The following is a 144179-nucleotide window of genomic DNA, read 5'->3' on the forward strand; positions in this document are numbered from 1 at the left end:
ACAATGTCAACATCTCCTCCATGTATTTGGTACCAAGCTACTGCTAATAGCTGCCGTCATTGTGTGAAATAGTTTTTGCCACTGTTACCAAGCCCACTTTTTTTTTTTTTTTTTTTTAAAGTCGCTTGTAAATTCCTGGCATCACGGTTTTTTGAGCTCATTTCTGAATGTGCAGTTGCTTATTTGGGGTCTAATATAAGCAACTATAAACACAAGTAAAGATCTTGCTGCAGTACTACAGACGGTGAACAGCTGATATCCCTCTGCTGCTCCGCGTACACACATACACACATAGAGGGAGACGGAATAGCTGCTAGAACGCGACTGCCCTGTTTCTAACATAACAGTAAAAATAAACTTCACTGTTATATTGAATTAACTTAGTTTGTAAAGTCTATAACCTCTGCCTCCACTTTAAATCCCCGCTTCCTTATGAATTGTCTCCAGCTGGTATTAGTAGCTAGCCTCGTGAGACCATCCTGATCTCGCGAGCTTTCAAGGTTTCACTCGCAGATCAGTCTGGCTACTTTACGTTAAAGAAAATTTGGAGCCGTTCACCAAACGAACCAATCAGCGTTGGCTTTGAGGCGGGTTGAGGTGTGACGCAACGGGGAGCGCGACAGTTCAGTCTAAAGAACATGGCGGCTTCAGCCGATGAAACTAGCATTAGCGTGGCTATCGAGCAAGTTTTATCGGAATTACAGAGTATTTCTTTGCTGAGCTAACGAGCCTTTACCTGCAGCAGCAAGAGTAGCTTGGCTTGTGGTTGTGTTTTCGTCAACAGAGCGACGACGAGGCATGTTGACGAGTATGTCAAATGCTTCGTTGATCTGATTGGTTTATTTGGCTTGTCTATCACCAACATAAGCCAATCAGCTAACCAGTATTTTCGCCCCTTCCCAAAATTACTTCAACGGAAAGTTTCCAGATGGATATGCGAAGCAAATCTATCTGGCGGCGTCAGGTTAATTAGTAGCTGCGCTGATTCTGACTCTCATTTCTCCCGGTTATTACTCATTCTTCTTTTCTTGGTCCCTTACTCTTTCCTCTCGCTGGGCAAAGAGTATGGATGGTCCTCCATTTCAACAGAAAGTAGAATGATCTATGGTCATCTTCACTTGTTTTACACTCCTGATCCACTGACGGCGCCTCATCATACAGAAAACATGTAGGGAAAAATGTATAAGCAAGAAATGTCGACGCAACATGGCGCCTCCATGTGGTGAGTGGGTGCACTGCCACCTATGAATTTATAAACTACCAAATTCTAAGTTATGAGAACACTTTCAGTTTTGATGTGATGTTACTAGACTTTGCCAGAATATGTATTTATAAAAGCAATACTTGATTTTTGCTCATTAAAAGCCAAATTAGGTACACACTTCCCTATAAATTAGATTTGTCACATACCTCCCAGTAATAGTCTTAATCAGAAAGGGATTTTTGAAAAATGTATGGTGCAAGTTCTCAAGACACTGAAATCCATCTTAGTGGTTGAAGGAAGTGGTTGGTCATTGGAACAGAAGACTGGTGAAAGTCCTTGGATCGGATGCTATTTCAAACTTTTAAAGACAAATTAATGTAAGGTTGACATAGCAATTATTTAGCTATCTTGCAAATAATACTTTTATCTGATTGAAAATCTAACCTTTTTCAAAAATGAAGGGTCACAGACCCAGAATGGTGCTATTATATTATAAAATTAGCAATTTGTGACTTGTGCAGTTACAGTCTATAAAATCCCTTCAGTTTAAATGGAGTGTCCACTATATTCAAATAACATATTACAGTACCTCACATTCATGTCTTGTAGCTCCAACTCTCTTAAGTGCCAGATAAAAAACATGTTGGAGCAACTTAACACACTTTAACTAATAAGAATAGTACTTTAATGGTAATAACTTAAAATAAAACACTTTGGCATGATTCTCTGAAAGTTTTACTGTAAAAAGATACAAATGACACTTTTAAAGCTGTTGAAATAATCTAAAATCCAAACCTTTGTCCTGCACTTTGTATGTAACCAAATGTCAGGGTGGTACTAGAAACTGTTTATTCTGTAAAAGAAAAAGTGTAGATTCTCCTGTTAGGAAAGGCAAAACTAATCAAGAGTCTTTATTGTGATTATATAATGATCATAACAATGTGAAAATTTGTATAGGGTTACAAGTAGAAGCCTTATTTAAAAGTGGTTGTAAAAGTGCAAGCATTTTGTTTTCTGATAAACATTCGGTTGCACCACCAGGTATTTCTTTGATTGTAAGAAGTCAAAATATATATATATATATATATATATATATATATATATATATATATATATATATATATATATATATATATATATATATATATATAATTAATAAAAAAAATAAACACTGTTTTGTAATCGAAGCGCATTTAAATACATTGTTCCAAATGCAAAACTATGTGTTGCTTGTACTGTATCTTAAAACACTTTTTAAAAATAACTTTTAAATACACTGGCACAAAATATATGAACCCAAACATACAACAAGCATTCCTTGGATCTCGCTGGGTTTCTGTTGTGACTAGCAGGTGACCTGATCTTGTCTGACAAGAGCTGGATTGTGGTCATATCTTACATAACTGGTCTGGGCTCAGTTTCCAAAAATCAATTTAATCCTACAATAATTATTGTTTGTTGGATCACAAAAGGAACAAAGAAAATCTTCGAGCTGCAGTAAGGAGCCTGACAGCAGGCTTGGCGCAGGATAAATGGCTTCCTGTTTGCCTCAGTGTGGTTAGCTGGGTCAGCACGCACAAAGCAGCAATAATGACCTACACAGCTAGATGCTGTGATCACTGTCTCAATAACAACTCTACAACTTGTCTCCTGTCCGTTTTGGACATTTCAAAACGTAGATTTATTGCTAAGATTTGTAATAGAAAACAAAGTTTGACACTTTATTCTAACTCCAGGGAAAATGTTGGCATATAAAAACAGAAAAAGACTCGTGAAAAGCAAAAATGGCAAAATAAAGGGTTCTCAGGGAGCTTGTTTACAATTTTGAAAAGTTTTATAAACTAAAGTATTTCAGCCTGCTGCATTTGTTTTTGTAACTTCAACTAAAGCAGCAAACAGAAGTGCAAAAAAAAATATCAGGGACACTGTGTGCTGGCAATCTGAGAACACATTAGTCTGCTTAGAAAAGAACAGGTGGACAATATATCTTTATCTTCAGCTTTCTGGTGACACCTAAAGGTTTTGGGACATGACCACTGGAACCTTTAGAAGTATTCATAACCTTACCCACCTTAAGAGAGACCTCGTTTCCACTCTCCATTTCTGTTTCCCTCGCCAAGTTTTCCCTTAGATTGAAGACATGTATTTTGAAATTCAAATTATATTTATAAACTTTGGTTTTACCTTTCAGAAAGAGATACAGATAGATAGAGAGAGACAGGCAGACACAGAATTTTGATAATTTTATATCTTAATCAGCTAACAATACTCCAAATGTTCCTCCTTCGTCACATTTCTCCTGTTTCCCATCCTCTACCAGCGCCCTGTCTCTGCCCACATCCTGTACAAGATCTGCTTCCTTACCCCTCAGTGCATGGAAATGCCCTACGTTACCGTAAAGATCTACTGGCCCCAAACACTATTGTATGTTCTCTACATTTAACAATGACATCACATCACATTCAAAGGACCTAACCAACTTTTGTGGGAGACCAGACCTTCTGCACAGCTGTACTTTGCCTCAGAAATGCTCTCCCAGAACACCTCAGGGTGCCACAGACTGTAGAGATTTCTAAACTAACTTTATTTTAAATATTTTTTGTGGTTTTTTTCTTTTTATTGAATTCTATCTGTCTTTACACTCTTTAAATTGTAACACGTTAAGATCAGTAATCTGATGTAACGTGCATTACGAAAACGTATAACTTAGTATTAAGTAACCAAATTGGCATTCAGATAGATTTTTGATACATTAGAGAAAAAAAATCAAAGTAATAAGTAAGAATGATAAGATTTGTAATTCATTAACATATTGCCTCTGTCTTTAAGCTATTATACATTTTTTACACTTCATTCTGTGGAAGAGGTTCAGTGAAGGCTGATCAGGTCAATATATCTTCAAAAAAAAGGAAAAACAGTAAGACTCCTAGTCTCTTTACTTACCCAACAAACTGTGCTCCTATTAGTTAAAGAAGTAACCTAGTTGTTGTTTTTTATGTGAAAATTGGTAAAATAAAATAAATAAAAAGTAGTAAAAAGTAACATATATGTTAAATGCAAGTATGAAACAACAATTCTTCCCAGCACTCCCACTGACAATACAATGACGCATAAGTAGCAGCGCAGCATTTAACAAAGGGTTGGGCGATGTCTGTGTCGAATTGGTTCATTTCGTTCTCCCGCACGCCCCGCTGACCTCTGAGTAAACCTAAAGTAGTTTTTGGTGTATCCGGCCGCCTCGGAGCTAAATGTAGCCGAAGAAGGGGGACAAAAGAAAAGGCTCAAGGAGGAAATTAACATGGAGGATGAGATGCAGAGAGAAAGGTGGATGTGGAGAGGGAAGGGAAGGAGGGCGGTGGGATCCTCTCTTTTTCTCTGGGCTATTATCATTCCACCATCTTTCTAATAGCAGGGTGTAAACATCATAGCAAGGATTGTTTGTCAGACCCCCTGCTTACACCAAAACACCTTTTATTTTTTTGTGTTATTTGTGAAAGAAGACTGGAGACATAATTTAAAAAAAGTACTACACTGAACTATTTGTACTTCCTACAGCCATCAACCTTTTATTAAATGTACAAAGGATAGAAACAAAAGTATTTTGTAAAAACTAGACAGTGAGACCCAACTAAAGTATCCTAAAGCTGCAAGGTCAGTCCTTCATTTATCACATGCAAGCCTTCCATTCAGTCAGTCAGTCCTATGCAAAAAAAAAACATGAAGTCTATTGTTTCGTTTATGGAAAAAATAAGTTTTTTGGTATTGGGTATGTCTAACTTAAGTAACCTTTTCAGTACAGTTTAAATATTAAAAACATGAAAAGTTCCGACTTTATCAGAAAGTAGCAAAAAATATCACAAATCCAGATTTGTTTGTCCAGGAGCTTCAACTAATGGCTTGTCTGAAAAAAAATGAACACGACCAAAGTAGACTTCTGCTGTATAAAAACAACTTCCAGCACAAAAAGCATCATAGCAGTTTATGGGAGCACCGTTCTTATGAAGCTATCCACACATTTGCGTTGGACAGTTACAGCCGTTGATATTTTAGTTGGGAAATGTAGGCAGAAGGTAGCGTGCTACAAATGATCACCCTGTGGGAAACTCGTACATAGAAGGGAACATGTGAGGTATTTCCAGTCAGAGCAATTATCTAACAGAATATTACAGCCCCATAAAACACAATAAAAAAGGTTGTTAACTAAACCACTGCAATATTTTCTTTTAAACATCTTTTTAATTGTATTCCAGACCGTCTGCTGGTCTGAGTGGAAAAGCTTTACGTGTTCCGTTATCAGCACATTTCACACAGGAAAATCATTGGTGACGCACTGCCCCCTGCCTCCATCTCCCGTGAAAATAATTTGTCTTCCGGGTAAATAGTTATTCCAAAGCAAAGCAACTGCTTACACAGTCACCAAAAAAATGTAATTTCAAAGAAAACATTCAGAACTGTTTTAAAATGGCAGCAGACCCTTTTGGCCTGGGTCACCGCCGGACTAGCTGTTAGCTTTAGTCTCTGATGCCAAGGGAGACCTCTACTGCAGGCAAGATAAACAGCTTGTAACCTTTCACCAGAACCTGCCATCAAAAATCCTGCACTACCCCTTCAGAGCTCTATAAAACACAGTTTGCCTGAATATCTGTGATCGTTTTCACTGCGGTTGGAGTTTGTCTTGGCCCAGCTGTTTCAGCTGAAGAAGTCAACTACTTCAGATAAGATTTATACAGGTCATAATTGATTTACTGAACCCACCTTAAGAAAACCCAAAACATTGGAATAAGCCTTGTTTTTAAAGACAGCAATGCAGCCTATTGTTTCCTCTGTTCTCAGTGGAAGGTGGATAATTACAGGGTTGCATACATAAGAGCAAAACTTTGCCCCAGGGCCACCAAATAGCAAGAATGACCCTAAATTGCATGGTCTTCTATTTTCCCTAATTATATCTAAAATGTTAAATTCTTTCACTTCCTTTGTTATTTCCTCATTTTTATATCATTTATCAAACGTTTGCTTTTATGGGTGTGAACTGAAACTGTGTAAATGGATGTTTAAACAGATTATGCTAATGAGGAAAGTTCCAACAAGTACCGTGAGTTATCTGAAATTGACATGATATAATAGAAACGGCAATAAAACATTTCAAGCAGTATGTCAGGAGGAATGGTTTTACTGAGCGTCGTAAAGAAGTATAGGGGGAGGTTTTTTTTTTTCCGTTTTTTTTAAGAGTCAGATTTCCCCAGTCCATGGATCCCGGGAGTCACCCAGCTCCAAACTGAGAGCGCCTTTGTGCAGGCAGAGAGAGGGAGGGAGAGAGAGAGCCGTAGTGACTTCAGGTCTACACGCTGAGGGAGGACAGAGGGAGCACAGAGTTTGCTGGAGTTTCATCACACACGTAGTTGGAATTGCCTTCCAAAGCATCCTTTTTATTACTCTGCAAAATGTGTCAAGGGTAAGAAGACGTTATTTGTTCTAGCGTGAGACTTGATGTTTTCTAGTTGAATGACTTTAAGAAAGACATTTTTATCTTTACAAAGTATGGCGACGACTCTTCAGAGGACTTTTTGGGATTATTACCTAAATTTGACATTTATCCAGCTTCAATTGCTGGCAATGAGAAGCAACTTTAAAATAGGGTTAAAGACGTACCTTAAAATTGGACCCAAAACAGCTCGCAGTGTGTGTCTGCTGTATCTCCCCAGGTGGTCTCCTGCCGTGCTTCTCGCCCTGCTGTGTAGGATGGTTGCACCCCTGCAGCTCATGGAAGGTAAGTGTCTTGCTGTTGCACTTCTTTCTTTACATCTGTTTAAATAGACTCCCTGAGTGATAAAAAAAGAGGAGGGCGCTGACCCAACAGATGCTTCCCTGGAGGTGTGAAATGTAGTCAAACCTTATGCTGATGAGTATAAATTGCCCTGAGTATAAGTTGATTAATGCAGTAGTCACGGTCTCCGTTTTTAAACTATGATATCAGCTTTAACTCTGTTCATATGTGCGAGGGCAACCAGAGTTATGTTGCGTAAATACGTGATGCTTGTTTTCCAAGTGAATGTACTACGCATGTTCTTTAGGGCCAAATATCGGATTCTTTTTGAGCGGATATCATTTATTGGTTGGCTGATTTGTATCGAGTTATCAAAAGAAGCTGTGGTGGTAGCCTGGTGAGAGAATTTACCTTTTAATATTCCAATCAGAATAAAAATCAACTTTATTCATCAGGTTTGTGGGTACAAACTAGGAATTTGACTTTGGATTCCAACGCTGACATTGTGTGAAACACAGGTAGACAACAATCAGGAGGCAGCAAAGCAAACTACAATGTTTTAATGATGACAAAAAGCAAAAAACATAAAAAAAACTACATGACTATGTGAAAAATATTACACATATGAGCTTGTTAGCGCTATTCCCATTGCCAACTAATGCATTTTACTTTAAGCGGTAGGGAAAAAGCTATTTTCTGTCTACAAAAAAGTGTGTCTTCCAAAGGTTGCCTAAGCAAGTAATGAATTTAACTTAATTCAGCAGGAAGTCTATTTCCATGTGATGATGCTGATTATAAAAACACACATTTTCTGAAAAAAAAAAAGATCAGATAGCAGTGAGGTACAAGAACTATTCAGCTGGAGTTTTTAGTCACCAGTTGCAGATGTTACATTATGTCATCCACGATACGCCTTAGCCCCCTTTGCCATTGCCGTTTGCACACCAGTGTGTGTTGGAGTTATCATTCAGTCACATCCCACCCCCACCCCCCTGCTGCCCTGCTCCTCTTCTACAGCACAGCAGGAGAGTGATAGTTTGTTTGTTTGGCCGTGGACCCCCCCCCCCCTTCCCCTAATCCCTTTTATCTCATTTTGAGTGTGTCTGCCTGAAGGTAGCTTGAAGTTCCATGCAAGGCAAATAACACACCAGAGCGGGATGTGACGTGTATAGCTTGTGGTAATGTTAAGGAGTTCCTCTTTACTGCCCTGGCTGTTTGAGATGTTTGGATTGGAAGGAGAGTGAAAACAAAGCTTTGAACTGAGACACTAGGAAAGACAATTGATTCTCTCCCCAATATAACACTGCTTTCCATTTGTACACGGACGTTGGAATTTCTGAGATACAACCGAAGAAAATTCAGCAAAAGGTAGCTAAACATGGTCGTTGAGCACAACAGTAAGCAACACCCAGTGGCTTTCCTGCAAGTTGCACTTGCACGCAGAGCTGGTAAAGTTGGCGGACTTTATAGACCTTGTGCAGTTTACATCATAAGCAGATTTTTAGGCATTCATTCAATGTCCAGAACCCATTGGGCAAGAGGCAGGTTGCCAGCCCAAAGCACAAATCAGAGACACACAACCGTGTACCCGCGCACTCACTCCTAAGGGGCATTTAAAGATGCAAATTAACCTGACATGTCGTTTTTGACCAAAGCACCGAGAGGAAACTTGCACAGGTACTACAAGAACATGCAAACTTCATGCAGAAAGACTCTGGGACAGTATTTGAACCCAGGACCTTCTTGCTTCAAGACAACAACTGGTGATAACAGCATCACTGTGAAGCCCTAAATCCCTTAAGAACACAACCAACACACCACCACTGAGCCTGCTGGATGTTTTGCCTTCCCGTTAAAGGGGAGTTTTCCTCTCCACTGTCGCTTCATGCATTCTCAGTATGAGGGATTGCTGCAAAGTCATGCACAATGCAGACGGCTGTCCACTGTGGCTCTCTTTCAGGAGAGAATGCTGCTTGTTTAGACTCAATGCTATCTGCCGGGTTTCCTGAGATAGGAAACATTTTTACCAATGTGTCTGTATGATTTAATTGAATTTGACGTTGTAAAGTGCCTTGAGATTACAAGTGTTGTGAATTGGTGCTATATGAATAAAATGTAATCGAATTGAACCATTGTAAACCACTTTACAGATTATTTCTGTCATTCACAACATACAAGCAATCAGGAGAAGGACCTTGGATTGCAGAACCCAAGAGGCATGGCATGTCATTCAGCAGCATTTAACTTAGCAATATGCAGAAGAAGCGTGTTGGAGTGTTTTTTTATGTTTGCCTCGATTGTGCTACTGCCCTCGTGCAGACTGTCCAAATGCATTCAGTTTTTGAAATATAAGCAAAGGGCTTGTGCAACATCCTCAGCATATTATTGTGTGTGACACCAGAGGAATCATTAAGTTGCACTGCGCCGTTTGCACCCACAAACTGTCCGCTGTGGCTGCTGCTGCACGTTGTGGCCCTTTTTGTCACATTTGTTTCGTATTCCTGGCTTATAGTTGATACAGGTTTGTGAGTATCACCCTCAGGTGTTGATGGTTGCGAGCTCTCGGGTAAGTCAGCCTCGACAACCCATTCTGTGTCCGCACCCTTCAAGTGCTCCCGAGGTGCGAAGGAACACGTGTGGATCACAGTTTGCAGGGTGGAAAGGCAGAGACAATCACCTGATCAAACGTTTGTTTCCTTGCCAGAGCAGCTCATGGCAATGCGCTCTGCCACAGCGTTATTGGTTAGATGCCGCCTTGTGATTCGCAACCCATGAGTCCAATCCAGAAAAGTCATTTGAGACCACAGAGTGGCTTCATTATAACTACCAGTGTGCCCTCAAGTAAATCATTGGCGCCTCGAACAGCTGATGCAACGTCGCCAACACATTCATTTTGTCGATTTAGATTTTAATGTTTCAAACATTATTCTCCGTGATGCTAGGCATTTATGATCAGATATTATGTTGTTGTTTTTTATTTAAGACTTAGTTCTATGTTCAGTGTTTTTAAAGGCTGTGGCTGCCTAATATATGACGAGGCAAAATAAGATCTTCATGTGATGGAGATGATTGAGTCTAAGGAAGAATAATCCATAAAGAGGTGAAAGAGACAGAAAAGCTATGTTATATGCACATTTGCCAGCTGTGCAATATTAGGAAGTCTACAGTGGTTGTAAAAACATGTAAGTTGCTGACAAATATCTCTTTACTACATGTTTAAATGTATTCAACAGTTCGTTTTACACCCTTCAGGGTTTAATCACGCTTTACTGAAATGTGTCGTCGTCTTTACCTCAGGGAGCATGTTGTATTTTGCATTACCTCAAACAGCATAATTTTTTACCGTAAATATAATTATTAGCAAACACTTCACAGCAGTAAAGCTGAGTTGGTACCAAGTAGTCAGAGAGCGAAAAGCTTTGGCTGCTGCCAAAAACATTAAGGTAGAAAATCTCTTCATTGCGCAGCTTTGACACTAAAACAAACGAGTTTCAGCAAATTTTTGGAGGCTGAGGCAATATGGTGGAAAAATGATGACAGGACCACAATTGCAGCTTTCTTGCTGATTTAGACTTGTGCCATTTAAAGATCAACCTGAATGTTATATTCTCCAACCTAGATGGACAACCTTAGACTTTGTTTATGAGAAGGATCAAGCTCAGTGATCTGTACTTTTTTGGGTGCTTTTAAAAGTTCAGCAGAGTTAAATCTAGCATTGATTGTCTAGTATAAAGCTTTCTCTTATGTTATGAAATTCAACAGTTAGCGCCAGATCTTGACTGACTCACATGAATTTGATATAGGTTTGAGATTCTAAACGATTAATTTGAACTGTTCTTTGTTTCAGGACAGAATGAGCACACAACAGACACCTTGAATGGATATTAAAAATAAAGAATTGGATGCACACCTTGTGCGTTGTTTGCACACTTTCTTTGACCATCAGCATCATTTTCTGGTTGGATATTTGAAACAGCAGAGTGTATCTAAACGTGTAGGTTCCTGAATAGGGGCTTTTTGCATAATTTATATATTGTTGGAATACATCCATCTGGCCTATCTGGTCCATCTGGTCCAAAACCAGTTGCCATTAGATTTTTGATTGTTCTTATGAACTAATTGCCTCAAAGATTGCATAATTTATCCTCAGATGAAAATGAATTGAATAGAATGATCAGCAACTCTCCAGGTGCCGGAAAGCCAAGCAATCTGAATTAACTGTGATCATTCTATCTTGTAGCCAGAATCAGGCCAGATGTTTTCAGATGGCTACAATAAAGATTTGCTCTGGTGTGTAGGTACATACATAAGGTTATAGGTATAATTTGTAGGGTGTAATATTGATCTACCAAATATTTTAATACTATAGTAAATGAAAACGTGTGCATCCAATTCTTGTTGAGGAATGTGTTTGGTGTCATTCTACCATGAACAAAACAATGCTTCAAATGCTTCAGGTCCAAATTAAAAACAGCACCGATGGCCATAATGAGTTAGTGTTAACTTTTGAATTGCGTATTTAATTTGTGCACTGCTAGCCCACTAATACAAACTAATATGCATCATAGAATAGTTAATTTTAAGCAAACAATTACAGGAAATGTCTGTTGCACACTTGTGAATAATCAGACATTTTTTTAGGCAGATATATTAAAAACTTGCTGTCATTTTGGGCACACTGAACCTGTGCCACAAACTTAGACTGAGAGAGGAATGTTATATTCGGGGTTTCCACCCTCCTAGCTTCAGTCTTAACCTCTGTCATAAAAGAATAGAGAGGAAACGCTTTTGTCTGGATCAAGGAACCTTCGCTTTCTATTTAACGTTGGTTGAGTTGCTCTGAATGGATTTCATGTTTAGCCACTACAACTGATTCTGAGGTGAGCCCAGCAGGCATCTGTCTTGGTCCCTGTACAGTAAAGGTAAAATCCAATTATTTAGCTGTTAAATATTTCAGTGTGCAAATCCGTATTTGTACCCATTTAGCGGCTACATTTTTTTTCTCTATTCGTTGACCTTGTTTGGCCTCTGATGTTGCAGGAATAAAGAACCCTCTAAGCTGCCCTCAGTGTTTTACGACCGCGTAACCTGACAGACAATTATTTCAGAGAGCGACATGAAAGAGCCTTCACCTAAAAGTTTTCAGTATTAGAGGACTGAACACCAACTGTATTGCCATCCGGTCTGGAATGTGCTGCTTCGGCCAAAGCTACTTTGGTTTGAACACATTTAGACACAATGGCTCAACTGTAAAAGGTGTCATTGCTTTGGGGGAATAAGGTATAACTTGATGGGATGTAGAAAAGGAAAATCAGCCTCTCTCTCTCTCTCTCTCTCTCTCTCTCTCTCTCTCTCTCTCTCTCTCTGGAAACAAGGAAATCAGGTCTCTTTTTAAGGTCTTTGGGCTTTCCGTTGAAACCGGTCTCCTTCATACTTTCCATGATGTGATTCCCATAGAGATTATGTCGTTTCCTAATTTTGGCAGCTATCAGCATGCGGAGGAAAACACTATGTGCCTGAGCTGAAAATGAAAATGACAGTATGTTCGTGAAAAGCATCAACAATAGCTGGCCTGATGACTTTTTTTTTTTTTTTATCAAGACAGCAACTTTGCCGTGTTAAATAAATAGAACAAACACAGAGATGTAGTTGTCTGTTACTGTTGTTGTTTGTATATACTGTTTCCATGGTTTCTTTCTGAAGAGTTGTGTATGAATCATGATCATTGGGAATGCCTTCGAGGCTTTGGATCCTTCGGGGGATGTACTGCACGCAACAAAGGCAGCCTTGTGGCAACTCTAAAGTGTTCTGTAATCGTTGAGACAGTTCTTGTGCTCTTTGTGGGACAGTTGGCATCTTAGATTCACCGTGATCATCTCAACAACATATAAACATGTTAGTGTGAAGTTTCTCTTTGTTTTACATTTGCACTATAGTGAATGTGCACAGTAGAGCAGAAGGTAGCACTGTTGCTTTGCAGCAAGAAGGTCCTGGGTTTGAGTCTTTCTGCATGGAATTTGCATGTTCTCCCTGTGCATGTGCGGGTTCTCCCTGGGTACTCTTGCTTCCTCCCATAGTAAAAAAAAAACATGACCATTAGGTAGGGCTGGGCAACGATTAAAATATTTAATCGCGATTAATCGCCCTGATTAATCGCGATTAATCGCGATTAATCGCATTGTATTTACAAACTCCAAGAATGAATTCAAAAGTAGTGTAAAGAGCACTTTTATTTTAATGTTCTGCTGCCATATGAACAAAAGTGTTGTAACATTTGTAGCACTTATTTTATACTGGATATTTTCAACCCATCTATTGAATTTAGTGCACTAGTTGATCTTTTCTTCATAAGAGAACAGCAAGCACTGCAGCCAAAATATGGCCTTTTTTGACCTGCTGTATATTAGCCAGTCCCTAAGCTTGATGTATCATGAAACTGTTGACCTTTTGGGTTTTGTGGTTTTTATTTTATTATTACAATTTAATAATAATAATAATAATCTAATAATGTTATGTTCAGTGTTTTTTCGCTAATCCACCTCTTATATATTTCAATCCTTATGTAATTTTGTCTGTGTTGTGTGCACCTGCCTGTTGTTTTAATCCTATAAATTTCCCGGTCGTGGGATAAAAAAAGGATTAGCTAATGTTATCTTATCTTAAATAACACTTTTTAATATATGTGCTGGGTTCTTTCAAGGTCTTAATTACATGTTATGTGTGGGCTCCAGTAACATCCATCCATCCATCCATCCATCCACTGATCTACCTGGATGTTCCCTGGAGGACTGAAACGCCTCAGTCAGAGACGTCTGTCTGTGGGTCTGTCGGGGCAATGAGAGAAGTTTCGTCTCCTCTCTCCGTTTCTGGGGCTCGACGTTTTCATGTTTTTTCACGTGCTTAGATAAATTTGTTGTGTTTCCACTGAAATGAACCGGCTTTTTACAAAACATACAGCTTGATTTCATTTACGGTATTAAAATAAAGCCAAACGGTGCTACTTCCCCTGTTCATGTTTTTTCGCTGCTGCGGTCTCTCTCAGCTGTTTGTTTGTTAAGTTTGTGTGAGAGCTGAGTGGGCGGGCCAGGCTGAGCCTGCGTGCTGATTGGCTGGCGCCGCTGAGCCATGTACGAGAGGGGAGGGAGAGTGCTGCCGTGAGACAGCGCGCTGCAGTCAGCGCACCTGCTGACTGACACTGACTGAAAGCATGTGAGCAACATGCGTTAATGCGCGATAAAATAAATATCGCCGTTAATAGTCTAATGAATTAACGCGAAATTAACGCGTTAACTTGCCCAGCCCTACCATTAGGTTAACTAATCTCTTCAATCTGTATTACATGATTGTTTGTCCTGGGTGTCCCTATGTTGCCCTATGGTGTCCCTATGACCGGCCCCTCTTGTCCAATGACCGCTGGAGACCAACACCAATCCCCTCTGACCCTGCATGGATAAGCGGGTATAGACAATGGATGGATCAATGTGCTAACATGACTCTCACAACCAAAACACGTACAATGCCATGACAAGTCATTGGCCCCTTATGGATTTTTTTGTCATAAATTGCAAAAAATGTCAAAAACATACCATGAACATTCAGGAACAGGTGAGAAACAAAGTCGCTGGCATCTATTAGTATGGAGAGGGTTACAGGGCCATTCTTAAGGCTTTAGGACTCCAGTGACCAGCAGTGAAAGCCATTATCCACAAAAGGAGAAGAAAAAGAAAACACTTTGGCCCTTTGGACCTGAACCCTTCCAAAGGTTATCTGCTGTGGTATTCTGCCTGTTGGGCTGTTTAGTATTTACCTTTTGCATTTTAGAAACAGCTGCTTAAACGCTTTTCCTTCACTTAGCTTCTGCCACTCTCTGAGAAGGATGGGAAACGCAGTCCAGGGCTCAGGGGCACCTCAGTCTGTTTTGGTTCCCAGGGTTCCTGGTGAGTGAAGGAGTCGGCCATGTGCAATAAAAGCAAAGCAGATTTTTCATACCTTTTCATTTCTTTCACATTTTGTAGCATTTCAGCCATGAAACTCAACTGGGATCTTATGTGACAGCGGAACACAAGGTTGCACACACAACAGCTAGGAACTGGAGGCAAAACAATAAAGGGGTTTACATTTTTTTTTAGAGATAAAAACCCTGAAAAGTACCCTGCACACGTGTTCCACCATGAGGAACTTGATAAGTGTAAATACAGTTTTGTACAACCAGTTCATTAGTTAAACAAACAAAACTTTCAACAGTGTTTAAAACATTGTTTAAAGAATAGCATTAGTAGCAATAAAATTCTTTGGAGATCTTTTTATATGATTACACTGAGGTGAACCTGTTGCCCTCTTTCCACTCATTTCCACAGCAAATACTGCATCGTTTCCAGTAATATACTGATTACATATACATATACATACATTTTGTTATACTTTTATAAAGTAAGCTTTCAGAGGAGTCATGGTGCAGCTGCAGGAATTCACCGTGTTTAGCTGACGGATTAACGGGAATACTTACTCTTCTCTGTATACAAACAGATTTTATGTTGGTGTCCTCAGGGTTCGGTCACCTGTGCGTGTCTTCAGTAGGCGCACAGGGAGGCGAGACGTGGAAGAAACGCTAGCATGAGCAACATTTGACATCCAGCTCCCAACAATGCAGTTTTTTGTGGTTTCATTTCTGTGGGTGGTCAATAGCTGGTCCTCTGCCAGAGCGACATCGGAACAAACATGAGCTAATATTTCCCTGCTACATTCCTCCAAAGGTTGTCTTTCATTCCGCCCAGTTTACGACACAAAACTGCAATGCAGGAGAAAAACGGGAATCACACAAACATTCACACAAAGATTCCCATGTTATTCCATGACTATAACTATGACATTTTCTTAGTGACCTATAGGAAGCTTTTAACTCCTTCGTTAAGATTTGTATTGCAGGGGGAGTGGGGCTTGTTTGCATGAAGCTCTGAGAACAACACTTGCAGCAGCTGAGCAAACATCACAAAGCACACAAACACACACTGAGAGTTGCAATGGAAGAGCTCAGCGCATAACGTGTGAACAGAAACTGCAAATGGGTCCATGTAAATCCATTTATTGCTCAGTTTGTGTAGCCTTTTTATATTATTCCATGTGTGCACATATTACATTATGGTGTATCAAAAAAGCTAATGACAGGAGCTCTAATTCCTGGGAGGAAGGACCTAAGGGAGTGAGGGAGAAAGAATGGAAGAACGGGCATAAGGAAAGAAAGTAGGATGAAGAAAAGGGAAAGCAAGGAAGGAAGGTTAGGAAGGACAGAGGAAAGGCATGGGAGCAATAATTCATTAAGGTAGTTAGGAAGGAAGGAAGGAAGGAAGGAAGGAAGGAAGGAAGGAAGGAAGGAAGGAAGTAAATAAATAAGGAAGGAAGGAAGTAAATAAATAAGGAAGTAAGGAAGGAAGTAAGGAAGGAAGGAAGGAAGGAAGGAAGGAAGGAAGGAAGGAAGGAAGGAAGGAAGGAAGGAAGGAAGGAAGGAAGGAAGGAAGGAAGGAAGGAAGGAAGGAAGGAAGGAAGGACATTCCCAAATGTTCAAGGAAGAAAAGATGGAAGATCATGAAGGAGAGAGGGACCAAAGAAGGATGGGTTGAATGTAGGCACAAGGAACAATGAAAAGGCACAAAGAAGGAAGGACACAACATTTAGACAATGGAACAAGGAACCAAGTCTAAATTTTGTGTCCTTAAAAAGAATGAGACAATGGAGTAAGAAATACAGTCTGAAATATCTGATTTTCCATAACTAGTTTTTTTTTCCCCAAACTTATCCAGAACTAGAAAAGTTGCAGACCTTTTCTAAACGAATAGGAACTGTGTGTGTAGGATTTTAATAAAATAAAACAAATACATAAAACAGAGTCACATTCAGCTGCGTTTGAGTGTGCTGTGAGAGGATGGCAGGCCGTTTGAATGGAGAGGCTGCAGGAAACTAACGAAGTAACGCTCGCTGAGACTTGATCTAATGGAAAGTATATTTCCGAACATGTCCACTTCTGACCTCCTGGTGACTCCAAACAATGCATTCATCCATTCGCAATAAGCGGCGGGCCTTACAGCGAGTCACTGAGGGGCAAACTGTGTGTATGGTGGCTGTGTGCTCCACAGTCAGAAGTTCATCTGCTGAATTAGTCCAGTCACTTGTTAATTTCCTGACAACCAGGATCTCTGCAGGCCAAAGTCATACCATCATAGCTAGACGCCAAGCTTTCAATCCCATGCCAATAGAACCAACCTGTGATTACACACGCTGCCAAAATTCAGTAAAAGCGCAAACACCGAGTAGATTGCAAGCATTTTTTGCTGCAGTCTGCAATAGAAAACCTGTTCAGTAGGCAAGTTGTTTTTTCCCCCCTAGTCCATGCGGTGCCCCCAAGGCCATGCTGTTCTAGCGGGTGAGCCAAATGACCACTGATTGTACTTCATGGTTGGACTTCATTTCAATTCAATTCTGATTCACAGCCCTTGTCAGCTCAGGGCACCTTCCAAAAATAAAAGAAAATTGAATCCAATCATACAGACAGATACAGATACAGAAGTACATGCCAACATTCTAGCTTCATCTTAGTTGACAAACAATGCGGGCCAAGTTCAGTTTGTTATCCAAATGAGTTGAAAAGTTTTCTATCTAAGGAAGCCCAGCAGATTGCAGAGTCACTGACTTGCTGCATTCACAACTGGATGAGCATGGAGCGACAGTGGAGAGGTGTTTGCATTGGCTCATTGGTTTTGCGGCAATCCCTCATACCGAGCATCCATGTAGTGACAGTGGAGAGGAAAACAACCCCTTTAACAGCTGCTGACCTCCAGCAGAACCAGAACTAGGCTGAGTGTGAGTGGACATGTGCCACGGCCGGCTGGGGGACAGAGAAGACAGAGCAGAGACACAAAAACAACAACAGCTCACAAGTACTGAGCATGTCCCGTATTAATGAAAAGTAAAACGATAATGGCTGAAGCAGCTCCTTTAGTGGCTCCATCGAGGAGCGAAACACAGCTAAGTAGATAAACTCTGTGTTAGTTTTCAAGTCTAGAGGACGAAAAGATGGTCAGTCGTAGCAGAAGTGTATCTAATAGCTTAGTCAACGAGAGACAGGGCTAAACACTGATAGACAGAGGTAAATGTGTCTTCTATAGAAGAAAACAGTGCGTTGTTGGTAGCTGTAGCTCAGCCGATGCTCAGATAAAGAGTTATTTCCAAAGGAGACAGCGGTGCTTATGGATGACTTGGACTGAAACAACCCAGGAATATAGGAAAAAAATAAAAATTAAGCTATTTTTATGATTATTACTTTAAATTCATTAGTTTAAAAAATACCCAATATGATGAGATTTTATGAATTTGTTGGACTATAGTAAACAGACTTTTGGGGGGTTCAATAAATGGGGAGCAAAAACCTATATTTTACTCCCCCAATTGAAATAGAATGGTAAAGAATAATATGCATATGTTGTAAGGGACAGGGCTTGATTTTGAATTGGGTTGTATTATGGGATTATTGTGAGGCATAGCTGATCTCTGTGCTATCAGCATTCTGGTTTGACCTGAAAAAAGGTGTGAGGATAAAGTGTTGTGAACAGCTACTGAGTCTTGTATGTGTGGGTGGGCAGGTCCCTGGTTTGGGTTAATCTCACCCTGGGGTCAGATTCTCCTCTGATAACCTTTGTGAAATTCCACCATTTCTTGTTTTTTATCCTTACTCTAATCCTTCCTGTTCTTGTCTCTCTGCTACTCTTTCCATCCTCCCCCACCTTTCCCATAGCCAACACAGGGGTTGTAGGGGAAAAAAATAAAAACAAACTATTTATGCACTTATTATATTTTTGGCTAAACTGCTGAAAAGCTTTCTGTCAGCTTTTTTTTTTTTTTTTTAAACACAACACTCCTCACCTGGATTCAAGGTGGCGCTCTTGAGTTTTTAACCGTTTTTTTAAAGTGCTGCACAGCATCATCTGACGTGGGACATCTATTTCTGGAAAGACTGAGAGCTTTATGTGTTTTATTAGTTAATAATATTAATTACTTTCATATTTTTCTATTGTTTCCCCCCAAAAAGACTAAAACAAGCAACGCAGTCATAAACTATTTACCCTAAGTGAGTCTGAAACAATGTATGATGAAGCTGTGTTATAAAGGTGACCCCTTATCAGTTATCCTTTTAAAACTGTTTTTAACTTTAAAAACTGAATGAAGACAAAGAAAAGTGCTTTTGTCAGTTAGTAGTTACTGCAGGCTAATTTAACAAAGTATTTCCAATGATGAAACGAACAACAAAAGAAATCAGCAATTAATATTTTCACCTAACTCTTTTTCTTCTTTGATATAAACATAGTTGTGTGTTTTTCAGCTCATTATCAAAGGTTTTGCAAAAACGACCCTCGGTGGCTTAAACACATCTCTTTCTAAAATCGGTTCTAGTTTTTTGTTTTTATCGATATTAGGTCTAATTTGGAACTATGCTTAGACACGTAATGTTGCAGGAATATTGCTTTTAAGCTTGAAGATGTCATGAGAAACATGAAAACGTACTAACTGAAAATGTTTCCGCATTTGTATAAATATGTGAGTTGATATAAAAGTATAAGTAAGATGGCTGCTTTGTTGACACTTTTACTGCCTTCATTTCATGATGAAAATTGTTTTTGAGATTGTTTTATATACATTTTCACAAGCTTCTATACAGCATGTAAACCATGGCACTAAGAGCATTTGATACAATTAATCTATATTAATTATATGATAGCGATCGCTTAAAAGTAATTTTCTTTGGTTTTCAATATTATAATATTTCCGATCAGTGCACTAACTATTCATGGAGACCATATAAAATATATTTTGTCTTATTCAAAAATGTATAGTTTATTTAAAATAAGATGTCTTTTAATTTCTTTTTTTTAAATGTATTCAAAGGTTTTCAGCAAACAAAACAAATCTTTTACAACATTGATGCAGTACAGATAGTATTGATGTACAAAATAAACAATTCTGGCCCCAGTATAGAAGCTTGTGGGACCCCTTGTGATTGTCAACAACTCTGAGTCTTCATTCATTAGGTGAAAATAAAGGAATCGAGATACAGTTTCCGGACCCCTTGGCAGAATTCAAATGATTTGCATTCAGCCAAGAAGGTTGTTTCTGATTGAAAGACTGAGCTCATGTAATGTGACCAAATCCAAGGAAACACTGCCGGCATGTAGCTCGTCTTTTGTCACTGCTAAGATTGTAGGCTAAAGTGTTCCAGAAGTGTATGTGTGTGTGTGTGTGTGCGTGTGTGTGTGTGTGCGTGCGTGCGTGTGTGTGTGTGTGTGTGTGTGTGTGTGTGTGTGTGCGTGTGTGTGTGTGTGTGTGTGTGTGTGTGCGTGTGTGTGTGTGTGTGTGTGTGTGTGTGTGTGTGTGTGTGTGTGTGTGTGCGTGCGTGCGTGCCTGCACATCTACTATCATCTGTCACATTCCACACATTCTCTGTCTGCCACCTGCTGTCCAAGACACAAAGGAGATTTGATCGAACAGTCAGATGCTGACCTGCTCCTCCAATCACCGCTGAACCCTACCTGATAGGACCCCGGTGATATAGCCCCAAATTACAGGTCAGGCATGTTGAATTCTCCATTTTGTTGGACATATTTTTTTTTTTTTAATACCAGCACATCTGGGGAAAAAAATGCGTCTGATGCTATTTGCCCAATCAGCGGTCAGTCTCAGATCATTTAGATCTGCAGGACCTCCTGCCCAGTTGTGATCTGGCTCAGAACCTTCTGCTCTGACTCTGTCGGTGTTCTGCAAAAAATATTCACACGGCTTGAACTCTTGCACATCCCTGCAGCTCCTCCAAAGTTACGCTCTTCTGATTGATGTTCCTATTGCCAACCTTTCGACTCAGGCCATGACCGTGACTTGGTATGTTTGCAATTGATGGATTGAACGTTTGTGAGATGTTTAGCGCTTGGGACATTGTTTAATGACTTAATTCTGCTGGAAATACCTCACAATTTCTCATGTCTCCCGTGTTTGTTGATCTTCATGATAATGTAAGGTTATAAATGTTCTCTAACAAATCTCTGAAGCATTCAAAAACTGCTCTATCTAGACTGGGATTAAATTACACCCTTCTGGGCTCTATTTCTTAATCAAAGGACTACAATGAGTAAAGGGGGCTAAATACATAATCACCCAAAACTTTTCAGATTTTTATTTGGAATCACTTCTTCTTTTCAATTTGCCTTTTTCTAGCAGAAAATACCAATAAAAGACTGCGGTTTGTGGTTAAAACATGAAAAAAAAAAGAAAGCGAATAAGTCTTAGAGGTATATACACTTTTCGAGGGCACTATACGTTGTAATGACAACAGTAGTTTTTGCTGTCTGGTGCAGTCTTGCTTGGACGGGTGTTTAAAATATTGTTCAGAATTTAGAGTTTTCCAGACCCTAAACATCAGAGAAATATGGAAACCCCAGCACATTGTAGGAGGAGTGGAAAAAAGGGAAGGAAAGGTGGAGGAAGGAGGAGGCGGCTGAGGAAAAACAGAGTTGCAACACAGGCTTCATTGACTTGTGGCAACATGGTGTTAATGTGTTTAAGAACAGCTCCGTCTCTGTTAACCTCTGCAGACCACCCTGCAGTCAGAGGATTGTTAACTTGGTCCGTCTGTCAAACCCACGACATCAGAGGGAAATATACATCAATAGCGATGTAGGAACAAAACATTTATCTTACAAACATGTTATTTTATAGACAGAAATTATTAATTATGGGTTTTGACAAATAATTTAAATAACAAAACAATTTAAAAATATATATATTTAAAATCGAAGTCATATTTAGTATCTTCAAAGAAATTTTTTGTTTTTTGTTTTGACAAATGTCTCCTCACTAAGCTAAAATTTCTTTTGCTGTAATTTGCAAAACTGTTTTAAACAAACAAAAACCTTAATGCTCACAGTTAATATAAACGCAAGCAGGCAAGACATTTTACAACTCCTGTTCATTTGTCACTTTGGTTGCTCTTTTAGTAATTTCACCTGACCAATCTTAGTCACATTAGACTAGGATTATTCGTTTTTGTAATACTACTGCACTCACTTGACCCAAATGTCATAAGAAGGGTTATTTTCTTTTTTATTTCGCCCATTCACATGTCTTTCACACTGTAAGGGAGGCTTTTGGCGATTTCTATGCAGTCACTGCTGACACCAACATCTTTTAAACCAAGCAACAGCCCTATATAATTTTTTGTAAATTTTTAGTCAGTACTGCTGATTCTGACCACAAGGTGGCGGCAGAAGCCAGAATATGTGAACAGGAGCGTTGCCGTGAAGTTAGAAACTTCTTTGTTGTTCGGCTTGTTAAATGCCAGAATAATGTGAGAGAGATTTTTGTATTACTTGCTTCAAAGTCAGAATTTTATACACATTTATTGAACATTTTTAATAGCAGAGTGTGTACTCTGTTACATTTACATAAGTAAATTTTTGGAGGGGAAAAACACTTTGAAGAACATCTTTACTGTACTGTACTTTGTACTTCAGCTTGACTAATATGTTGAGGTAGCAGCATTCTTACTGCAATCTTTTTTGCCTACTCTACCAACATTTGGTCACCTCCCTTTAGTGAAGAAAAAAAAAGCATGTTCTGACCCAACATCGAGGGACATTTCATTGAGAGATTTTATGAAGTTACACACACCTCCTTGCAATTTTCTCTCTCCTGAGACTGTTGTGTTATTTGGAGGTCAGGTCAATATACAGTATAAGTCATTATAAAGTCTGCTTGTTAAGCGTCTCTCACAGACAAGATGATCACGAACCGCGGTACAGAAAAAAAACAATAAAATAACTTTAATTAATGTAGGACTCATTTCACCACTGGAAGTAGTTTTCACTGTTGAAACATTCATAGATGTTGACAGTGGCAGCTCTTAGATGATTGACACCCTGGATGAGCCGTTCCTTTTCCCCCTTTCCCACCAATTGAGTGGCGGAAAATGATCTGGGATCCTGGAGATGAAATTCAGTGCAGCCCCGTACAAAGCACATAAACTAGTCTCCCAATTCTCTGCAGTAAGCTAGCAGAACCTCCACAAACTATTAAATACCATTCTATAGAAAAGATGTTTGAGCTGCAACTGGGAAGAAAGACAAAAGGTTTAGTTTGTATTTTTATCTGGTGCTAGTGCGCTAATTTATTCTAATGTCACCCTGGGCAAACATCTGTCCATCTATATATATATATCAGGGCTATTCAGCTAAATTGCTTGGGGAGGGGGGGGCACAGTTGCTGAAGGCCAACTGCTCAAGGGGGCCAGACATTAAGCAATTAAAGATGATATATAAAACAAATAAAAATAATACAAAACAGTATTATAATGGTCTGTTTACCTTTACGTTGTTTTATATGTATTAAGCAGAACTTTTGTGTAATTTAAAGACAGCTATAAAGTGCTGAAAATGCTTTCAACTTTTATGTAAATCTAAATGGTAACTGAAATCTTCCTTTTTAAAACAACATGGCCTGGGGCGTTTTTCATGGATTATTTCAGGATTATTTTCTCTCTTTCTCTCTTGTGGGCCAGACTGCAATTACCCTTGTGGGAAGTGTGGCCTGCGGGCCAGCAGTTGAATAGCCCTGATGTATATCTATATCTATTGATCTCTTATTTCATCTGATTTAATTCTTAAAATGTGAAGTATTGTGCCAATACAAATACCAGATGCATTACAAAAGAATTGACAGATTATGATCAGCTACTCAGTTCTGGAGACTTCTTTTGACCAGATATTTTATAATACTCCTAATAGAGTTTTTTTTTTTTTTTTGGATCATTGCGTTTTACTCCCACTTCAACTAAAAATACTGGTGAGCACCATTTTTCGCTACTCTACCGACATGTTGTTTGGAGCGCTATAACATGTATTTTATGTAACACGTGTCCAAAAATTACTTTTTTAACTTGCTTCTCCATTGATATTACCATTTTATTTTCCTGATTGATTTATTTTTTATCCCCTCCTGGATTGGCTATGACACTAAACCAATTAGAGTTTATTGTTAGGTGGTTGCTAGGTAGAGCAGCCACTAAATTAGAGGCGAAGGGGTTTACTCTTTCTGGAATCCAGAGGCCCTTTTAAATGGGGTCACCATGTACAAAGGAGAAAAAAAAGGAACATATAATATGTGAATATTTGTATAAGTAAACACTGGGATTGAGCTTTTAGATGTTAAGATTACAATTGCCTAAAATCATTAAACAACCTTTCGTCTAATTTTTGGCTTGTTTCACAAATGTTTGGGTGGTTTAAAGGTAAAAAAAATCTCATTCAGGAGCTGATCAAGATTGTTCAGATGCTTAATTGTTATTACAGTTGTGCCTTAGTGAAGGAACCACAAACAATTTTTTATTATTTTTCCACAGCTGTCATACTTATAATTACTTAACATTACTGTTTCGTTAAGTTTTATAGAGTTTTTAGGTTCTTATAGGGGACCATATTTGAGAGATCACACAGACTTCCCCATTTGAGCTTCCATCCCACCAATCACGTATTGCATGCACAGACGTTTGAAAGGAAAACACACAATCATCAGCATTCAAATTGACTTTCACTTTCAACCTATTTAATGTTGCCACCAGATTTTTATTTTTTTTCCCACAGTGGTCTGACAATGACACACAATCAAACCTCAGCCTAAACAAACACTTCCACTCAGTGACGAATGCTCGGCAACACTCCGGACCCTCATCTTGGACCTCACTAAACATTTAGAGAAGCACAATACAACAGAACAAGCATCCCTTTGTCATCATGGGGCCCCTGTATCTGCTGCGTGACCGCTAAGCTGCAGCGCAGAGAGGGGTCATAGTTGAAAAATAATTCCATTCAAGCATTTGCCGCTGAAGAAAGAAAACATGTTTTGTTTACTTCCAACATCATAAATTGCCATGTTCTTTAAAAGGAAAAAGGACAAGTTGTTGTTTTAACATTGTTTATTCAAATGCGTCGGACCCACAGAAGACCTCCATTGACTTGAACGTTTCAATAAATCATCCTGCCCTTATAAGCTTTTGTAATTTGATTTAAAGCGAAGCAAAAAAAGAAAAAAAGAAAACTCAAGCAAGTTTCTCTTTCTTCTCAATGAAAATATTTTATGAAAGCAATTTACCGTTTTCAGAATAATGCAGCAACATGATATGCAACAATTTTCCGATTTTAGTATAACACTCTAAATTCTAAGCTTTCTTAAAGATTTGACTTCTAATTCAAATATTTAGACTCCTTGAAATCCACATCTTTGGGCAGAATTAATGAAGGAGACAGTTATTGTGTCTGTATCTCTTTAAGGTTCAATATTCTTTCCTTGCATGGTTAAATTCTGGTGTTTGCAAGGTGGATTTCATTTCTAGAGGTCAGCTGTCATTCTTCCAGCCTGAGATAAATAGCGCGAGAAAAATAAGTTGTCTATGGTACAGCCACCCCCCCCCCCCCCTCTAGAGGAGTCGACAGGCAAATTACACTGGGAGCAAAGAAGTGTGGAGGTGTGGAGGGGAGGAGACCTCAGAGAGTTAGAGCAAGAGATTGCAGCAGAAAAAATAAGTCATTAGAAAGAGAGACAGGAGAAGAGAAACAAGAAAAAGAGGGAGTCGCTTTCGGAATATTTTTTGGCCATCATCATCTCCTGGACTTTCACTCTACAGAATTCTGCATTGCCTAGATCATGTTGCAGATGGACAAATAGCACCTGCTTGGCTTTCCGTGTAGTATTTGTTTGACCAGTTGGAGTGTTTTCATCCTAATCGCCCCAGATAGAGGATGGGAGCTTTTCACATCTGTCTTGCTTTCTTCTTTCTTGCCTCCACGGCTGTGCATGCCCAGTTTTGGGGATGGCTCTGGACATACCCAAAAACCACCACCGTTCCTCCTACCCTTACCTCTCCAACCGTCACCTCCCAGGAACCTTCCACCTCCCAGGGGACGCCGTCAGGGTGGTGGATGAAACAAGAGGACAAAGTGACAGAGAACGATGTGGACGGCTCTCGGCACTCGGGGGAGTTAGTGTCCTACGGCGTTCTGAAAACTTTTACATCATCTCCTGGGGGGAGCTCAGGTGAAAGCACCAAAGGCAAGAATAAACCACTGAAACAATGGAATAGGGGTGAGTGATACAAAGCTGCAGAATGTAACAAACCTTTGTGTCCATCCATAAAAAAATAGCAGCTGAATCCTAAGGTCAATTAGACATTAACATGATCAGCCCCAAGAAATAAGCAATCTAAGCCTAGGACCCCCCCCCCCCCCCCCCCCCCATGCCAGCAGGGAGCAAACTTGAGTACCCACACGGAATGTAGTCTCCAAAATTCAAATTTGAAGTCATATGTGACAAGACTGTGGCAGTTTTTAAATTTGCTGGAAAGGTTTATAAGCAGGTGTTTCAGTGGATCTGAAATTCTTTTAAATTAAAAAATGTGACCGTATTTAGATCTCTAAACAGTTGAAAAATGTACTTGTTATCACGTAGATCAGGGTGTCACACTCATTTCTATATTGGGCCACTTTGGCATCATGAAGTCATTAAAAGCACCGTTTGCACCTGTATAGATGACGTTTTTGATTTCATAATTTCATTCAAGTTCACATAGAAATATAAAAAAATGTCACAGTAACATAAAATTAGCACTCTTCAGCCCATTTGAACAGTTTTTCTGCATTTTTTTTATATTGGGTGAGTTAAACTTTAAACTCATCATTCTGCATCACATGTTCTCTTTTTGGACATTTCTGGGTTTTGATGTTTTGTGGAAAATACGAAATCGAGTGGCAAGATGCTGTTACTACACAATAAAAAAGATCAACATTCGCTAGAGCATGGGTCTTCAACGTTTTCCAGGCCAAGGACCCCCAAACTGATGGCGAGATGGAGCGGGGACCCCCTAATTATATGTATTGTATAAAATTGTGTTACATCAAACTGGTCCTATAGTGCCATGTGTAAATGTACCTTGTTATTGTGCATTCAATACTAAGATACTCAAATAATACACAGGTTCATATATTCATGTTTTTATTTTAAACATGTGCGAGGCACAGTAAGTAGGGTGACCATGCCACTGCCATTTATAAACATAACATAACACAATAAACTGATACCTGCCAAGATCAACAATGTCTGTCAATTGCATGCAATCATGCATAAAAGCTATTTAAATGGACATTTTTAAAACATAAATGTGAAAAGGAAAATAAGTGATGCTTGTTAGTGCCACTGGCATGCATAAACATACCTGTTATATTGCATACAATACTGAACTATTAACATAACTGACAGATTCATGTTTTAATTTTAATTTATTAATGTATTAATTTATTTTTAATTCAACCAAAACTTTCGCGACCCCCATGCAGTACCTCCGCGGACCCCCTAGGGGTCGCGGACCCCCTGTTGAAGACCCCTGCGCTAGAGGACGCATAGTTTTAGCCAGTTTATACTCTTTAAAATGATATATGCCTCTACTTTATGACAGGAAATGCCTTTTTGGCTCTTGAGGGCCGAATAAATTGCCTTGACGGGCCGGATTCAGACTGCGGGCATTTGACACTTGTGATGTTTATAATTATGCTGGGGGAAGTATTTATGGTTTAAAATCATACTATTTTGTTTCTAGTTTAGTCATGGCTGCTAGTGACAAACAATAGATCATTTGGCTACTTCTTCCCCAATTCTACATTAAAACCTTGTACTCTGGACATAACCACTACACTACAGGAGTAATTCATAGAAATAACCTCGTGCCCGCAATTATTTTCCTGCTATTCATTTCAATTCAACAATTCAAAATTACTTTATTAATCCCAAAGGGAAATTTAATGGTAGTGTAACTCATCGGGTTTCTTCAGTGAGCTGTAGTAGATGCTGAAGGCTGCAGGCAGGAAGGATCTCCTGCGGCGGTCTGTCTTACAGCCGGTCTGGAGATCTGCTCTCTGACTGCAGACACTGTTGTTGTACAACAGTCTGAAGAAGAGGATGCTCAGGGTTGTCCATAACTTTCTTAATTTTATGAAGAATCCATCTTTGCCCAATCATCTCCAGAGGTTCCAGAGGAGTCTCCAGAACAGAGCTGGCCTTCTTTATAAGCTTGTTGAGCTTCTTTAGGTCAATTGTTCTGATGCTGCGACTCTAACAGATGATGGCAGAGGAGATCACACTCTCCACAACTGACTTATAGAAGATCTGCAGCGTGTGACGTCTTTTACGTCACTTTTGGACCACTCTGGCTTGCATCATTGTTTTAATTCAGTCAGATTAGAGGTTGTTGCATTTTTTATTTTTATTTTTTTTGCATGGATGAATTACTTAAAGTCACACAACTGCATCTCAGTTACATTTAAGTCTGAATGTTTTGTTGAGCCAGTTAGAGTTGGACTTGTGATGTGCTTTGGATGTGCTTTAGATCATTGTCATGTACCATAACCCACGTGGGCTTAAGTTTATAGTCATGAATTGAAGACCGGACATTTCCATAAAATGTTTTCCAAGACAGAACAGAATTTGTGCTTCTATGAATTACAGCAAGCTCTTAGGCCATGAAGCGTCAGAGTATCCCAGACCTGCGCACTACCACCACCACTGGTGGAACTAGGTGTGTGAACAGTTTAACAGGTTTATTGAAATGTTTAATGAGTAAAAGCAGGAGTAAAAGCAGGGCTCTGGTCACTGACTGCAAACAGAAAGTAACAGAGGTTAGACACCTACAACACGCAGGTGATTGAATGCTTTGGCTGGTGGCTAACGGTGGCAGAATGGAGCTGGGTCCCAGAGATCAGTGAGCAGGAACACAGAGACAGTCTGAGTGGTGGCTTCTTTGGAAAGGTTGTTGCGGTGGTGAGCATAGGAGGGTGAACACGCAGACGTTGGCTCGGCCGAAGAGTTGGATGGTGTTTGATCCAAGTTGTAACGGAGAACGGCAAGAGTTCCAGGAAGGCTTGTTTCGACTGGGCTGATGGAATTGACTTCAATTCTTCTAAGAAAGCAGGAACAGAACAGGAACAAATAGATGTGCTGGTGAAGATTCTCAGTCATCCAGGTCATGATCATTCCAAAAAAAGTAAAAAAACAAAACAACTGGACTTTTTTCTGAAGTTTGAAGACGTTTCGCTTCCTATCCAGAAAGCTTTCTCAATTCAAATGTCTGGAGTAGTGTGGAGTTCCAAGCTTTATATTATTGCCCAAAAAGGCGTTGTTCTGGCTTAGATAACATGCAAATTAAACTTCTGACAAAGCCCTGCTATTCGGTCAGAGTATTTACAGGCCTGCAGCTCTCACAGAGGTCAAAAATTTTTAACATCCTTTTTCTGAATACATAATGTATTGACTACGGTCAGGATGGAAGGACTATTTCACCCAGTATGATAAAAATTGTTTCTGAACAGCATTACCAACTATAGCTTCAAGGCAAGTGAGGTATGCCTGTTTTTGTTTTGTTTTTTCACTATTGTTCCACGTTTTTTTCCATTTGCGAACAATAGCACCTACTGTTGTTCACTGGAGTCCTAAAGACTTAGAGATAGTTCTGTAACCCTTTCCCAACTGATATATGTTTATGTCTTTATCTCTCACATGCTCTAAGAGATCTTTAAGACTATGTCATGTTGTCAGACGTGATTTTTTGGATCACGTGGACAGTCATTTAACAAGGTGGTTGATTACTTTTCATAAAGGGCCAGGTGGGTTTGGATAGTGTCATTTGGAAATTTCCTTTTCATGCACTTGGGTTTTATGATATTAAAATCTATTTGTTGAGCAGAAACATTGATAATGAAATCTATAAGGGGGCAAATACTTTTTCACAACAATGAAACACCAATTCAAATGTACTTCATTTCGTTCATCCACCTTAAGTTAACTTTTTATTTATTTGGCCAACTCACACTGATGATTCAGATGTCCGGTAGAATCACATCAAGTGGTCTTTAAATCACAGATTGTACTAATAATTCTTGGCATTCGAGGGTTTTCCCAGTGTGTTCGACGAGGTAAGAATGGCCTTAGCTAAGTCCGCAGACTCAGGGAAAACTAGGGAGAGTCGGTCAGGCAGCTGGAAGCTTTTATGTGGCAGTCAGGGTCGAAGAGGGATTAAAAGGTTACAGATGGCAACACTGAAGGAGTTAGTGATATTGGACTTTACAAACTTCAACAATAATATATAGATAGATAGATAGATAGATAGATAGATAGATAGATAGATAGATAGATAGATAGATAGATAGATAGATAGATAGATAGATAGATAGATAGATAGATAGATAGATAGATAATCTATCTATCTAGCCGGTCAGGCAGTTTTTCATATTCTTTTTCCTGATGTTTCCATCATTTGGGATGGCCACATCGATCACAACGATTGTCCTCTGCTGCTTATTAATGATCACAATGTCTGATTGGTTGGCCATTACCCTTTTGTCTGTTTGTATCTGGAAGTCCCACAGCATCTTAGCTCTGTCATTCTCCACCACCTTGGGAGGTTCCTCCCATTTTGACCTGGGGGTCTCCAGTTGGTATTCTGAACAGATATTTCTGTACACTATACCAGCCACTTGGTTATGGCGTTCCATGTATTCCTTCCCTGCATATATTCTCACACCCTGCTTTGAGGTGCTGCGTGGTTTCTGAGGCCTCTTTGCATAGTCTGCACCTGGGATCTTCCTGGTATGGTAGATCTGGGCCTCTATTGCTCTGGTGCTCAAAGTCTGCTCTTGCGCTGCCATCATTGGCACTTCAGTGTTGTCCTTCAGTCCAGCCCTCTCAAGCCATTGGTAGGATTTGGTCATATCAGCCACTTCAGCTATCTGTCGGTGGTACATCCCATGCAGGGGTTTTTCCTCCCATGATGGTTCATTCAGTTCCTTCTCTTCCAGCTTCCATTGTCTGAGACATTCACTGAGCACTTCATCCCTTGAGGCCATCTTCCTGATATATTCTTGGAGCTTGGATGTTTCATCTTCAGTGATGGCTCTGATGCTCGCTAGGCCTCTGCCTCCTTTTTTGCGCTTAGTGTATAGCCTGTGGATACTGGATGTGGGGTGGAATCCACCATGCATGGTGAGTTTCAACATCAGTGGTCTGGATTTCTTCCTTTGGCCAACCCAGCCCTATACATGTTATGTCTTTTTTAATAATTCTGATTATCATTAATTAAATTAATATCATCAAAGATCTGGCCTGGGACACCTGCAACATTTATTTTTCTGACAGTGTCTTTGAGCCTTGCATGGTCTGACATTTAGAGTAATTTGCTGGGATGTCCGTTCCAGGGCAGAATGGCAGCTCTCTTAAATATTTCCCATTGTTCTATTTCCTTCCTGGCATTGTAGCAACCAGAGAAGCTGCTTCTAAGCAGGTAGTCACACTTGTTTGTGATTACGTAATAAAGTTAAATTCAATTAAATTTTATTTATATAGCACCAACACATGCCATCTCAAGTCAAATTAAATTTAATCAAATTAAAGTGCATTCAGTTACCAGAACTTGTCTGGTACTTACTGTCCTGCAATGATGTGCTTTTAATAGAAACACTGACATATTTATAATCTCTAACATATTCCTTCAACCAAGATCGTGTTGGATTCGTTTTTTTTTTTTTTTACCTGACTTTAAAATGTTAATCTCGTTGCGCTGCGGTAAACCATAACTATTCTGAAACCAGCACCGGCATCCCGACTAGAACTTCAGCTCTCCCGGAGGTCATTGGGTCCTTTTGGCCATTGCAGAGGCTCGGAGCCTGCACATCTGGACTGGAGGTGTGAGGCTTTTGGAGTGTTTTAGTTTATGCACCCATTCCCACCTCTGTTGGCAACAATAAACTTTCAAAAATGCAAAGGTCCTCCTTGTAGTTGTGTGAGTGGTGCACAGCCCACCTACGCGCGGCACAAAAACATACAACCACAAACCTCTAATCACGCTTGTTTCCAGTCGGTCAGGCCGACGAATTAGAGACCCCCCGAATGTTGGCCTGTCTGGTCTGGTCTGGGCATTGTGTGCGTTCTGGAGAGTGAGACTCTCTGTGTGTTTGTGCATATGACAGAAATATGGATTGCAGTGGCTAGCCTGGCTGGAATGCTGGTTTTGTTGCCATGGGAGACGGGGTTCCCCCCAAAAGGGGAATCATGGGACGGTGAGGCCGTCGCTTCACATGCAGACTAAATACTCTAATTACCGCACATTGTGTGTGCGCGTTTCTGCTTCGAGGGATTATGTCCATACGAGGCAGGGCAGTGGTGCGTGGGCGCTTGTCTGGATCAAATCAGCCCAGATTAAAGCCCCGTTAGGATGATTCCTGCGCTCTTTAATCTGACGCTCTGGGTTAAACGGCCAAAGCAGGGGTGGCGGAAAGATCTGCGCATCTGTTGGAAATGTCATTAACACAATTTCAGTTATCTACATCTGCACACGGAGTAGAAGATGAAGGCATCCTTTCACTACAGACCATCTGTACATGACTTGAGTGGATCTGTGGTATCTGTCATTTTTCATCCAGTGGTGTTCTGTGTTGACCTTCTGCCCTCATGTTGTCTCTGTCAGAGAAAAGTTCGGGAAGTCATCTGAACCTGATGGAATTGATCGGGTTCCCTCTCCCACCCTCCGTCTTCTTCACGCCGGGCTTTGAGGGGTTCCCAGCCTACAGCTTTGGAAGCGAAGCCAACGTCGGCCGACTCGCGTCAACCTTTGTGCCGGGGCCTTTCTACAGGGACTTCGCCATTATTGTCACGGTGCTGATTTACAACCCAACATACTTTTAAACTTGTTTACGCTGTTACTGAGTAGTGCGTCATAGTGCCGTTTGTGGTCCAGTGCCTTGCAAAAGTATGTATGATCTCCTTTGAGCTATTTCAAAATGTTTCACATTTTAGGCGCTAACATCAAAGCATTTCATTGGGATTTTTTATGCAATCGACCGACACATGGTAGCAGGTAATTTTGAGCAACACAGGTACAGATTATAAATTCAAGGCTGTGAAGACTGACAAGCTTCCTTAAGATATCCACACACCATGATGTTCCACCCTCTTTCACCACAGGGGTGATGCAGTGCAGTGTTTCCACTGTAATTTTAACATGTAGGCCAAAAATGACAATATTAATCTTAATTGAGCAGAGCGAAGGTGGACTGAGGCTGTTTCTCACACTGCATTTTATTTCGGGGCTCTCAGAGGTGACTAAGGAAGTCCATCCTTTTCAGATTTTTATTTGAAAAAAAACAAGCATCAATAGCATAATTTTCTTTGCACTTAACAAACACAGCATTTAATGTTGGTCTTCTGCAATTGTGAATGAGCACCTTGCTGTGTCACTACCTTGTGCAATTCACATATTTCCAAGTTTCTTTAAGCTTTAAAAAGTTGGCCCAAAATAATTTTTCTCAAAGGGGTTGAAACTCAGAAATCTTTGTCGTTTACATTATATACATCTGTTTTTTTTATTTAGTTGTTAATTGTCATTGCCTGATATGCTCATTCTGTCCACCTCTCCAGGTGCGTCCAGCCAACCAGACAGGAGGCGTCCTTTTCGCCATCACAGATGCCAATCAGAAGGTTGTGGAGCTGGGTTTGGCCCTCAGTAGAGTTCATGGAGGCGTCCAGACCATCTTACTGTACTACACTGACAAAGAGCAGGCATCCCACAGCCACAAAGCTGCTGCTTTCACTGTCCCAGACATGACTGACCAGTGGACACGGTTCACGGTGGGCTACTAAACACCTGGTTGAGGCTTTTCTACCTGTCACGTTGAAAATAATCGGCTTCAAGAAACCTCTGCTAGATTGGTTCCTGTTTTAAGTCGTTCTTGTTGTTTTATCCTGCATTTTTTTTTTTACCATGTTACCATGCCTTAGTCCTTGACGCGGTTGACCCGGGTTCGAATCTGACCTGCGGTCCTTTGCTGAATGTCTCTCCCCCCCTTCCTGTCAGCCTACTTTTGAAAAAAGCGAGCCACTAGAGCTGCAAAAAATCCCCCCCCCAAAAAAAAGATTATGAAATACAGAATTAAATCTCCCATTTAATTACCGGAGCAAAGATTCAGTTCAGTTTTAGTTTCACAGGCAGATATTTTTGGATGTTGCACATGACAAAGACAAAGAGATGCCCACAAATCTTGAGCAGAGGTAAAATGCATAAAGAATAAGTACTACAATGAAAGTATGAGCGGATTTGGGGGAGAGGGATAATAAGACTGAGCTATATTTCTAACAAATAGCTTTTTCCTGCTGTAGGTGGTGGTGGAGCAAAATGAGGTGCGTCTTTACATGGATTGTGGTGAGGCTGAGAGGGTGACGTTCCATCGCAGGCCAGAAAAACTCACCTTTTCCCACAACTCTGGCATATTTGTTGCCAATGCCGGAAGCACCGGGCTCGATAAGTTTGAGGTAAGTAAAACACGTTATTCACACATCTGTTGTGGGTATCTTTTATTCTTTTTACGTCTCCGGGTACAATGACGCTGCTCATGTCAGTGTCTGTGTGCGGATGGGCCTCTCATTACCACGCTACAGAGTTGAAATGCATGACCTCATTTGTCTCCTTCTGGAAACTTTCCAACATTCAGGCAAGTGAAACATCTCTGTTTCTGAGGAGATTATTTTCTAATTAATCAATGTCCATTGCTGCAGAGACACGAAAACAAACAAGCACATCTGACTTAAAACGCCTTCCCGTTGTTGTGTATACCAAACTTCGTCTCAATAGGGGCATCTGAAAGTTTAATGATTTGACGACCCACAATGTGACATTTTGTGGTTGAAGGTGTGACAATTTCAGCTCGCCACAGTCAAAAATATTTTACAAAATATACATAAAACATAAAAATGCTGCACTACAGACATGTTTAGACTTGTCCTGGGATTTATTTTCTTTTAAATAGTTTCTTCCATCTTAGTTCTTCCTTTGAATGCAATAACGGCAGAATAATACTCAAAATAGTCAGCTTTGAGTCTCCTTCATTCACTGATCCTGAAGAACGACCTGGGGGCCCATACCTATACGTTGATTTCATTGAGCGGAAAAAGAGTTTCCAACCATTTATTCCAATCTGAAGAGAGTGCATGTCCTCTGAGCTATCTGAGGTTTTAAGCGACTGGAAAACCAATGTACAGCTTTAGAGCTTTTGCTTTTGCTTTGTGATTTTTAATCATTTGCCCCTATTGTCCCGATGGATAGATCTCAATAAAAAATGTATTTGAAAAGAAAAACTGTTTCTACAATTCATTCAGGAAATAAATCCCACGTGTTATATAGATTCCATGGATGCCAAGGTAAAAATACTGGACAACACTGATAGATAACAGCGCTACCCGTATCATCACTAACTGGAGAAAATTCCCTATTGACCACAAGCAACTTGGATTGTGTACCTCTCCACTCTTCCTCCAGATTCTGGGAGCTTTATTTATATATAAAATGTCAGATTTACTTTTAACCTAAAAAGAGCACTGAGCAAGTATTTTTAGTGCTTTTCCTTTAGGTAAGTTGCTTCTGCCATTGTTTTAGGAGTGGCTCAACTCCAGGAATGTGACAGTGGCGTCCTCGGTACATCTGTGCGTCGTGGCTCTTGGAGCTGTGACTCCAGCCTCAATCCACTCCACCAAACCTTTGAATGGTCCTTGCTTAACAATCTTCTCTGTTGCTAGCGCACCTTTATCTGCAGCACACGTTTTCCTTCCATGCAACTTTTCATTGCCATGTTTGGATGCAGCACTCTGCATGCCTCAAGCTACTTCAGCTTTGACCGTCAGAGGATGGAGGATGTCAGAGGCTGTCTGTGACTGTCTAGTCAGCAGTCTTCACAAGGATTGTATGGGACATCATATAGCATGGATTTACATTTATGAATAAATCAAACTTTTCTGATAGGTATTTTGTGATATCATATGTGATTTTTGGAGATTCTTAATTTTGTGTTTTCATTATCTTCAAGCCTTTGTCATCAAAATAAAAATGCATAATTAGTCGGTGTGTAACGAGTCTGTAAATATAAGTTTCTCCTTGTGATTATTACTTAAATAAATTGCCTCCTCTGTAGGGTTCTAATTTATTGATTGTTGAATATGTTATGTATAGTTTACAAATGGGATGTTCTGTGAAGATTTAGAGCTGGTCTACAGCGTTTTAACCGGTTATAACAAACGGTTAGAGTCACCAAATAAGACTCCCAGTCAGTCTCACGGTCATCCCTGGTATTGCATCTGTGGCTGCCTCCGTCCTGCATATTTTAGAAGATCAGAGGCAGGAAGAAGGCGAGATGAGAGGAAGTATCAGAGACTGAGGAAGGGAGGGTGGGGAGATGCAAGAGAAGATAGTTTAAAAAAAAAAAGCTTGGGGGAGTAAATCAATAACAGATGAGGAAGTTAGAGATGTCAACATGGCTTAGTTGTGGTCCATTTAAAGGCTTGGATTATGCCAGTTAGGGTAATCCTTAAGTCGTTTTCCACTTAAGCAAAAGCTATCTGATTTCTTACTTGATTTTTTATGAAACACTTTAAAACAACCACAGATGTACTTTGTGTATACTAATTACAGGTTTTGATAATTCCCTGCAAAATCAGTCAATTCAGATCAGAATCCAAAAGAGACGCTGTACCCAGAGGCTTTTCCCTCAATATATCATTTTGTGTTGATGATGCCATTTCTTTGTTTTTAGGTAAGTTGGTAGATCTAGTATTGATGGTGTGACAATTTAACCTTTGTCTTGTCCTCCGTCTTGGTCCACCTGCAGGGGTCGATTCAGCAGCTGGTCATAAAGGATGATCCTAGAGCAGCTGAGGAGCAGTGTGAAGAGGACGATCCTTATGTGAGACACTCAAACACAGCAGCTAGAAGAGTGCAGAATGGGGACAGGTGGAAGACAAGACTGCCCTCTTGTGGCTTAAAAGTTTACTGTGGAGATGTTGATTTCTATTTCTTTATTTCTACCAGGAAAATTGACTACATTTTGGATTTTTTTAAATAATAAAAAAGTTAGTTAGAAGATTACACATATATATATATATATATATATATATATATATATATATATATATATATATATATATATATATATATATATATATATATGAATAGGAATGCTACTGACTGGTTGAAGAGGGGCAATGCTGGGTAACATGATAAGCCATGCCTATTTGAAACAACCACTTTCTTCTAATCTTTGAAAGTATTTTAAGCTTTTACTTTTACAACTGAGACTTTTTTTTTCTTTTTCAATTTCAATCAAGTCTTTGTACTCAATAATTCTCGGAGGATTTCTATTTTATTGTGTGCTTTGCCAAAATTGACTCCTCCGGTACAAATATTGGACAATGTTTAATTTGCTTTAGGTTGTTTCATTGCTAGCCTGGTCAGCTGCAGTTTGGTGAAAATACTTTTTGCACAAGGATGGAAAATGAGTGAAAATAAGAAATGAAAAATAATCTTGGATTATATTAAGCAACATATTTTAAAAAATGGCATATCTGAAGACTTGTATTGCACTGTTTTTGCCATTTCTTGACATACCATAATTTAAAATGAACACAGGCCTCAGGATACGCAAGTGGAGATGATCCTCTGGATGACAGAGAGACAGAGGAAGACTTCAGGAAAAGGGAAGATGGAGCAAAACAGCCGGTAGGTAGCTATCTTTCCTTCTTGCGCTGTTCTTTAATCCTCCCACAGGCGAGAAGTCAGTTTGACCCAAAACATCCCAGGATCTGCTCGAAGTTTGAAGCTTCAAAGGGAACTGCCTTCTCTGATGCAGGATGCTTGTTTCTACATGTTAAAGTCACACTGGATGCTATCAGCTCTGCTCTTGAGATGATTCTTAGTAAGAGAACACAATTCGCCAAACCTTTTCTTTTGTTTTGTATATTACTCCAGAGGTTAATATGTTAATTCCCGTTTATGCGCCTCTGCATGTGTGAATGAGTTTGAAAAGGCTTTTCAGTTTAGTAGCATTCCTTTATATGTTATCACATCCAGAAAGGGTTAAAAGAACTCATAGTAGTGTTAACTTATCACCTGAGGAGGATTCACACCTTCGAACTGGTGGATCTATAACAGATGCGTAAACTCCAGCTGCTTACTGATACATGAAGTCCCGGTTTTTCTTTATGGTTGGTATTAGATACTAAACTTTAGATGGCAAACATGTCATGAAAGTAAATTCCATTTCATCACAGTATGACTGGACTGAAATCATGTTTGTTAAAGTTGGATATTGCTCCCCATTCTGGTCTTTGGAAAGAAAAGCCTTGCCCCTTATGGTAAAATGGACTGAATTTATTCATAGCTTCCCTTTGAATAACTTCTCCCAACTTCTTGTTGCTGCTATTGCTACTCATAGGATGAACCTGTTTGATCTTGCTAACAACAGATCACCTTTAACAATTTTCTCTATTTTCCTCTAGGGGGAGCACAGCTACCCAGTTATAGCCCCGCCCACTGTACTACCAGATGTGGAGCTTGATGAGTACTCTGGTTCCATGACTCCTACTGTAGCCAATAAGGATCTGCTGATAACAGGTCAGAATGAGACTTCATAATGTCAATGGAAACAATTCATCCAAATATTGGAGTTTACGTGGCCTGGTACATGCCTTTGCAAAAAGACTTCATAGCTAAACTATTCCACATTTTGTCTCATTACAGACACAAACTTCATTGCATAGATTTTTTTCCCCCCTGATAGAACAAAAAAAATGTAGTGCATAATTATGAAATGGAAGGAACATTTTACATGTTTTTTTATAATTTGTTTTACAATAAAAACTAAAAGTATCCGTAATGCATTTTTCAGTTTGCTTTACTCTAAATACCCCACGTGTAAAATCTAGTGCAACCAATTGCCTTCAGAAGTCATCTACACAGTAAAAAGAGTCCTGTGAATAACTTTTACCTTTTATCAGTGAAAATACATGTATTTTCTGATAGCCTTAGAGTTTTGTTTGAAACCAAAGTCCCCATGCTTTGAATATCCTAAGAAGTGCTGTCTAATTAAACATCTGTAAATGGAAGGGCAAGACACAACTGCAACACACTTGTCCACCATAACGGAGAGGCCAAATAAGTAGAGCATTAATCATAGAACTACCTAAGAGGAACATAATAACGAGAGGGTGAATTCTGTTTGCATAATTTGTATTACCTGTTTACTCCATAAATCTAGGCTTTATGAAACAGAAGAGAGGCAAAGAAAACAAATTGCTGAAAGAACTTCATAAGAAATAATATTTGCAGAGTGACACAAGTCATTTAGGTGACAGAGCAAACATTCAAAGAAGGTGCCTTGGTCAGATGAGATTTTACTTTGCCGGTATGGTCGTCACTTTATAAAGTCTGAAGAATTACCACGTGTAATTAATTTACAATGATTGACAAATGATCACGTCATATTTTAATGTATCAGGCTTATCAATACAACTTGTTATATGTCCAGAGTCTCAACCAACCGAAGAGGCAGGAGAGCGGCCTGGACACGTAAGTACACGTGTGGGCTGAACTGCTTCTAGTGGATTTTGTCTAAATGGAAGCAAAATCTGTCATCAACATTTTACTATTTGGCAGGAAATAGAAATGATCAACGGAATTACTTTTAAACTTTTTGAAATAATTTATACAGTCACCTAAAGATCTAAATGATATAAAGACTTTAACATTGAGTTTGAATTTAGCAACTTCACATTTTGCACCTAATCGTCTTCATAGGTGCAAAAATGTAATTACTTAGGCTTTAAAGACTTGACGTTTACAGGTTGACATCAGGCCTGGTTTGAAAGGGGAACGGGGTGACCGTGGACCACCTGGGCCTCCCGGTCCTCCAGGACCTCACTACGTACACAAAAAGGAGCGTGGAACACCTGGAACACCTGGACCACAAGGACCACCGGGAACTCCTGGAACCCCTGGAACACCAGGGATAGATGGACAGAAGGTTTGTTTGTTACACTCCCATCTTGGTATCTTGCACTTCAGTAGCACTTCAGTAGCAGAATATATGCTTTTTAGCTTAATACTGCTCAATAATCCTCTTCTAATGTATCTGACCAGGGAGGTGGGGTGGTATTCATAGAGCACTGAAGTTTCACCCTTAAATCCTCCACTGTTCCTTTAACATGGACATTTGAATTCTGACACAGTAGCACACTGTGAAGTCTACGCCCTTTCACTTAGGTTCTAAATTCAATTCATTTTTATTTACATAGCACCAATTCACAACGAACGTCATCTCAAGGCACTTTACAACGTCAGTTCATAAATACAGATTACGTTTGTGTTTAAAAGAGCAACAAGAGAAATGTCAACACTAGGTGGGCTTGTGAGCACTGCCAGGTAGACCAAAACAAGACGTGTGGCAAAGCCACGCCTCTCTGCCTCCAAAATCCAGTTATATCCTTTAGTGGCTTTATCTAGGAGAGAAACACAGCAAGCAGAGAAGTTCTGAGCCTGAAAAGATTTAGAGAAAAGAATCAGCTATGAGAGTTTCATTGTTTGTTTTTTGTATTGTTGGAAGAATAGAGAAAACAAATGAAGGGCCAAAATCACAGAGCCATTTCCCTCTGAACCTTTTGAATCATTCACATTCTCCTTTTGCAGGGAAGCAAAGGTGATAAAGGTGAACTGGTGAGTAACGCAATATTCAGGGTTCTCTTTTATTTTTCTATTTGCGTTGCTGTTGTTCATGACACATCACTCATGTAGATGTAACTGTCCCACCAGGGTCAAAAAGGACAACGGGGATTTCCAGGGTTGAGGGGAGAAGCTGGAGCTAAAGGGGAAAAGGTACATCTAGAAACAATCCCAGACTTTTCCAAGTGACACGCAGAGTGATGTTTGCATCATTTCAAGCTTGACCTGACACGAACATTCATTATATTCCTGACATCATATTAATCACTGCTATGCTGCAATTCTGTTACATCCCTTTAAATCAACCACAGTAATTGTGTCCTTGTGATTTTATCTATTTTCCATTTTAATAAAGTATTCTCATGAATCATGACAATAAATGGTCATTAAAATGGACAAATCTCACATATAATGTTAAATCAGTAATCTCCTGATTCTGGTGTCGTATAAACACACTTCCTCAAAGTAGACTATAAGTAGAATACATAAATGTCTTTAAGTGATTGATTGTCAAAGCGGTGTGCATGAATTGACGCATGGTAGGTTAGAACTGTCCAGCAGTAGACACACCATTGACCATTTTGTACTTTAATATGTGAGCTACAGAACTTCAAATGTGCAAAATTATGAAGTAACCAGCACGCTGTACTTCACATGAACGTTTTTGTATGAAATGCTTTTAAAACACTTCCAAACATCTCTTAACAGATTGTTAGAGGACAACTTAAAAGTAGTTTTTCTTCTAGTTGTGCTTAGGTCTTAGTCTTTGACAAAGCATTGGGTCTAAATAGGCAAACACCATTAAGCAAAGACCGTTTAATCCCTTAATTGCATAAGAGCAGAGGAAAAGACGGCAAAAAGGAAAAAGGTTCTGATCATTTTCTGCTCTGTATATCTCTCGATCACAGGGAGACTCGGGAGTTGGTTTGCCAGGACCCCCTGGTCTTCCAGGACCCCCAGGACCTCCCAGATCCCGCAGTGTACCAGTGAGCAGATTATAATAAACTTTTTACAAATGGTTTGTAAAAAAAAAAAACTTCATGAAATACCTTAACGACTTTAATGATAAAAAACAAACATTGTGTTTATGTTTTAGTATGGACCAGATGCCATTGGTTCTGGCTTTGAGGATCTGGACACTGACACTGTTTTCATCAGGGTAAAAGCCAAAAACTACAAACATCAATAACAAGACGATAATTTGAATGGTTTGACATAATTTAATTTCCATTGTGAAAAATAACCGTTCTTTGGATTTCCAGGGTCCACCAGGTCCTCCGGGGCCTCCAGGGCCTCCTGGGACTCCTGCACCCCAGTTGTCTTCAGAACTGACCCCTGGCTTTACGGGACCCACTGGTGCACCTGGCAGTGATGGACTTCAAGGCAAACAGGGAATACCAGTAGGTTACCTTTCAACTTACGTTTTGTTTAGTTATAGATATATAAAAATCTATATTTCTGTGTTCAGTCATGCATGTTTTTGTACCTCTCAGGTCCTACCCAGCTTCTAAATATGAAGATTTTACTTTCATTTTATTTAAATGTGCGTTGGATTTTCAGATTAGACAGATATTCTGCCATCATACTGTGATTTGAATTTCCTCTTTGTCTGTTTTTGTCTTTGTACCCATTATGTGGCATCTGTGTTTTACCGTCCTACCATGCTGTTCTGAAAACCATCTAACTTCATTCTTTCTGTCCTCGTTCATCCATCTTCTACACCCCTGCCATTTCTCCGTCTTCTCTGCTTTGTTGCAGATATTTGAGGATGAGTTGAGTGGTTCTGGGACTCTCGGTTCAGGTTTGAGCCCAGAGTTGGCGTCAGTTCTCAGTCCAAAACTTGGTCCTGGTTCCACTTCTGATTTTAGTTTTGCCTCTGGAGTTGCTTCGGGTTCTGGGCTTGAGTCTGCCTGGGGTTCAGGCGAGGTATACTGTTCCAGTTTCATGGCGAAACAAGGGAACCTTGAATGACAGACTGACAGTCAAATGCATGAGTAGTGTGCTCAGTCTCTGTAAAGGCATCATGAAGACCACACATTTGTTGCAGCGCTGAAGTACCCACCAAAGGGATGGGCTTGTTTTTAAATTCAATCTCAATGTCTAAAGGGCTTGTATCATCAATTTTCTTTTCAACTTTTTGTTAGCAACTGTGTTTTAAGTTGTAGCGATTGATAGTTACATGCATTTCTTTTCTGAAGTCAAGATAGGCAGCCAGATATGCAGAAGGATGGAGATATGTGTAGGACGTCTAACTCAGGCCAACAGTGTATCACGCAATGACGACTCAAGGCAAAAGCGGTGATAGCAACGTCTCCAGCTTAAGTTCATGAGACAAAGGTATATGTGGTGATTTGTCCAGTGAAAGTCAGAGATTATGTTCGAGAGCAAGAGCAGCTTAACCAGTACCAGGGATCTGAAAGTACTCTGTGATAAGACCATTCTCCCTGAGGTAATGGCTGCTTGTGACAGAAACCGAAGTTTAAGAGCACTAAAATCTTGGCAGCATTCAGCAGGTGTAATTCCTGTTCCACCTTTCTCCACTTGAACCTGGAATAATTTTTTTTTTTGTTGGAGCAGCAGGTTCTGTTTTCTAAAATGGCGCATCAAGCTAATGCTACACGTGTGGGTATTGGAAGGGAAGGCAAATGTTGAAATAAAGTCTGAAGACACGTCTTTAGACTGAAAGAGGACACATTTACAATCGTGAATGCAAAAAAAAAAAAAAAACCTGCAAACCGTGCATATTCTCAGCCTAAAAACCTTGTGAAACAATCAACACCCACAGTAATTTTAATGGATGGTCATTTATATGGACACAACGTTTTTGATCCTGGTGCAAAGAGCATTTAGAGGGGTTGAACTGTTTTTCCTCATGACATATTCCAACGAAAAAGTGTTGTTTTATTTTAAAAAAAACAGTCACTTTTTCTGCTTCCAACAAATGGCAGGCACTCCTTGCTATTATATAGACTGTCCAAAAGATCTTTTAGAAACGAGAGGACAGTCAGACCTCAGAGCAAGGTATTTGTAGGCATATGCCAACGATTGTCAATAGGAAGAAAACCACTGATGGAATAACCTGATCTTAGCTTCCAGCTTCCATCCTTTGGGCCAATGACCAACACTGATGCAGCTATCCCTCTGGGACAGGGTTAGTCTGGATTCATTAGAGCACAAGACTTACCTCTATTGCTCAAGAGCCCAGTCTTTATACTCTATCACAAACCAAAATCTTGCTTTCTAAGTAGCCTCACTTTTCTGGATCTAAAATATGATGATACTTGCCCTTTAAGACCGCTGCTTCAAATGTCAGGTGATAATGATTTAACATCGTCTACGTTGTCTTTACCAAACTCTGCTAGAGCTTAATTCATTTTCAATCCCTGGCTAACATATATCCATTCATACATATATCCATTTGATACAAAACAGACCCACTTTTGCATCATAATCACCGGCCAATCAGGATTGGTTTAATGAAATAAAAGCTTCTGGGTAACAGAGGGTGTTTATCCTAGTCACACTGATACAAAGGCTAGAATATCAGCAGCCGTCTGATAGCAGCAGGTATAATTTTTGCCTTATATCAGTGCAAAATTTAAATTGTGGCTATATTACCCACACTGTTGCATGGAAACAATTTCCAGGCAAACTCAATAGGTGGTCCATGTTTCTATTTTGTACTTTGGATCTAAGCCTAAAATAGATAGTATGAAAAAAAAATGCTGTTTTTATACTCTTTCAGTCAGACGTTTGGGCTAACCTTTGTCATTCAATGGCTTTTCATTATTTTTAATGACTTTCTACATTGCAGATACATAGTGAAGACATCAAAACTATGACTCAAAACTATAGTACAGAATTATGTGTCAAACACAAATGTGTGAATTAACTCAAAACATCTTGGATATTTTAGCTTTTTGAATGAGAAAGTAAGTCCAAACTTTTGACCAATAGTGTGCATAAAATTGAAATACCATTAAGATGGTAATCATTTACTTTTATTTATTTCTTTGATTATCATTTGAAACCAGAAAGAACGAATGATTCATGGATTCCGCAGCTAAGGCTGGCAGAGCTCGGCTTCTACCTTGACCGCTGTTATCTGTGGTGGATCTGGACTGCTGGCAGGACCGTTTAGCATTCAAACCATTTCCTACACTGTCATGTTGCATTAATACTTAAGAAGTTGCTGTTTGACATCATGTTGGAAAATAAACAACTCCTTCCCTACAAACTGTACCTATGTATTTGTTTAGGTCGTAATGGCACCTTCAAAGACGTGCATGTCACCTATTGCATGCGCAGGTCAGAGGATTGCATTAAATGGTCGGGAAATATTGCTGTACTTTGGTTTTGAATGGGTTCCTCTCAAAAGAAAAGAAAATGAATAAACTCACTTCTCATTATTTCAGCTTTAAAGATGAATAATGGGAAATCAGTGACTCAAGAATGAAATCATCCATGCCATTGCAGGTGTTAATGCTGCTAATGTCCTGCTACAGGTAGCAACATGAGTCCAGGCTTGCAGCTTAACATTGCCATGGATGATTTTACATCTAAATGAAACTGATTAGCGTTATTCCTTTCATAGAATCTGTGCTCTGTAGGTCTTGATCTCAGTGGGAATGCCTGAGAGCTAGTTTGCCACGTTAGCATGAACAATGTTACTTCTTACTTTCCCTTCACCCCCTTATAGACATTTGATTGGTGGCTGTCTGTGTTTGTTCCGTCCAGGGTCCTGCAGGGACAAACGGCTCTCCAGGTCCACCCGGAGCTGCTGGAGAGAAGGTGGGATAATTTTTTTATGAATTTCACATCAACAGACAATGGATCTATTTCAAGCGTTCTCATCCTAGATAGTTCTGATGTGCGGTAGTTCCTTAAACATGGCAGTCAAATCAGAATCAGAATCAGACATACTTTAATAATCCCAGAGGGAAATTACTTAATCTACAAGCTAAGACAGCTGATAGTCACCAAAGATTTTTTTTTTTTTCATTGTGTATTTTTTAAACCTTCAGGGTGACCAAGGGCTGCCCGGACCACCTGGACCAAAGGTAATTCACTGGCTTCAAACTGTATTGCAGGGCGTGCATAACGCGCTGGTTTCACTGAACGGATACAAAAAAAGCTGTTCTGCTAAGTGAGGCAGCCTTAATGTTCTCTGTGTCTTTGTCTGCTCAGGGTGATGTCGGAGAGGTGGGCTTTCCAGGGTCTCCCGGACCCCAGGGGCCGGTTGGTCGACCAGGAAAGAGAGGCCCGGCAGGTCCACCTGGACTCCCCGGCCCACCCGGCCCTCCAGGAACCAAAGTCTTTGGAGAGGTGATGCCAGTTTACATCAGACACAGGCCATACCAATTACTGCTTACATAAGCTGAGCAATGGACACAAGGTCATCTAAGAGAAGAGGAGTGCAAGATGTTTTCTACATTCACGACATCAGAGCATTTTAGTTCAATCTTTTACTTCTCACATTTTTCTTTTATTATATAGGATATTGAAGGGTCGGGAAAGACTGACTTGTTAATGGGGACAGGAGTCAGAGGACCGCAGGTCAGTGTAAATTATCTTTGTGTTTATGTGTATTCACCAGCAGCCTGTTGTGTGGTAAATCTTCTCCATTTTTGTTTTTTTTTAAGGGGCCCCCTGGCATTCCAGGACCAGCTGGACCACCGGTAAGCTATTCAGATGTTCACAGTGCTTTGCAAAGTTGTTGATACCTGTTGACCTTTTCATGCGTTTGTAATGTTGCCACACAGAGTTTAATGTTGCCAGAGTTTAATTGAAAAACCAAGATTTTAAGTGGCTGGCCAATGAAAATGAGTGTAGAATGGGGAAGAGGAAGGAGAATGATTGATTCTCCCCTGCAGAAGAAAAGCCTTCACACGGCCTAATGCTGCCGTGTGAAGGCAGCATTAGACAGTGAAGTGCTGTTATTGGTTTTCCTCCACAAATACCGTATATTTTGAAATAGGCAAAAAATGGAGTACTTTGTTCTCATCTGACTAGACTATTTTAACAATGGCTTATACAGTAGACGCCAGATTAGTGGAGTGGACAACTAATAGTTGTCCTGTTGACAGATTCTTCCACCTGAGCTGTGGATCTCTGCAGCTCCTCCTCGGTACCAATGGGCCTTTCAACTGCTTCTCTGACCAATCCTCTCCATACTCAGCCTATCAGTCTAGGTGGACAGCGTTGTATTGGGATGTTTCCACTAGTTCCGGATCCTTTCTTTAATTTTGCAAAGATGGATTTGTGAGTGGGCCATCATTGTGAGTGGGCCATCATTGTGAGTGGGCCATCATTTTATAAGCCACATCTGCTTTAAATCGTGCCACATTTCCAATTCCTCCCTGAACTGTCTGCTGTATTTCTGGGTCTCCGTTATGCTTTTTGCAAACTAATGCCCTCACAGAACCGCTGGATTTATATTGAAATTAAATTAAAACACTGAATGTAACTGACTGCCACAAGGCGTAAAAATAAAAATAAAACCACGTCTCCACAATAACGTGTTACTTATTGTCGGCCCAGTATTGGAAATTCAGGTGAAATACATAAAAATTTGAAGGCCCTGTAACTATGAACTATGATATAATTAATAATTATCATGCTTTATGCGTTGTATATTTAACAGTTCACAATGGTCTAATATGTGCCATGCATGCAAGCAGTGATCCCGCACATGAATTTCGCTCTTGCTTCATCGCTAACGGTTGAACTTGCTCTCATGTGTTGCCTTCAGGGTGAGCGTGGAGCCGCTGGCGCTCCTGGCCGTTCTGTCAAGGTGAGGCCATTCTGATCGTGTTTCTTACAAACTGTTTGGGCGCTCACCAGCTTCTCATCCGTCTCATGCTTCGGGCAAACTTGTATAAACACATAACATCCACCTGCTGTAGCAGCACATCTGACTGTGCTGTCCACGATTGCAGGGTGAACCAGGAGAACCAGGACCAGAGGGTCTGCAGGGCCTTGCGGGACTACCAGGCGCTAGAGTAAGAATCAACAGAATGATAGAGTTGTACGGCTAACCCAAATGTGAATTGTGCCTTTGGAACCAACAATTGTGCCTTTGGGATTTTGTGAGAATCGGTCTTTTCAATCACATAACAATTTCTGTGTCAAACCAATGCCTGGATTATGGTAGCAGTGTTGCAATAAAACATTCATTTACTTCATGGTATTGTACACACCTTTACCAGGTGTGCCAACCAATCTGCATGGATCTGTTATCACAGACCTCTGCAATTATTTGGATGTCCATCTACAGACTAAGGGCCTGATCTTCAAAATTCTAAATAAGTCGTGCTAAATTGAATGGGGGGGGGGGGGGGGGGGTGCAATAAGTGGTCGTGTTGTGGGTGAGCTATAAAAATGTTACCCATTTAAATCCAGCAGACCAAACTGGTGGTCCGCTGGATTCCATGCTGGCAGTTTGAGCATGAAAGTTAAAGTTTATGATGATAATAAAATGATAGTCATAATGATAATACATATTTAAAATTACTTATAGTGTATTTTCAATCGTAAAACTTGAAAAGGTTGACTTTGATCCGACCCCCCTCTGACAGAGTTTAGTGCGGGAAGGAGCCGTACAGTCAGACTTACAGCGAAATTAGTCTCTAGACAGGTAGCTTTACCGCCACCATCTGCTCACAACAGCCGCTTGACCCAAATTATTGCAAATCAAGGTAGGCCTGTAATAATTTAATTAAACATAACTGAGCTTCATACACAGCCCCTGAAGGAACATTGAGGGAGGAAAAAAAATCCCTCTTACCACAAGTTACAGATGTGCACTACCCCCTTCCCCCAGCCCATTCAGTTTTATTTTTTATAAGCATGCCACAATATTTAAGTTTAATTTCATAGAAGGCTGTTTGCTTCCCGCTGCATTAAGATAAGATAAGATAAGATAGGCTTTATTGATTTCACATTGGAGAAATTCACATGTCACATCGGCTCAGTAATCAATAATCATAGGAATCAAGTAGGACAAGATGCATCATATATATACAGTGTGTCCTCGTTATACCATGGATCAGAAAGAAGTAGGTAGGAAAAAGAAAAATACAAAAAGAAATAAGGCAGAGGATGTCTTCTGTACATTCACTGTGGCTTAAACGCGTGTGTATTGACATATATTCGGGTGAAGTAGCAGCAGAAGTCACTTCTTTCAGGATTATTGCACAGTGTATTAAATAGAATTGCACATTAGTTATCGCATGTTGGTTATTACAGTTACAGTTATAGTTACAGTGGTGGTTACAGTTATTTTGCAGCATTGTATAATCTGATGGCAGCAGGGATGAATGACCTGCGGTAGCGCTCCTTTTTACAGGCAGGGTGTCTCAGCCTGTCACTGAAGGAGCTGCTCAGTTCCTCTACAGCCTGGTGCAGGGGGTGGAAGGTTTTGATTAATCCGTCCAGGGCAGACGTCTTTTTCTCCACTAATATTGCTCTACTATTGTTGTGCTCACATGCACACAGACTATCTCTCCTTCGTCATTATACCAATGCCTTCTTTCTGGCCACAATCACCACCAACAACTTTGGGTGTGAGTTTGCACCCGACTGTCAAACGTGCAAATTACAGACGCAAAAACTGCGCCCGCAATCAGTTTGGGGTTTGATAAATCGCTTTGCAGATGGTATTTAGATTCGCGTAGCCTCCTGCCATAACAATCTGCATATTCCTGAAGGCACACATGCAAAAACGTTTTGGCCCGCTGAGTCAAATGGCTTTGCACCAGGTATGAAGATCAGCTTTGCACACGCTAATTAGTTTGCACTTGTCTTAATTCACCGGACCCAATGTCTTAAAGGTAAAATATTCTGGTTGGTATGTTCGCTGGAGTGGGCTGCTTGCACTAAAGGGTTTTGTTCGTTCTCCTTTCAAACAAAACAGGGGTCCAAAGGAGAGAAAGGCAGCCCAGGACCCAAGGTAGGAAATATGAGCGAAAAATAATTGTGAAACATTTGGCTTCACCTTGTTTTATGGGATTTCAAGTTGAATTCTTCTAACCAATAATTAAACATGATGTTGCCTTTGTACTACAGGGCGATCCAGGTGCTGATGGACTCAGTATAGCAGGCCCGCCTGGTCCTCCTGGACCTCCTGGACCTGCTGTAAATCTACAGGATGTAGGCATGCACACAAACACGTCAAGTTTTTTATTTATTTATTTAAATTAAATATTACTTTAAATCTGAGTTTAAATATAAATATTGCATAGAAATATGACACATTTCCGAGGAAGAGTCCTACAAGGTTTAGATTCATTGAATTTTAATCCTTTTGACATCTTTTATTGCAATACAAAGTAACTGTCCAGCACTCATTTAAAAACGTCATTGTTGTAACAAAGTTCAATGCATTTTCTATGCTAAAAGACGTCGTCTCCATTACTGGTCATTTGAGCAAAGATCCTCCTGTTCTTTAAACACGCTAACACAAAGCCAAACTCTACTCTGTCTGCAGCTGATCATGAACGCTACCGACGGGATCCTAAACTTCACCCAGATCAGAGGACCCCCGGGGCCCCTGGTGCGTGCTCTCTGGCTACAGCTGACATGGCTTGGCGGTTTGAAATGTTTGTTAAATAGAAATGCTTTGACATAAATGTGCTACTTCAAGGAAGCGCTTTGTGTGTTGCACCTGCCATCAGCACTGAAATTAATTAACTGTATCTTTTCAGGGGAAAAAAAGCAAAAGTAGAATAGTTGGTTTATTTGTGTGTTTGTCGGCATGTTTCAGGGTCCTGAAGGTTTGCCCGGCAAAGCTGGATTTCCAGTAAGACCTCTTTAACAGTCCACTGTTCTCATAACGTACATGTTGCTGTTTATTAAGAGACACGGCAGCAAGCCTTTCTGTTTCAGTAATCAAATTCATTTCATTTGAGCAGGTATTTTTTTTAGTTTTTGATTGTAGAGAAATATTTGTAAATGCCAGAAAAAAATGGCCTTGCAGTTTCAAGGTCACTTTTACTAAAACCTCTAACTTTAGCTGGTCAATAATCACCTTCCCAGGGGCCTAGAGGACCAAAAGGAGACAGCGGCCCCCAAGGTATTCAGGGAGCTGCAGGAACGAAGGTGAGGCCTTAATGCAGCAAAGGGGCGTGGCCCGCAGAGCGTTTGTACGGTTTAAACTTCTGGAACTGATTTCAGTCAAATTGGATTTCTCTTTAAGAACCATGACATAAGATTTAAGAACATAATTAAAAAGGTGTTTTTCTAGCTTTCCTACCTTTTAAGTGGTAATTTTTTTGTAATATTAAGAGAATGATTTCCTTTAAAAAGCTCCTCACTGATGGTGAAAATAGCCAGGGTTCAGCTGACTTCCCTCAGCAGTCCGCACTGAAGAGTGTTGCTGTCAGTGCAACAGCACAGCTCTTTGTTTGATGCGTTCACTAGTTATTAAAAGATGGAATGTTTGAGTTTCAAGCAGGCTGTTCATTTGCCAAGGCCAGTCTGGCTGAAAACCCACCAGTTTCTCGGTGCATTGCTCATATATTTATAAAATCCTGTTTAGAAATGTTTGACATTTTAATATAATTTATTGCCTTTTATTTGCTTTGTCAGGGAGAAAAGGGCGAACCTGGGGTGACAATTGCTGCTGATGGATCCATTTTGTCTGCTCCAAGGGGCCCTCAGGGGCCAAAGGGCCCAAAGGTACTATTAACTCTCAAATGAATTTATTTCCTTAACCACAAACTGCTTCTACTCTGATTAGAAAGAATCTAAGGCATCAAGATGAACCAAGCACATATGTTTGTTTTCTCACAGGGCGACCGTGGTTTCCCCGGACCTGCTGGGTTTATGGTAAGTTTATAATAAACGCAATAATCAAGAAGATGCAATGAATTTGCTGGCTTAAAACTCTTGAAAGGCTGTATAATAAGTTGACCATGCAGACAGTAATGTTGCTTAACCAACTTTGTTTGTTTGTTTCAGGGACCGATGGGACATCCTGGTCAAAAAGGAGAATATGGTTTCCCTGGACGCCCAGTGAGTAGTTTTATTTAACCAGATACAATACCCGCTGACGGTACAGTGCTAAATGTGAGCGAATAAATGTCACACCGTGTACACTGTTTGCTGTTCAGAGCCAATAATGAAATGCCACTGTCTCTTGTTGTAGGGTCGACCTGGGATGGCAGGGAGGAAAGGTGACCGCGGAGATTCTGTCGGCCTGCCGGTAAGGGGAGACACACAAGCAGAGAGTACAGAGTTATATCATAATGTGTGCTTAAAGCCCTGGTAAAATGAGCACGATACACTGAAATTCCTGATTGAGGAACCAAATGATTCTTTTATTCTGTTGTTTTAGAGCACTTTGCCTTTTTGCAAACTAAAGGGAGTTTATACATTTATTGGGATGTTTACATTGAAACAGTTCAAGAAAGGATCCTTACAATTTTTCTGTGAAACAAGCACAACCAGTGATTTGTCTTTTATCAGACTGATCACTGCTTAGCACATACATTTTATTGTAAGAAAAAAAAAAACATCTATTTAGTTTTGCCTTTACAACACCTACACTTCCCCTCTGCGTATCTTCTTTTCAGGGGCCTCCAGGTCCTCCGGGTCCTCCTGGTCCTCCTGGAACAATCCTCGGACTCAATGGAGTAAGTTTGCCCAGATGTTGGCTGATGTGAAAGACTTATAATTCCTCAGCATGTTACTGAAATACTGTATGCTATATTGTCTCCACTCAACAGATGTTGAACATTCTCATTGTCTTAATTTTGCAAGTATTCTTTTACTCTATCTAGGGTGGGGAAATACAATAAAAAATGTAGATTTATAAATATTGTAGTAACTTTACATAATTACAAGGCCCAGCACAATAATAGGCATCCCAGGTAAAGATGTGTGTAAAGAACAGATTTTTTTTGTTGACAACTTTGTTGTAATTAGCTCGGTAGATTTTCTTTCCTTACCATAATGCTTGAATCATGCTTGAATCCTTACCATGGACTCTAGTTGTTTTAATTATAATAATATTGCTATGGCCATTGCAACATACATTCCAATGAAATTTGTACCCGGGCTGGCACTGAGCGGCGCCCGGGGAGCATTCTGGGAATAAGGGTCTTGCTCAGGGACCAAGCGTGGCAGTCTGTGGGAGTTGAACCCAGACACAAGCTCAATGCTCCAACCACTAAGCCACCACTCCCCATATATACAGTGACAGCAATAATGGGACTCTATATAGTTCCATTAGTGCTGTGAGTATTTAAAGGCAGATTTAGGCGAGTAACTAGTTTCTTTTAGCCGTGTTCAGACTAATTTAGTTCAGCAGATACCTATCTATCCCATTTTGAAGACCAATTAACAATGGTCCACATAATCTTGATACTATTTGTCCACTTACAGAGTTATTCTATTTTTTGCTTTTCTGTCCTGCTTAAATATTTCAGATCATCAAGACCTCAAAATCGTCAAAACGTCAACATCTGAAATTAAGAAAAAATGACCACATACCTGCAGTCTAACATGGTGGTGGTAGTGTAATTGTCTGGGGCAGCTTTGCTGCTTCAGCACCTAAGCGACTGAGCGATTGAACCATAAACTTTGCACTCTAACAGAAAATTAATGCATGAAAACCATTCAGTGTGGCTGAGTTAAAAAAGCTATTTAAAGAAGACAGCTTACATTCATCCATGGTAATGTAAAACACTCATTGCCTTTTATCCTGAATGTTTTGATAGTACAGTCAATATTGGTTATTTTACAGTGGTTCAGGTTAGCTTGGGTAGATTTTCCCCGAATGACTGATATTATTATGGGAGAATTACATTTTGTATCTACCCAGGTGATCAGATATTAAACTTTGTTCAATGATCTGAAACGTTTAAGTATGGCAAAAACAAAATTACTCTGTGAAGAGGAAAATACATTTTTTCACAGCACTGTATAATCCACAGAAATAGGAAGTCAAGCATTACTTATTAAAGATTCTTAGATGTTCTGACCCACTCATAAAAAGGCAAAGTATAACTTTAAAAACTGCATCTGTTGTACAGATGAGATGAGTTGTTTCTCTTTCCTAATAGATGTTCTCAAATAAAATTTGCATTTTCTAACTACTGATGTAAGGTTTTGCTATATGAATGTGATTATGTTTTTTCTCAGACTTTTATACGCCTCTTTCCCAGGTATTCAAGAGCTGTGGAGGGTGCTGTATTTACTTTTATATCACTTAGCAGAAAAAAATATAATGTCACTCTTTTTTCACCACAAAAGACCATTTGATAGCACTTTGGACCAATGTCAGCTGTCCATTGTCTCCATCTGAGCCGTTATAGGAAAGGAAGAATGTTAAAGATTGTAGTATATGAATTTGTGATCGCCTATGATCTGTCATTATCCTTCATTAGCATTTTCAGGCAGGTTTTAGGTTTGAGGACAGTTAATTATTCTTTTTTAAATGTAATCATAGGTTAGCACACGTTAGCTTGTTTTTTCATAGAATTACACTAACACTCAAAAGTTTGAACGCACCTTTGCCATTCAGTGGCTTTCCAAACCTTTGACGGGTAGTATAGGTATGAAGTACAACACTGAACACTTTTCTCATGGTTCTGGTGGGTAAATGTAAAGTCTAACGTAGTCTTTTCTAAAGTCAACACATTTTAAACTGAAGTTCTCCACATTTTCTAACACCATAGGTTGACCCCAAATAGAATCTGTCATTTGTCTTCTGTTTTATTTCATGAGGAAAAATCTCACTGCAATAAATTAGATGACACCATCAACTCTTAACAATGCAGTATAATCGTGTATAATTGTTGGTCCAGTTGTCCAGAGTGTTAGATTAGGCCAGTGTTGCCGTGCTCCAGAACATGTATGCCTGACTGAGCAAAGGATTAACAGCATTTAACTGTGCAATGTGTTTAGATAGCTACATTTTTCACCAAAACTCTTCTTGAAATTGAAAGCCTGTTCTCGCTGTTCTTCTTTGAACCCAAAAGACAGTGTTCCCGGTGCGCCCCAGACCGCACTGCAAACTGGGACGAGTAAGTCTGAGCCGGACCGTCTGAATGGTTCCTTTCAGTCGGAAATGGGCACCATCTGGTGGTTCTGGTGGTGTGTGTGGGTTTTTAAAGCATGAAGCCTCTCTGGTGCCTCCTTCCCTCCCTTTATCTACCCCTCCTGTTCTCTTAACGGTGTCTAATAAGGCTACGTGACTGTGGATATGATGTCACTGCTTCGGGCTTTAACATTTGTCTTGTGCATATTACCCACAACATAAAAGAGCATCATTATTTTTGTTCATCCTAATCCCCAAAAGATCAATTTGTGCATGATACTGAATCCGGTCCAACCATTAAAGACAAATGTTACTGCGGGGTGTTCCAGGGGGCATGCCGATTACCGTTTAGCTCATCTACTGCCTTTTCCTCCTCATCAGCTACTGAGCACAGTGAAGCTCTGGCAGCGAGTAGAAAAGGAAGAAATGTTGTGTATGTAAATCAGAGTTGGTTCATCATCACTTTTTTTAATCAGTTACTGAAAGAATTAAACTTCCTGACATCCCTCTATGCTTAAAAATACGAGTTTAATAATCTTTTTAGTCGTTGTAAAAGTGATGGAGCTCCATCTCTGATCCCTGACTATTGAATAGATGAGTCCGATTTCTTCCTGGTGTCGGGTTTGTGTCGTCTAACCATTCAGCATCTCAGAAGAGTTATTCTGATTGAAGGTGTAGCGGGCTGAAGAGCCGGCCATTACTATCTACGATAAAGCAGAGTAAAAGACGCACTGTGAGTGGGTCCACAGGTTGCTAACAGTGTGCAATAATAGGCTGTTGTGTTCCTCTAGAGGTCTCTGAGAAGCTGTTTGCTGAGAATAAACAGGAGCAGATCTAACTCCACATTCAGTTAATTCAGGTCTGCGTTTAAAAAAAAAACTTCCTGCTATATCCCTGAATGTTAACCTCAATAACTGAGCATGAATCCCTTGGATTTAATCTTCTTTTTTTTAACTGGGAGCAAAATTATCAGTGAACCTTTTATTACGTTTAACATGATGTTTAACTCCCGCTTTTTAGGATTTAAAAATGTTCAGCAGTGCGTTAAACACACGTATACAACATGTGCGATCGGGTTATCATTGTTTATCAGTATTAATTAATGCATTTGTGTGTGTGTAGGAGTCGGTAACAAAGAGAGACTCGGGAGGACTGAAAGGCGACAAAGGAGAGGAAGGGATGCCTGGTGAGCCGGGAACACCCGGTAAGACTCGTCCCTTTGGCCACCAAGTCCCTGCAATCACACTCAGCAGCAGCCTCAGCATTTCAGTCCCTTCAACATTTATTGTGTTTTATGGTCTAACAAACTCTGATGGTGTTCCCTTCCAGCCCCGGCATTACCTGATGGAATAGTGGTGAGTGAAACCTTCTCCTGCACTGTCTATCTGCAGAAGACAGGATAAGATTTGGTAGTTTTTGAGAAACGCTCACATTGAGAGGGTCTTAAACCAATGTTATCATTATAAATATAGTCTGTTAGTTTTTTTTTTGTTGTTGTTGTTTTATTGCGTGTCCTGCCAGTGCAGGATTAAGAATTGCTGTCTTAATGCCAAAGAAAGCCCAACAGATTTTACTTTCACAAGTGGAGCATTACTTTTTTTGCCATGATGCTCTGCTTGATTTATATATGCAAAATGCTTTATTAGTTTAGCTTTATTTCCTACTTTGTCATATTCCAACCTGTAATTTACATTTTTTTAATATCATGTGATGGATCAGCACAAAATAGTGTAAGTTGGTGGAGTGAAAATATAGTGAGGAAAACAAAAAAAGAATCAAATAAATTAAAGAAAGAGAAAATTGGTATCTGCATGTGTATCCACGCCATTTTGCCTTCAAAAGTCAAAAGTGAAAATGACACAGAATATGTGTAATCTAAGTGTGTCATGATCTATAAACAGACCACCCCAAAGCAAGAGGCATCACACCATGAAGACCATGGAGCTCTTCAGACAAGTCAGGGACAAAGTTGTTGAGAAGTACAAGTCAGGGCGGGGGTGGGTTGGGGTGCTAAATAACTGACTGGGACGGAGGTTCACCTTCCAGCAGGACAATGACCCAAGTCATACAGCTAATGCAACGCTGGGGTGGTGTAAGGAGAAATATTTAAATGTATGGAAATGGCCAGGTCAAAGTCCAGAGCTCAATCCAATACAGAATCTGTGGTTAGAATTGAAGATCAGTATTCACAAGCAAAAACCATCCAGCATGAAGGAGCTAGAGCAGTTTTCTCTTGAAGAATGGACAAAAATCCCAGTGGCAAGATGTGGCGAGCTCATAGAGACTGACCCAAAGTAGGAAATGCCATAAAAGGTGGCTCTACAAAGTACTGAACAGTTACGCACACTTGAGTTTTTTTGTTATTATGTCCTGTTTGACGTTTGCTACACAGTAAACTAAAAAATCTTCAAAGTTGTAGGTGTGTTCTGTAAATGAAATGGTGCAAACTCGCAAACAATCCATTTTTAATTCCAGGTTGTAAGGCAACTATGAAAAATGCCACTAGGGGGGGGTGTATTTTGTGTCAGTCTGAAATGAATTTAGCTAATTATATCTAGCAGTTTGGTGGATCTTCTGAACTGTCCTCTGTGGTTGATTGCTCAGGGAGCGAAAGGTGATCTGGGACCCAAAGGTGAGAAGGGAGAAAAGGGCGACTCAGGCCTGCCTGGTCCTCCAGGACTTCCAGGAAAATCTGGACTTGTGGTGAGTTCAAAAAGACAAATCAAGCTAAATTCAACAAAGTTCTGTTGTGTTTTTAGTAGATCTGTGCACAAGATCATTCTCTGTTTGTTTTGTTCATCATGCAGCAAATTAAAGAATTCATGCCAGTTGTCAGAACGTAGAAACTACAATATGAAGCACAAAAGCTACAGCTTGTTTGCAACATTATATAAAAAAAACTTTTGGCAATGGGATGTGTCTGTCTATAGTTTATATAGTAGAGTAAAACCTTCTTCACCTCTACATCTTGAAGAATGTCAGCATATCAAACCTTAGCTGGCTGTATACCAAATGCTGCTGTTCAACAAACCCCCCATTCAAATATTTTTAAAGGTGAATAGTGCACGTTTTGAAGTTTTATATTATTTCATTTCTTTCCCATACATGCCCTTACGTGTAAAATGAGTCATCCTCTATTTGCCACAGTTGCCTCTATAGGCTGGATTATTAGGTTCATGATCGAGTAGGGTGACCATATTTTCATTTGGGAAAACCAGGACGCCTCGGAGCGGGGAGCGGGGGGGGGTTGTAAGGCAAACGCGGCCGAGCGGGGGGGGGGGGGGAGGGGGGACAGACAAGCGCGCCCGACAAGCGCGAGGGAGGACTCTATGTTCTGATTAATAACAGGGCTGCCCACACTGACGCGGCTCAGGGATTACGTCACACGCAGCGTGACGTACCAATGAAGGTAATTTAAAAAACAGGACATTTCCTCGCTTTATAAAAACGAGGAAATACGGACATGTCCCGGGAAATACGGACGTTTGGTCACCCTATGATCGAGTGATTCAGGCTGAATCCTCTGGGCATGAGCGTGGGTGTGACCTGCTGCATGCTCTCGTTCACCTGGCCACTTGAGTCTCCGCTGTAATCAATGCGTTAGCAAGAGAACGCGGGCTAACTTCAGTATTTACAGGTTTCTCCCCTCAGAAGACATTAAGCCACTAAATCAGGGGTGTCAAACTCATTTTGGTTGAGGGGCCTCATACAGCTTAATCAGGTCTCAAGAGGGCCACACGAGTAAACTCATTACAAGATTAAATAGAACTAATAAATGTGGACTTGTTGATTTTTATATTAAGTTAATTTCACTTTTACACAATATATTATGAATAACATCAGCGTTTTTAAGAAAAGTATGTGCAATTTCAACAATACTTTTACTCAGTTAAACATTTACTTGTGTATTATGCATAAGAACTGATCACAGTGATTATACAATGTTGAAAAACATTTATTCACATTTTTTGGAACTTAAAAACACTGTCCTGCATGACAAAATACATCAAACAGATAAAAATTAGGAAATGATTTGAATTTTTCCACACCTGAAGCTTAATCTGCTAATTAAAACACAGCGCCCCTCGTGGACAATATAGGAACTGCAGATTTTCAATTAAACGAAGTACATGTTTTTTTCAATAATTGTTTTATCATTCTCTTCCTTTTATCTTGTCCACTTGTGAAAGTCAAATCTGATGAGCTCTTTGTGGCATGTTATTGCCACATTGCCAGACAGGACACTGGAAAAAAAAAATAATAATAATATTTTTTTTTATTTTATTTTTTTCATAATGATAATGCATTTAGCCACAGAGCCGGACTAAATTGTTCGGCGGGCCGGATCCGTGTTTGACACCCCTGCACTAAACAAAGACCTGTGCAGATGCCTTTCCTCTTCTCCCGTGCACCACACCGGTGCCATTTTGATGTTTTCATGATGTAAAGTACTTTCAACCGCCTTGCTGCTGAAATGTGCTATACACTATAAACTTGACCTGACTTGACTCTCAACTTGTTACCAGAGGGGGCAGATGTCTGCAAAAATCCGGGAACTCACGCTATGCTCCTTTAAGAAAATGTATAAGAGCCTTCAAAATAAAACACAGCTTTGTAAACATGAACGTGTTGAGAAGCACAGAACCAAGTGAATAAATCTTTATGCTTGTGTCTTCAGGGTCCAAAGGGGGAGTCCATTGTAGGTCCCCAAGGTCCAGCAGGTTCTCCTGGTCAACCCGGACCCCCTGGGCTTGGACGACCTGGCCCCCGAGGCCCGCCTGGCCCTGCAGGGCCCCCAGGACCAGCACCTCCCCACGGATCTGGTTTGTATTTGAGATGGCTTTGAGTTGCCCTGGCTTAGAAGCTGGTTAGATCTGTTAATGTGTGAACGTACTGCATGTCCTGTCATCAGACGTCAGTATCGCGGGTCCTCCTGGTCCTCCCGGTCCGCCAGGAACTCCAGGTTATGCTAACCCGGTAAGATGACCTCTCCAAAGGGCAGCTGTACCGGAACAGATGAGTAGGTTACCCTCCACAGTGCCACAAGGCGCCAGCGCTGATGCTGTGATGGTGTGTTACCAGGTGATGACCTTCAAGACGGTCAACGCTCTCACGAGAGAGACGCAGCGAGCTGCCGAGGGAACGCTGGCGTACGTGTCTCAGAGGGGAGGAGAGCTCTACGTCAGAGCGCGCAACGGGTGGCGCAAAATCCCGGTTTGTACTGTGGCTGTCAGTGTCGCCGCTCTGATTTACATTTCTTCACGTTGTCGTCACATCTGTGCTCTGGGTTTCAGCAGTCGTAGCCCCTTTTGCTCAGGAAGCATAAACCTCCTTATGTCACGCAACCTGCTGGGTTTTTATGTTCCAGCTCGGAGACCTGATCCATGGAGGGGCTTCTTCTACGTCGGAGGCGTCTCAGGCTCTGAGCAGGGCGGGGGAGTGGAGCAAGCCGCAAAGGGCTCACAGCCAAGTTGGTGCAAACACAAAGACACTTTTTCTGACACTTTTTCTAGAAAACGACTTGTTTTTAAATCGTCTTTCATTGTTTCTGTCCGTCAGGAACTGCAGGACGGCGGCAGCGAATATCAACCCAGCTACAATATCTTGCCACAGACCATTGAGTCCGTACCTGGAGTAAGATTAGCAAGCACACCTTTGCATACACATCTTTATCGCGTAATCTGGACCAGTTATTGAACAGCAACACTGAGCCATCTCTGCTTCTGTGTCTCCTGCTGTTAACCTTTCCTGCTCTCCGCCTTCTTTGTCTGCATTCAGCTCCACTTAGTGGCCCTGAACTCCCCGCTCAGAGGGGACATGCGTGGCATCCGCGGAGCAGACTTCCAGTGCTACCAGCAGGCGCGCTCCATGGGGCTCACCTCCACCTACAGGGCCTTCCTGTCCTCACACCTCCAGGACCTGGCGACCATTGTGAGGAAGGCTGACCGCAACAACCTGCCAGTGGTTAATCTGAGGGTGAGGAATGCGCTCAGTCTACGTAACACGTCTTAATGTCCTTTCAAGTGCCATGTTGTAGAGTTAGGATTCTCATACAATATTTTCTTGTGTTTTGTGTTTTTGGAAACGACTGCTTTAGATTGAGTGGGATCATTCATTGTACTTTTTTTTTTAAAACTTATCAGTTAACATTGCTTTTGTCGTCTGCTCTCAGGGGGAAGTATTGTTCGCTAACTGGGCCTCCATCTTCTCTGGGAATGCGGGCGTGTTTAACCCGTCCACACCCATCTATTCTTTCGATGGACGCAACATCTTGACGGAATCAGCGTGGTGAGTGGACGTTAGCAAGCGGCGAAATGCCGTTACTGAAAAGCCAGAAAAAAGAGAAAATGTGAGGTGCTACATGTGGAGGCACATAAAGAGATCAGTGAGCCATCCTGATCATTTATTGTTAGCACCGATTTTCTAACTCCAGATAATTGGAATGAAGCATTATAATGAGAAGACATTTAATATTTTAATTCTAACGTTTTTCAAAAAAAAAAAGATATAAACAGCACGGCGTAATCCTTTATCTCTAATTTAGATCCATTATTGGAAAGTACAAAGAACATAACAGTGTACAAGAGGGTAAACTACTAAATAAACAGACTGATACCTCGTCATACTGCTGCATTTCACCTTTGCAGCATGCACAGTTTGATCATCAAATAAGATCAGCCTGCCGTGGATTAAGTTCCAACTCCAATGTTGCATCGACGACCCAATAATAGCATCACTTAATCTAAACAGGCAGAGACTCGGTGTTCTCTAATGAACCTGGAGCAACTCTTTTGAAGGAATACAGAGGAGCATTAAAGAGACCAAAAATCTACTTCTAAGTCCAGCTCTGGGGGGGGGTTACGTCAGTCGCAAGGTACTCAAACTGTTCAAAAGTGTTGGACTCATTCTTGCAGAGGATTAAATACTAAATACTCACTGAAACTCTGAAATAACTTAATAAGCCATTAAGTGACAAATTAAGTCAATGTGTAAGTAGAGAAGTAACTGAGTAATTAAGTAAATGCATATTATAGGTGGTTCTATAAATAAGTAACCGTGTGTGGGTAAATAGCTGGGTAAAAAAAGTAGATAAGTAAATAGGTATGGAAGTAAATATTGTTTTAATCGATAAAGTTAAAAAAGTTGCATGAGAACTAATTAATTATTAGATAGGTAAGTATATTTGCAACTAAGAAGATAAATAAGGGAAGAAATAAGTAACCAACTTTGTAAGTATTCGTATGGATGTAAGTAGGTACTTTACTAAATACCTAACCTGCTTACCTAACTAAATAAGTTAGGTAAGCAGATAAATAACTTAGTAACAAAATAAACAATTATGTAAATAGGTACTAGACACATAGTAGGCAAATAATTAAACTAAAGGTAGGTAAGGTAATGAGTATGTCAGCACATAAATTAATAATGTAAAAAAAAAAATCAACTCACTTAATGTCAGTGGAAGTCAACGATTGTGATAAGGCAAACGTGAAAGGATTTTTGTTTTTTTATTATTACTAAGCTGTTGGTCTCATTATAGAAAACTATAGGGTATAAAAAGTCTACGGCGAGAAGCGGACGTTCACCTCTCTGCTTCCTGCAGGCCGGAGAAGCTGGTGTGGCACGGCTCCAGCACGGTGGGCATCCGCCTGACCAGCAACTACTGCGAGGCGTGGCGGACGGGCGACATGGCGGTGACGGGCCAGGCTGCGCTGCTGCAGACGGGACGGCTCCTGGGCCAGCACGCGCGCTCCTGCTCCAACAGCTACGTAGTGCTGTGCATAGAGAACACTTACGTGGGCGACGCGCATCAAAGGAGAACCTGAAGCGACACGCACACGTTAACGCACATGCAGGCATGTTGAAAGCGGGAAATATGATTTAGGCACATGAAACACACGTAGACACGCACCTTTATATGTCTGTGTGCGTGTTTAGGTCCCGCCTGAAAGGCAGAGCGAGGCGGCAGCTCCCCCGTGTCTAGATGTCAGTTATTTAGTCTCTAACAGAGTAAAATGTCAACAAAAAGAAGAAGAAAAAAAAAAGAACAGTAGCAGTGTTTGAGAGCTGCTCGTTTCACTCCATTTCTGGTGCTTTGTTTTATTGCTCTACAGGCAGACATATTAGTAGTAGAAAAACATTTCTGTGAAATAAACCCCCCAAATCACTGCTCTAATCTTCTAGGTAAAGTCTTTTTTTTTGTTTGTTTCTAAATGAATGGGAAGATTGTCACTTGAAGAGACAGGTCTGACGCCTAATTAAAAACAGGCGGCTCATTTAAGTCAATTCAGTTTACTGCAGTCGTGCCACCACAGGTAAACTATAGATGTTTAAAATGCCTTCAATGTAGTCCTCTTTTTCTGAAGTTGCATAATTTCACACAGAGACAAAAAAAAAAATCTGAACTTCAAATTCAGACTTTGATTTGAGCAACTTTATAAAATCATCAGTGCTTTATTGGCACCCTTTACAATTCCTGTAAAATAGTTGTAACTATCTTTTTTTTTTTTTTTTTACCTTCTCAAGTTGACCAGTGACTAGAAATCTGTAATTTGTGACCCATTCCACTATTCAAAATGGGAAACACATTAGAACAAAACTATGAAGTCAGCCAGATGTGTATTGATCTTCATAGGTAAGGAAATGGCTACAATAAAGCAGACACTCACCTGAAGTTGCACACATCCACAGCAAAATTTCAAACGTTTTTGAAAACGTTTGATATCCGTTGATATCCTCTGACTTCATTTGCATCTTCGAGCCCGGATGATCTTAAACATTCACGGATTTCGCCTGGTTTTCTCTGAATTGTTGCCCCTTCATTGGCCACAGCAGTCTCCATTAGCAGGATTAGAGCAGCCAGTCTGTGATTTTCTTTTATTTATACAGTAGTACGCCTTAGCAGCAAAGCATAGCAGGCACCAGTTCACATGTTGCTGTTTGAAGTTGGAACACGTATATATATGTTGTTATTGTCCAGCTGTTTGTGTTGTTGAGTTTTTTTGTAATAATGTAGACGTTGTTTTAAATAAAACACTTAGTGATTAATAATTTCCTCTCACCACGCTTTGATTGAAACGTTCTGCCTGTAAAATTGAGTGTTAGTTCTTCTGCTGTCCGATTGTATCTTGTGTTGAAACAAAAACTTGATTTTCTTGTACTTACCAACGGGTGCTCACGAAATAAAGTGTCTCTTTTTGTTGTTTTTTTAAAGCACTGCCTCCTTTGTTTCGTAGTACGCTTGGAACAGCTTTAACAGATTGAAAAGGGCTTGAACAGACGGGTGCACATCAGTAAGTTGGAGCACCAACCCACACATAGGACATATCTATATGTGGCGGCCCTTAATCCTCTCAAGGCTGTGTTTATCCCTGTTGCTTGTGCATCCTTTTCATAAACACTGTCCTTCCACTCAACTTTCCATTAATATGCTTGAATACAGCATTCTGAACACCCAGGTGACATAGCAGCGACTTTTATGGCTCAGTCTTCCGGTGGAGAAGTGACTGTCTGGGATAGCTGTCAAGATGGGAGTCTAGGAGATTATATTCTACAACATGGTGAAATAAATCACTGTCATTAATATATACATTGAGTTTAACTTCAATTACTGAGACAAATTACCTTTTCTACAATATTGTAATTTGTTGTGATGGACCCATTTCACAAACATTTTTGACTGCATCTTTCTGGACGTACGTGGACTCACAAGCACCCGGTTCTAGTATTCCAATCTGTCTCAAATTGAATCCTGAAGCAGTTTGTAGCCAACACCACCTTAAAAAGAATAAAAAGAAAAAAAAAAGCCAGAAGCAATTAAATGGCAGTTTGAGCGGTTCCAATGAGCAAGGTATGAGGAAGAGGACATATAGTCTGTCTACAAAGCCGACCAAAAACACCGCTTTGTTATCATTCTTGCAAAACATTGGCGGTACCAGGAGATATTGGCTCAGCAGAAACCCGACAGCAGTTCCCTCCAGTTGTCACGTGAGCCGGGTTCCTACACAATTATCAAATCATCCATTCCATCCATTGCCAGGACTTAAATTTCCAAAGGCATTAGTATGCTTTTTTTATCATTTTAAAAGAAAACAAAACCCCAAAATGCATTTATGGCAACGCTCAGCGTATGAATATGGAACCTGGAAACACAGACGGAGGATGGAGGGGCAGATGGATGGGCAACATTTCTAAATGGGACAGGGAATACATTTTTACATATATACCTCTGCAGGTCTCCAAGAAAACACTAGAAAATCCAAATCTGTTCTTTTACAGACTGACAGAGGCTAGGACTGCAAGAAACATCCAACACTTTCATCACCCTCACAAAATCCATGAAAAAAAGAAAAAAAAAAAGAAACTCAAAACCATGGTCTAACAAAAGCTTTTTTTAATAAATGGATATGTACAGCACGTCTTAATCACAAGAACTCTACTTTATTTGAAATCTGAAAAAAAAAAAACACAAGACATAAAGAAAGGATGTGCTTTAACTTCCCAAAGAGTTAAAACGGCTGCTTATTGCACCAGAGCCTAAAGACTTCAGTCCCATGCTTGACGATAAGACGCCTGGTTACAAGGAAAAAGGGACAGGGAAAAAAACAAACAAAAAAAAAAAACAGGGAGAAACAGCAGAAAACAAGCCCTGGATCAACATCTGTGAACTAAGGCGGCTTAAAGTTAATACATAAATGCTTTCATCACAAACCACCCCTCTAAAACGCCAGCTGATAAAATTCACCATTTACAAATCAAAACCCTTAAAATAGACTGTTTTTATTGTGAATTGGTCTGGGTGAGCTTTGACGTGTGCAGCAGTAAAAAGCAGGAACTTTAAAACGGCTTTCAGAAGCACTTTGGGAAACGTCATCGGCTGACATATTTGGTTGTGATGGAGCAGAGATTACACAGATTTAATGCTGACATCGACGTGGGACACCGTCTGGGTTCAATCCAACACCTGATCAGAAGATCCCATGTTGTAAAGTCAGAGGGTTCTCTTTAGTCCACTCTGCTGAGGTGAAACTAGAACCTCCAGAACAACATTTACTGTGTTCAGAAAGGTTGCCAATAAGAATAAAGTCCTTATCTGTATGTGAGCTCATACCAAATGTAGCGTTAACAAAAAAAAATATCTAGCTAAACCTTTATGACTTTTTACATTTCATGTGCTTTTTAGTAATTTTTCATATCCCGTTGTATAATTTGGCAGTGCTGTTAAAATATAAAAAAAGTCCCTAAAAGATTTTAGTCTGCAAGAAATAAAGCACAAAGATTGAAAACCAAAGGACCGATGTTAAAGCAACCACTATGTCACCAAGATCTAGAACCCTGATGCGATTCTTAAACGATCTCTTCTGCAGCTGCAACAGAAAAGCCGACAATCATGATGAACATTCAAATGAGTTGCTTTCAAAAAAAAAAGAAAGAAAGAAAAAGAAAGAAAGAATGGAGTTAGGGGAGGATCCGGCCGTGGAGACAACACAAAGGCCGAGCTTTGAGGAGGGCGTCTGCCGTGGATACACGTCCCTGAGAGATACGATCCAGGTTGGTTTGCTGGGATTTTGCTGAATCGTCATGATTTAAAAGCGCTCTGTAAACTGCGGCAGGGCTGATGTGAACATGCCAGTATTTGGCCTCCTGCGATGGCTACGGTGGAGATGACGGAGCGTGAACCCCGCTCGTTTCACTTTAATAGATAAATAAATTCTTAATCACTCGAACATGTTCTCAAAGTTTAAATCAACCAAATATGCTGCTAGGAAGAATATACTGTATTTAGAAAAAGAATAGGTCCTATTTAATGATAATTGTCATGGTTGGAAAGCAACACCTTGACTTTATTAAGAATTTAGAGGGCGGGGCTACCGCTGCCCCTCTCAGTATATTCTGACACGCTGTGAAGGTTAACCAATCAAATTAGTGGATTTGTCGACACCAGCAGTGAAAATTATTTCTGAATGCGCTGCAGCGCTGAACTATAAACTAACCAAATGCTGTAAGAGTTCTACATAATCTTTACACATAACCTTAAAACAACTTTCACATTTAAATATGCATTCATGTATTTATTATTTTTACACGCTAATAATTAAGAGTTAATAATAACTTTTTTTCAAACCCTTTTAAATTATAAGATGTATAAAAATTATTGAATCTATTTATGAATGTATTAAACTGTGGCACTGTGCTGTCAAAACAGCTAACAAAAAAAATCAATGCCCCCCCCCCCCCCCCCCCCCCCTCCCCCTCCAAAGAAATCTGAAATACAAAATCCATAATTCCTAAGAGGGGGAAAAATATTTTATGTGTGCTAAAATGTGGAACTTTTAAGTTAAGGTAGTTTTACCTCCTCATGCAATCCTAATCAGAGATCTTTATCTCAATTTGCCTCTCCAGGGAAATGAATTGATGGCTGTGGCAGCGGTTAAAGGAAAACGTGATCTTGTCACTTGATCATGCAAAAAAAAGAATAATAATTCAGGGTGCACCTGATTGGACGAACTAAGAAACACCAGACAAATGATTTTAATGCCCTTTTCTTCCTTTTGTTGTCATTTTAAAAGACAACAAATGGACAGAGCCAAAGACTCCAGGCAGTTTTAGACTTTAACCTTTAGTTAAATGTCTCCACGGCTGTTTGAATGTCTGGTCCAATGAGCCAACTGCGTTAGTTTGAGGTGTTATATAATGTATAATATTTTTAAACAGAAAATCCACCTGCACAGTCAATTCTGTGGGTTGGAAATGATCCTCAGTGCTGCCTTACTTTAGCAGTGATCCAAAAAAAAGAAAGAAAAAAAAAAAGTAGTTGAGATGACACCTCTAAAAAGGATCTGCACAGCTGCCTGTTGGCTTAAACACACTGGGCATAACAGGGCTTAAAAAGGCATCTCACCACGATCCTGATTTAGTCAGGGTCAGATGCTGAAAGAAAAACAAATCCAGTTTTACGCATCAGGATAAAGCTGCTTTCTGCTCTTAAATGGTTGCGAGAGACAATGATGAGGTTTCGATCGGAGACTCAGAAGAAGAGCAGCTTAAAATAAAAGGAATCAACTCTTCTTTCTCGAACACACACACCTGATCCAGAGACACAGCCCAGCTCACTCTGACACTTTAGTCGCCTCAAAGTTAACAGCCAGCTTCCTGTGCTTCCTCTTAGAGGCGGAGCCAGGGGTGTGGCCCGCTGCGGGCGCGCTCTGTCGGGGAGGCGTGTGCCGGACTGCCGTCTTTGAGGCGGCGCCGTCCGCCAGGCTGGGACTGGATGAGGAGGGCTCGCTGTTGGCCTGCTGCGTGTGCGGCTGGTGGGGTTTGGCGCCCTGTGATTGGTTCTGGGGCTGCGACTGAGCGGAGCGCTGGCTCTGGGCTTTCTGTGATTGGTTCCTGGCGACGGTTTTGGCGGCGCTGTAAAACTCTCGGCTTTCTTGGCTGTTTTTGTTGGCCGAGGCTCGTTTTTTCGTCACCTGTGGCAGACGCAAAGAAGGGCCGAGGGTGAAATTGACAGCTGGAGCAGAGCAGAAATAATCGAGCCTCCGTCGTTAATGCGCGTTACAGCTCACCTGTAACGGGATGAACTGGTTGTGGGAGCCGATGGGTGCAGCGGGAGCGGGGTGGGGGCGGGCGGCACCGGGGAAGGTTCCTGGTGCTCCGTAGAAGGGCTGGTTGGGGTGGTGGTGAGGGGGCAGGGTCATCCCCCAGAGAGGAGGGGGGCCGTAACCCTGAGAGGGCAGCAGCAAACCTGACAAAGAAACAAAACCAGTGACTTTGTTTGACCAGGAACCATTTCAGGTACCCAGCTGGTTTTCTGGGGTAGTTCAGTGAATGGGTCTACCCAAACCTGCTTCTGAGTAATTAAGGTACTCAACGGTGATTTGAAATGTTTTATAAATAAAGCAGGATTAGATTAGCTGATTGGTTCTGATCCTATTTACTACGCTGCACAAAGGGAACTAAAATTACGTAAACTTTTCTTGAACTTAATGTATTTGTCCTTCATTTGAGCAGGTAAATAGGATTATCTGCCAATGGAATGAGTATTTTACCCCTAAAATAAGATAATTAGATATATTGCACTTGAAATAAGATGCTGGAGACGAGTTGTTCCTGTTTTAAGGGCCAAAACCTTATTCTAGTGGCAGATCATTTAAACCTGCCTGCTCATATCAAGGACAAATACGCTAATTTCAAGAAACTTTGACTGACTTTAAGTTCCCTTTTTGCAGTGTATTAAAATAAAAGCATTGATAACAAAAGATTTTAATTTGTAAAAACATTGCACTAAAATCTTTAAAAAATGTCCATCTGCACCAACCACCTGTGCCGGTGTGCCAAACGTTTTATCATGTTTAACCGTCACGCGCTACTTTGTTTTGCTCAGCCACATGAAAACGCTGCTTATGGCTGAAACATGGAAACAGAAACTCTTGACAGCGCTTCTGTTGAAGCGAAAGGCAGCAGCTCACATTTCAGTGCCTGGCTTCTCACTATTAAACGCGTCTGCTCCGGCACTACAAGCTGGAACCTATCAGACCAACACACCCACCTTGTTGGTTGAAGACCGGCGGCATGGCTCCCATTGGTGGCCGCGGCATCTGAGCCATCCCTGGATACAGGTGAGGAAGGAGGGGGAACCCTGACCCCAGGGAGTTCTGCAGGTACACGAGAAGGCAGACATATTGCATGCTTTTACACCTTTTCCAGCATGTAACACACGGCAGACTGTGCATATATAGATGAATAAATACCAGTCTTTGGAGGGCAAAGATGGCGGCTTTCTCCTTGGCTTCGTTTTCTGACTGACACTGAGGTCCGTGAACCATCAGCCCGTTGGACAGCTTCACCTGGCAAACTACCAGACCCTTAGAGGGACAAGCAGCGGCACACAACAAGGTAAATCACAGTGATATTTGAGCGGAGCGGCAGATCTGAGGTGGGGAACTGTAACTGATCTTACCTGTCGGTTGGGAATGAAGCTGAAGTCTGGAGGGGCCATGCCCAAGCCCACGCAGACACAGGCCAGCTCTGACACCTTACTGCTCAGGGCAGAGTTAGCAGCAGCCGCCGATGCTGGAGGGGGTACGGCGACCGACTCGCTAGGAGCGTTGTTTATCGTTGCAGCTGGGTGGAAGCAATGTGCGGTGAGAAAAGAAGTAACACCAGCTCCCCGCTGTGCTGGCTAGGAAACCTGCGCGGCTACGTACCTAGCTTCTTATTCGATCGTCTTCTGTTCTGCTGGTGCTGCTGGCCAGCAGAGGGAGCAGGGTTGGCCGACCCCTGGGATGTCGGACTTCCTTTTCCAGCGCCGTCAATCTTCAGCATCTCCTTGAGAACCAGGGTTCCTTTCTATAGCCCACCAAAACGCCTGAATTAGCCTCACGTTTTTTTTTTTTTCATTTGATCATTTTCGTTCTTATGTTATATAATCATCACCTTATGTCTATACTTACCATGGCGAAGGACTGTGGAGACAATGGACCGTCTGGCTGGCTGCTGGGTTCCTCTGGAGGAGCAGGAGGTGGTGGCGTCTGCTGGCTACCCTGGGACAGCTTTAGATTGGCAATGAGCTCCTCAAACTCAGGGGTACCCTGTAGGAGCCAAACCAGAAAGGAACAGTGTTTTTAATACACGGCAAGAAAGCCAAAACAAAGCAGTCCAAAAAAAAAAAAAAAAAAAAGAATAAATAGGAGTAGAAGTTGTCTTATTAACCTTATTAGCCGTGTTCTTGGAGGGGAAAAAAGAGTTGACGTCTTCATTTTTCTTTAATACTCTGATGCCACCAGTTGGGACCTGCAAAATAAACAACTGCATTTGGATGCATATCTTCTACCACTATTAGCTTCACCTCAACATTTTGTCATCCTGCAACCACAAACTTCAAAGCGATGCATTAGGATTTTATGTGATAGACCAAGACACTGTATCGGCACCAACAGGAGGCAGACACCACTGATGTCCCATATTCATCCTCTAACTTCACAGCGTTTAATAAAAAGGAGAGCCGATATGTTTGAGGGCTGTCTAAAACGCATGAAGGTTACACTCACTCTTGAAGGACAAGAGAAACACAGAAGAGTTTTATGGGGACTTTACTGAAGGGGATTTCAAACAAACGCATTTAAAAAAAACTTCTGTACCACCACTGAAGGTGGCGACCACAGCGCTGTCATTGCCTGTACGTTTATTTCATTTCAAGGGAGGTGTGGATGGAGGGGGAAAGAGGTGTTGGGGGCGTTTGATTGGTTTTCAAAATATGGTTGTAGCCAATCATAGCGAAGTCAACTTAGTAGAGCTGCACATCATTACCGTACCCAACCCTTTTACTGTTTGGCCTGACCAAACAATGTGAATTCTTTGGAAAAATTACATATGCAGCAATATCAACAACATGAAATGGTTCATGCAGACATGGGACCTTTTAAAAAAAGAACTCTTTGAAGTGGGCGGAGCTTGTTGACAAAGCGCTCCTGGGTCTGCATTTGTGATTGGTTGGGAGGATGTAATGACTGTTGCATTAACCTACATGATAGGCTAGAATGCAAAAGGTTTCCATTGCACCACCTGTCTATTGATCGACATATGTTGTTATTGAATTAATCGCCCGGTCCTACTTTAAGCATGCCAAAGAAGCAGGAATCCGTAAATGTGGCCTTGATTTCAGTTACTCATCATGCTTAGGCTAAATTGGTATGAGGGGGAATCCTAATCATCATTACTTTAAAATCTTTTAATTGCAAAGTACATTTCTCATGAACAATTGTAAAGCTGCAGATTTTTCCCAACACAACACTTACGTTATTGTGCCAGTGATCAGGAGGTTTGTTGGGAGGGCCTGTCTTCTGCAGAGACTGCCACACGTCACTGTACTCCTCCTTAGACTGGCCGGAGAAAGAAACAGAAGTCTTTATTCCGGTTCCATCTGGCTAAGGCACACGACGCTTGACGAAACATCTGAAACTTACCTTAGCGTGTTGTTTCTGGTTGGGACCTTTAGATGGAGTTTTGTTACCCTGAGACGCCCCGGCATTCTTGTTGTGCTGCAGAGGAAGAGGCGAAACGACTAAAGAACATCTTATCACAAGCGCTGCTGTGCTGTGTGCATCCGTTCCCCTCTTACCTGCGTGGGCACAAAGGGCGAGCGAGGCGAGTGGTTGAGGCCCGCCATGCGCTGCGAGTTGAAGTTGCCCCCGGCGGCTGGCTGGGGCTTGACGATGGCGGTGAGTTTGTGGGAGCCGTGGTCCAATCGGGTACCGTGGGACAGGTTGATGAGAGCGCAGGGAGGGAGGCGGTAACCGCGAGGGGATGTACACCTGAGCGAGCAGACAGAACCACAGCGGGGTCGTTTCAGGACTAACACAGCAGTCACGTAAACCATTTTTAACCAAGGAGGCGCTGAGCTGCTTCCTGGTTCTAAAAGAAAGACCAGAGACTCTTTGCCTATTGAAATACTGAGAGTAAGCACACTTAAAACCTTATTGGAAAACATTTATTTCCCTTTCCTGCTGCTTTAAATATATTAGCTATTGAACGTGGAAGATGCTTTGTTTGCTATGCGGTACGGGGTTTACAATAACTGTTTTAAATGTGATGCATCGACAATGTTTCTTAACTTGGCTTATAAAAAAACGGGTGGGTTAACAAACCCCCAGCGCTGTTTCTAACAGTTTTTATAAAGGCAGACTCAAACGCCACATGGTAATTATGTTTGAATAATACTTCTTCCGTCTCTGCGTCAGCTCTGACCAACCTCCCTATGCTTCAATGAAAAGCATCCCCACAGCATGACGCTGCCACCACAATCTTATCTGACCACAGCACATGCTGGCTTCTAAACTGCAAACATGTCTTGTTATCGGTTTAAACAGTCTTCCCCGAGCCGCCCAAAGCTTAGGATAATATGTGATATCCTAAATCCTGCTTCAAACGTCTCTACGGCCCCATTCCTGACCTGGTGTTTGGTCTGTGGGCCTTTATGATCTTTTTTTTTTTTTTCATTAATGTTCCCGAGCGATTAAACTGTATTACACACAGGTGGACTTTATTTAATTATTAGGAATCATTTCACAGACGTCAAGAATTTGTGACCTCTTTAAGCTGAATTAAAGGCTACGTTCACACTGCAGGACTTGATGCTCAATTCCGATATTATTGTGAAATCGTATTTTTTTGCGTGTCCGTTCACATTTCCAAATATATGCGACTTGTATGTGATCTCCTGTGTGAACTGCATTCATAAGCCTAAGTGTCCCGTATGCGCAGTAGAGGACGCGATGACGTCACACGCAGCAAGCGTGCTCATTGTTTGAGGAAGTAAACACGGATCGTAATGCTGCAGCGTATCTTGCGTACTTTACGTTATTCTCCAACCGGAGTCAGCACATTACCAACGCAATCTTTTTAAGAAGATCAAAAAGGAAGAGAGCCAAATTTTAGCGATGTGAGTGGCTTTACTGATACGGACTTCATTCATAATTTTCGAATGACAAAGGCGACCTTTATGTGCATCTGAACGGCTCTCTTTAGCGCTCTCACATAAAAACACACATCTTCGGCGGCCATAGCAGGCAGTAAACGCGTTGCCGTGGGGCTGAATGGACTTGCAACAGGTGCTTGTTAACGCACAATAGCCAACCTCTTTTTTTTTTTTTTTTTTTTTTTGTCAACCTCTTTGGCATAGCCAGGTCCACTGTTAGAGACGTTTGTCAAGTATCAATGACGTGTAGGTCGGAAGAATGCGACCTGGGCGTTCAGACACAGGTCACATTTAAAAATCCGTTCAGACTGTCATGAAAAGAAAATCGGAATTGGGTCACTTCAGGCTGCAGCGTGAACATAGCCTTAGAGACCTGCGGCCACTCATTTGTGGATCCAGCACCAGCGTCTGGAAAAAAAAAAGTACTACTAGTACACCGAAACTTACCTGATGCTAAGACCTCCGGCAAATTCCTCGTCAAACAAGACCTCATAGAGAACCTCGGCCTCGTGCTCGGCTGAGGACACAGACAGGCACTGATTGATGTACTTAAACTGAGCAGAACTTTAGCCGTCGTTTGTTTCGGCCTGCATCCAGATCGCGTTGGGAGACGAGCGTTTCTACCTCCTTTAATGCCGATGATTGTCCCCCTGTGTCCCAGCGGGACGCTGAAGCTCTCCCGGATGTTGACGACTCTGTCGAACAGACGGAACTCGGCGTCGGGGTCTGGAACCACACCCTGCTGCTGCTCCAGGGGCTGCAGGAAACATCGTCACATTCCCTTGACTCTATGATCCTCAGTGATTAACGAATCTTTCAGACGTCGTTCACCGGCGCCAACAATTACATCATCAAGTTAACAGGTGACTTATTTTTACGACTGGTGAGACGTATACCAACCCGAAACAGGAGATGAGGCTTGACTGTCACACGGACTTTCTTGGTGCTCTTCTTCACCTGAGGGAGGAACGGTAACGGTGAGGCAAAGATAAAAAGGTGCGTGGCTGTGAGATGCGGATGCAGAGAACGAGTCTGCCACCTTGGTCTTCTCCACTGCCTCCTCAATCTTCTCCACGATGGCAGCATCCAGAACCTGGAGGTCACACGACGCCCTGCTGGTGGAGCTGACTGGATGACTTTTCAACCAGGAGGTGATTTCAGCCACCCTCTCTGCCCTGGAAAAAAATCAGGCCAACAGTGGAAACGTTGATACAGAAATGCACCATCGTTCAAAGTTCAGAAGAAATGTCCTTCATGATGTACAAGTTAGTATTTGTAATAAGAAATACCGTAGAAAACTTTCCTATACTTAAATGCCTACACCACCTTCTGTAAAATGAAGATATTCCAAACCAAGGCCTTAAAGGCTCAAGCTGACAATAAGAAATACAAATATTTGCAATAAGAAAACAAACATGTGGGTCTGCTGGATTCATGGCCTTACGACGTGGGCTTTTTGGCAAACAAAGATACCAGATAGTGAGTAACCTATCCAGAAACAGGAAAAGAGCTGAGTCATTTCCATTACATTATAATTTTATTGTAAAATAAAGAGCAACTTCTTAATTCCTTTACCTGAACCTGTTTATTCCCTCTGAAAAGATTTTCTACAGCTTTAAACAAAAAGCATCATACACTATATTACAGCAAAGTGGAATGTGATTGCATTGTACTTTTCCCAATAGCATATTCTGTTTTTTGCTGGCAGAGAAATTGCTCACGTTGTTAAATATTACGCACATTGATATTTCAATGACAATAAATTTGTGGTACACATTGTTCTGGTGCCCAACTGTTTATTACAATGCATTGATGTCAAAAACTCACCAGCTGTGTTTTAGAGCACAAACATCTGTCCTGGAACTTAATTTAGAAAGCCTTGTATTGTTCTGTTGTGATTTTTTAAATATTCGCTAATAGTTAAATGGAAACTTGTGTCTAAATAATGAAACCTGTAGAAATAAAGGTTTAATAATAATATTAATAAGCTCCTGACCCTTAAAAGGTCCCCTGCATTTCCTAGTCCTTACCCATTCTGGTCCTCTCCCGGCCAGATGTCGTCTTCGTAGAACACGTCGTCGTGACTGCATCTGGACACTGCATCAAAAACCTCTGAAAATCTAGAAAAATACAGCAGATGTTAATTCAAGAAACAAGAGCTGTTCGTTTAATAGAAAACAGAACAAATTAAAAAAACACCTTTTTCTTTTAATAGAAAACAAAGCCGCAGCTCACTTTTACAGCTACCTGCTGACCTAGCTTAGCGACGCCTGTCTGATGTTTTCCCACCCAATAAATAAACAGACTAGATTTTCTTCTAGTAACTTTAAAAACCTTAAAAAAAAAGTTTTACAACCTGACTAAATCAGTCAATAAACAGCATGCAGCAAAACACACAGAACCTGCAGTCAGGAGCTTATTAACGGACGTTCTGTGTAGCAGCTAGCGTCACCGTTTACGTCGATCGGCCGCAGCAGCCCTAAACTTGGCAGCAGACTGCTGATAGTAAAGAAAGCTTGTACCTGTCCAGGTATTCAGCTAGCAGTTCCTCAACAGCCGCAGAGTAAAGCCACTCTTTCTCGGTTCTCTTGGTGTACCCAGGAACCTCCTCGTTCTTCTTGTTGAACTTTAGGTTCAGCCCCACGTTAGCTTTTTGCTCCCCACAGGGACTGGACGCAGAGAAGAGCCACAAATACCGATTAGTTGACGAGACAGCACAAGGACAACGATTATTACCATGTAAAATAAACAGCGTTTAGACACAAACTTCTTCTTGGAGCCTCTGCCGATGAAGATGCTCCCTGAGAAGCGAGACACGAGGTAGCTGCTGATGCTGAGGCGAGAAGCCAAGATGTAGCCTGGACTGTACTTGACCGAGTATTTCTGGAAACGCCACGGGAACAAATGAGGATGTTTGACATTCCCAGAAGTAAATTGACATCCATGGCGTCAGAAATGGGTCTTACGTGTTGATTCTGGATCAAGTGCTCCAGCTGCGGCTCATGAGGCACATTGAAAACCACTCGTATCCGGCCGTCTTTGAGGACATCTTGAGAGTCTTGTACCTGAGAGGGAAATTTAAAGAGCAGCCGGCGTTAGTTCTGCTTCCAACTAGCATCAATCATTGGGGTCTACGGTATGTCAGTCTTAAGCTATAGTTTTTTTTATCTAGGTTTCTCATATTAATTCACTGGGAGTGTACACAACTGACAACAAACAGTCTAAAAAACAGTCTTATCAATTGTGACTTAAATTACAAGACAAATCTATAGAAATTAATAGAAAAGCTCAACTGCATTCTACTGTTCATTTGGAAAGCATTTGCTTGTATAGAGGTACTTGGCCAATCAAAAACAATGATGTGATCTCCTAGAGGCAGAAAACCCACCTCTCCCATGGCACCGTAGTAAGGACTTCCCACCATGAAGACTGTAGTGGACGGAGGAAAAAGCTCCTCCAAACTCTTGAAGCAGGTCAGAGACGAGTAAAACGCCTTGATGTCCTGAGAATGAGGGGAGACATCAACATCAGGACCGAGATCAGCAGCCAATTCCAGACTACATCACATGTCCAACCTAAAGAATAATCCCAACCAATACAACTGCATCATGTTTTACTCAACACCTCTAATTAGAGATGTCCCAATCTACCCCAGTTATTACTATTTTATCAGTCTTTAATAAACTCAGACCCTGAATGCTGGTATTACTGTATCGCCTCTGACTTTATGTCAGCTTCACTGACAGCAGGTTATGGTAAACAAGGTTTAAACATCTTAACACTTCTTCATGTGGAAGTGCAAAAAGAGGCTGCTCTGGCCGCTGCAGCTTCACGTCTGATTTGTTTTAGGTAAACTCTGTAAGCGAGAGCTGGAAACAGAAGCTTAATCTTTAATCATCACCACCAGGAACAAAAAGCCCTGAACAGGATATCCCTACTTCCTATGCAGTAAACACAAATAAAATGAACTTTTGCTAGATATTAATGGGGGCTTTAACAAATGAAGCTTTGTAGCACCCTCCCTTGTGCGGTTTTGCTCTGAACTAAAATGCTCAACAGGTAGGTTTAAAATCTAAGCCGACTGCAGTCGCTTCCTTCATCCTTCTGATTTGTGAGTTATTGGATGGTGTTTGCATGCCGGTACCTTAACCACCGTCTGGTACGCGAATGGAAGGACCTGCTTGCACCACTGTTTCTCCAGCTCCACCACTCCATTGGCCTTAGGGACATACTTCCTTCCTGTCAGCATCTGACCGTACAGAAGCACGTTCGTCTCATTCACCACGATGCCTTTCCTCTTGAAGAAGCTGAGAGAATACAAAACAAATACTTCAGAAAAGGAATCTGAAGCAGACATCCCCATCCAACTTCATTTGCTGTAACAACGCATATGGCAATAAATCTGTCTGCATTATTGCTCAGTGGAAATTACTGTTCAGTGATTCCCTGCACGTCCTTGACCCAGTCCTTCTGCTCTTTGTCAGACAAGCAGGAGACTTTAGTGGGGGGAGGACTGGACGGCCTGTCGTACACTCGCTGGACTCCAGGAGGCTCATCCAGAGCAAATCTGAAAGATGTGTTGGAAGGTTTTGGTCATCCTTACCTACTTCAATTTTAAATGTACTGAACCAAAATAAAAAGATCAGTGTTTAGTCGTCTTGCTATCATTTCCTAATTTTTCATTTATTCTTTATAGAAGTCTAAGATAATGTTTTCTCTCAACAGGATATGAATTTAGCAAGTACTTAAAAAAAAAAACTGTGACCACAAAACAGCACATAAAAGGTAACGTTTTGTCTAGAGTCTAGAACTTAATCAAAGCATTGCCATCACGTTTTTCAGAGTTAATATCCGTACCTGGTTTCCCCATCTGACACTGCAATAATGCGAGCTTCCTCTAGATGGGGCCAGTTGACAAAAACAGGCTTCCCCAAAACATCTGCGGCAACATGATCACAGATCTAGAGACAGAGAGGAGAAGAGTGCAAAAGGAGCTACTCTAATTACTCTGACTTTGACACGTATTTAAGTTATTACGAGGATTTGTGCACCATAACAGATTTGAATGCTTGTTGTTATCAGAAAAGACTTGCTACTTGACTTTGACTTGAATACTAATGACTTGGGACTTGAGTGTCTGTACTTGAAATGACTTGAGGCTTTATTGAAGTAAAAAAAATAAAATAAAAAATAACAGGCAAAAAAATTATTGTAAATATCAAATTATGTATCCGCATTTTTTATTTCCTCACGCCGTTAACATTTCAGGGATAGCTCACTATGACTTGTTATAAAGTTGAAATTTTAAATCACCGGACTTTGACTTGACACTTGCCAGTGAAGATTTATCGTTAACCTATACCTGGTTGGATCTTTTATCTATGTGTGTATTTTAAATAAATATCGCATGTAGACAGCATGTAAACATGTTCATGTAACTTTTTACAAAATGACTTTGATTATGTGTATTTTAACTAGCCTCGTGAGACCATCCTGATCTCGTGAGATTTCAAGGTTTCACTCGCAGATCAGTCTGGATACTCTCCGTTAAAGAAAATTTGGAGCCGTTCACCAAACGAACGTCCAATCAGCGTTGGCTTTGAGGCGGGTTGAGGTGTGACGCAATGAGAAGCGCGTCAGTTCAGTCTAAAGAACATGGGGGCTTCAGCCGATGAAACCAGCGTTAGCGCGGCTATCGAGCAAGTTTTATCGGAATTACAGAGTATTTCTTTGCTGAGCTAACGAGCCTTTACCTGCAGCAGCAAGAGTAGCTTGGCTTGTGGTTGTGTTTTCGTCGTCGCTCGAAACAGAGTGACGACGAATCTGATTGGTTCATTTGGCCCGTCTATCACCAACATAGGCCAATCAGCTAACCAGTATTTTCGCCCCTTCCCAAAGTTACTTCAACGGAAGGTTTCCAGATGGATATGCGGAGCAAATCTATCTGGCGGAGTCAGGTAATATTTTAACAGGGGCTTTAGAAATGTCATGCAGATTTCAAATATTACACGACCGAACATGAATTTCAGTATTTGAACAGTTCTAACTCATATTTGTAGTTCACTACCTAACCATTTTGACCTGAATGAACAGGCCTAAGTTCATTTTTTTAATAAAGTCTTAATTTCTATTTATGGATCATGACACATTTATGTGCCAATAAAAGATTATTTAAGAGCAATATTTTCCAGCCTGTTGTTCATAGTCTTATTCTCTTCTGTTTAATTCTCAATTAGTTTATTTTAAAATAAGGTTGAAACGTTACATTTTTACATCTTTTATTGTGGCGATAAACAATGCTATGAGCTAATTGATAAAAGTCAGATTCTGTTAAAGCAAACTACCTCACAAAATTGTCTCGCAAGTTTAAGGCAACGGCTTATAATTGTCTGTAAAATGGTCGCGGAGCAAGGGAAGTGACAGAGTGACACAGTGATAAACTTGGGAAGTGGGAGCAGCAGTTGTTTTGCAATCTGAAAGCTGTGGGTTTGATTCCTGACACGTCAGCCTTTCCACAGTATTTACTACAGAGAGCAGTTTACACAGGGAAACTACGCTCAGCTCATCATGTTCAAAACTGAACTATTAAGTTCAAAGGCCTCCAAAAAGTTGACTCCACCCATGAATATATTCATGTGAACAAACTAATGCAAATGCAGATGATTACTGTCGTAGGTTATTGATAATGAGGCTGTTAGGATTTTTCAGCCATGTTTGTCCACACAAACAAATACTCACCGTTTCCCCGTCCTGATTGGGAAGAATGTCCAGAATCAGGTTCTCTCCTCTGCTGCTCTGCTGGAACACGACCACTCCACTCTTCTTCTTATAAAACTACACGCAGTGAATTAGGGAACATTAGAGAGAAATAAACAGGATTGAGAAAGGTGAGAAAAAAAAGGAAACAAGCCCATCCTTATGGACGTCAGATAAACATGTTAAATTAGAGCTGAATTAACTCCGCGCTGTGTTAAATGGCAACAGGCACCACCGACCCACCTTGTGTTTGATGTGGTGCAGAGTGGGGAAACCACAGAAGTACAGAGCTGAGCGGTCAACACGCTTGCTGACGTGGTCTAACAGTACATGCCAAGCGTCCATGGGGATCTGGACTTCCCTGGAAACACCAATGAGCCGACAGTGAGCGCTCTGAACACTCTCAAAAGAAATCACACTGAGGAGTTTTCAGAAACGACAAGTGGTAAAAGGTGTATATCTACCTGACATGACAATGGACGATGTTTGGGAACAGCTGAGGCAGGGAGGAGGTGTACGTAAAGTCCATGTCAGGGTCGTATGAGTACATGGCGCACTCCGAGTGCCGATTCCTGGCCTTCTCTTCCTTCGTCAGCTTGTGACTGAAAGGCTCCATGGCTGCTAGAAGGCACGCCTGTTCACCGCAAACAGACACACAAGTTGGTAAGTTCAACTCGTGACCCAGGTGTGTGTGTGTGTGTGTGTGTGTGTGTGTGTGTGTGTGTGTGTGTGTGTGTGTGTGTGTACCTCATCTATGAACGGAATGAGCACCACAGCTTCCCATTCCTGCTGCTTTCCATTGAGGTCAGTTTTGAAGTCCAGAGGATAGTATTCAATAATGGGAGAGTTGGGACTGGTCATCAAGTCCTAAAAAAAAAAAAAAAAAAAAAGAAAAAAAGAAAAAATAATAATCAGAATCTGTATCTGTCTGAGTCTGAGCACTACCCTCACAATACGTTTAGGTTTGGACCTTCGATAAAACCTGATTCCTACAAACTTGTTACACCAAAATGACAGACTTTTCCCTACTTTTTTTTTTTTTAAAGTTAGAATAAAAAGGTTAGGATTATAAATAAGTCAAATTTTCTTGAAAGGAGTGTATTTGTCCTTGATTTGAGACGGTACATAAGATTATCTGCAAATGGAATGAGTGTTTTTACCCCTAAAATATTATAATTATGTACTGCACTTGAAATAAGATGATGGAGATGAGTGTTCCTTTTTAAGTGCAAAAATCTTATTCGGTGGGCAGATAATATTATTTACCTGCTCAAATCAAGGACAGATACACTCATTTCAAAAATATTTGACTTACTTTTAGTTCCTTCTTCGCAGTGCAACAAAGATGGACGGACGGAAGGGCTGACAGATGAGAACTTTTATAAAACAGAACAGGAAAGACAGTCTAGAGACCAAAATATCTATTATCCATCAAATTAGACCTCTGTAGAGGACATAAAAACCTCGGTGAATCCACAATACTTTTCAGTTAAGTTTAGCTTTGTGTAAACGTTCAGCGGTCAGAATCAGAACCGTGACTCTGCACTCCTGTTCATTTAAAACAAATGGCTACTTAAGTCCACCTTTATAGCTGTATCAGTGCAGTTCCTTTAGACCCTGACTATCCATACATTTGTTTCAATAATAATAATAATAATAATTTCAGTTGTTACCCTGTAGGCCTCGGGGAGCAGCTCCTTGCTGGCAGCTGGCAGGACGGCCAACAGCTGCTGGAAAGGCATGAAGGGTTTCCCAAGGTCAAAGGTCAGCTTTAATTCGGATATGTTCCGGATGTCAGACAGGAACGGGGCATAGTGGTAAGGGTAGTACCTGCAGAGATGTGCACAGGTTAGATAAAGCTTGGTTCAGGATCGACACACAGACAGCACGACTCTTAACAGTTCGCAATGAGAGATCTGTTTCTAAAGGACACTGGCAATTCAATGAAACTGAGACCCAGCCTATAAATGCCAAAGAGAAAGCAGAAGCTGAAGTACCTCTTCCTCTACACGAGTAAATATTCTCTAAAGCTAAGCTAGCTGACCCGGTAGAATAAAAAGCCAGAGCAGAGATCTCTACTCACCAGCTCCACGACTGAACACCGTGGTAATAGTAGTGAAGGATCCACTGGATGCCTTCCACATAACACTTGGCTTGTTTGGCGAGAAAATCACTGCAAATAAAAGGAATCGAAAACACAGCGTTAAGTCAGCAAAAAGGTGACGAGTGGTGTGGTGATCCATGGTCGACATTGGCTCTGTGTTGTACCAGCTGAGGGTGACGTGCTGCACCCCTGTAAGGCAGGAGGGAGGTGATGGAGAGGTTTTTTTCATGTTTAGGTGAGCTAAGAATATTCTGAACAAAGATAAACCAATAACAGTCAGCTATGTTCATGGTGTCACTGAGAAGTTCAGTGGATGCTTAGGACTTATCTGGTCAATAAGAATAGGAGCTACAGAAGTTGCCACACACCATAACCTGTTGGTTTCTACCTTTTGTTCTATTAGTTTTTACAACCTAGATATTTAGGCAAAAAGCCCTAAACCTATATATGTAACATAAATTGCAAAAATAAAAAACACAATCCTGAAGTTTACTGTCAGATTTAATGATTTAATGCAACAAATGGCCATTTTGATCCATCAGCATTTTTGAATAAACTAAAACAGCTCTATTTTCAACTCTTTGACACTTGGACTATCCAGAGAGATTTAAAGCAACGCTGTTTGGCATTACTTGATCTACTGACTCCCAAACAAGCTACATCTTAAAGTACATCATCCAAACATGATGAAACTCCTTCATTAAAAAAAGAAATCAGATTATTTTAACTTAGTCATAATAAACAAAAACGCAAAGTCTTGAATCTCAAGCACCAGCACAAACTCATCTTTTTTAAATCCACAATTAAACTCTAGATTTTGAAGACGGCATAAAAAACCCAGCTTCATAGCTGCGAGAAGTTCCCTGAGGGAAATCTGTTTTTATTGGTCAGGGAACCTCTGCAAATCAATAAATTAGTCAAGTGACTGGCTGCAGTTAACCAACACTGCAACCTCTCTACTCACCCCTAAAAGAAACAATAGCAGGTGTGTTTGGAGACGCCCACACAAGACCCACTGCTTTGTAATTTAGCTTCGACCAACAGGCTCCAGGAGGTAAATAAACTGAAAACAGCAACGCTGCTCAAAGCCTTCTCGTACTACTTATACAGGCTTTTTTAAAGTAAGAAACATGAGGTCTATGAGTGTTGTAGTAAAGTCAGAGCAAGCACACAGAGATGTAGGTTTTCTATTCAGCCAATGAGAGAGACTTTCAGCAGAAACAGGAAGGCTGAATGAGGTACAACCAAGTTTGCCTTTTTGAGCTTGAAACTTTTGCTTGTCCTGGATGATCATGGATTGGGTGATGCTAAATGTGCTAACTGCTATTATAAAGGTGTAACGACTGTAAGCACATTCTTTTATTAAAGTGGTAAAACAGTGTTTTACAACAACTGCTCTCTAACACGTTGTGTGACATCATCGCTGCTGTTGAGACAAACGAAGGCCTCCAGCAGGAAGACTAGAAGGAAACATCTGGACGCTGCTTTTATATCTGCTTATAAGAGAAATCCTGATTGGGTAAAAATCAGTGCGAGTCGGTCGAAGCTTTACAAAAAACAGAGTTTAGAAATGGGCCAAAATACTCTGAAAGGTCCTTCTCTATTTAGAAGTCAGTTTTCAATACTCCTTATTTTTAGATTGCAAACCTCTGCTGTAAATAACAATCAGCAGATGTTACAGAAGCTCAGGCAGGTTAAACGCAGGCAACACAAAGCTATATTTGCAAACTGCTTCTTTTTTTTTTTTTGTTCCATCGTTCCACAACATCCGCTGAATGGTTTTACTGAAAGCCGTTTTTAAACAGTCTGCCTCTGCTTCAAGGCTTACCAGCATTTAGCTGGTAAATGGTAGTAATTATTTGAGTGTTTGCTGTACGTACTCAGACACCACATTGACACCCATCTTGGTCATGTAGTATGTGCGTTTGTATTGTTTGAACTCTGTTTCAAACAACTCGTCTTCCTCCTCCTCATCATCAGTCAGTCCTTTTTCTTGTTCAGTCCCTTTCTCAGATGAGGTCAAGGCGGCGAGGTGGATGGACGAGTCCTTCTATTTATTAGAGACAACACCTTATAGTGAACATTTTTCTTTATTTAAAGACAAGAATCAAAACAGGTCTCTCTTTAAACGGAGCTTTTCTACCTCTGACTTTCTGCCAGCTCGGCTCGCAGCTTCCTCCTCGGCAGCCAGACCGGCCGACTCGTTCAGATATTTGTTGCCGACTTTACTTTCGAACCACTTCAAGTCCACAAACACCTCACTAAAGTGCTCCCGGTCAAACTAGAAGGATGCAGAACGGCATTAGAAAATGAATTTGTTTTACCCAAGACTACACACACACACACTGGTCATGGATAAACAGAAAGATGAAGGAAGGAAGGAAGGAAGGAAGGAAGGAAGGAAGGAAGGAAGGAAGGAAGGAAGGAAGGAAGGAAGGAAGGAAGGAAGGAAGGAAGGAAGGAAGGAAGGAAGGAAGGAAGGAAGGAAGGAAGGACACACTGAAATAAGGAAGGGAAACACAAATAATAAGAAAAGGTCTCAAGGAAAGAAAAGGAGTAGGGATAAGAGGAACAAATAAGGAGATGGAGGGAGTGACGGAAGGAACAAAAGACAAAGGATAAAGTCGAGCATAGGACAGATGGAAGGCAGAACACACAAGGAAAGGCAGTAGGAAGGAAGGAAGGAAGGAAGGAAGGGCAGTAGGAAGGGCAGTAGGAAGAAAAGGATGACAGTAGGAAGGTGGTAAAGAAAGAAGGCAAGGAAAGAAGGAAGGATGCAAGAAAATGCAGTAAGAAGGAAGGAAGGAAGGAAGGAAGGAAGGAAGGAAGGAAGGAAGGAAGGAAAGACACAAGGAGGCAAAGTAAGGGTACAAAGAAAAATGGAAATAAATGAGGGAAGAAGGATAGACACAAGGAAGGAAGGAAGGACACGAGGAAGGACTAAAGAAAGAAAGGAAAACTTTTTAAACAGCAGTCTAGGGAATAACATCTGGAAGTATTAATATGTTTTCCAGTCTTGTTTTCCATACTAATCCAGAGCTGGAAAACACAAAGACTTTTTCAGGGAGCATAGAAACCCAATAAATAGTTATTCCACAAAAAACAAAAATCATATTTAATTGCTTCTGTAATCCTAAATATATCTCAATCTAAAATCTAATAACAAGTAGAACAGATTAGATAACTACCAATTTTCACTGAAATTAAAAGCATGCGTAACAGCAGCACAGTTGGTAAGAGCACATCATTGAAATGACATTACGCAACATTTTCAGGCTGATCATCTTACCTCAGAAAGTTTCTCCAGGTATTTCTCAAAGTTTCTGAGGTTTAAGTGGCCGTTCTCATTAAGGTAACCTGCAATTATTAACGCATGTCAGTTCTGATCCACTTACATCATTTATGAGATAAAAACAGAGCGTATTGCTACATTCTGTGGTTGGTGACCACCAACCAAAAACAACAGCCTCATATGAACACACAGAAATTGAGCATACACACAACTACAGGACAAATTTAACAGCGGGAGATTCTTGAACATGCACTAAAATGTGTATGCTGTATAGTTATAGTAGTTTGTGTGTGTGAGTCTCACCCCCTATGCTGGGAAGTACACTGATGTAAGTTTTGTACAGCAACGGCAAAGCATCGTGATTAATGTGAAGATGAGGGAGGTGAGGGATGAAATCGTTCCCTACTAGGAAACCCATTAATATCCAGTCGTCTATTACTCGCTCCAGGTCATAACTGGAGCCCAAATGACGCTGAAAAACAGTCACAGACAGAAAAAGATAGATTACATACAGAAAATTGTGTTTCCCAACACGCGACTGCTGCAGTTTTCTTATGCATGCTGTACGCCTGTGATACCACTCATCCAAAGCCTTAATAAAACAGACTCTTCTTTGAGTTTTCAGCTGTATAATTCTTACACTGCAAAAAGGGAACTAAAAATAAGTAAAATTTTCTTGAAATTAATGTATTTGTCCTTGATTTGAGCAGGTAAATAAGATTATTTGGCAATGGAATGAGTATTTTTACCCCTAAAATAAGATAATTACATATTCTGCACTTGAAATAAGATGATTTAGATGAATTGTTCCTATTTTAAGTGTAAAAAACTTATTCTATTGGCAAATAATCCTATTTACCTGCTCAAATCAAAGAAAAATACTGTCATTTCAAGAAATATTTTCTTATTTTTTAGTTCTATTTTTGCATTGTATACGCTATTTATAGCCTTTGGACTTTTCCACACTTTATCATCTTTTAACAGTTTTCTCCCCCCCCCCTTCAATTAGAAAATCCAAAGGATCTGCCCAGTCCACAGGCCAGGTAAGGAGAGAACTAACGAAGGAAGCAGCCAATCATAACTGGAGGAGCTACAGAGTCTCCCACAGGTGTGAGCATCCGTCAATAGGAAAATTATTAGTCATGTTCTCCACAAATTTGTTCTTTAAGGGAGGTTGGCAAGAAGAAAGCCATTGTTGATAGAAATCCTCTTTTCAGTTTGCCAGAAGCCACAAAGAGGACATAGGAAACAGAAAGAAGGGGCCGCGATCGGATGAGACCAAATATTAACGTTTTTGGCCAGTACGTGGTACAAACCGCCCTGAACGCTCCATCTCCACTGTAGAGAACCTGAGACGAAGTTTAAAAGCCGCACGTCAGATGCTGATGACTGAACTTGAACCATTTTGCAAAGGTGTAAAGCAGTCTAGATGAGCTGGTAAAGAAATTAATATCTGGAAACATTGCGTCTTCCTCCTTTATTCTTTGTGCTGGTCTGTCACATTAATCCAAATAAAACACGTAAAACACACGTGGCACTGAAGCCACCAGGCCGTATGAACACCTACAGAACCTGTAGACTACCAACGTTCTTTACGCTTTCGCCTCGGAACGTGCTCGTTCATGTAAAACTACGGACAGCTGTGGTTCTAAGCGGCACACCTTTAGCTCTGAAAACTCGTAGTCAATGTACTCTCTCATCAGAGACAGGTGAAGCAGGTGAAACGTCGTCTCCTCCGGAGCCGTTATCCTGGAAGAGAGGAAACGAGCAACGCTCATGACATTGACGTCGCAGAGGACAGGAGAGCCAGGAAAGAAGAGAAAAGCAACACGGAGGAAGAGGGAACCTTTTCTGGGATTTCTTCCCTCCAAAGCGGACCTCCTCTCTGAGCAGGGAGAAGTTGTGTTCGTGGCTGGCCAGGCCCAACATGATCTACGGCACAGAGAGAAAGACCGGGTGAGCTTTGATGAGCGCCGTCGTTTTTTTGGGGTTTTTTTTGCAGAGCGACGCTGAAGCGTACCAGGTCAGCGTCCAGGCCGTACAGGCAGTGTCGGGTGTTGGGATCGTGATTGGGTTTGGCGTTCTCGGCGCGGATGAACTCCATGATCTTGTGTTCTCCTTCCCCTGGCGTCTAACGTGGAGGAAACAGAGGGAAAAACTTCAAAATCAGATTAGGCCCTCCCTGAGGTGGCCTCGCACTAAAGCTGTACACGACACCCACCTCGTGACCCGACAAGAAGACCCTGACGTTGTGCCACAGCCTGTCGGTAGACACCTTGTTGTGGACAAAGTACCTGAGCTGCTCCTGTAGTCTCGCCATGAAGTCCGTGCCTGCAAAAGGGCCAGGGAGGAAAAAGAAAAGCCGGTTTGTTTGTTGTTGTTGGTGGTTTTTTTAACCAGCACACGCACCCACAGCGGTTAATGAAATGCTAAGAATCTGACACGACAAAAGCCTTTCCACCTGTCAACGTGGTGGATGACTTTTGCGCGTAAATAAGCGATGTTCACACAGAGTAGACCTTTAGACCAACCCTACCAGGAGTGATACAGTTGGAGTCGAAGCGAGCTTCTGTTGGAAGCACCTCTCCCTTATCCAGAGCTTTCTTTATCTTCTCCTCTGCTTCTTTGGCGGACCTGGACGCACAGAGATACAAGCAGCGACATGAGGAGACGGCTCAGATCGGCAGCCGCGCACAGAGTCTCAGCTTATGCTTTCATGTGTTTTACCTTTGAAGTACAAGAAAAAAAAAACATCTATTTATGCTACTTTAGTCCGTTGAGACCCTGTTCAGCCTCTTTAGATACTGCGGTTGTTTGAGGCCTTGGGTATTAGTTACAGGTCAGACTGTGGAAGCTTGTACTTCATTTCCAGGATTAAAGGACTGATGTCTCAGCAGGATCTGGAAAAACTAATCCATGCGTTTATTTTTAGTCAAATTGAATACTGCTACGGTGTTTTCACAGGTCTGCCTAAAAAGTGGATCAAACAGCTGCAGCTGATCCAGAACGCTGCTGCCCGCGTTCTTACTAAGACTAAGAAAGTAGAGCACATCACCCCAGTTCTAAAGTCCTTACACTGGCTCCCTGTATCTCAGAGAATAGACTTTAAAATACTTCTGTTAGTCTATAAATCCCTGAATGGCTTAGCACCTAAATACATCACAGACTTGTTATCAGTGTATCAACATTAGGATTAACTGTTCTAGTTAAACTGTTTTAGTGAAACATCATTAGTTCAGTTTTGTAGTCCAACTGTTCTTAATGTTTGCTTTTGTTTCTATTCTCCCATGTTTTATTTTGTCTCTACATTTTATTCCCACTTGCTTTTATTTTGTTTTAGTTCCCTATATTTTAATCATGTAAAGCATGTGAATTGTCTTTGTACTGAAATGTGCTATATAAATAAATTTGCCTTGCCCTGCCCTGCTGTAAGAAGCTACAGTCTCAGCCGGGCCTTCTCCCAAACTGTGGGTGTGTCTCAATTCAGGGGCCGCATCCTTCAAAGGACGCATTTGCAGGCCGATTACATCACAGCGCGGGCGCTGTGAGCGGGGACCATTGGGTTGATGGCGTTAAAGTCCAAGCTGAAGTCCACAAACAAGATCCTGGACTATGTCCCTGGGTGGTGGATGTGGTGTAGGAGGAAGCGTAGCCCCAAAGTGACTGAATCATCTCTGGACATAACTGCATGCTGAGCAAACTGCAGAGGGTCCAGCAGAGATCTCGTTCTGATGCTTCAACAGGACCACAGATGTCAGGGCTACAGAACTGTGATCACGTGTTGATGATCCCTGTACTACGCTTCAAGGTCTATTTCCCCAGTATCTACCATAAGCTGAGAATTATTTACATCACATCAAAATCACAAAAATAAAATGCAGATTACGTCCCTTGACGTCATCCAGCTCTACCTGAATCTGCGTCCTCTTTGCTGGTTCATCTTTGCCCTTGGTGCCACACCGTCCACGGCCATGAAGAAGACCTTGCGTGGCTTGATGATTCGAAACAGCACCTCCAGGTAATGGAAGATGTCCGCAAAGATCTTCTCCTCAGAGATGCGAAAGTGGACGTCTTCGTCGTTCGGGTGAGAGCACTGGTGGATGATGCCGTTCATGTCCAGATAAAGGTTGTCAAATTCTGGAATCTGCGATCAGAAAGAAAATGTTATGGAAGCAGATAATAGATTTTTAAAAATCACACAAAAATATTGATCAATTTGTTACAGCAACCCCATATATCGTACTTTCCGGACTGAAAGAAGCCCACTTACACTAAAAATACAGTTTAGCCTGGCTAGGAGCAGTTAAAGGCTAGTTACGTTTAACTTAATCAATTAAAGCATTAAGTGGCTACATTCAACATTTAATGATGGAGTTATTGAAATAACTGACATGTTAATATATCTTTTTTGCCAGCGTTTGACTCTGTGACACCCAAGTATGTAAAAAAAGTTGTTGACACTGATTTTCTTGTAAGTATATAATTTGTGCCAACCTCACCTATAAAAACTAGAATTAGCTGCACGACAGTTACCTACATCCACATTGATCACACCTGCACGTAGGGCTGGGTATCATCTAGGATGAGCCGATTCAATAGCTTGATTTTATTTGACTCCGATATCAATTTTTATTACTTTCAAATTAATGCTCAAAGTCATTCAATCAACAAAACCAGCCAAATATTATATTTATGTTCAATTTATTGATCGCTGATATATTAAACAGGAAAATAAAGTGCATTTGGTTAAATATATTTAACGTATCACAGAAACCAAAAATGTGCCCAAACGTCTGATTTTAGGGACGAAGGCGCTTCTACAATCCTCTCGGCCGTTCCACAAATTTGTCTCACTTGCACTTCCTCGCTGTGAACAGTAATGCCGCGCTGTAATAACGCCCCCTAGGGGTTGGGAGGTATATCATATTGAAAGCCAGAATATCGATATTAAACTGTTTTTAAAAACATTGATATTAATCTTTGTATCGGTTTTTATGCACAGCCCTACCTGCACACTAATGCTATAAAACATTTTCACATAATCTTCATTTAGTGAAGTAGCTGTAATAAGAATGAGTCCCATATGCAGCCAATTATGCCTGGAAAACCTAAAATATATGAATAGAAAAGTATGCTTGGAGTCTTAAAATTTGCTACCGAATAAATTATTGTTTTCACTGACATCTGCAACTCTGTGTAGTTCTTTTATTAGTCTTGTGCAACATTGCTGACACGAGTGCAACATTGCTGACAGCGCGACATACGGTTGCTTCAAAAAGACTTGCTGCGTGGCCTGCGTTATATAAAACACAGCTGCCTGTCGGCATAAAAACGAAGAGCAGAACAAAGAATTTGTTCTGACCTGAGGGCGCCCCCCCTCGTACGAACGAGACGCGGCAGACAATTAAAATAAATTATTGACTGTGGTGAAAACTGGTAATGCTCAAAAATATATTAACCTGGAAAATGTTTTAATCGTGGTCTGATCAGCGTCTGCCGACAGAGATGTCTGAGGAGTATTCGCGCTCCACCGTCTGCAGGCTCATTCCACAAAAAGATCACGCCTTTTCTGACACCTTCTTGTGCAGATCTTGGCTAAAACGTAGAAGAAAAAACCCCAGGGTTGGCCCAAACAACCCTGCTATGAAGCAGAGTTGTTTCACAGAGTAATCTGTTGGCATAATTTGACTCAGGGTAACGGCTTCCAAGCTTTGTGAAACAGAAAAGCCAGAGTATGCAGGAATTTACCCCAGAACTTCCTCTGGATATTCACTAAACCGGCTTTGTGAAACAGGGCCCAGGTAGGTCGTGCTTAAAAAAAAATAATAATAATACAAACCTGGAAGAACAGCTTATTCGCAACTCTAAGGATCGGTGTGTGTGTGTGTGCGTGCGCTGAGGATCGGTGATGCTGTGGGCCCGGCAATCCTTAAAGGACCTTATTATGTATAACATAAACTCCTTCAAATACCAGGACATTTTAATTAAATTTGGTGGCCTCTACCAGACAACTAAAATGGGTCTTTCAAAACGACAACGAAAGGCATTGGAAAAAAAAAAAAAAAGGCAAATAAATGATTCTCATTCCGTGGCAATCTCCATCCCCAGACATAAATCTAGGGCTGGGCGTTAAATCGATTAATTCGAATTTACAATTTTTTACGATTTCATCTTTGGAAAATCGTGATTAAATTTTCCCAATGCGCTCATTGTGCTTCCACGAAGAGACCAGCAGCAAGGCGCGGCGTATAAGCGAGGACCAAGGACTATTTAGCAGGAGCAGCAATGGTCAAATATCGCTTTCACAATATACTTAAACATTGAAAATTTTTATACTATTAAACCAAGAGTTCCCTATTAGTAAAATTATTCACAGCAGGAGTGGCAAGTGTAACGCTTGGGATCTTTTTAAAAAAAGATTTAGTTGTTAACCTGGGCTTTTCTCCTCCGCTGAATCAATATCGTCATAAGTATTTTTTCCAAACTTCCAACGTAAGACGATTCTCTTGAAGACTCTTTATGTATCTCTGAAGAAAGCTTATAAGTGTGTGTGTGTGTGTGTGTGTGTGTGTGTGTGTGTGTGTGTGTGTGTGTGTGTGTGTGTGTGTGTGTGTGTGTGTGTGTGTCATCTGTGTGACCACTGGAGCCCATCCGGTATTATTTCAATTATTTTACAGTTCAATCCAATAATAGTGGAATATATATAGTAAACCAAAAAAAAAAAAGAAAAAAAAGTTTGATGTTTATGTCACTGATTTCAGAATGATTCCTGTATTTCCTTTATGATTCATTATACGGAGGAAACCATTTCAAGCCTTTATTTCTTCTAAGGGTGATGATTGTGGCTTAAAGATGATGGAAAAACACCAACATTCAGCGTCTTTGAAAGTTAAGAGTTCAGTGAAAAAGTTGAGACATGGGGAAACTCGTGGTGTCGCCTCCTTATCGATTACACAAACACTGGGAAGACTGCCGACTGGACAAATGCCCAGCAGCTAAAAGCCATTGTTATATGCAGGCAGAATAGAAAGTTGAGTGGAAGTAACGTAGTTTGTTCTTTTTTAACATAAAGCTGTCAATACCACCGTTGTATGGTTTTGTTTACCGACACCAGGCGGCCTGACGCAATGAGGCCAGCAGCAATGATGAAACTACAGCACGCAAAGTGAAATACAACACGGAGTCAATGATGTGGCGCCATTCACGTAGCCCAGAACTACCAAGACGTGTAGCATGGAGGCTGGAGCAACAACCCCCGCTGAACACACAGACACGGGACAGGACAGCATTTCACAACAACGACACGCACAGTTGTTACTGTGCAGCTGCGCACCTTGCAGCAACAACTTTGCGTCGCTCGCAGCTATCGCGATACTTCTGCCAGTCAGGTTAAGAGACTGGCTGACTGAGTAGTTGTTGTAGTTCGGCTTGTACTTGCTGAAATAAAAGACATATATAACCCTTTCCCTTATATTTATTACATTGTAAAGTCAACCCCTCCGAGCAAACTAGCGGATCAGCCCACAGTTAGTGAAGGAATGCAGCTAATGACCTTGTCTGTCTTGTGTTTAGGTAACTCCAGACTGAATTGTTTGCAGATACATGAGCTGCTTGGTGCTAAACACAGAGGAGCTACGTGGATAAAAGGGATCCCCCGGGGGGCCGCCATAGCGCGCTGATAGCAAACAGCTTCCCTACCTTGTGTTCTTTGACAACTTCACTGAGACATGGATAGCGTTCAGAAATCCAGCGGTAAAATTTCGGCACTCCCATCTTCACAAAGCAAGCTTTCGTATGAACGCGTCAAACAGTCGAAAATGGAAACGAGCAGCTTAGCTACGAGTTTAACCACACACGGTGAAATGTTTGATAAAGACTCGCTCAGAGGCGCTCTGTTTCATTTGCTACCGCCGCTAGCTAGCTAGGTGTCTGTAGTCCGACAGTGAAACCGTTCCGACGGGACTCGGGAAACGAAAGTTCCGGGATAATTTGTGCTCACGTCGATGACGAATGGAGCCTAGAAATGAAACCTAAATCAAACCAAAACATTTTTTTATTTGTTTGTTTTTAACGTGTATCACATTTTGATGTCATTGGATATCCTTTAGACCGAATTATAAATAATATTGCAGAAGCTTAGACATTTTTGCCTTTGTTACTTGTCATAGTTAAATTGTAGGTTTTATTGCGTTTATAATTAATTTCTTGTCTCGGAATTTCACAACGCAAATATTTTCTGATGGTGTTCACATACTAAATTGTTAATTTGTTCAATGTACAATGCCCATAGGATTTACCCCGTTTTAGTGCCCCCCCTTAAAACATGGTAAATGGAAACAAAAACATGTTCTTTAAAGAATTTGAAAATATTCTTTAATGTCAAAATGAAAACAAATTTTTACAAACTATGTTACTTAATTAAAAATGTGCAAAATAAGCAATTACATAAATGTTCACTAGCTTTGAATTAACTCACCTTATTCACACTAATTGATGTCTCCCTTACTGAAATTAAAATTGCTTGAAATCAAAAGTTGTGTCAAGTGATTTTAGTATGAAACCACATTTGTCTGGGATGTCTGATTTCTTGTTCTTCAATAATCCTGCATCAACTATAACATAAAGACAAAAAAAACAAAAAAAAAACAACAACAACAACACTCCAAACAACTTAAAGAAAAGACCACTGACATGTAGAAGTCAGGTTGTGGCTCCAGAAGATCTGCAGCACACTGGACATCCCACAGAGTTTCGTTACATCTATGGCTATGAATGAAGCCATGGCACTTGTCTAAAGGCTGTCTGTCCTCACAAACAATCTCCACCTTGAAGCACGGTGTTGGCAGCATCATGCTCTAGGCATTCCTCTTAGTGGGAGGCTGTGGAAGACCTAAAATGTAGACGGGTAAGCATGAATGTTGAAATATATCAGCATTTCCAAAAGGGAAAATCAGATTCAGACTCTTAGAGAACTATGACTTTTTTCTTCTTCTTTTGCAGGGAGAGAACCACCACAAGAACAAAGGCTACACATAAATGGTTCAAAGGCAGCAAGGTGGATGTTCTGGAGTGGCCAAATTGAAACCCTTATCTCGATCCTATCGTGACTTTTCGGCTGTACCTGAAGAGAATTGTTAATGCCCAACCCAGAGCAACATGGCAGAGCGGGAGCAGTTTCACAAGGAGCGAGAAATAAAATGCTGACGGAGACATATGAATGTAGACTGGGTGTCGTGATAGCAGCCAATGGTGCATCTACTTAATACAGCTCTGAATCGGTCAGTATTCATAGAAACATTTTATATATCTTTAATATCGATAATTAATTGACATGACCTTTATAATCGATTACTTTCTTTTTGATATTAAAGAGTTTTTTTTGGGTGTTTTCTTTTTGTGCAAATACTTGTCCAATAAGTTTTATGTTGACCATGATTTCATGAGTATTTTCATAGCCATTGTACTTGTTTAATGTTTGTTGTATTATTATTAAGATCTTGTAAGTCAATCCATACACAGTGCAAAAATTACAACAAAGGGAAAATGGATAAAAATGAACAAAGCACATATAATAAAATATGCGATAGTATAATCCTATCTTTCTTTACACACACACACATATATATATATATATATATATATATATATATATATATATATATATATATATATATATATATAAATATAAAGAGTTGGAAGAAACATTCCCCTGTTTATTTATCTATAAGATTAATTATATGAAAGTAAAAGGAGTTTGTCTTGGCAAACAATTATGAAGAAGCTCTACAATTAATTCTTGTTTACTAAAACAAAGAGTGACCTGATTAAAGCTACTAACCTAGAAATGTATTTATTCCCAGAAGCACCCTCCTGTTTTTGGGTTAGAAAGCTGTTATCATATTGATTTTAAAGATGCAATTAAGGGGCAACTGAAGAGAAATTCAGAATCTAATCATCTGCTGTTTTCAAGCTACTGTCCAAGTTATGTGTGAAAGTGGCTCAGACAAACATCCAGCAGTTGGCAAAAAGATCAGCTTCCCAGCAGGGAAAGAAAGGCCCTGATCTGTGTGTGAAATGCCAGGGATTATTTCCCTGGGGGGAGCGCTGACTTCCCAGATTCTCACCTGGGAAGTCAGAGCCATAGCATCTGCAAATGAGTATCTTCCTAATTCCAGTCAACTCCCTTGTTAAGTTTCAACAATGTCTAATGTTTGCATTAGAGCTCCAGAGTACGCAATTCGAAATCCACACATTTACCCGCTTTGGTACCTTGTTTAGGTGGGGTGTAGGATGTGCAGAATGAATGCATGGCACACCTAACATTGCTTGGATCTCTACTTACCCAGCACAGATCATGTCCTGCAGATATTCAGTCTAATGCTCAAATTCCTGATACAGATGGCTGAAGTTGTGTTTTCTCTGGTCAACCAGGTTTATATTTGGCCAATTAGCGGTAGGGCTTTCAAGTGAAGTTGAATCTGTTCAGTGTAACGCTTTACTCAAGGAACAAATATCTAAACTGATTAAAATCGACATCCCTTTTATCCAGACATTCCTCCGCTGGCTCTGCAGAGTGGAAACATGCAGACATTCAAAATCACCGTATTTCACTTGGGACACAAGGTGCTCTGACCAGTCGATGGGTTTGATGTAAGGTCCATTTTTAATGATCAGCGTTATGGTCAGCTACAGTAGGTCAACTTCTATTTGGTGTCTGGAAAGACTTAAAACCCTGGGCCCTCAGATTACAGCTGTTCCTGTACCATTTCATTCATAAAGTCACACAATGCATATTACATCTAATGTGCTCAGAATAACTGCTTACAGACCAGGTCTGTCACCTGCTACATGGTAAATAATTCACTAGTAGGGTTAGGAGGGTAATAGAAAACAGCACACCCATCAGACGAGATGCAAGCTGCTGGTTCTGAGTAACCGAGTCTTTAATTAAAAGGTAATTCAAGAAAATAGCTGCGTGGGGTTCAATCGGGGAAGTCAGTCGGAAAATCAAATGTAAAACACAAAGCAGATCAGAGAATGGCCTTAATGTCAAAGGCTCAGTAAAAGAGCAGCTCTAGGCCATACTTTGACAATAACTCAGCAACAGAACTGGCACATATCTGCAGTCAAATAATTCAGCTTAAATAAACAACAGTAATGGTGATCAGTTTAATTCCCACTATGCACAGTGAGAATAGTAAGAGAGGTAAGAAAATCACTTGAGCTCATCATGAAAGAACTGGAAGTGTCTCCACAACTTCATTAAGGCCTTTTACATTCGACCCCTCATAAAGAGTCAAAATCATTCTTTAATCAAGTTGAAATAAAGGGAAAAAATGGAGGGGATAGCGACAGAGGTTGTTCTGAAATAATTTATTCAGTTATACAAATACAAAAACATCTCTCTCACTCAGTCGTCATAAAACAGGCAGGTCTCGGTGGTGCCTCTTCAATCCTCTCCATGCGTCTTAATGGATCTCCACACAACAAAAACTGACAGCAGTTCTCCTTAAATTACAGTGCCGCTCAGCACAGGTGACACGTTTGAAGCCTAAAGTACATGAAGAAAGTTTCCGTTGCTACTATAAAAGATCTAAAACCCGATTCTGCAAGGTTTTGATGTTTTATCAAGCAAGAAACAGCCCAAAGACAACAAATATTCCAGTTCCACGGAGCGCAGCGGCCTTTAACTAAGAAGACGCTCACTGTGATTTCAGACTAACGTGGATGAAATTCAAGTCATATTTATTAAAACAACTTTCTCCCAATTTGGCGGATTGAAAAGCTACAAGAAAGGGGAGAACCAGAGGGTAGACAAACAATGATGGGTGATAAAAGCTTTCAGTGAAGACATTTCTGCATGTCATTCTGTCTTGTGCTTTGGCCTTTAAAAGAGAAAACGCACCAAACGGTAAAAAAAAAAAGAAACTTGATAAAAAAAAATATAAACTTTGATTTGACCTAAAAGAAAGAGGTTTTACTGAAGCTAATATAATGCTGTAAAATAAAACAAAAAAGCCTTTCTTCAAAGTCTCCTTGGGCTTTGGGCCTCAATTTCAGTCCTTGTGTTGTTGCCAAAAACACCCGGAAAAACCCCCCCCGGCATCACCTGCTTTACTGACACTGGTCCCACGTGTGTCCCGCTGCCCACAAAAAAGAAACCAGACCACAAAATAAAACTAAAATAGGAGCAGTTCCGTTGGGTATTTTAGCTCTCTTGGTGCTCTGCGGGAAGCCTGAGATCTCCCTCCATCCGTCTGGTCCTCCGTCAGGCAGGAAAGCTGACCGTGGTTCTAAAGTCGGCACGAGACGCACAGCTTTTCAGACGAGCTCAAGCACCTATGAGATGAAATAAAGTACAGAATGACTGACTTTATTTAATACTTTAAAGCCAAAATGATCGAAATGCAACAAAGACAAAAAGCAAGGTAGTCATGTTTTTACAAATGACTGAAGGTTAAGAATACATCTAACAAAACATTCATTTCCACACACCAAACATCTAAAAAGATACGTCGCATGAAAAAAACCGGTCCAGTTCATCTCTAATCATATGTATTACACTAAACACATTAAATCAAATTTAAAAGAATACAATGCAAGCATGTATATCCATTAGATTCAAAGACAAGAGTCTAGTCTGATCTTAAATGCCAGAAAAGACACTAAAACGAGACACCCTACCGATGGCATGGAGCCTTTACTCTGCACCATTACCTCCTTCTGAACAAGCATGTGGCGACAGTGGACAGAGAAATGGTTCGGGTCGTTGACTTTGCTGTTATCCCTCATAATCAATAAAGATTATTACATTATTCGCTACACTAGATATCCATCTTTCCCCAAGCTGACAAAAATCTATTATTCGCAAACAGTTATTCAGCTGCTATCAGCACAGGTTTCCTTCGAGGCTGACACCCTGTCACCATGTGGGTCATCTTTTAATCCAATAAGCCTGGACTCATTATGACCACATCTAGTTTAAAGTCTGGACTGTTTGAACCTGGACCGGACAATTTCACTCTCAAAACAAACTCGTTGCCAGACACTTTTTTTTTTAAGTTGATACAATAAAAAAAAAAACTAATATTTTTACTTTTCCCAAAACTACTAGTAAAATCTCCTCCCATCTAAGAACTCATCCACCCGAGATAGACAGCATCACTCAGATTACAGTCCATGTCTGGTTTTTGCACTTGCAGTTGGGAATTATGGGTAAATAAATCAAAAGTGGTCGTCTTCAAAATAGTTAACTCCGAGTAACTGGCTGTGGGTATTTCAGAGATGGTTGAGATTCATCTTCGAAGCCGGATGCATGATAACACACTCTATCCATACTTCACTGAACTTCTCAAATTTTTCCCCGGATGTAAAATAGGCAGAACATGAAAATGTTTTGAACACAAACCTTGATTGTTCCTTGACTGTTTGCAGCAATAAGAACATTTGACTCCTGTAAAACAGAGAAAGTATTAGAGGAACCTGTTCAGATCGTTTAACCTTTTCACAGCCGGCCAAACAGATTAAACAGTGTACAAAGTTTCTAAAATCACTGCAACCAACAGACGCTTTGACGTAATCGGTCACTCACTCCGTCAGGCAGCGCCCTCCAGCAGACGGCGCTGACAAACTCGTTGGTGTCGTCTTCCTTCTTGTCCTTGTCCAGGACACTTTTGACCGTGTCAAACTTGAACGTTAACAGTGTCTTGGAAAGTCCTTTGTAGTACAGATACAAAGAGTTGTTTTCGCTGCCTAAGAGGAGAGGAACGGGAAAGAAAAAGAGTCATGGGTCGTTTTGGGCTGTGGAGAAATGTGGCGACATATTAACTTAAAGCAGATTGCTGAACTTCAGAGTCTGTGCTTACCACAGGCAACATAGTCTCCGTTGGACGCCAAGCCAACAAAGTTCTTCTCATTAATGTGACCCTTGAAGGAGCGCAGGCAGTGAGGTTTGTTGACGTTCCACAACTTCAGCTGACTGTCTGTCGACCTGCAGATAACATTTGTGGAAGTTTTTTTTTTTAAGAAACTAAAACGCTTCATGTAGCGTGTTTTTTTAAAAATACTGCGACTAGCTGAAACTCAACAGCTTCAGATTTCCGCTTTGTCTGGGCAGCGTGGATTGCCCAGACATCAAGGTGACAAAGCTCATGATAAAAATTCCCAACTTTTCCAGAGGTCTCAGGATGTAAGTACAGATTTAGGGACAGCGAGAAGGAGAGAAAGATGGATGGGTGGATGGAAGGATGATGGACAAATGGATGGAGGGCTGGATAAACAGGACAGCAAATTAACGTTTTATATATAAATGTTAATGTATGGTTGTTAACACACATCCCTATACAAATAAATTAAATCACTTCAGAAGTTCAAACAGATAGGTGACTGGATGGATAAACAGATCAATATATGGGCAGAGAGAGATGGACAGCTGAAAGGAAATATGACAGACAGACAGACAAAAAGATGGTTGATGTAGTGATGGCGAGAATGAAGGATGGATAAATCCTTTCAGAGATGGGACATGGGATAAAGTCTGGAGATGGCAGAATTTTCCTAACAGCGCAGGCCAGTGACTGAAAACACACCGTTTAAGGAACAAGCAGCTTTTCCTGTGTTTTCAGGCCGGGTTGATGTCATCAGTAAATAAAGCCGAATAGTGATCCATAAATATTTGCCAGCAAAAGCACCTTAATCGTGTCTAATTAAAAACTTACTATAAGCACAACTAGTCTAATGCGCCAATGGCGGTGGAAGAGCTACTGTGACATGAATTATCCGCGCAAACAACGTTTAGTATCAAACACCACGCACTGATGCCAAACATTTATTTTACACATAAAAAAAACAAAGGTTTAAAAAGACAAGAGATCTAAAAAGAATTAGAAAGGCAACTTACGCAGAAACTATCTCCTCTCCATTCACAAACTTGGCGTAGGACACCGCTTTCCTGTGGCCTTTGAACACCATGATTGGCTGCTTAGTGTTGCGTAGATCATAGTAGTGCACACAGTGATCTGTAGGGAGGGGAAAAAAAAAAAAAAAAAAAAAAAAAAAACACGGGCAGTGGAAGAAACGCATCCGTTAAGCAGTTTCCGTGTTATTCAGAAACCACAGCGGTATGAAGCCATAGAGACATGGGGCAACGCTCCTGTGGACTTGTGTTGTAACAAGAATCGTTTTTTTTGTTTTTTTTTTAATCAAAAGCTGTTTTTCTCAATTGACGGACTGCAACTCCTGCTTGTGTAAGGTCAAGGAAAGGTTTCCTCTTTCCTTTGGTTTAGTCGACCTCAGAGACGCACAGTTTCCATGCTGCTTGTTTTTCAACTTTGCTCTTCAGGGCTGGCGATAGGAAAGATCCATAACCGAATATTTGTTATGATTGCTGCTCTGCTTTGGGGCAGTTATAAATGTTTGTCTGGACCACCGGAGAGAGAGTGACCACAGCAGATACGGAGCTTTTTCACAGAGGAATTAATGCGGTGGGAGGTAGCGCCACAAAAATAATCCATCAAAATGGGAGCGAAACACGATTAGATCTGCCAGCACAGCACAAACATGTGAACCCAGGACAAACAACATCGGATCCAAAAACTGACACGTGATTGCCTTACCTGCGCAGCCGAAGGCCAGGTGATATCTGGAGGTCGGACTGAATTTCACGCAGCACACGTTAGCTTTAGCCTCGATGCTAGCCACGGAGTTGTCAAGATTGGTTGACCACAGCTTTACTGCAGAGGGAAAAAAACAAACTCATTACAAAACTTGGGTCAACACCGAGCTCAATGAAGCAGTTGTTTGGGACTGATTTTTCCTGGAAGCCCCAAATACCGGGTCCTCCACAAGAATGTGCCTGCAAGGTGTGCCGTTTTATTTCCACACGTCAGTAAAGCAGTAATGCTGTTGGTGATGTGCTTTAATCGTCAGCAACAGAAAACTCAACAACTCGGCAAACATTCACTGCATCTATTTGTTATCTGAAATGTTGATAATTGGTTAGTTCTGGACCCGGTGGTGGACCGGCGACCCGGCCAGGGCGCGCCCCGCCTCTCACCCAATGGCTGCCCCCCCCGGTCCACGCTCTGACAAGCAGGGACAGACAAAGGCCGGACGGGACATCAGGGTTGTCGTTTACCTTTGGCATCATCAGAACCGGAGGCTAAAAGCTTGGGGTCCATCAGATTGAAGTCAACACTCCAACACCGTTTTTCGTGCTCCTGAGAAAATAGAAAGCCTAAACTTCACAAGACTGACAAAAGCGACACCTATGATTGCAATAACGAGCAGAAACAAAGCCCACGGGCTAAAAAAAAGGGCCGGTGGGAGCGTCACACCTGGTAGACTTTGGACCGCTGGCCGGTGAACCCGTCCCACAGAATGACGGTGCCCTCATAGTCGCTGCTGGCCAGAAGGTTCTTGTGATAACTGCTCCAGCTGATACAGCTACAAGAAAGGAGAACATGGACGGTCAGTTGATTGCTGACATCTTTGGTACTAGAACCTGTCGTTTAGTTAGTTACAGAGAATTAGAACTACTTTGAGGTTTGCTTCTCACCAGTAGACACGACAGTTCACACTTAGGTTACGATACTGTTTAATTGTGATGTGATTGCTAAATATCGTTGTATATTATTGTTCTTGATTTAACTTGTGTATTCTCAGAGCAGTATTGGGGACAGACCAACACAAAGAATAGCACAATTGTGCAATAAAATAAACGAATAAATACATGGTGGTCAAACTTTTTGCAGATAATATCTGTCTGTTTGTATTCAGCCCGTTTTAGAATGAGTGTGGCACAACCTTAAACCTGCCAAGACATGGCTGGCCACATAAATGGATATAAAGAGGTGAGAAGCAGAGGAGAACCATTTGTCATCCACGTCACAAACCTAGCCTTTATGGAAGAGTCTAGATTAGAAAGCCATTGTTTAAAGCCTTAACTATTACCCATTTCACACTTTTTTTTCAAGAGCCATGTAGGGAAGCAGTAAACATGTGGTAGACAGGGACCCGAAAACTCACCGAGGTCTGTGGCTGCCAAGTGAGGAAAAAAGTTGAGGGGCACCGTCTATTTTTAACTCTCTCGTGGACTGAAAAGACTTTTACCGATCGAGTCGTGCACAACTTAAAACAGATTTGCATCCTGCTTCTTAGGGGCTCACCTGATTTTGGAATTACACGTCATTTCATTGACAGGGTAGTGGATGTCCACCGCATCCTGGATCACAGTTCCGTACTCAAAAACCTTGATCTTTTTGGTCACACCAGCGATGGCGAAGTAGTCACAGTCGCGGTCAAACTCAATACTGAAACACAGAGCAGGCAGTGAGCGACGGCAAAATTCAGCCGTACCAAATACTTCAGGAAAGTTGTCTTTGTGACATCAAATACTAATCTTTTAGCGGAATGACAACGGTGACTTGAGTCTTTAAGGGTTTCGTTACAAATACCCTAAAAAGTACAGCAAAGCTTTGGTTTTCCATACCTAGAGACAATACTGGAGCCGTTATAGAGGTCACTGGCGTAGGAGAGGGTGGCCAGCGGCCGCACAGTGTTGTAGCGGGTGAATTTAGACAAGCACTCCATAAAATCATCCAGCTGGTTCAAGTTGCGGCCCTCATCTAGACAAACAGCAGACACTCAGCTTTATGTTCTCTTACATTTATACATTGTACATTTATGTAAGAAGCAAAAATATTGATAAACATGGTAGATTTTCAAGATAAATATTTAATCTCATAACAGGGAAAAACTGATATTTGGCTTTTATATGATAATGTAATTAATTTCTGAAGTCATTTCATTTAAAGGTTTCAAATAATTATCTTCTGAATTAAAGTGATATTAAGGTTAATGATGACCCAGGCAGAGAATCTGTGGAGGAAGCTAAAGATTAGGGTGGTGGCGAGGAGGCCTTCCGACCTAAAAGTCTTGGAGCTCATCTCAAAAGATGGAAAAACAAAAAACAAAGAAAAACAGTAAAAGGTATGCAAAAAGCTTGGCACATTATAACAAGTGTTTGACTGTTGTAATGCTAAAAACGGCCCATCAACTAAAACAATGTAGGGCTGGGCTATATGGCTTATAAATAAAATCTCAGACTGTATTATACCGAATCCGATTAATATATTTTTTCCACCTTTTCATTTCACAAAAAGAAATAATTTTAAAAACTTGCTTTCATGTCAAGCATTTCGTCTGGGAGTTAACCTGGATTCAAAGTGCAACTAAATACAAGCTGTGAAACATGCTGGTAAAACAAGATGGCGGCCCTGCCGGTGTAAACAATGAAAACGCAACTAAATGTTCGCTGTTAGTGGGTTTACACGACGAGCTAAGAACAGGCTTCACTTCCCATGTGTAACTGCAAACTAACTTAAAAAAAATAAGTAAATGAGTAAATTTAAGTGCCTCGTATTATGGTAAAAAACAACAACAACCTCTTTACATTTTGTCAATGTTTTCATAAACATATATTTAGCATTGCACTATATGCTCCTCATGAAGCCCAATGAGTGCACTGGCAAAATAAAATCCCCATTTTCCAAAAATGTAGTCTGTAAATTGTAAATTCGAATGAATCGATTAAATCGATTTATCAACCAACCCTAAAGCAAAGTTGTAAAAAAAATTTTTTTTTATATTATTTTAACATATTAAGTAACCCAAAATATTGAACAAAAAAACGCTCAGCCCTACTTGCAGTGCCCTGGATGCTGGTTCGGAAAGCACAAACGCAGAACTCCAGTCCTGGCTTCTCTCCTCTGGCTGCTACTCCGTTTTAGAACCAATTTTAAACTTTAACTGCTGGACTTTTAAAGTTTTATGTGGTGTCACGCCACCCCTGTTTCACCTACATGGTATTTACACTTGTCAGAGCGCTCAGGTCAACCTCTAAACTTTGATGGCCATCTCCAGCGTTTGCTGTGGCTGAACAGGTTGTCACTTACTCCCATGACGGCAGACTCTCTCCACACTGTTAAATCAATGTTTAACACTCCTTTTTGACATTTGGTAATTCATAAAGTATTCATTTAGCCGTAGATGTGGCATGAAAGTGACAGTGGATGTGGTTTGTAGTTGTGTCTGTGATGACGCATTTCACAGCTAACTCCAAATATGGAACTCCTCAGCTGCAACAGGTTGACTTATCTAAGTACCTGTGATGCGTGACATTTTGTTGGAGAAGTAGCACTGCTCCAGATCCTCAAAATGAGCCGTTAGCCTCTTTCTTCTTGATGCCAGGGTGCTGTTATACCAAGTCTGTCGCTTCACCTAAACACCGAGAGTCCAGAAGTTACATCTAACTCAGGAGTAAATATGGAACGACAAAGAAAAAACGAGGCAACACCCACGGCTCAATGGTAATAATCATGAGTGTGCGCCACATACCTGGGTTGTTGCACCAAATCCTGGAGGTGTGTTGTAATCTGGAGGTTCGATTATACTACTATACAAAGAGAAAGAAAACACCCAAAAGCCCATCAATTCCATAATGAGATTTTTCTCATATAGGTGTTATCAGAACAAAACAACATTTAATTGTGAAATAATCATTGAGCCACCAGAATCCACCTATGAGCATTACCTGGGTGCCGGAGAAGGAGCCTCAACATTAGGCACAGTGCACTCTGCCTCCATCATCGGAGAGTAAAGCCCACTTATTTCCTGAATAAACAACAAGTCGTGATTAGATGATGGCCCCTAAAAACCAATAAGGGTGATTAATGATTGTAAATAAGCTCCGTTTACTGACCTCAACACGTTTAATGTCTTCTTCCAGGAAGTTCAGCTCTTTCTGAAGCTGATCTAGTTGCTGTTGAAGTCAAAACCACAAACATGTTTTGCTGTTTATATACGCATTCGTCTTTAAAGCAGCACCATGTGACTTTCAGCCACTAGGGGCACTACACCTATAACTTCCAGGTTTAGCTATCTTATCTTATCATTAAGGCCACAGGTAGCACTGCATGGCCAAAAATGCAGAGCCGAGGAAGAGGAGAAGGGGGCAGACGATAGGCGCCATCATCTGATTATGAAAGGCTGCAGGAACTTCAACACAGGAGAAGAGCTGACATGCAGGTCTGTGAACTATATTTACTGTATTTAGTAATAACAACCATGGCCAGGGCAAACTATGGCGTGAGGAGGAGAAAAGCAGAAGCATGTAAGGTCAGCTCTCGTGTTTAACGGGAGCTCAGACTGCTGTGCAGTGGCGCTCTAGGTCATGTGACCCAATCAGAGCCGGAGCCGACCCTCTCAAGAAACAGGCGGGTTTCTGAGAAGGCCAGCCTGCACTGAGCATCCATACGCACCGAGTGCTGTAAATTGACCTGAAAAATGATTCGCTAGATCGCAGATTAAGCTAATCCTTGGGTCAGACTTACACGGTTCTGCTTTAATACAAGTATATAGTGCATTTTACAGAGCAGCGGTACCTCTCTCTTGTTTCTCCTGGCTTCTTTAAGGAACTCCATGAGGATCTGTCTCTGAGCTGCTTGGGATTCCTAAAACAAGTGAAGACATCAAGCACAATCAAGCAGGAGTAGAAACGCATCTGTTGAAATATAAACGTGACCAATGATGAGAGGCCTATTGTGACTGGTTCAGATTTGAAATAATAATAATAATAATAATAATAATAATAAAACGACTGCCACGTTCTTGTCACTGAAACAGGCCTTTATGTGAATTATGCTTCACATAATAACAATCCCAACCAGACTGTCAGATAAATCAGAATCCTTATATGTGCTAAAAAAAAAGCCTATTTGTCACCCCTAGTTCCCATTTTGCGTGACAAATGCTGATGTGACCCAACGGAAGTCAGCAGGCTCCCCTGTGACTCCTGCTTCTCTTTCCTTCGCTCACAGATGGAGAAAACAACAGAGCGGACGTGGCAGTAGTCTTTCTGCACCAGGCTTAAGTGCCATTAATCAGCCTACGACCTTCTGATAAAAGCGCCGCGTCGAACATTACCCAGTGATGCATTCACATGATGCACAAACTCCAGACACTTGACGACACAGCTTAAATGATTGACATTTCATTGTACAGCCTAAACGTCATACCCAAACAAACGTAACGCCCCCAGAAGTGGCTGCCCACCAAGATCCCCCTGAGAAAAACAAACAAAACCACTTCTAAGCCACTAAGCTCTTCCTATTGCTGGCTGCTATTCTTGCAAAATAAAACGACACAGCTGCACCGCTGCTTCCGACTGATCGCTTTACTCCGTCTGCCCATAACTAATAAAAATAGATGGAGTGAACTTTATTGGTCCCAGAATCGGGAAATTCTAAGGCGGCAGCAGCATGGCACACAGCAATCCAGTCTAAAATCTACATGTCTATACAGTAGCATAGTGCTATCACAAATGTTTACATGTATTTGTACAAATGGAGCAAGGCTGACGAACAGAAACCAGCATTTCTGGTTGTGATAACGTGGCAGAAAGGATTTCCTGTACCTTCTGTTTGATCTGTTTTTTTTAAAAGCAGCCCCTGAAAGGCTTTAATCGTTTTACTCAATTTGATGCCGGCACTTTCACATGTCACTATTAGGAGTAGTAGCAAACTGCAGAAAAAGGAGAAGTCCTTCAGTTCTAGTAAAGTTGGGACAATCGGTATAAACTGTATTATTAAGACAACTTCTGGTCTTCAGTCTCAGACAAGATCCTATTATAAATAATCATTCGACTTGCTCTTGATCTTGAGTGCAGCCTGTGGAGCCATTTTGTGCAGCACATGAATGGTACATGCACCACAACATATTTTTTATTCATCAATGTTTTTTTTTTTTTTTTTTTTTGCTCTGGTTCTAATATCAAAGTAATTAGGACAAAAACCATCCAGCAACTTTTCATTCAAAAACAGACTTGGGCACGATGCTAAATACAGCAAAGGTTTTTAAAGTTCCCGTTTCTGTTGCCGGCCTCGTCTAGACCAGGGGTCAGCAGCTGAAAGTGGCTCTGAATAAAACTTTGGCATAAGATAAAGAACCTTTAACAAAGGCAGATTTTAGAAGTTTGTTTTTCGTGGGAAGATTGCACTGAACTTGCACAAGAAAATGACACCAAAGGTCCCAGCAACACATTGTTTCATCTAACCCTTTTTCTCTCCTTAGGTTGGAAACTCTGCGCGTTCTTTAAAACGGAATTTTCCACAAATATCAACATCCCATAGCTGAATATGCATCAGTCTTGCTTTTGCTGAAGTGTCTTTATTTAAAACCTAACAATAAAAACATGGCAATATAAAAAATGACAACCTTTCCCGACGCTTCTTAAAAACTACAAGCTGTCTTTTTGCAAATGCTCCTGTGACATGTGAGGCTCTGAGCGAGCTTCATCTGGCTGGAATAAGGGCCGAAAACGGCTCTTTGGGTTGTAAAGGTTGCACTCGCTGCTCCAGACCAACAACAGGGAAAACTCTGGGCCCAAAAAGTTAGAACACTATAGGCTACACGTTTGTCTTGTTAAGACAAACAACAGACCCTTTTTTAGACCTAACATTATTTGTTCATTTCTACTTTATTTCATTTAACTGTTGCATGTTTAGGTTATTGCTGAGCAGGTAAAAAAAAGGAATAATTCACAATAACATTCATTAAAGTTTTGAAATTTGGGGGAAAATAAAATGATGGCCCTTGAATAACTAAATACTTCAACTCGTAGATTTTGGCCCCCAGTGCAATAAGTTTGTACACCACCGTTCCAGATGACGAGTGGCTGAGCAGATGTGGTCATTTCTGTAACTATATAAGCAACAGTCTCCAAGTAACGTTCAAGGGTTAGTTTCTCTTCAAACGTACATGTTTCTCTCCTTCTCTTGACAGACCCCAACTGATCAAACTTATGACTGAAGAGAAACTGATCTTTTTCAGGCGTCTAAAAGCCTGCGTTTGGACTAAAGTTCGAGTCTTAGAAGGTTAAGAAAGTGTTTTTAAAGGTCTAGAGCAGTACTCTATTTTATACATGTTCATTATGAGTTAGTCAGAGGATCGGAGATCTGCATGTTTTAGACATTCCCCTGGTTTAACACCTGAATCAAAACAATGCTACTTTGAGGCTTTTTGACTTGATGACGTGATAAGCAGACTATTCACGCATTTTAATCAGCTGTGTGGGAGCTGGGAGTGTGGACACACCTGGTTTAGACCAAACAGAATAAAACCACAACAGATCCACTACGGTACCAATAGAAATGTCTATAGCAGATAAGCATGCCACATTGAGACCCGCTCTGGTGTTGGAGATTTCTAAGACTATGTGTAGCCAACAAACATTCCCCCACCATGATCGCCTGATATAACCCATTAATTTTTTTCGCGTCTTCTCTTTAAAGATGCTACTTACCGCCTCCAGCTGCTTCTTCTTTTGAACCAGCAGCTCCAACATCAGATTGACATTCGCAAGGTCCAGGTTTTCTTGATCAGGACTCAAAATATCCTGGAAGACCTGCCACCGCGGCCAGTTCTAAGGACCAGAGACGGTGATCAGTAAGAGGAAAGGCGAGAATGAAGCAAACCATCCAGGAAAGAAAACATAAAGCAGGTGTAAACAAAGCCGTACTCACAGGATGATCTAATTTTAGCCTTTTTTCCTCAGACCTTTGCTTCTGCTTAAGGATAAGTTCATTTACTGGACAAAGTGGGACAGAATGAAAAGAAATCAACAGGAAGTATTGAAAAGGTCATAATGTGAAATATCAATAATGCAGTATGGCACTGATTAGAATACATAACAGTTTATCTGGCTTTTTCACCATCTGCTTTGACTGTTTGTTTGTTTTTTTAGGTTTCAGGTTGTAACAACATAGCCTTAACTTAGTCGGGATAACATTTTTAACCTTCATGATATCTGATTAACTGTGCTGACTCGCCATTTTCTGTTGACATTTGACAAGCGTACACAAATACACAGTGAAGCTTATGGCATTTGCAAGAAATGACAACGGCTGTTACTCTAAATACCTACCAAGAAAGTTAGGGTACAGCTGATCCACATTATCAACAATATAGTTACACTTGGGGCATCTGTTGCTGTCCTCCAAGCTCTGGCGGATACATTTGAAACTGCAGGAAATAGGAAAAAAAAATAAATCCAAACAAACAGAAAGAGAAAGACAGTGATTAGCCATGGAGGGATGCTGCAGGTTCTAATTGTACTTATAATCACTGCTAAGCACCAAAAAAAGCGGATGAACTGGCCAACAAGTGTAACGATCATGGGGTGCATTTAATTTTCACCAACAAAATGACAGTAGCTACAAAACGCACAGAGGTGCTAACGCAGTCTGAACTTTAAAGTACAATGTTTTGAAAACCTGCACCAAAGAAAAATAAATGGCTAATCCAGCTTTGTTGTGTATTTGGGAGAGTGACATCACAACAGGCACGTGAATCAAGATAATCGACTGGTGTTAGTAAACCTTATGGTGAACAAGCAACTTTTGACAGATCTGGACCAAGACTCTGAAACAATAGAGTTACACCCGTGTGGAAAGAGCTTCAACGTTAGCTGAGCGAGCGACCGTTTGACCCGCCGTGACCCCAGAACCATAATGGACGCCGATGTTGGATGGCTGAAACACACTGCGGCACCACAATGATCATCTTCCAAAGGGCAACTTGTGCAAATCTGTTTGCATTCCTCCTCCGATCCGGCTGGTCTCGGTCCACACGTACAACTCAAAGATCAGAAGCGATTCTTCCTTAGCTTCCCCGGACAAGTCCTCCCTTTGTGACGGCTACTTTTTCCTCCTGGTGTTGTCTGCATTAGCAGACTATACAGGTAGGACTGCTGCCCCGCTGAGGACCATCCTTAGCAATACACGTAGATGCCGTGGTTCTGCACTGCAGGAAGCATTCTTAAGATGCTTTGGACAGACCACATGGTTTTTAACACAGCTGTGCTCAAAAATGGCAGCTGAAGATCTTGGATAATAAAAATAAACTTGAAATTCCAGTTTGGTCCTCTTTAAAAAAAACAGCTTCTATGAATTGTACTGCCGCCAGATTTCCCAGAAATCCAGGCAGCGCTCACCCATACGCCTCAAAACCCAGCCCATTTATCACAATATTAATGTGGATAGAACTTTTAGCTGGTTTATTTTTCACAAGCCAAACATCTTCACGCCACAAGCCAATAACACAGCCGAGCTGGCCATTCGGCTGGACTTTCACTGCCTTCCATACACCCTGGATATAGAGTTAAGCCAAAGTGGTGGTTAAGGAAATCACAACTGTGTGTTTTCCTGTTGTGCAGATGTTCGGCTGTTGCTGAAAAGAATACAAGTAAGCACATTTAAAAGACTAAGTGACTTAAAAACATGCAAATAGAAAAGCACATAGATTCACTAAAAAGAGCGCTCTGATCCGTTGCCTTTTGTGATGCTCCCAAAGATATTAGCTTTTATCTTAGCTATAGATAAACAGATGTAGAGGTTGAACCAACGCATCGGCCAGAGGTTGGACTCAGACAATTCCGCCTTGATTGTCGATATGTGGGTTAAAAAAATAAATAAAAAAATCCCATTTCCCTCCTTATTCGTTAAACGCACTCAAACCAATCACTGCCACTACTTTTAAGGCTATGCATTTGTTTTAGTTTTACATTTTTATTTCGTTCGTTGTGTTCAGACAAAACCATCATAGATGAAAACAAACATTATAACGTCCTGAGCAGAGAATAATAATCTCATGTTATCTGCCCCCCTTTAACCAACGCAATACATTAAATCTCAAATGTATTGTACTTTGGGTTTAGTAAAAGTTGCAGACAGATGTGAGCTCCGACCATTCACTCCCCCTGCCTGCCGTGGACAGCAGCTCTGAGCCTCTCTGGCATCAGCTCTGGCGTCAACACTTACCAAAAACTGTGTCCACACTTTGTCATGTGCGCCTCCTCTATCATTTCGAAGCAAATCGGACTGAAAAAACAAAAACAAACAAAAACAACGTTGGAAAGTTGTGTCAAAGTTCAGCTCTCAAACCTACTTTGAGTTGCCAGTCTCCAAACACAGGCTTTCATATTCAACTGACCACACAAAGTCGTTGCTTTTATCTTCGTAGGAGTTCAAGAGGCCGTTGTACAGGGGAGCCTGGTGGAGGGACTTCTTTCTGCTGCCCGACGCCGCCGACGGTCTGCCTGTTAGGGAAGCGAAGCTTCCTCCCTCGCTGGTTCCAGCCAGTGTCCGAGAGGGCACAACATTCCCGGCAGCGGGGCCATTACTCGTGACGGCGTTGCTTCCAGCGCCTCCAGTGCTGCTGTTGTTGTTGCTGCTGCTGCTGCTGGTACCAGGCACTGAACTTGCCCCACCACCGCTCTGCTGCGGCCGGTTACCAGACATCACTGCAAGGCCGTCTCCAATAAAACAAACCAACAAACAAACAAACAAAAAAACACACACAACGCTCCACCAAAACGCGATGCGTCGTTCTTCAAAGCATCCGGACAGCGCTCCTTTTCGGCTGCTTTAGCAGGTCTGCAAGCTAGCTGGCTTGCTTCTGTGCTAGCATCCTGGCATGAAAGCAACAGTGGCCGAACATGAAGCGACTCTCCGAGCCTTCCCCGCTGTCGCCTGGCTCTCGCTTCTCATTGACGACGCCTCGCACACTCACTGGGTTATAAAATACACGAATACTGGGACGGGCGTTAAAATAAGCACAACTGCGTTGTCCAGGAGATTACCCGGCTAGCCGCTGTTAGCAGCAGAAAGTGATCTCTACTCTTGAGCATTTTCTCAACAACCCGGAGAGGCGTTTGTGCATTTGGGTTTGCAACTACTGCCCCCTGGCGGTCAGGAAGTCTTCGCTCACTTTTCTCTCAGTAAAGTAATGAAGCGGATTTTTCTTCCCCCAGTTTGATGCGAGTTTTTTCCTTGAGAAAAGTAAAAGCAAAAGAAATGCTACTTTTTTGGGTTTTTTTTTTTGGTTGAGGAAGGTAGTTTACCTATAGATGTTAAGATAACAAGATTTCTCTCAAGGTTTGAAGCGGTACAGTTAGACCAGGGGACTGCAACCTGTGGCTCTGGAGCCGCAAGTGGCTCTTTGGACCTTCCACAGTGGCTCTTAATAACTTTGGCTACAAATTGGATTTTTAGTATGGTATTTAAATGTAATAATGATAATAAATGCAGGTTTCAGACGTTTTTTCTTTGAATAATTGCTTTTCATTTTCACAACAGAATGATGCTAAAAGTGCCAGTAATATTTAATTTTAAATCAATATTTTTTCATTATGTTGGAAACTATGATTTTTTTTTTACGTCATCAAAATAGACATAAAAGGATGTTTCTTTAACGATGACAACATATTTCCCACAGTTGATCCGTATCAAAAATTATAACTTGTCTTTTTTCAAAAGGTCAGGCAACATATGCGTATCTGAACAAGTTTAATTCAACTCGTCTGTAGGCAAGATGGCTTTTTGGACTGTAAAGCTTGTAGGTCCCTGAACTAGACAATATAGGGCCAATACTGGTCTCTGTTTGTGTCCAAATTTGTCTTGCATCAAGCCTATGTAGGCGATTTAATACAGTGAGTATAGAAACCGTGGGTAAACACGTGTAGAGACAGATGTTCTGCTGATTTCCTCCTTGTGTCGTATCAATTTCTAAGTTTTTAGCTGGTTAGATTTTAACTTTCTCACTAACGCCCCACCTCAAAATCAAGTAGGCTATGGCTGCTCTGTAGCAGAAGGGTTAAAGCTAACTGCAAGGATAAAGTGTTCATGTTTCCTTAGTTTTAAAGTGCATGCAATGCACACTGATATTAGCATGTATTCCTAATAGTTAATCACCAAGAACAACGTGTTGTGAATCTTGTTGGATTCTAAACTGGTAAGTGGAACAAGTTGGGTTTTATTCCCAGATCCATGTTCCAATTTCAGAGGTAAACGGGTTCTTGATTCACTGTTATCTGCTTCAGTTCAAACTTGGTCTTGTTTTTGGGAACGTTTTCGTTTCTGTTTGAAGCAAAGGCCATTTTTGTTCTAACAGCTCATCCTTTCGGTTGTTTTTGGATGTGTCTCATTATACTGCATTTAATTAGCTTTGGACTTATTCTGTAAATGGTTGAAATAAAACTTTTTTCAGCGGACCAACCAATGGAAACCCAAATAACATTAGTTGCCCTTTTATTACAGTTTGAGAACATTGGTGCTTAGTTTGGTGCAAAAAGCTTAGTTTATTTTTCGGTCCACATTTGTTATTTAAGCAGCACTTGATTCTGTAGCACTGATTTGTTTCAAATCCCCCGTAATGTGGACTGGTCCATACATGGCTTTTCTCGTGGCTATGTCAATCCAAGGGGGTCCTGATACCAATGAAAAAGCTTTTTTTTTTTTTGTTTTGTTATTGCTGATTATTATTATAGTTAGTGCTATTTTATTAGCAAGATTTTCCCCCTCCTAACTGTATTTATCCCAGGCTGAATTACACCGAGCACTATCATATGCTCACTCCCTTTTCAGTAGTTTTTTATTTTCCTGTAAAGATTAAATCCTTTCTGCCAGTTTCTTACTTTGTGTGATTTCCTTCCCTTTATATTCCTTTCTTCATTATCTGCCTCTGTCAGTCTGTCAGTGTGTGTGTGTTGTGTTCTAGTAAATAAAACGTTTGCAGATTGAGTGTTAAAAATTATTCCATGCAGTCTAGTATTATGCAGTTTATCCATGGCCATTATAATAAAGATGTTTAATCAGATTCCAAAATAGGCATGCACAAATGTTATTCCAACTCTTTCATTAAACATCAAAATGGCTTTTTACATTAACCAATGGCTTTAAATCAGATAACTTTATCTTCATCAAGAAACATGTTTGCTGGGCAAATTATGACTTTTCTGTTTGTTTGTTTTTTTTACCTTATGTCACCCCTTGGTTTATGCTGCCCTGGGCAGAAGGCCACACAGGCCATATCAGAAACCACCATGGAATGCATACAGGGACTTTAAACAGACTCTTTTTTCATTTGTTGCTTTCCCTGATCATGGAAACAAGATGCAACATTTATTTTTATATGTCAAACCACACTGTCTGTTTTTTTTTTTTTTTTTGGTCTATTACAGAATTATAAAAAAAAGAAAAAAGAAAATAAATTCTCAATGGCAATGTAATGAAGCACAGCTTCACTAAAAATCTGTCTAAATGATTGTCCACAGAATGATGATTTGTTAAACTTGGACACAAAGACAACTTTAAAAGAATATAGAAATTGTTTAGGACCATGATAAGAATCATCTCTCATTTAATCATTAATTTTTCTTTATACTCTAGGAAATAAACATTTTTATTGTATTTTGCAAGATCCAGGTTTGACTTTTTTTTTAAACCTCCCTCTAAACCCATAATGGCATCTTTTTTACTGACTTGAGATAAAGCACAAGCTGGTAGGTCTCATTCACAAAGTGCGGTGAAGCCAAGAAACACAGAGCCGTGTCTTTCAGGCATCCACCTGCAGCTCTGCAAATACAACCTCAGAAGCGTGCAGTTTAACCTGCCCACTTACTTGTTTTTCCATCATTACCTCAACGTGGACAAACAAGAGGGTCCTCCACGGAATCCTGCGCGACCTGGATTTTCCCATGTTTTTATTTGTGGAAGAAGTTTATATGTATCAATATGGAGCTCAGTTGGGACATGAAATACTATTTTATTTTTCAGTCACAGGAAAAAAAAAAAAAAAAAAGCTAAGAGATTTCACTGAAAAGGACCACCATGTGAGACGTCTTTCTTGACGCCTCTTTTTGAAAATGCTCAAAGGGAACTCTTAGTTGGGAAGTTGGAAAAAAGATACAAAAACAAAGTTTAACTTGCATATAAATTAAGACTTTTAAAGCGGGTATTCCTTGGTACTCGTAGGCTTTGATTGCCCCACAAGTTCAAGAAACCGCCTGCTACCCTTGAGACAAACACCTGCAGTTCTATACGTACACCGCCTTGCATTTGTCTGCTACCCCCTTTTATTTAATAGTTTTGGTAGTTGAAAAGCCCAGCCTCTTGTGCATTTTTTTCTTTCCTCATCTCCCCCCCACCCCACACCCCCTCCTTGTTTGCCCTGCACATCAGCCTGGATTTTCTCTAACTGGGTCCCCCCTCTTTTGTGTGAGACCAGGTTGCGCTTGTGTGCGGGTTTGGGGAATTTGTGTGTTGGTGTCGACGGGGTGGAGCTGGAGGGTCAGCGGCCTCGGTGAGCTGGATATTACAGAGGTACGAGAGAAACCTGTGTGTGTGTGTGTGTGTGTGTGTGTGTGTGTGCTCGTGTGTGTATGATTGTGGCTGTGTGTGTGTCAAAAGGAAAGTGAGGGAAAAGGGGAAGACAGAGAACAGACCTCGGGGTTGTTGAGGTCATGCGGACAAGCTGAGATGAAGGATAATCTGCGGAGGTCCCTTACTGTGGGTGGTGGGGCCCCAGTGGAGCTCACCTATTCAGACCCTGTACCCCCTTCCATCTCTCTCCTTCTTTTCCTCTTCTTAAGTTTCACCTTCAGCCCCCATTTTTTTCTTTTTGTCGCGGTCCCTTCTTTATCCACCACCCAGCACGGTTGCAGCTGGATTTCAAAGCTATGTTTAGCAGGCAGATCCCTCCGTCCGTCAGGCAGGCTGGGATTGAGGAATTCCTGCCTCCCACTCTTTAGGAACTGTTTTTTGCCCCTTCGGGGGCCCCTACCATAACTGCCAGCGGCCTCCTCCTCCATCTCAATCTCCAGCCAGGGGCCTGTTAGCAAATTGAGCCTGACAAAAAAAAAAAAAAAAAAAAAAAAAAACAGGATCTGTGGGGGGAGAAAGAAGTGGCAACATTACAAAGGGTGTGCAACAACAACCTATAGGAGCCTTGTTTTTGTCATTTAGTTGTCACAACGAAGGTGAGTGCTGGAGAACCACAACAACTCGTCCTCCACTTTAGACGAAAAGTCTGCAAATGAATAGTGCACATGTACAGAGGATATACAATAAAACCCAAAAGTCTTGTTGTATATCCAGGTTGCCCCCTCCCTTGACATCACTGAAACTGCATCTGAACTAGTTGCCAACAAGTTAATTATCTATCTGAAAAGTGGTTCCATTAGCCAAAGCATTCATATATGTGAGTGGACACATTATTTAGCCCATGGAAAGTGGATATTATCCGAAAACTCTGCTGGGTGTTGTTGAAGTAGGGAGATTCTAGCCTGCAGCATCCCTTTTTCTGTTGCCTAAGCAGACATGATAAGAAACAAAAGGGCAACTCTCAGCTGGGCTTCTTGCCACAAGTTTTACTTTTTTCTTTCACACTGTAAAAACTGCGAGGTGAAAAACAATGCACTTTGGGTTATTTTGTTGACCGGGCTATGGATCGATAGAGTTCCAATTGAATTTGACACAACAGGACTGGATAACATGTTTGACTTAGCAGGGTGTCTACCCAAAAGAATGGGTTAAATGAACAACCGAAGAGAGGATCGAAAAATAATAACCCGTAATCTTTTTGATTGAAAAAGTAATATTTGCTTTGCATTTTGCACCTTTGGGTTTGTCCATATCCTGGCTCTTTTTTTGGTGCAAGGTGGTGATGTCTTTCACTAGATGCTTGTAAAAAACATTTGTTGTATCTGCCAGGGAAATGTTTTGTACCCACACTGAGAACCGACAAATACCAGATTTCCCCCCCCCCCATATACAACTCCAATAAATAACTACAAGAAACTGGTATTTTTTGGGTTACTTAGGTTTTATAAAGAGTCATTATGCATCTAATTAATACAAGTCAACTCGGCCAAAAGATTTACAGATAATGTCATAAAGTTGAATTACATTAGACACATGTCAGATCCCTTATCTCCATAATTCATGAAAGTACCAATGATGACAAGTCAACCTGTATGCTTTGAGTCCATGAGCATGGTGATAGGTTTGAAAATTGGTGTACATATTGGATCATCTATTTTCTATTTTCTATGCTTGGTTAATCCTTGCAGGGTCAGGGCAGAGACGAGTCAGTGCTTATTTGCTGTGGTTAACGAGTGAGAAAAAGGGCAAACCCTGAACATTTTCCAGTCCATCACAAGGAAAAACAGGACAAATAACCACGATTGCAACCTCGGGCAATTTAGAGTCCCCAATCAACCGCACGTTTTGTTTTCGGGTCTTGGAAAGGAATGCGGACGACACGGAGAGAACGAGCATTTGCATGAGGAGGAGATACAAAAACAAACTTCACACAAAAAGAAAAAAACAAAAAAAACACAGCTGGTATTCAAAACGAGAACCTTGGACCCCAACAACTAACAACTGTGTACTAACAGCTGTGCCACCAGGCTGCACTTAAAAAAAAAAAAAAGTTTCTGGACTTAAAATTAAAGGATGAGAACGCATAAAGACGAAAACCTCAAAACGTCAACAATGTCTGCCACAAACAATCGGATCTGGAAATATCAACGCTTGATATTTACCTGTTTGTGTTTAACCCAGGGTTAATCCTTTGCTCAAAGTCTGAACGCTGATACAGCTGTTCTGTTGACTAAAGTCATTAACACACTGACACATAACTTCATCCTGTGGCAGAGGTTGAGTCAGGCCTGATCCGGTGGCTGCATTATTCAAAAGGAAGCTACGAGAGGATGGAGGCACCTTCTCTACCCGTTGGATTGGGCCACAACGTTTCACTCCGGTGCTTGGTAAAAAAAAAACACCTAAATTTTGACCCAACAACATCAATCCAGCGGCTGGATTAAAGAAATAAATCCAGCCGCTTTTATTTATAGGGAATGTATACCTGTCTAATGAGTTAAGAAGTCAAAGCCAAACAACAAACACAATACTATCTGCCTGCATTAATCAAAACAGTCGCCCCATGTCTGATAAACTACTACTGATAAACTGTGTGTTTTTCAAGAGATTTCAACCTCGGGTCACAGTTTTCATCGGGCGTGAAAGCTGCAGGAAAAGCAGGCGACCAGAGGCTGGGATTTCTGTCTTTGGTGACACCCCATTAATTAAACACCTAAAGTAGCAGGATGAACCTCAAGTCACGTTACCTTTAAGATAACCTCATCTGGTGGTTTCAAGGGATTTTCTCTCCGAGTTAGAGCCCATCATTTCTCCACGTCAACCCGTGCTACCGCTCTCCGCTCAGCCGCTTGTTTTCTTTTTTTTTTTTTTTTTTTTTTTTTTCACCCTGGATTCTCCCAGAGAAAGAGCTCAGCTTAAACGGGGCAGCATATTTTGGAAGAAAGCTTTTCATGTGCAGGACAGATGTTGTGTCTGCCTGAGTTGCACCGCTGCGGAGAGCCAGAGCAGGAGAGAGGGATAGACTCAGATTAAGAGAACAGACAAACAGGAAGCAAAGACAAAAGGTAGAAGAGGGATTTGGGTGAAAGAAAATTGCAACCCCCCCCCCTCCGCCCCACCCCCACCCATCTCTAGCTGAGCCCCCTCCAACAACACTCATCCATTACGATGTTGACGGCGGGGCCTTGCATTACACTCATTTGTGCTTAACTACCTTTTGAGATATTTTTCCGTTCCTTTCAAAGGCGTGCAACTTTGTAAACTAAGATCAGACGTGTAAAAACGTTTTTTGAACTCTGAGACGTTTTAGATCAAACAGCCAAACAGAAGGTTAAGTATTACAAGCCGCTGCCCCTCGACTAACAACAACAACAACAACAGGAAAATGATGCACGCAGAAATAAAGGGATGCAAGCAGGATGAAGTTTCACACAATTAAACATCACACACACACACATATGCACACACACACACACACACACACACACACACACACACACACACACACACACACACACACACACACACACACACGAAGGCCCGGTGTTTGGATGCAAAGACTTTCTTTAGACTTCCAGCTTAAGTGAAGGCAGCGCTGAACACGTTCTCCTTAGAACGAGACGGAAACCTATTTAATGTGAAAAGAGAATCGCAAAATCACTTTTAGTTGCCAGCTTCCTGTTTTTCACCTAATTCACACCCTCGTGACTTAAGGTGCAGATAAAAGGCAGGGAAGTACATTTTTCATCACTATTCTCTAAAATTAAAGCACTAATATTGTCCGTTGAATGCATTTCTAACTACTTGCAACGGACGGTTTTCTCTATCACTTTCATCTAGATTACCCAACACTTCAAAATCCCCCTTTTAATCAAAGTGGTCCTAACACCCTCATGATCTTTATGGGGACAGATTGTTTTAAAGGGTAAACAGTTTCAAAGCCACGTTCGTTTGTCACCGTATTCACAGTGGTTTGAATGCCTTAAATCAGATGTCAGAAAAATTTAAAATAGTATGCCGTATTATAGCGCTGCCCCGTCCTCACTTGTCTCTGAGTAAATGGATCAGCTAGTTAGATGTGTGTTGCTCTGTTTTTAAATGTATAGTTTTCATGTAAACCTTGCATCACAATAACAATAAATATGTTTTAGACAACATCATTTGTTTGTAATACTAAATATGCTATACCCTTTAGATCAGGGGCCACCAACATGGTGCACCAAGTAGCCCCCGGGGACCACATGTGGTGCCCTCAAGCCTGTTCTAGACAAAGCAAAGATCCACCAGTGAGCTGCGTCTAAAACTTTATTTCATTCCGTTACTCTTCCCGTTTATTCACACTTGCATGTATATAGATTTAAAAACGCCAATATCTATAACAAAGCATGAAAAATGTGCTCATTTTACATAAAGTTAAGGTGAACTCTGACTCTTCTAGTTCAAAGGTCAGTACTGGTAGACCTTCGTATGACGCAACACCAATGAAGTAGCTCTTAGTTTCAAAAAGGTTGGTGACCCCAGCTTTAGATTATGTTATATGTTTAATTCAAAATAGTTGTACTGAAATACTGTAATGTTTTTACTTCAAGTTGGGATAAAAAATCCCATTCCGGTAGCCCATCTCTAGTGCCATGGTGCGTTGGGTCGACTTTAGAAGTTGGACATTGGATCTAGGGATGAAATTGAGTTGAGGCTGTTCTTTGGGGTGATTTCCAAACTGCTCGCCATAAACGCAACAAGGACATCCCTTCAACTTGGGCTTCTGACTGGAAAGGTCAGAGTTGGCCGAGAAACTCAACTTTCTGTTTCCTATAAGGTGACTGTTTATGTAGAACAGATTAAAAATCACAGTTATCAACCAGTTGTGACTAGGAGACATTTAGCTGTACATCGTTGAGAACATGCTGCTTTAATGTTAGAATGCATAAAACTGTGAAAAAGGGCATTGTTATTGGCTCCTATTTCTAACAGAAGGTGGAGCCGAAACAATTGGCGAATTCCGACGGTTTTGTGCCGGTTTTGCCGCTAGAACGCACTCAGTGGAGTGTGACGGCACTCCCAGATCTAAGACCACCACCGTTTGCTGAAAACATGAAAAACCAACAGGATCTGTTTTGTGCGCGTCTCGTTTGACGAGATACAAACCATCACAAGCGCCGATAAGGAGCTAGAGAGTCCACGAGGTTTCGTTTGAGGGGAGGCCGAGTTAAAGAACTTGGGGCTGGTATGCAATCACCAGCTTCACCATTGGGAAGCCCAAATAACTTCCTGTTTCGTTTGGGTCTGGGGCCTCAGGAACATTGTATCTCTTTTGGAGCTTGTTCAGCTGTCTTTTTAAACCTTGTTTATATAGTTTTGTGTTTTGAAATGAACCCAATTTTAAGCGTTCCAGTCACTGGGTCCAGGACTGCTTGCCCTCTCTTGATAACAGAACAACGCTTATATACATTTAAAACAAACTTCAGATTCAACTCTTAGTGTCTTGTTTCTTTTATGCAATGCTTTGGGCAAGCTCTTGTTGGAATCGTCTTTCTTCCGATGCCACGGGAAGCACTTCGCCTTGTGTGCATGAACGGTGCTGGAAAAGCACACTCGCCTCGCCTTATAGTCAAAACCTTGTAGCCTTCATCCCGCTAAATCATCAGCATCATCCATTTCATTTTATAGTTTACAACCCTCCCCCAAAAGAAAATGTTCTGTAAGTGTCAGAATCGTATTCTACGGCCAGACAGGGCCAAGAAATTGCGAAGGGCTGGAGAAAGAGGCGAGATCTGCGCTCGAACTGAGGGGATGATGGATGGATGGGTGGATGGATGAGGTCAAAGACAACTACATAAATAAACTTTACAACCCCTTTCCTGTCTCCGATCTGGATGAGAGGGATGCAGAGGCAGTTCAGTGCTGCCCATGCAGCGCTGAAAACTTACGTGAGAAGCGAGGCTGCACTCCCCCCATCTCCTCCTCCTCCTCCTCCTCCTTCTCCTCCTCCTCCACCTCCCCCTCCTCCTCCAGCAACACACTTCTCCTGCCGGTGATGTCAGGACGGGCAGGGGCTCCCTGATAAAAAAAAACCTTTGGAGTCGAATGAGGAAGGGGGAGAGGGAGAGAGAGAGAAAGGGAGAGAGAGAGAGAGAGAGAGAGAGAGAGAGAGAGAGAGAGAGATGGAGGAGTGAATGAAGGAGGATATTACTACTACTGCATGGACCGGTGCAGCAGCAGTAGCAGCAACACTGAGACGCTCCTTGGGTCGCACACAGACGCAAAGCAAAACCAAAAGAGGAGCTGACGCGCAGACACCGAACTGTGATTTATTGGACTGATCTTTTTTATTTTTATTTTTTATTTTTAATCCATCCTCTCTTTTGGGAATCAAATATCACTTGCTCAAACATTAGGGGGGTCTATTATAGGGGGGTCTGGTATTGTGTATCCCCCCCATCTTTCTTGGAGTTTGTTACTCGGACTCACCTTGCAGGCACATTTTTGAAGCAGGACGTATTTAACGTTGGCACAATGGTCAGGTAAACGAGAGAGGGAGCAGCGTTTTGTTTTTTTTGTGTGAAGGAAATCGAAAATCACTCATTTTGTCAGTGAATTGAGATAAACAAAAGCTGGATCCGCAGCCACATCTTCCTCGGCAATAAAATTATCCTGTTGATTTTTTTTTTCGTGCGCTCCAAACCAGCTTGGTGACTCTTTACAGTGTGGTTTTGCCCGTGGGGGGCTCAAGGAAAGGTTAAGACGTTTTTTCCCCCCAAGCCTCCTGAGTACTTGTAAACAAATAGCAAATTAGAGGTTTCAACTATATTTTGTAGAGAAGCCTATAGCGTTAACAGGATTTGGGAAGGTGCCAAAGTGCGGTGCTTTTTAAAAAAAAAAATTTTTAAATCGTGCAAAGTGCAGAATTGAGGATTAGCTTTTACCTACTTGGCTCATCTTATCTAAAGATTTGCTGTAAACTTGTTAACCTTATCTTAAACTTTCAGATTTATATACTTTGCTGCTATTCTTTATCTCTGTATACAGGACACTTGGTTTTTGAGTTATTTTTAATTAATTGGCCGTATTGGAATGCACTGATAAATTATATATTTTTTTGATATACCAGATTAAGAGAAGAAAGACAAATATAATCCACTGTTTTATTCCTGAGGAAATGTGCGCAAATAATTTAGTGTGAGACATCTTGCAAAAAAAAAAATAAAAAATAAAAAAAAAATTATACACTACTACAAAACCCTTAACCTTGAGGGGAAAAATGTTGTTGATCAGACTACTGCCTATTTTCCTCGTCGTCATCACAAACACGTTGCTGCTCAGCCCGGTTCGCTCGGATGCCCTCAGCCGGCACAAGCGCGCCTTGGCCCGGCGGGCAGACAGCGAGCTGTCCAGGACAGCAGCAGGTGAACCCTGCTTCGTGTCACCGTCCCGGCGGCAGCCCCGCGCTCTCTTCCCGACGCAACACCGCCCCCCAGCGGCCCCGTCAAGGACGCCCACGAGTCGGCGAGCGCCCTTCGCCGTCAAAGGTGCTCCGGAGGTTTGTCCCGGTGGGTGCGGGCTTGACACCGGGCTGCGAGAGGTCGCTCCCGCGGGGAGAGACGCAGGAGGTAGGGGTGACACCGAAGACCCGGCGGACGGAGCGGGTGGATATCCAACAGTGCTCGAGTGGTTTCATGAAAACGACTTTGGAAACGACGAAAGGGAGTCAAATTATGGCGGCGAAGATGCCCAACACCCGCCCGGGAGGTCCGCTGGCAGAGACACCGAAGAGAGAGCTGCACGCGGCTCTCGCTCCAGGGTTCCCCGCAGCCTCGAGGCGACTCCTCGCTCCGAGAAGGAGAACAACTCCAGGTGGGAGAAAGTTCCGCCCGAGAGCTCCGCGGCTCACGGCGGCTTCCAGCTCCGCAGCGGACTGGGGCAAGGCGGCGGAGATGGAGACAACCGGTCCCCCGCGGCGGCTCCGGTGGGTGCCGTCGCTACGGAGGACTACTCCGGGGAGGTGGAGGACGCGGACTCTGCGCTCAGCAGCTGGGGGACCCCCTTGCCGAGAGTGCCCCCTTCCTGGATGACAGCGCTGTACTTCAGCGGGCGCAAGGAGCAGCTGAGGGTGAAACTGGCCGAGGGAGTGGCGCTGCCGCGGGACAAGTTCAGCGTGGAGCTGTGGGTGAAGCCAGAAGGCGGGCAGAGCAACCCGGCGGTCATTGCAGGTGGGTCAGAACTGGAAATGATTATTTATCTGCTCTCTCGCGCTGACCCGAGTCCTGTCACCATCAGCTCTCATGGTAGCAATAAAGGAGAAACGCGCAACGTTTAAGTGTAGAAAACAGTAACAGCATCGATGAAATGATTAGAATCGGGTTTTTTTTATTTTGTAGATTTTCTTTTCTTTTTTTTAAGTAACAGGCTGCTAAACATCGGCAGACTTTTACATCTGCTGTTGATGCTTTCCCGGTTTTACGTGGACCTAATTAATTAGTGGCGATAAAACCGAGTTTAAATGCAAGGCGCGCGGATTATCCAGAAGGGAAATTAGACCCAGACTGATCCTCTGGTTCACAATGCATTCACAAGCAGTGTTTTTTTTTAACTTGTGGTTGTTGCGTAGATGTTGGCCGGTAGTGACGTTTCAGAAATGCTTAATTTGTTTTGGGGTATGATAGGAGCAGCAGGTGGTGCATTTTAAAGTTTGCAAGAACTCTAAGGGCTGCAGCAGTGGCTGTGCAAGCAATGAGACGTGCTGGCTGGATCTGTGGAAGCACATTCGTCTCTGGTCACACTTACTACAGAAAGAAGGTGCTGGGCTGCTAAGATCTGTTACACTGAGAGGGGCTTGTTTCCCTAAGGGCCAAAACGCCAGGTAGGGTACTGACCCAATGCAAGTTGGCGTACAGTACATCGTACTTTCCCCGGATTTTGATTGGTCCTCAGACGCTTCAAACTACATAGACAATTAGGTCTGCAAAGAAGATCGTCGGGCTGATCTTTTGATCCATTCAGGCCCTGTGCGGGTAGAGGGTCAGAAAAAAGGCAGCTAACATCTCTGCAGAGCCCACACATCCTGCGCACAAACCGTTCAGACGTTGGCCGGCATAACGGACCCAACAATTAAACCACTAGAACATTTTTCTAGGTTTTTAATAACTGTGTGCTGCCATTTGAGACAAAAAAAAGTGAATAACATTGGAATTTTTTTTTGATATGGAGGAAATCCACGTTACCCGTTGTACTTGAATGCACCATGACAGCACAGCTCTTGGGAGATCCCTTCTTGTCGGAGGAGCTCCTCTGACTCCATGCCAGCAGGTATTGCATGCCATATGCTCTGCAGCAGCGTTCTGGGCTTGTTGAACGCTCCAGGCAGCTGGATTTGGACTTTAGCCGTGACCTTACATTCATCTTGATGTCGTTTCAGGCGAGGAATTAAGTCGTTAAGAGCTGTGCCCCTTCGCTGGTGTTGAAACATTCTGACACAAAGCTTTCATTTGGTCTACCTTACTTTCTTCGTCGTCACTGTAGCTGAACAGGATACCTTAATGTTTCCGAAATAGGATTGCCTTACATTGCCATAGAGGTGTAGAAAACTCCTTTCACTTCGGCATCTCATTAAAAGGACTTTAAACTGTTTAAAAGTGTGATGGAAAATTTGAGCGAAAAAAAAAAAAAAAAAAAAAAACATGCCCAGGTTTGTGCATATTTTTGTTTAACAAGCCTGCTATCGTTCCCTTTATATTTCCAACTGAAAGAAGTCAACAGCCAGTCTTGACAACGCTAACAATTATGAAAACTATCAATTAGATAATAGCTTGAGTCAGTGGTTCCCAAACTTTTCTTGGTGGGCACCCTCCGACCAATCTTTTAGACAGCTGAACAAAGAAAAGCCAACTGCGGTAAAACATATAACAATAAAATAAACTGCAATCTACTTTAAATCACAAAACTACCACTTTTAAAGTGTAATTGTTAAGTTTAACTGTCTATATTACTGTGTAATTAAATTAAAAATTGCCATCAATATATATTTTTTTAAATAACCTTTCAAACTTGGTCGTTTTTCCAGTCCATTTCTACCATGCTCCCCCTGCAATTACACGAATGCCCCATAGGGGGCGCGTCCCCCACTTTGGGAACCGCTGGCTTAAGTGATGATGCTTAATGTAACTGCAGCTATGATTGATAGCTGTGCTTTGTCTCTCTGAATATAAACCTCTATGCATGTGATATGCTCCTCAGAGGTTAGATCTCTAACAATATTTTCGTCCAATATTAAATTGCATTTCGCCTCCAGATGCAGACCTTACACCTACAACCGCTGGGCCACCTGAGCGCAAACATCCAGCTTGTGTCTCACTCGTTCTTCGTCTCCTTGCTTTGCTTGACAGAGCAGGAGTTTATAAAAGAATCTGAACAGTGGCAAGAAACACACTGATCCAATGAAAACTTCCTTTTTGTTCTTCGCATGACGACAAAATATCTGTTTTTTTTCCCTCCCCAGCGTAAAGAATGTGCTGTATTTGAAAAACTGCCACGCTTGACAGACAAACACATACATCAAGCAAATTAAAGAGGATAAAAGCGCCGGGCTGCGACACCACAGCTGTCTAGATAGGGAGGGAGACCACAAACTGTTACGTCTACTCACATTTAGTCTGATCAAAGATCCTATTGCATTACTCAACTGTTTTCTCCTCATTGCTTCCTGATGTTGGAGCCGCATTTCTCTGTGGCACGGGACCTTCTCTTTGTAGTGTCCTGAAGGAATATAAGAGGAAGAGTGAAAAACAAAGTCCTATTGTTTGTGGCAGACATGACATTGACACCAGTTTGACTTCTGATGATCCTTTAATGATGAGCCTCCTTCATTATTTAACTAGACTGCTTGGTGGCTTTGTTGATCTCTTCACAAACTGTCGCAGGACAATACACAGGAAAAACCTGTATAAACTCTATACATTGGAAATAGAGACGAACCAATCAGAATTTTCCGGACGGTTTCCAAACTCAGCTTTTTGGTAAAGCTTTGTAGAGACTGGTTGAAGCTGTTTCCGATTTCTTTTTACGAACTACAACATATACATTTTAAAGAACTTTTTCTGCCATGAGCGGTCCTTACTTATTTAACATAACACCAGAGACATGGTGAATATGCATGTTTAAAATAGGATTTTACTTATGTTTCAAAACATGCACAAAAGAATTAAGTTATTGAAGCAATCGTTGGCATCCTATATTAGCTAGCTTGACTAAAACAGCATTTTATTTTTACTAGCTAATGCAGGTTTTCTGCTCAGGGTTTTCCAAAATGCTTCCATCACATTCGGCGTATTGCATAACAGAGGTACAAAACTTAAGGGGGTAAGAGGTGTCCCTTTCCTGTGCTCACTTCAGCCTTTTTGTTACTTGCTAAAAGCCTTGCTCTCTCTCGCAGTCTGAATGAAATGCAGACACGTCTTAATGGAGCAATAAGCCATTTTCACCACTAGGTGGTGCTTGAGCACTGTCTGTAGACCAAAACCAGATGTGTATCAAGCCACGCCTCTCTCTATCTCTGCTCCAGCACCCAGCACCCATTTCCTCTTCTCACCCATCAGCTCATATGAGCCTATTTGCAGAATACACAACAGAATAGCATCACTGCTCAGAGCAACATGTCAAGTGAAGAAGTAAGTAACTCATAATGTTGTAATGCTGTTAGCAAGAGAATGTTTTTGATCCGATGGGCGTGCTCGCTGCCATTTTGTGCCTGGCGTGGCATTTTATGGGCAAGGAGGGGACAGCTGTTCACGTGCACGTACGCGCAGCCGGCCCGGCTATGTAAAAAAAGAGATTGAGAAACGACACAGAGGGATAATGTGTGATGTTTATCCATAGTCCACCTAAAAAGATACCTTTAGTCCTTCACAAAACTATTTTTTAGTTTTTTCTATCTAAAATAATGAAATTTCGCTTATTGCTCCTTTGAAGGTATAGAGCCACAAAATATGCCTATATCAAAAGGACCAAAGTCCAGTTGATTATGATGAAATAAGGATATACTCCAAGCGTCCATCCAGTTAGTGTTTTGATAGTCCTTTCTGAGCCTAAATAGAACCTCAGCAAGGGGCGTGATGAGCAGACATAAGCAGACGTGGCACCATTTACCAGTAGTACCGCAGAACTATTAGAAAGCCAAATGGTAGCCATTGACCTAGCTACTAAATAAGTCCCGACCGAGCTGACCACTGGTGCATACATTTAAAAAATGTCAAATATCATAAATAAGTTATGCACCTTTAACTTGTCATAACCAATGCAATTTCCATTGCAATACTCTTTTAGATTTATGCAATATACCAGCATTTCCAATTAATTTGACTGGTTGCTAATTTAAGTAGCGACGTGTCAACCCTCTTATGCTGATACTTGTACTTATAGTTGAATGCACACTGCAAAAAGGTTTATAAAATCTTCTTGAAATGAGTGTAATTTGTTCTTGATTTGAGCAGGTAAACAAGATGATCTGCTAATGGAAGTTGGTATTTTTACCCTTAAAATAAGATAATTAAGATATACTGCACTTGAAATAACATGCTGGAGATGAGTTGTACCTATTTTAAGTGCTTATTCCATTGGCAGACAATGTCATTCACCTGCTCAAATGAAGGCCCGGTTCAAAGTTTTTACTTACTCTTATTTCCTTTTTGCAGTGTAAATACTGCTAGTATGATTAAGGGGTCAAGGTGTGCTGTGTCTCGCATCAAAAGAATAGTTCATTTTAGACTTCAAAGCAAACCTTTAGACGTCGTCTTACTTTTAATAAGCTTGAATGATTTGTTTGCTTGTAACTATTGTGAAATGAGCCAGAAACAGGCCAAAGCAGACCTGATCCACGGCTCTTATCCAATGGCAAGAGCTCATTTCAAGGTACTATTCAGCTATTAACAAGGACAGTTCTTCGAGAATGTGCATACCTAATTAATATAATCGACATGTAACCGTTAAGACACGGTTCTTCTCTGCAAATATCTCACACTGCACGCTAAAGACCCTGCGAGCAAACAGCTGTCAGACTAAGTCTGCATCAAGCTGGAGAACACAGCAGAACATTTAGCAGCGAAAGAACCCAGATTTCCTCCGAGAGTTGGAGCAGAGCTAATATTGGAGTTGCTACAAAACAAATTAGGCCCAGCTGCGAAATGTGTAAATAGCCAACTGTTTGCTAACACGTTCGCCAGCGCTTCGTGGCCCGCGTCCAAAACAAATACAGCTTTAAAACATCAGCATCTGATTTGGTTCAGTGCAATAATCATGATAATGCCTGGTAGTGCAAATGTCTCTCCAAATTAAGAACACATTTGCCATAAACTTTGTTGTTTTTGTATTGCAAATAAAATGTTCTCATCTGGTGTTGCACGAACCACTTAAAAACAAACACCCTCTTCCTGTTGTGTGCCATTCAACGATACTTGGGCAGCACTGTGAAACAGTTTAACAGATTTTTCCCAAGAGATGACCTCCATGTCTGGTCATGGGAGGCTAGACGTGACATGATATTTAGCTTTGAAGAGCTCTCTGTGGTACAAACTGACCGCATGGTAGCAATCTTCGGTCAAACACAAAACTTCACAAATCTAATGAACACGGTCTCAGTTAGCCTTCTAAGCTGGCTCAAGGCCGCTGGAAGGTTTCAGTGCAGCTACCTACTTCACACAATCACACACACATACATGTTTAAGTTTATACCCATGCATGCGCACGTACTGCACTGCGGAGGGTGAAGGGGTTCCCTGACCCTTCCCTGTCCCAGTTGTTTGACATCTGGGCAGCAGATGTGCATCTGAGACTGTTGCAACAGCAGATGGAAACATCAGGGCCTCGCCTCGCCTTGGCTTAGTTGGAAATCCCTGTCTTTCTTTCCCTTCTCCATCCTCCCCTGCTGTCTGTGGGTCTGTGTTTTCTATCTTTCCCGGCGACTCTACCGCTGCCACTGTGCAACCTTTCATTCTCTCAGTCCTTAAGCGTACTCCACTGGAAGAAGTTGGTTGTTTGTTTTTACAGATTTCTTTTCCCCCCACGTGGAAAAGGACCATTTACTTTCAGAAAGCTTCTTCTAAAGTCTAATCATGCCTTTCCTCTGCGCCCTAGGCGTGTTTGACAACTGCTCCCATTCAGTGAGTGAGAAGGGCTGGTCGGTTGGCATTCGCACCGTGGAACCAGCGGGCACCAAAGACGCGCGGTTCTACTTCACGCTTCGCACAGACCGAGCTGTGAAATCCACCACCGTCTACAGCCACCACCGGTACCGTGCTAATGTCTGGACTCACCTGATGGCCACCTACAATGGTTACAACATGACGCTGTATGTTGATGGAGCCAAGGTGTGTCCTTTATGAGTTTTTTTTTTTTATCAGAGTTTCTTGACCATTGTAAAAAAAATTAATAAAGCTGACAATACGTCCAAATTACTGTTTTCAATTTCATGTTTTAGACTTTGCTAATTACTCCTCTAAGTATTTCTCAGGGAAAAGGAAAACATTTTTGTTCAGGTTTGATAAGCCTATGACCAGTTTTCTACATCTTACCAAAATGTTATGTGAAAACATCTAAAACAGTATGAAAATGAAACGGTTTGCAAAGTATCCCGATACTTCAAGTCAATACACCCTTCTTTTGAGAAGTGAAAGGTGAACTTCAAACCAAGTTACATTTTCCGCTGTTCATCTTACACTTGTTCTGCGCTGATGGCTGAACTGAGGACAATGAGGCTGGAAGTGTAACAGGTTATTTTCACAACAACATAAAAGATCATATCAGATGCCGTCGGTTTCTCTTTACCCTTCTGTTCAGGGTATACATTGGTCACTTTTCCCAGTGTTACATTTTCTTTGGTTCCATCAATATTTGGGATCGATTTTTGCTGTGTTTGTGCCAAGCAAATGACATCTCTCATTGAAATTAGATTGCTTGCTGGCACAGTTCAATCTAAGCATAATGCAATAGTTGTTTAGTTGCAGAAAGCGTAATGTTAGCCTGCTTCAATGCATGTACTGGGCATGGCAGAAGTAGCATCATGCTAAGGGTCTGTTTTGCTGCCAGTGGAACTGTGGCACCTGTGGATGGGGTAAAAAAAGGATTCCAGACTTGATCCAAATTCTTTCAATTCAAATGCAATCGTCAGCTAGATTGTTGTAACCAAAGTAACTGGTTCTCTGAACAGGACAAGGATCCAGAAACACTTCTGGTATAGTTTTGGATTGAATAAAGCTTTTGGGAAGGGCCTAACCTCAAGTTTTTTTGCAGCCTTGGGAAGGACATTTAGCCAAGTGTAAGGGGTGATGTATGTATACATTTGAGCTTAAAGTATAAGTGTGATACATTGTGAGTTAGAAAATCTAGTTTTAAAGTTCTATTACATAATAATTTCACCCTCAAAAACAAATGACTAAAAAAAAATCTGAAACCCAAAATTAGTATTTTATTGAAATGGATGTTGAGTGTTTTTATACTTCTGTGTAGCAAAGACAACCTAACTTAGTGATTGAGACTACAGAAAGCTAACGTGACCTGCAGTACTAATATGTTTTTCAATTACGTTGGATTACAAATCTAAAAACGTGTAATCCAATATAATTGATCCCCCACTTTATGAATCTGTTTTTTTCTCCTTTTATTTGTCTTAGATGGGAGAAAGTAGCCTCCAGTCTGGGAACCTGCACAGTCCTTTTATGCAGACCTGCAGAACTCTCTTTCTTGGCAACAAGCAATCTGATCTGGGCCAGAGCTTTAGGGGCCACATTGGCGGAGTGGTCCTGTGGGGTTATGCTCGCTCTCATGAGGACCTACTGAAGCCACCACTTCAAATCGACTTGAACGAGCCAGTTTTGGCAATGTGGGCGGATTTCACCAACGTAAATTGCTTTATTTCTCAACAATGACGTTTTTTTTTTTTTTTTTCAGATTTTTAACATTAACCCAAATTTTAAATTTAATGCATGTTGAATTTATTTGGAAATACCTGTACACTGTGAAATTTTGCCAAAATGCAAACAATTGCGTCTGTTTTTAAGGTGGAACGGCTGTGGACGCCATACAAAACTGCCCTTCATCCAACTGTGATCACCACTCCTGTACCAGAACAAGAACTTGTCTCATCCTTCCTGCCGCCACCATGTGGCCTCACGCAGTGCGACAACACAGACATCATCTCGGGCTACAACGACAACTGGCAGCTGCGTACCCCCAAACGCATTCGCTACCGGATTGTCAACCTTTCGGATGACGACGGTGGGAATCCAACGGTGACACCAGCCCAGATCCAGGTCCAGCACCACGCTCTAAATGAGGCGTTTCGCCCTTACAACATCACCCTGGAGCTGAGCGTCCACACTGCGAAAAACTCCAGCCTTCGACAGAGATTCATCCTCAGCAACTGTCGGATTGGCAAGATCGGCAACCGGCAGTGCGACCCCGAGTGTGACCACCCAAGGACGGGCCATGATGGGGGCGACTGCCTCATGCTAGGGCACTGTTATAACTGGAAAAGGCAGGATGGGGTTTGTGACATGGAGTGCAACACCATACACTATGATTATGATGACGGAGACTGCTGTGATCCAGACGTCACAGATGTCCTTAAGACCTGCTTTGACCCTGAATCTCCTGACAGGTAAGGTTCATGAGCACTTGAAGGAAATAACATCCATCTCACAGGAAAGTGGTCCTTCTGTCCTTGTCACACGTATTGAAACATAGGCAGCAGGCAGATTAAAGCAAACCAAAGGCACTTTGATCACTGAACAGAGAACATCCATGAAACTGACTTAAATCTCACTGAATGTGCAGTGTTTTGGCAAAGTATTCATACTCCATCAACTTTAAAAGATTTTGTCACGTGACAACAAATGTTATATTTCATGCAGATTATATAGATCAATGTTTTACAACGGTCTTTAACAAATAACAAAAAGCAAAGCATGGTATACAATTGTATTCAGCTCCATTTAATCTAATTCACTGATAAAGAACTGCAAGCAAATGATATCTAAAGGCACCTTATAGATAGTCTACCTATATGTAGTTAAATCTCAGTATAAATAGCTACTGCACCTTATATCAAATGTTCATTATAATCGCAACATGGCTGTATGCAATATCAATACCGCAAAGAGTTGCTTGAAATAATATAAAAATAATTAAATAATAATGCCAGAGTTACATTTGGTGATGGTTGTTGTTTAATACAAGATGAAATGTTTTAAGAGGGCATTATAGTTTTATGGTAAAGTGTTCAAAAACTGCATCTAAGCTGTCTGATTGCAAAAACAACACATGTAGACTGATGTGACTTAAAAAAAAAACCCCAGCTGAGTTGGAAATAATGAATTCAATCTTTTTTCCTAAAGTTTGATTGTCCATTTGGGTCCTATGTTTGATTCACTCCAAAGCAGAAAGACGTCAACACTGTTTAGTTAGGCATTGGGTTACTTTTAACAAGTCATATGTTATATTTCACAAGTGTCTGGGCGTTGGTTCTTTTTTGTGTCTCTGTTTTATTATATTCTTAAAGCTCTTTTGTTCAGTCCTCTGTGTTCATTGGTGTCGGTAAGGTCTTGCCATATATGTTTATTCTGTGAGGTTTAGTTTCTTACTTAATTTCTTGTGTTCTGTTTCCTCTGTATTCTAGTTTATTCCCTTAGATTAGGGTTTCTCTTTTCACTTTATGTTAATTCTTTTCTTGTGTCTTGGTTCTGTTTCCTCCTGTGTTAATTAGTCTCCCTCCCTCAGCCTCGTTGCTTACTTCTGCCTCCGCTGTACCTCGTTATCCCCTGGTTAACACACCGGCATCCATTGTATTTCTCCCCACTTCCATCAGTATTTAAGTTCCCTGTTGGTCATTCTTCTGCCTGGATCCTCCTGTTATTTCCTGTTAAACTTTGCCTTCTTATCCCTTTGCCTGCCTGCTTCTCTGTTACCGTTTTCTCAGCCTCACTCCCTGCCAGTGCTTTATGTCCTGTACGTTTTGGCTGTTGCTAATTAATACATTCTCATCATGCTCATTCCACTTTCGTGTGAACATTTTGGTCCTTCACCTCACCCACACAACATGACAGATGGATCCATCCAGAAAAAGCACCCATCAGCTGGAATGGAGATGATCTTTTTGTTGGAGTATTGTCAGCGGGAGGCAGAAAGAAACATGTAAAAGTCAGAGAACTTTATGGAACCGTGATTGTCTTACCGGGGCTCAAAGATGACGATTGCTCCTTCTGGAAATGGCCTGTGATGATTCCATTCCTTTCCATCTCGTCAGTGCAGACCACCAGCCCGGTACCAAGGATGGTGGCATCATCTTCCTGCCTTTCAGACAGATCCTGTACTTGACGCCTTGCATGTCCTCCACCAGGTCCAACACGATTCCATGCCTCAACCACCGCTCGAGTCTTCTCTGTCACCCGTCTCAGCACCTCCTGTTTCCTCTTCCTCCCGCTCTAGAAGACACATTCATAGAGAAGGCCTGAATGGGTCAGACTGACACTTCCACTCTTGTTCCGGTGGGTCTGGATGACACCATCACTACAGCCTCAGCATCTCTGACCTCGTCTCAGGCTTCCGGATTCTGAACTGGCTCCTCATAACAGGTCGCTCTTCATCATTCTTGAGCCCAGACTTTTCCTGAGCCTTAGACTGGTTTTCTAGCACCCTCCTGCGGGCCGCAGAACAGTGCGGTTGCTACAACTCCCTAGAACCTACTCTTCATTTCCTCAGAGCACCACAGCCTGCTCCTAACCTCAACCTACCACTGCCTCTGAGAACCAGATCCCTGACCTCTCCTCAGTGTTTCCGAGCCCAGGCAGCTTTAACCCCCCGTGCTGCATTCCCGGCGCCGCTCAGAAGTCTTCAGCAGAACCTCATGGGTGCAACAGAGTGGTCAATGTTGTTGAAACGCGGGATTAGGTCATAAAACAGCGTCCCTAGATGACAGGCTAGGCGAGAAGAGCATCTTTCTGAGAAGCAGCCACAAGGCTGCTAAGGTTTGAGCTGTGCAAAGCTAGCAGAGACTTCACCCAAATGACTTTAAGTTGTAGGTGCAGCAAAAGGTGATTCTACAATGTTTGGACCCAGAAGGACTAAATACAAATGGGCACCTCACTTTTTGCATTTTTTTCTTTGTAAAAAAAAAGAAAAAAGAACCAATTTATGAAAAACTTCTATAATTGTCATTATAATCATTATTATCATGGCATAAATCCCCCCCATAAAAATAAACACCCCCTCTGTATTCAATAGAAGCATGAATTAGTTTTAGATTTAAACACACAGACAATCTGGCAGTGAAGAGAGGAAACAAAGAAGCCTATACACGAGCAGATGTAATCAGCTCAATGAATCCCAGCTGTAGACAATCAACAGAATCAAGCCTGGCAGAATACAAGATTAAACACAATTTGCAAACGCAAAAGCTCGGCAACATATAAAAACAGGAAACAAAGTTAAATAGAATTCAGAACATGGATAAACTACAAAAACTAACTGAACACAGAACGGGAGTAACATAAAGTAAAAACCACCCACAAAGCAAGATTTGATACCGGAACATATTGATTGAACATGACGACATCAGAATCCAGAAGGCTAAAATTCAAACCAGCACACAAAGTCCGGAGACCATGACAATCCCCCGCCTGCTTCATCAATTCATTCTGACAACAGGAACATAAAACGTTATTTACGGTGGAATTACCAGGAGAGAAGAAGGAAAAAAAAAATGACTCAACATTTTTCACAGAGGTTTTCAACTGGCATAGATGGACGCTGTTTCTCCTCGTCTAAGTTAGCGTGCTTCCTGTGTCATAAACAGCTTGAAACGATACATTTACAAATTGGACCTTTCACCTTCTCAAGTGGTTTTAGAGAAAGCTCTGTGGAGTGTGGATGGTGGATTAAGGCAGGCCAAAGTACACAGTTATTTTTGCTAAACAACTCCAGTAGCAGCCCTGCTGCCTTCCTTTTGCGCTGACAGACAGGCTCACGGAGAGCGCCAAGCAGCTTGCATGAAGTCTCAACATGAGGTCTCCAGCCCGGCGCTTTAAAGACCTTAATTCAGGTCCTTAATCCAAATTGTAACCACAGGTTTACTACGTGGCTCTGGGAAACAGCGACAGACTATAAAAAGTGACATATTTACTCTTTAGTGTTTGAACTTAACAGAAAGTGACATCCTTATGCACTGTTAGGCTAATGTGTTTTAAATGAGAGAGAGAAAAAAATATTTTCCCCATTTTTCTCCCTGTATCTACATTCCTTTGCTACACACTCATTTTCAACACCTAGGCGTTGTTTATTTACGGCTTCAGACTAATAACTGAATAAAATGCGAATGGGATTTACAGGTTTAAGCATCCTGATGGTTTAATCACAGACAATTCAGTGGATTCATACCCCTTTTACCTTTTTTTTTTTTATTTTTAATTTATTTACATTTTTTTTTCATATTACAATCACAGGTTTCAATGTAGTTTTTTTGGATTTTGTGGTAGACCAACACAAAGTAGCACATAATCGTAAATGGGGAAAAAAAAACAAAAAACAATACTTGGCCTTCAAAATGTTTACAAATTGAAATAGAAAACTGTGGCATTCATCTTTTTAGCCCTCCCAAGTCAATCCTTAGTAAAAGCACAGCTTGATGCAATTACAGTTACAAGTCTTTTGGAATTTATCCCCATCGGTTTTGTGCATCTTGGGACAAAATGTCTTTGTCAGTTCTTCCATCAGAAATCGCTCGCGCTCAGTCAGATCTAATGGAAAGTGTCTTTTAACTGCAATGTTTAGATCTTGCCACGTTGCCAATTGATTCTCAATTGAAACTGAGCTGTCGGAACTTTGACTGGGCCATCGTCACACTTCAATATACTTTAATGTGCACCACTGTGGTTGACACACAAAGCTCTGGTTGTATGTTTAGAGTTGTTTTCCAGCTGGAAGGTGAAGCTCCCTCACAATCATTTGGAGCCTCTAACAGGTTTCTATAAGAACGCATTAGTAATAGTTGTCCTGTCAGCAGGTTCCACAACCTGACACTGATCAGTTTGTCCGGATTTCTTTTGTAAGCCTCAGACAGCTATGCCTGGGTAGTTTTGTGGCTTTGCCATACTCTTCTACTTTCATATGACGGACTGTTAAATGCTTGCAACATTGTTCTATAATCTAAGCCTGCTACAAACACCAGTCATCTGTTGTGTTCCTTCTGATGCAACCTGTTCACTAATGTTCTCTAATGATCCTCAATGATCCTGCATTACTAAGATTAAATCACACACAGGGGATGTCTCTTGACTAATTTGGTGACTTTAACATGTTGCACTGGATTTTATTCGTAGGCATCAGAAATAAAGTGAATTTAATTTCAGGCCTGCCTCTTTTTAAGATTTTTTTATTTCTAATAAAATATAAAAAACCATAATCTATTATTTTCCTTGCCATCCACATTTATGTGCTGCTTTGTGTTAGCGTATCACATACAATCCCAATAACACACAATAAAGGTTTTGTCTCTAACTTCTCCATTATTTACCTACTTAAAAGATGCCGCGGCTCCTGTTTCCCCTTTGTCTGGTGACATTAGCAGGAGGGTCTGCCTTGTCCTTTTCCTCATGTGAAACACTGCATGCCTTTCAGTAATTTGCCTTCCCTTTAACTCTTTCACCAACCAATAGATAGACAGGTCTAAGTGGAAAGCTAGCTCTGGCCAACAGATGGAGACTGTGGCTGTACTGTACCGCTCCCCCAGGTGTGAATTTCTGCAGCTGTGTGAATATGAAAATGATCTCGGCCGGAAAAGAACACTGTGCTCACTTGTTCGGGGAGACCCAGGTTAAGAGTTTGTTTGGAACTTAGATGTGTGTGGCTCATTGCTTGGCCATGTGCAGGAAGTCCTTCAGGTTTCTCCTAAGTAAATGTTAATTTATGTTTCTCTGTCACGGGCTTGGTGGGATACAAGAAGGAGAACAGAGGAGAAACACAGTTGGTAGCTGTAATGGTCAGATGTTCTCTATCACAGCCTAAGGTTTTCTACCCTGCAGAGCAGACATTGATGCTAATAAAGTAAGTTGGACGGCAGGCAGCACCGGGCTCTGGTGCAATGCACACACTGTGACATGTACCTTGGCTTCAAAAGTCTTACATGTTGATTCATTTCTAGTTGCATTTGAAGCAAGGCTTTAGCAAAAATCACCTAGTTTAAGGAATCTCTTGACATTAAAATAATAACGGAAAACAACAACGACGACGACGACAACAGGATTTGGATTACTGGGTTACTGCTTCTGCTGTTCAGATACAGAAAGCAAGTCTCAGAAGTTCCAGTATGCGCGCACTTCAATGGAGCAGTGAAGCTGCCGCAGAGTTCCTGTCTATAATCTCCCAACTCTCCACTAAAACAACATAAATGGCAAATCCACAGGAGAACTGAGCGTCGTAAACCCTGGGCCCAGCGGGCTAGCAGTAGTGTAGGTCTCTTTGAAAGGTTCTGACCTCAGCCGGTTGGAAGTGCTTGTATGTGTGAGTCCCTCGACATGCCGGTGCACATGTGTGCGTTTGTGTTCCTGGATCACAAATCGAACTTTCTTAGGCAGAAGGAGATTTAATGTGAGGATGACATTTCGCTGGCATTTGAGGAGCACTGCAAGCAATTTTTATGTTTGGGATCTGGGTTTTTGATATCTCCCCTCCCTACGTTCTCCCTGAGCTCCTAGCCGGCTGTTCTGATTGTGAGACCCAACTTGCTGCTGCTTCTGGAGGTGCCAAAGGTTTCAGAAGCCAGCTCCTGTCACGACACAGATTTGTTATTGTGAACCATTTCTATGTTAATGGCCAGGTACACTGCAGCTTTTGGCAGCACTGTAAAGGAAATGTGTGTGTGTGTGTGTGTGTGTAGGTGGGGGGGGGGGGGGGGGGTTGGGTGGAAAGAGAAGAGAATAAGGCAAAAATAGAGAGGCAGAGACAGGGTGATGGGGGCAATGTTTGATAATGACATGTCCAGGATTTGCTGTTCTTTTTTTTTAATCAACAATGCGACCAGGTAACTCACCTGAAACAAGGTCGCTATCCCAGCTTCTAATGGTGTTTAACATCTATGCAACATTTCATGCTCATTTTTGGTTCAGTAAAAGCACACCTACAGTGTTTCTAACGCTAACCAAACTGTGTTAAAATAGTTTACACAGTGAGAATGCCCCCCCCCCCCTCCACACACCATATATTATTTTTTTTGGTCTGCTTTTTCTGTCACATTTATGTTTTACACCATCGAACATTTTTTAAATCAAAGTTATACACTAAATGCAAAAAGTAGTTTTTAAATGATGTTTTCATTTATTACGAAAAAGCTATCCAACCCAACCTTGTCCTTTGTGAAAACATAGCACTACGTCTTAAATCATCAGTTAACTGTTACTAACTCAATTTCTTGGTTCAGTTTCACCATCCACTCCCAGGCCTTATTAATACCATAACCGGTAGAATCAATAAATCACTTGAAAGGACTTGTCCAACAACATGAAGGGGGCTAGAAGATCTCATGGCCCAGTCATTCAGGGAACAACATGAGAAACAGAGTTATTGACCTATATATGCCATTTCTGAAAGTTTAGGACTCCAGCAAACCACAGGGGTCACAAAGCCAATATCCACAACAGGAGCAAGCATGGAACTGTAGTGACACTCCCCAGGAATGGCTGGCCATTGGAGATTACTCCAGGAGTGATAGCTTATCCAGGAGATTACAAATGATGGCAGAACCGCATATCAAGCACCGCTGGCACCAACTCGCCTCATTTAAGATCAGCATTTAGGATTCAATCAAAACAAACCGATGGCACAAAAAAAGTCAAAATCAACTGCTGACCAAGAAAAACACAAACGAGCTTTTCACATTTGAAGAAAGGTCTTGTGTGTTCTGTGTGCAGCTGAGACAAAAGTAGAACTTTTCATCTGGCAAAAAACTAACACAGCATTTTAGAAAACACAAATCATACCGACAGTGGTGGTAATATTATGGCTCTTGGCTGTTTTAGTGCTTTAGGACCTAGTTTACTTGCTGTGATTGAGAGGAACATGCAAAAAATCCTGATGGAGAATTTCACGCCATTAGTTTTTGACTTTAAACTCATGGACATGAATCTGAATCTATGAAGCAAGTTAACCTCTAAATATACAGAAACAAAACTAAACAAAATCAAAACACATGTTTTGGAGAGACCTGGGGCTGGGAGTTATGAATCAAAAATAATATCTCAATATTTGTAGGCTGAATGTCGATATACAAAATTTATCCCAATATGTTTTTCTTTTCATAAAGATATTCTAAAAACCTTCAATGTGGCTGAATCAAAAACAATGTTGCAAAGAATAGTGGGCCAAAATCCTTCCACAGGGATGTAAAATAAATTGCCAGTCAACATTAACCAGTGGAAAATGGAAATTCTCGCTGCCAACGATGGTAAAACTGGTTACTAGGCTTGGCGCCCAATTTTCAACATAGGGCCAGGTTGATTTGCATATCTTTTATCCTTTAAGAAAGGGAATAATCCTTTGGAAAACCAATTTATATATGTTGGAGATTTGAATGGGGTTGGGGGGGGGGGGGGGGGGGTGATAGGCTCAGGAGGCAAACCCAGACATCCCTCTCCCAGCTTCTCCCTTCAGCTCATTCTAGAGGAGACCAAGGCTTTTCCAGGCCAGACGGGATGTATAGTTCATGCAGTGAGTTCTGGCTCTGCCTCTAGAAAGAGATGTCCTGGAGGCATCCAGATCAGATGCCCGAACCACCCCAGCTGTCACTTTTGATGCAGAGAAGAAGCGGCTCTACTCTGAGCTCCTATCTTTTTGGTTGGATGAAAGCAATAAAACTGATGAAAAAAATTATTGAACCTTTCCGATGAAAAAGTTTATATCGACTCATCATAGGCAGAAATATTTGTCAGTGCAGTATCTTTGAACTTTACACTTGAGTGGGTTTACTGATTATAAAACAAATGACTGAGTTTTAAAAACAAGCACTGGTCACACAATTTTGCAAAAACTCTAACTTCTGGCACAATGCTGGCTGGATGTTTGACCACCTGTCTTGGTAGAATTAATGTAGAATTAATTTAAATTAAATCTGGGTAAAAAAATTCACAGTAGGAATTTATTCATTATGCAGAAGTTCTGGTGTGTTTTTGGGATCATTGTTCTACTCTTTTCTCCTCTCTCTCCATTAAAGGCCTGATGCATGTAAACTCACCTGACCTGTGGTAAAAAAAAAATGCATCTTCTGTTTCCATCTCTCATCTATATCTGTTTTTGCTTCTGACTCTGAAGGCGTTTTTCCAAACTTTGTAGTAGATTAACTTCGTTTTGGACTCTGCACAGGAAATGACAAAAACAACGTCCTCTGAATCCAGGTCGATCACTGTCACGTCATGACAAACAGGACAGCTTCTTGGTTTGTAGAAACACAATGTGGCAATTTCTCTTGTAGCTTTTAATCCAGGTTTGAATGAATTACGCGTTAGGGCTGAGGTCTGTCTGCATCCCACAGACCTTAGATCTTAGGTCCCTTAAATGCAAGCAATCTACACATTTAGGTATTTGGTAAAATGTCTTACTGTAGGAGGTGCAACATTTTGTGTTTTCTCCGGTTTTAGGAGGTTTACAATTACTTCGCTTTTTGAATTATCTTGAATGAATGAATCTTTACGCTGTGGCTGTGCTTATACTGAGTCGTTTTTTTTTTTTTTAATATTCATAGCTAGGCCTTTCACTTCACTCATGTGAACCTATTTATTTTTTTGAGTTTGACAGTATCCTTCCTTTGAGGCATCCTTTCAGTCTCAGAAGTTGAGGAGTTGAGTCTTTAGCGGTCAGCTTTCTGTCCTTTGTAATCGCGCGGCCCGCAGTGATGGATTCTGCACACAGCCTCGGATAAGCTCTGGTTTAGTGGTGTTGTGAGAGCAGGGGCTCCCTGAAGCCTTTTAAATCTTAAACCTTATTTATAAAGGCCAAGTTCCAGAGAAAGCGCATTCTTATTTACTGTGCACCACACGCACCAGGGGAAAGATAGCATTAAAAGAAGGGTTACACATGCAAAGCTCTTGGTTGCTGAGAAACACCTTAATGCAACTCATGTAGTAGTACATTGTTAGTGTTTGAGGGGAGAAGGATTGTTCCTTTTTTTAGTCATTTACCCCTTTCTTATATAAACTAACCTTTTTGCCCCAAGCTTAACAATACAAACGCCAACAAATAGTTATTTCTAAATAGCTTTGAAATATTTAAGTTACTATTTTGTTCCTTCCAACTAGATACCCACAAGCAAACCTTTATGTACCAAGGTACCCTTTCATATTAGGCATTCTTCTCACAGTATGAAAACCTTGAAAAAAAATACTTGGCTTGTGTAGGTTTTTGTGTAAATACCACAGTACAAGAATGTATAACTTGATCTCATTGCTTTTATTTATAACAAAGTATTACATTTTCTTATTTTGATAGAGCAAAAAAATATAAAGTCAACACACGTTGGTTAGGGTTAGGATTAGTTAATCAGTCGGGCCATTTGCTCGTATAACAAGTTCTGTACCAGACATGCTGTTTACAGGTTGCCCGTTGTTGTTTTTAAGCCGTTTGTGTCTGTGCTTTTCACAGTCATCAATACCTGCAAACCCGCCAAATTTGTCTTTCTCGTAAGTGCTGCATTACTTTAGAATAGAACGGAAATACCTGTATTGGCCTACAATGGGGATATTTGAGAGTGACAGTGACAAAAACACGTAGACAAGATACCCCAGAGCTACACTCTAGATAAAATAATATGAATAAAAAAGCTAGTTTAAAGTTAAGTTGTAAATCAGAAGAGAATGAACTCATCAGAAAGGGGAAAAAAAACACAATTATTAATTGATAATATGGCATATTGAGATAAAAGCTCAATATTCATGTTAAAGAGAGGAAAGAAGGACATTATGCAACAGTAAAGCTTACAATAACTGCAGAAAACTCCAGACAACCTGGCATTTTCCTTTAAAACATCATTAAATGACTTAAAACCTTAGGAATGCTCTCTTGATAGCAGGAAGCTAATACGGGCCTTTTCGTACTAGCTTGTCTTCATTGCACATTTTAATGAATTTTAAAACTATATCCTCATAAGATGCTCAAATCTCACGATTTAATTTTATTGCATACTATTATGTGACACTTTTTATTAGACGCTATTTAGATATATTTTGGTCGATTTACCTAATGATCAACTTTAGGCTACTTGGGTAAATATGAGGGGTTTTGATGCCCGACGAAACCAAAAATACCAATGTGATACTGGAACAGAAATCTGTCGAAAGCTACAAATGTACACAATGACAAAATGACCTAGCACTATATGTTTTCTTTGCCAGCGATTACATTTTCCCTTTCAGTTGTTAAATTTAGTTGCATTTGAAGTTTAATTGAAGTCTGGACAAAGCAAGACTGACATGGAACAACAACATAAAAAACTGCTTGAATGTTGGGATTGCTAACACAAAGGCAGGATTTGGCATATACAGAATGGGCCTCTATGTCATTGTTTTGAAAGGTCGCCTGACATCAAGTCTACACATGCACACCACGACACAGTTTGCATGTGGACGGTACGTGCAGCTACAGATTTAAAGAAAAAGAACCGACTAACAAAATGATTCATGCATTCACCAGAGTGTTTTCTTGTTTTGATTTTACTTTTAAGCAATGTGACCTTGTGCTGCACTGACACATCAGCTATGTGCATTAACACCCCTCCATTAAGTCAAGTAGTTATTTTTTTTAGCATATGGTATTCTCTAGACATCCATGGGAGACTCAGCTAAAAGCCTGATCTGTCAGGTATGCAGGAACTGGGCCATTGGTGAGACCCTCTGCGTGAATCTCAGGCCAAGTTTAGGGCCTAATGGTGATAGGTGCAAAAGCTTTCCAACTATAAAAGCAAAGAAGAAAAATGGCTTGTAACATCACTCAGCGGAGGAAAAACAAATTCAGCCTCACACATCAAAGTGCCGCTGGTGTAATTTATCACTGACAGGAAGAGAAGGATGTGGGAACAGTGGGCAGTGGGGAGGAGATTGCAATGGTGTGAAATAAGCTGCCCCTCTAAAAACATTGAGGATTTGAAGTTACGCTATAAAAAGAGATGAATGTTGATGGATTGAAACAAATTTTCATCTGCTATAAATTGCCCCTACTGTTAGACTACAACACAAGCCTCTATATTCAGTTTGTTTTATGTGCATGTTTGACTGTGGGTTTAAGTCAGTGTATATATATTGGGAGATTTTTACCATTCGTTTAGCACAATAAATGAAAAGTCCACCAATTGTTATATTTCAAAGACAAAAAGCCACAATTTAATGCTGTGTTAGACTGTTAAATTATTATTATTATTATTTTTACTTTAACCATAGAAGTGCCTTAAAGGAACTATATAAGCAAATTTTCACCACTAGGCGGGCCGTAGAGCTCTGTCTGTAGATGTGTAGCCACATGCCACAAATGTAGCATCACATTGAAACAAATCAACATTGCAACACAAGTCCAACAAAACTATAACACCAAGA

At 41.1% G+C, this 144179-nt stretch overlaps 4 protein-coding genes across 4 annotated transcripts in view; 2 read left to right on the forward strand and 2 right to left on the reverse strand.

Annotated features, from left to right (window-relative positions):
* The first annotated feature begins 25513 nt into the window (after positions 1 to 25513).
* col15a1b (collagen, type XV, alpha 1b) lies at positions 25514 to 63883 on the forward strand. The gene is made up of 44 exons (XM_036129068.1): positions 25514 to 26138; positions 32560 to 32747; positions 33510 to 33719; positions 34248 to 34400; positions 36746 to 36820; positions 37543 to 37632; positions 38412 to 38526; positions 39440 to 39480; positions 39755 to 39934; positions 40597 to 40623; positions 40720 to 40782; positions 41538 to 41615; positions 41726 to 41788; positions 41892 to 42029; positions 42388 to 42555; positions 45367 to 45420; positions 45654 to 45689; positions 45817 to 45954; positions 46126 to 46185; positions 46272 to 46307; positions 47381 to 47422; positions 47568 to 47630; positions 49544 to 49579; positions 49696 to 49779; positions 50117 to 50182; positions 50393 to 50428; positions 50665 to 50727; positions 51217 to 51306; positions 51421 to 51456; positions 51589 to 51642; positions 51776 to 51832; positions 52203 to 52262; positions 54612 to 54656; positions 55793 to 55874; positions 56000 to 56025; positions 57275 to 57373; positions 59349 to 59493; positions 59583 to 59647; positions 59753 to 59884; positions 60039 to 60140; positions 60230 to 60304; positions 60449 to 60646; positions 60843 to 60958; positions 62274 to 63883. The coding sequence occupies exons 1-44, from the start codon at positions 25796 to 25798 to the stop codon at positions 62494 to 62496; spliced, it is 4251 nt and encodes a 1416-aa protein (XP_035984961.1). The 5' UTR covers positions 25514 to 25795; the 3' UTR covers positions 62497 to 63883.
* Positions 63884 to 67111: 3228 nt separating this feature from the next.
* On the reverse strand, positions 67112 to 93255 carry xrn1 (5'-3' exoribonuclease 1). The gene is made up of 40 exons (XM_036129067.1): positions 92996 to 93255; positions 89209 to 89441; positions 87834 to 87931; positions 87519 to 87628; positions 87318 to 87428; positions 87144 to 87229; positions 86959 to 87046; positions 85601 to 85769; positions 85295 to 85362; positions 84149 to 84286; positions 83886 to 84055; positions 81985 to 82074; positions 81575 to 81731; positions 80649 to 80768; positions 80366 to 80535; positions 80145 to 80262; positions 79884 to 79979; positions 78003 to 78106; positions 77578 to 77712; positions 77290 to 77452; positions 76534 to 76647; positions 76112 to 76210; positions 75913 to 76028; positions 75668 to 75814; positions 75176 to 75265; positions 74185 to 74320; positions 74046 to 74102; positions 73770 to 73902; positions 73593 to 73662; positions 71790 to 71982; positions 71635 to 71709; positions 71467 to 71550; positions 70382 to 70462; positions 70123 to 70260; positions 69877 to 70018; positions 69630 to 69793; positions 69421 to 69534; positions 69219 to 69324; positions 68236 to 68414; positions 67112 to 68139 (listed from the first exon to the last, which is right to left on the reverse strand). The coding sequence occupies exons 1-40, from the start codon at positions 93068 to 93070 to the stop codon at positions 67780 to 67782; spliced, it is 5097 nt and encodes a 1698-aa protein (XP_035984960.1). The 5' UTR covers positions 93071 to 93255; the 3' UTR covers positions 67112 to 67779.
* A 3396-nt stretch (positions 93256 to 96651) lies between these two features.
* On the reverse strand, positions 96652 to 112183 carry cop1 (COP1 E3 ubiquitin ligase). Its single transcript, XM_012882824.3, has 20 exons — positions 111344 to 112183; positions 111172 to 111231; positions 109278 to 109375; positions 108877 to 108941; positions 108657 to 108776; positions 105739 to 105807; positions 105057 to 105116; positions 104889 to 104968; positions 104693 to 104750; positions 104461 to 104575; positions 102786 to 102921; positions 102463 to 102606; positions 101632 to 101740; positions 101433 to 101514; positions 100912 to 101028; positions 100197 to 100314; positions 99163 to 99287; positions 98889 to 99049; positions 98706 to 98750; positions 96652 to 97636 (listed from the first exon to the last, which is right to left on the reverse strand). Exons 1-20 carry the CDS (start codon positions 111649 to 111651, stop codon positions 97619 to 97621), a joined length of 2088 nt encoding a protein of 695 aa, XP_012738278.2. The 5' UTR covers positions 111652 to 112183; the 3' UTR covers positions 96652 to 97618.
* A 9574-nt stretch (positions 112184 to 121757) lies between these two features.
* The window catches only part of pappa2 (pappalysin 2), a 105740-nt gene continuing 83318 nt past the window's right edge, over positions 121758 to 144179 (forward strand). The window contains exons 1-4 of the mRNA XM_012882833.3: positions 121758 to 123779; positions 129694 to 129926; positions 131229 to 131456; positions 131616 to 132214. Coding sequence (XP_012738287.2) covers positions 122831 to 123779; positions 129694 to 129926; positions 131229 to 131456; positions 131616 to 132214 — 2009 coding nt within the window. The 5' untranslated portion in view covers positions 121758 to 122830. The remainder of the gene's footprint in view (positions 123780 to 129693; positions 129927 to 131228; positions 131457 to 131615; positions 132215 to 144179) is intronic.

Source organism: Fundulus heteroclitus, unplaced genomic scaffold, assembly GCF_011125445.2.
Source record: "Fundulus heteroclitus isolate FHET01 unplaced genomic scaffold, MU-UCD_Fhet_4.1 scaffold_133, whole genome shotgun sequence".
Classification (NCBI taxonomy): Eukaryota; Metazoa; Chordata; class Actinopteri; order Cyprinodontiformes; family Fundulidae; genus Fundulus; species Fundulus heteroclitus.

What these genes read in the sequence shown, in the direction of transcription:
- col15a1b (XM_036129068.1), top strand. Translation starts at nt 25,796, where the DNA reads ATGGGAGCTTTTCACATCTGTCTTGCTTTCTTCTTTCTTGCCTCCACG. An exon ending in CCGGAGCTGCTGGAGAGAAG is followed by an intron (nt 45,421 to 45,653) that starts GTGGGATAATTT and finishes TTAAACCTTCAG; the next exon opens with GGTGACCAAGGGCTGCCCGG. An exon ending in CTGCTGTAAATCTACAGGAT is followed by an intron (nt 49,780 to 50,116) that starts GTAGGCATGCAC and finishes CTCTGTCTGCAG; the next exon opens with CTGATCATGAACGCTACCGA.
- xrn1 (XM_036129067.1), bottom strand. Translation starts at nt 93,070, where the DNA reads ATGGGAGTGCCGAAATTTTACCGCTGGATTTCTGAACGCTATCCATGT. An exon ending in TGTACTTCCCAGCATAGGGG is followed by an intron (nt 85,363 to 85,600) that starts GTGAGACTCACA and finishes TAATAATTGCAG; the next exon opens with GTTACCTTAATGAGAACGGC. An exon ending in ACCAGAAACAACACGCTAAG is followed by an intron (nt 71,551 to 71,634) that starts GTAAGTTTCAGA and finishes TTCTCCGGCCAG; the next exon opens with TCTAAGGAGGAGTACAGTGA.
- cop1 (XM_012882824.3), bottom strand. Translation starts at nt 111,651, where the DNA reads ATGTCTGGTAACCGGCCGCAGCAGAGCGGTGGTGGGGCAAGTTCAGTG. An exon ending in CCTGGCCTTCGGCTGCGCAG is followed by an intron (nt 100,315 to 100,911) that starts GTAAGGCAATCA and finishes CCCTCCCTACAG; the next exon opens with ATCACTGTGTGCACTACTAT. An exon ending in GGAGGGCGCTGCCTGACGGA is followed by an intron (nt 98,751 to 98,888) that starts GTGAGTGACCGA and finishes TCTGTTTTACAG; the next exon opens with GAGTCAAATGTTCTTATTGC.